The sequence below is a fragment of the Papio anubis genome, chromosome 1 (assembly GCF_008728515.1).
Source record: "Papio anubis isolate 15944 chromosome 1, Panubis1.0, whole genome shotgun sequence".
In the NCBI taxonomy this organism is placed as follows: Eukaryota; Metazoa; Chordata; class Mammalia; order Primates; family Cercopithecidae; genus Papio; species Papio anubis.
In genome coordinates, this window is record NC_044976.1 from 156,990,527 (window position 1) to 157,133,897 (window position 143,371).

A 143,371-nucleotide genomic window follows, 5' to 3' on the forward strand; every position below is an offset into this window, starting at 1 on the left:
ATGCTTGAAGAAGCTCTCCGGGTGATTCTAACACACCGTGAAATTTGGGAAGCACTAGTGTAGCCCAATCATCTGCCTTCATACTGAAGCCTGCATTACTTTGATGGCAAAGTGGCCGGTTCTGGCACAGAGTGTGGCACAGAGTGTGACTAGTGTGGCAGTGGCTAGAAACTCTCTCAGACTCAGCTACTTAGCTGGTGACCTGTGGGGAGAGTAGCAAAGCCGGTGAGTAAAAGCTCATTTGCACTGTATCAGAAATCCCAGAAGTGGCACAGCCTTGAGCGGGTCTGTGTGGGTGTCTGATCGGCAAGGGCATAAAGGCTGCCATGGGAAAGCCCCTCTGGACTGTGTGAGACCAATGCAGAGCCATCATTCAGGAGGCAGCGATAGAAGCAGGGATTGGGGCGGCTCTCTGGTAATCTTTTTACTGGCCCTTCGCACTACATAAGCCCTAGGCTTTTCCATCCACTGCCAAGGGCAAGCGCTGGGGAGGAAGAGGGGGTACTAAGAGATACTAGATTTTCTGCTCAGTTGGAAAGGTGGTTGCTTAAAGGACTGATTTAAGTATTCAAAGATCTGTGACCTTCTTTGTACCCTCAGCTGATGAAATACATCACTCTGTTTATGTTTCTGTAAATTTCATATTTTATTTGTGCCTCTAACAGAGAGAGTTGGTCAGTGGGACTTGCAGCGGAGAATTCTGACTCATGGTGGCCCGAAGATGAAGGCTAAGGAAGGAGGTCATTTGAAGCATATTGCATGGCCCAGGATCTTTAGTCTGCCCTGAAGGACTGTAGATTCCAAACAGCAGAAGGTGGTTCCACTAAAGACTGCTTCAAGGGAGGGTCTGGGAGAGGAGTGAATGGGAAGATGCCCCTTAACACCTGGAGGTGATTCAGCCTCACCCTCCCCCAGCATCTGGCACCTACTTCTCCTTCCCAAGCACCTCACACCTCTGCTCAGGCGGTTCCCTCGGTCTGGAATGCCATTCTCCACTCTGCCCAGATGACAAACACCTGTGCCTCTTTCAGGACTTGGCTTGAGATCTTTTCTCGGAAGATTTTCCAGACCTGTCCTGAGACAGTGTTTCCATTTCTCCCCATGCGCCCACTGGACCCTCTATGTATTTCCATCATAGCACATATACCTTCTGCTCCAGGACTGCAAATTCCCCAAGGCAAAGATGGCCTTGTCTTTCTTTTTAGACTCAGTACCTGGAATGGCAAATGAGATAGATACTACCCAGGTAGAGCTTATAATCAGGCGGAATTTTTATAAAGGTATCTGAATAAGGAATTAAGCCTTCAGTGAGGAGCTTTAAATGCATGATATTTTACCAATTACACTACCAGGACTTTAGCATCTAATCTGCTTTAGAGTCACTCCTGCCTAGGGGAGCTCCCAAGTGAATGGGGGAAACCCTGTTCTTGCCCTTAAAGAGTTCCAGTCTGAGAGGGGTGACACAGCCCTTGCCCTCAGCGGATTCCCAGAGTGATGGGTAAACATAATGTATTAGTCACGACATTGTTTCCTGCCGTGTATTGGTTTCTTTTCATGCAATAAGAAATGTGGCCCATGAAAGTCCAAGCCTAAATTGTCCTGCAGTTCACAGACCAGAGACAGAGCTTATATCCTAACACTGAATCTCAGAGAAGGCACTGTTTGGCTTTACCTGGGCCAGGTACCCATCCCTGTGGGCAGGTGGGACTGAGTGGAAGAAAGGAGACCAGGCTGGCCCTGCTGATCTACACAGAATGGATTTGCCATGGGACAGAGGTCTGGTACTGGGGAGGGGATTTGGAGGGGAGCACAGCAAGTTGTGCTTGACTGACAAAACTACTGCCCTGGATTGCCGAGGAGGCTGGACATATAAACGCAGCGCAGAATGTAGACTGGGGCACGTACCACAGAAGCAAGTGCAGATCAATACTCCAGAGTGCACTTAGAAGCTGGGAGGAGTCCTAGTGTTTGAGGTCAGGTGGAGTTAAACAGGGAAAGCTCACTGTGGGAGATGAATCTTGACGAGGAATTGGAAGAAAGAGTGCAACAAGTTTTGGGGTAGAAGAGGCTTGTCCTTGCAGATGCCTAGGGACAAGGATGGGGTTTGCTGAAGGAATGCCCTGAGGAAGAAGAGTGCAATTTCTTGGATGATGCTGGAAACCCCAGGCCCCACCAGTCTCACACACCTAGCCCGGGGCCCTTACCCCTCTGCTCCCAGTTACAGCATAGGATGCTCGCCCACCCACAATGGTGGGGACCAGCTCTTGGGAACCTGCAGTCTTAGAAGATAAACCTGCATAGATTTACTCCTTCCAGAGAGAGAAACAGGGATGGGGGGTTGGCGTTGGGGGGGTTAAGTCCTGTGGAAATTAGCAATAGTGCAGTGGGGACAGGAAGGAATTGGGAATTGAAGGGGGAGAGGGAGAGACAGAGAGAGAGACACTAGAGCCATACCACCCTGAACACACCTGACCTCCTCTGATCTGGGAAGCTAAGCAGGCCTGGGCCTGGTTAATGCTTGGATGGGGGAGAGAGACAGAGGTTTTAGCCTGTGAAAGGAGCAGAGTATGGGATGGAGGAGAAAACAGGGGCAGCCCTCACTGTTGTCATGGCAACACAGACACATCCAACTGTGCCCATAAACTCCACTGTGTGTGAGTCTTTTCCTAAGCCAAAGCCCCAGGACAGAAAGGAACAAACAGAGCCCCAGGTGTGGGGCTCACCCCCAGAGAGCTTGTACCTCTCCTGGCTGGGCACTGCCAGGGGCAAGAGTGGGTGATTCCTTTCAGAGGCCACCTCTCCCTTGGAGCAGACAGGAACGCTTCCCATGCCAAGTGTCTTTTGCTGCAGAAAGGAATATAATGGTAGGCACGTGGTTTGTGCATGAGGCATGGTTGGGGCCCTGGGGTCAGGGGAGAGGTCTCCCATCAGGTGGGCACAGAGGGTGGCACAGCCATGCTCACACATCCCCATGGAGCCCAGGAGCTCACCACCAGGACCATGCCGCCAGGCAAGGTACAGCCCTGCTTCCTTCTCCCCAGGTTGGGGTGTGCTGGGCTCCAGATGGATTTTAGGAAGGCAGATTCCTCAGTTGGCTGGAGGAGGAGTCTCTGCCAAGCACCCGCAAAGCTGAGCTTCCCCCACCCTCCTCTTCTTATCTCTCTCCCTTTTCATTTTCTTGCCCCCACTTCCTCTGCTTATCTTCTTTCAGCTCTCGTTTTCTTTTCTATTCGCCTCGCCTCTCTCCCCGCCCACCCTGTCCTCTTTCCTCTTCCTCTTCCCCTCTCCACTGTCGTCTGTCTCTAGTTCCCTTGGTCTCTCTCCTCTATCCCCACCTGCCTTCTCTCTATTTAAATCGATACTGAAGCCAGAGGAGTAGGTGGAAAAATACTGCACTGGGGACAGCAGGGAGGAACGTTTTGGCGTTAGGCCTTTCCCTTCCTGCCACAGTAGAACCAGAGCAGAGATCCTGAGAACCATTACCACTCAACCACGCACCCCTCCCTGCACTCACAGCCCACACCCCAGCCAATACGGCCTCTGTCAGGTAGCAGGAGGCAAGAAGTCAGGGAAGGAGACAGCGGTCACACCCCAGTCCCCTCTTATGTGCCCCGCAGCCAATTTTGATTCCAAACCCAAGAGGAAAGTGGAACTTTCTTAAGTTTGCTTCATCTTGGGGTCAAGCCTCATGGAAACCCTAGGTATTCTGCCGTTCGTAATTTGTCCAAAGCCAAAGTTGAGTCATCACGCCCCTGCCCCACAACTGAATTGTGTACTCATCACCATAGTGGGAGGAGGGCTGGGTCCCTGCTCCTGGGGAGTCCCAGAGTGCCTGGAACACCTGCCCCAGGCCTGTGTGCTTGATGGCCTATGTGCTTGGGGCTGGGAGGACAGAGGTGGGCCTGAACATCTGGAGCTGAACAGGTTGGTTTAGAAGAATTTTCAGAACTGAAACCAAAGTTCAGAAATGAGGACAATCTTTTAACTCTCATTCTGCCAATATGGAGCTCCTTCTTATGTTGTAAACCCACCCAGTGAGATGGAGGCTGCTCCTAAAGGTCCATAAACACATTTCCTGGAGCTCAGGACCCTCCCTTGGAGAAGCAGTTACCCACCAAGTAGCCCCTCTACTGCAGACAGCTATACTAGGAATAGGCTAGCCAAAGGGTGCCCCAGGATGTCAGCCTGGTGCCCCAAAGGAAACTCTTGACCCAAGAAACTCCTTCAAATGCATGCAAATTGACATTCAGTCACCTGAACGTCTCCTGGGTCCAGGTGCAGGCTGAGGGCGGTAATAAATGAGGCTGTCACCCCAAGAGCCTTCACTCATGCTCCAGGACCCCACACTGTAGAAAAATATAGGTCCCTGGGTGCCGCAGGCAGCAGGAGGTGGGTGGTGGTCAGCCATCAATCATCTGCTGCTGGGGCTGCGTGCGTGTACTGCACATACGTACTTGCCCTCACTGGCATAAATGTGACTGGGGAAGTCTTTGTTTATCTGTGTGTGCATGTTCGTGGGTGTTTTTTATCAGTGTGAAAAGGTGTAGTTATGCATATATTTTACATATCTGTGTTTGGGGGAATCTATGTAGGTACAGCTGGATCTGGACAACTGTGTGTGTGTGTGTGTGTGTGTGTGCGCACGTGTGTAAAATGAAACACACACACACTACACAGAGAAAAAGCACTAGAGAAGAATGGGCAGGCCAGCACGAGTGGTGAAAGAAAGCATAGCCTATGTAAGGCCTTATGGAGTTCTTAGCTTCCTGCTAGTGTTCACCATGGTCCGTCTCTGCTAATCTTAATGGTTGGTATAGAATCTTAGTCATTCTAGAGCACTTTGACTTTTCAGAGCTGTTTCTTATCTATTACCTCCTTTGATCCTCATAACAATTTCACAGGGATTCCTTTCCTAAATTCCAAGATAAAAGTTCTGAACTCAGAGAGGTTAAGTGACTTGCCTAAAGTCACACAGCTCCTTAGATTTGACAAAGTACTACCTAGACAGTTCCAGTAGGTGAGAAATGTCATCTATATCAAAGAGAAATGGTACATTGCTTTGCAGCTCATTCATCTAATATGCAACAGGTCTAACATTGGTCTAATGCAGCCTGGAACTTACCCCTCTAAGACCTCCTAAGTCTGGACTAGGGTCAGATGTGAGTGCAGCTGCCCTGCAGGATAAGGGAATAAGTAAAAAACTAAAATGCCTGGAAAAAAACAGCCCCCACTAGACTTGTGCCCTAGCCCTCAATGTCAATTTATTTGCATGCATGCATGCACACACACACACAGCCTGGGTGCCCTCTCCCTGTGCGCCCCAGTGTCCTCTCCCTGTCTATTGGCATCCTTGTGACCAGGCCTGCTCCCAGAGCACATCCCAGATCTATAAGAGGGAGCAGTTTCAGTTCCTGCTCTCCAAGCTGTCCTCATGTGGGCAGGATGCACATGCAAAATGACTTAACACCGTCAAAGAAAACACACAAACAAATGCAAAGTAATAACCCAGCTGTAGAAGCTTTATACAGCCATGCCAGGGGGCGGACGGATGAGTGGAGAAACAGAACCGGGGGTGCTGAGTCAAAGCAGCTGTGTTCTGTGTTCAGGAACTGAACTCTAAGGGCAAGCTCTAGCTGGTACCTATGCCTCAAGGTCTCTTGCATAGTCTGGTATGGAGCACTATTGAATGGATGCCTTAGACCCCATGGGCTCTGACCCAGGGTCTGAGGCACCTGTGGGGCCTGGAGCAGAAAGGTGAAGTGGCAGGAGACCAGACAGACTGTCTCTGCCAAGGGGTAGAACAAGTGCCTCCATATAGGCCTCAGGCCAGCCTCCTCCTGTGGCCACCGATGCAATCGATGGCTGCCAGAAGATCTGGCCTGCCCTGGCAGCACCTCGAAGCTGCACCAGGACTCCATCCTGAGTTCTGCAGGGCTCCTTCTCCATTAGATTAACCGTCCTCCTGAACAAGCTGGGAGAGAAGAGGCCACTGTACACAGAGGGAAACTGAGCCCGGGGCAGAAAGGAACTGGGCATTGGTTCATGCTGGACTCTGGAGAGCCAGACCTGCCAGCCTTCTTCTTCTGGTACTTCCTCCTCCCCACTGGCCTCATTTGAGGTCTCCTGGAGGTTGATTTAAACCAAGCTTTTACAAAAAATCCCTACCTTGTATCCCTTGGTTTATTTTCCCTAGGCTCCAGTTCCTTGCTTGTAATTTGGATCGCCCTGAAACGATATAAACATCTCTCTGTTTGAAGAGCCTCTGAGGAGCCTACAGCAGCTCTCTGGTCCTTCTGTGATCAGAGAAAGCACTTGGGAGTGGAGAGACATGGGACCTCCTACCCCTGCCCCTGTCTGTGTCTAAGTCTCAGGACCGAGGCCTGGGGGGTGCTGGAGAGGATGAGGCCCTGACGGGTCTGAAGAGCGTGCAGGGAGCTGGAGGGCGGGGAGCACTTCTGCTCCCTGCACCATGGCTGGTGCTGCAGTTTACAGCCAGGCACCTAATTTATAAGCTGTTTTTACTGCTGTTGTCAAACAGCCACAAACCAAAGAAATAAAGTAGCCAGAGGAACAATGTCTCCCCTCCACCTTGGCCCTCCCAGCCTGTCTGCTGTGTCAGGTCCTCTGTCTCCAAGGCTGGAGAACCGAGGTCCTCTGGTGACATATCTTCTAAAGTGATTCTCTTGGGGCCCTGAGAGGGTGGGAGACATATTTAAGGAAGCTAGTGGGGAAACCAAAGCCAACTGCATGGGACCGCCAGGTGGGAAGCTCCCAGGATCCCTCCAGAGAAAGGGGCACAGGTTCAAACCTTGCTGCCTCCTAGCCAGGCATACCTGGAAACTGCTCTTGAGCCCATGTGGCTACCTCACCAGCTTCTCCCTGGTGCCAAGGGGAGAAGGGCCAATGATGATGTCTGGCAGAAGGAAGGCAGTGATGGTCACTCTGGGGCTCCATCCCATTCAGGGGACAGCCCAACCATCACCCTGCTCAGACACAGCCCCCATGGTCCACACCACAGTCAGCACCTGATGGCCAGATTAGTGCTTGATGGCACGGTGCTGTTCCCTTGTGGGGAATGGTGTATCAGTCATGTCTTCTACACCATGATACCTCAGGGCACTTTGGTGTTCCCTTTCTCATCACTTGTGGGCCGGTCCACAGTAAGCCGGTGATCAATAAATACACAGGGAGCAAACTGAGCAATTCTGGAAAGAAAAGGGGGACAACAGCATTGCCCCTGAAGAAGGTAGCAGGCAGGCATGAGGGTGCTGAGTGTGGAGTATGAGGGAACCACCCAGGGAAGAGCTAGGAATGACCCCAAGGACTCCTGCTGACATGGCCATGGACTCTTGGGGAGAAGCTGGCCATTTCCAACAGTCACTCTTCTATATTTCACTTCCATGGTGGGCCTTGAACACAAGATGTGTTTGATCAGGTGCTGAGAGCTCCAAAAGGTCTCTGCAGTGAGAAATGTCAAGCACAGCCTCCCATTAATCATGCTGGAGGAACACAGAGGAGAGTGGCAGTCTCTCCCAGGGCCTCCAGGAATGCGTCATGGAGGAGGCAACACTTCGAGTAGAGTATAGAAGACTGAGTTTCCTGGCTACAGAATAGGAGACAGCTATTTCAAATCATGAAAAGCAGGGTGGGCCGTGGCCACTCAGTTGCTGAATCCTATTTGCCCACCACAGATAACCAGCTCCAGCCACAGCTCAAGGTCAAGACTACTCTCTCTCCATAGCCACCCAAACCACAAGCTCACCTAGAGCCATTCAGAAATCCCTCTCCTTAGCACTGCCAGCCTATGCAACTCTCCTGTCTGCCTTCTTTATCTCAGACACAGATGGATGATAGAACCCCCTCTTCTCTTTCCTCTTGTCCCAGCCTGGGCATCCCTCTGCCGATGGCAACTGCACTTGGTGTCACCTGTCTCCCTTCATTACAACCCTTCACACTTAACCAGAGAAATGGACCAGAGTGCAGCTCACTTATCTAATATACACTCACTTATCTAACATTGGTCTAATACAGCCCGGAACTCCTAAGCTTGGACCAGGGTGAGGTGTGACTGCAACTGCCCTGCAAGATAAGGGAATAAGTAAAAATCTAAAGTGCCTGGGAAAAACCAGCCCTTGCTAGACTTGTGTCCTACACCTCAACGTCAATTTGTTTGCATGCAATAAGTCCCCCACCCCTCTCCTATCCATCTACCACAACCTCTGTTAGTCTAATATCCATTCAACAACCACATACGGGTTCACTCCGTGTAAGGAGAATGATAGATGCTAGGGAGGTAACCTTGACTGATATTTAGTCTCTGCCCTTGAGGAGTTCACAGTTGAGTAGAAAATCATGACACAATGGTCAAGAGTGGTATCAAAAACCACCTGTCTGAACCATCTCATTACAAGAACATAGGGAAAGATTAAATGACCTGCAACATCAGAGAACAACACTGCAGAGAAGGAGCTGGACCACTGTACTCTTCCCAGAATCATATTGTAACATGTATGGATTTGTTATCAGATGGACCTGGCATTGACTCTTGGCACGGCCATTTCCTAGCTGTGTGACTTTTAAAATGTTACCCAACATGTCTGAATCTTAGTTTCTTCCTATGTAAAACAAGGCGAGCAATGCCTTGCTTACAGGATTAGAATAAGGATCAGGGTGTCCAGGCACAGTGGCTCATGCCTATAATCCCAGCACTTTGGGAGACCGAGGCAGGTAGATTACCTGAGTTCAGGAGTTCAAGACCAGCCTGGCCAACCTGGTGAAACCTACTCTCTACTAAAAATACAAAAATTAGCCAGGTGTGGTGCTGTGCGCCTGTAGTCCCAGCCACTCGGGAGGCTGAGGCAGGAGAATTGTTTGAATCCAGAAGGCGGAGGTTGCAGTGAGCCCAGATTGTGTCACTGCACGCCAGCCTGGGTGACAGAGTGAAACTCTGTCTTGGTAAAAAAAAAAAAAAAAAAAGAAGAAGAAGAAGGATCAGGGTAAGATGCTGGAAAGTGCCTGGCAACATAGTGAATTCAGGAGGTAGCGTACAGGAGTGGTTGTGGCAGAAGGAAGGGTAATGATAACAGCCAACATGACTGCGGGTCAGGGGCTCCACACGTACCTTCTCATATCACCCCTCTGAACCAGGCACTTTTCATTTTTAGGACAGTTGAAGAAAATGAATCAGAGAATGCAAGGAACTTGCCCAAGGTTACCTAGCTAAGAGGTGGGGAGAGGCACCACTGTGGGTCCCACCCTGAGGTCCTGCCTGTGGCTCTGCTGGCCTGCTCTGACTATCAACCTATAAACATGTATGGAGTCCCTTGGGTTTACAAGCACTCTGGGGATATGGAGCAGAACACTGTAAAGTCCTGGCCCTCAAGGTTCACAGGGAGTTGAAGTAGTCAGGGAAGGCTTCAGAGAGGAGGCAGGGACTCCACATGGGCCTTGAAGAATGTGAATATTATAGAAAAATGGGGAGACACAGACAGACATTCCCACAGATAGAAATGCATGAGCCAAGGCCCAGAAGCAGGATTAGTGCCAGTATAAAGAGGTTTGTTTTCTCTTTCTTGTTGCTGTTGTTGTGTAGAAATGGAGTCTCACTATGTTGCCCAGGCTGGTCTCAGCTCCTGGCCTCAATTGATCCTCCTGCCTCAGCCATCCAAAGTGCTGGGATTGCAGACATGAGCAACCCTGCCCAGCCAGGAGAGGGTATTTTGGTTTTCGTTTTTGAGACGGTTTCACTCTGTTGCCCAGGCTGGAGTGCAGTGGTGTGATATTGGCTCAATACAACCTTCACCTCCTGGGCTCAAGCGATCCTCAACCTCAGCCTCCCAAGTAGCTGGGACCACAAGTGTGCACCATCATGCCTGGCTGATTTTTGTATTTTGGTAGAGATGGGGTTTCACCACATTGCCCAGGCTGGTCTCCGCCTGCCTTAACCTCCCGAAGTGCTGGCATTACAGGTGTGAGCCACCATGCCCAGCCAGGAGAGGGATTCTTGAGTCCCACATTTACATATCATCTTTTCATTCACTCATTCATCTCTTTACCCATTCAACACATATCTCTTGAGCACGTACTATTTGTCAGGCATTGTTTGAAACCTTGGCAATAGATAAACAAGGATGCAGCTCTCAACTCAGTCTAGTTAGCAAAACAGTGCAATGTGAAAATGTTAGGGTAGACAATACAGGGTGGTAGGGGATCCAAAAGAAGGGCTCTTGATCTATCCCTGTGGAGCCTGGCAGGGTTTCCTAGAAGAAGTGGTGTCTGAGCTGAAACATGAGGGACGCAAATACAGAATGATTTCAAAACATTCGTACTCACTATCATCATGATCAGCATTGTCAAAATCACTTACATTTATCGAGGCCTCGCTAAGTGCCAGGGACCAGATTAGGTACTTTATATATATTCTCTTCTAATACTCATGACAACCCTATCAGGTAGATGCATGCTATTCATTACGCCTATTTAAACATAAAGAAATGGAAGTAAAGAGTGTTTACAAGACTTTCCCAAAGTCACATGGCCAGGAAGTGGCAGGGTCAGGGCTCAAACAAGGTCAGATGGGCCTTACCCTTTGTGTCCTCAGCCACTCGCCAGGCTAGATGGCAGAGAGAAGCATGCTCAGGCCCATCAGGTGAGTGTGAGTGTGAGTGTGTGTGAGAGAGAGTGTGTGTGTGTGTGCTGGGAGTGTGTTTAACCCATCAAGGGATGTTTCTAGTGTGCCCACAATACTTCTCAGTGTCACACCAACTGTCCACACTCTCAGCAGCTCAGTCTTCCTGCCCCTGGCAGGAGTAATCCTTCAGAGTATAAACCCGGTGCTTCAAAATGCCAGAGTATCGAAAGACAAAGCAGCTCCCAAAAGGCTAAGGACATCTCCTTTTTCTTCAGCTTCTCCTACCCCTCAACCCCTCCTGAAAAATTGGCACCATGGGAAATAGAGAGTGAGGCATTCTAAGTTTTTGCCAGGGAAGCTCAGGAGTCCCACGTCCTGTTGTCACCAAACTCTCCCAGTTAACAAACCAGAACTGTCCACTGGAAATAAACTTCTGGAACTTGTACTCCAAGAGAGACAGCATGAAGTTGCATGCTTGGTTGCAGACCATTTCTGCCCTAAATCACTGTGGGGTCTCACTGTCCTTCCCACAGAATGAGGTGCTCTGTCCAGGTAAGTCTAGTCTGTCTGAAAGGCTGATTGTCTACCTTCCTGGAGCCCCACAAGATGAGGATTCAAAAGATGGGGGTGGGCATAGATGGTGATGCACGGGGCCAAAGTGTGATGAAACAGGAAGAAGCCTATGCCTTTCCCTTCCAGATATTTGGGCAGAAAAGTGAGAGTTCTGAGCTCCTAGGTTGTTCCTGGGTTGTAGGGAGGGAATGAGGGTGATTAAATGAATCAAGCCTTGGAATGGCTCTTTCAGTGCTCAGGGCAGGGAGCATTATATACTCCCTGCCAACTGCAGGGCCAAGTCTGGCATCACCAGAAGCACATCATGGGATTAAGGAATGCAGACTTGGCCCAAAAACAAAGCAGCAGCAGAAGGCAAGTCCTATAGTAATTGAATTCAGGATCCTCCTTAAACTTGAAGGTGAAGGTGATTAGGCTTAGAATAAACAAATAAGCAAAATAAGTTTATAGTTCTACTTCACAGGGTAGATAATCCACTTAGAATACAATATCCCAAGAGGAGGCAGGAGTCAGAAACATACAGGGCTCCCAAATGAGATTATGATGGCTTGGGGAAAATGGATTCATTGTAGGTTAGGAGAAGTGAAGCATTGTAGCTATATTCTTAATATTTGAGAATGCCAGAAAAATCTGGCTCTTCTGAAACCATCCCGGACGTCATGCCAAGACCAAAGGCAGACTGGGGGCTGACAAACAGTGGGAATATAAAAACTGAAGTTTCTTTTTTAAAAAACATTTTATTTTGAAACGATTATAGATTCACAGGAAATTGCAAAATAGTAGAGAGCAGTCCCATGTACCCTTCACACAATTTTCCCCACCAGTAATATCTTACATAACTATAGTACAATATATCGAATTATACTGAGAAATATAATTTACTCATTTTATTGGTTAAAATATCAAAAGCAGCAAAGGGACATCTGAACTGAATCTGTCCTCACAGGGTTAACAAGAATTCTGGACAGAAATAGAGTTATAATCAAACATTAATTAGGCTGCACTTTGATCCACTTCATTGTAACCAAAAGTCGTGCAACACGGGATACTGACAACTTGCATCCCTGTCGTTCCTATAGATGGAATTTCTGTTGTTAGATTCACTCAGCTTTTGTTTAAGAATTGCTCAAGATGTTTTTTCAGATCCCAGATTCCAGTGAAACAGCTGGTGTTAGTCAGTTTGAAGACCCCAACCGAGGAACAGACTCACCCCGAGAATACAATTTCTTTATCTCCCTGTCCCTTGACTTAACTCTGTATTCTTTGACCAATCTCCCCACTTTGGCTCACTCCAAAATCCTTAAAAACCTTAGCCCTGGACTCCTTGGGGAGGTTTTCTCCTATCTCCTCATTTGGTGGCCCCAAGATTAAACCTCTTTCTCAGCTGCAGCCTGGTGTCTCAGCATATTGACTTGCCATGCACATCGGGCCATGGACCTGCTACAGTTACAATACAATCCACAGATCTCATTCAGATTTTGCTGGTTTTAAAGAACTCATTTGTGTGTGTGTGTGTGTGTGTCTGTGCGTGCGCATGCGCACGTGTGTGTGTTTAGTTCCATGTAATTTTACCACGTGTGAAGATTCGTGTAATCACGCCGTAATCAAGACACGGAACTGTTCCATTCACAAAGATCCCTCATGCTCTCCTTTTATAGTCACACCATATCCTTCATCCCCAAGCCCCGGAAACCACTCCTCTGTTCTCCATCTGTGTAATTTTGTCATTTTGAGAATGTCATATGAATGGAGTCATGCAGTACCTTTGAAATTACCTTTTTTTCACTCAACACAATGCCCTTGAGATCTATCCAAGTTGTTGCACGTATCAATAGTTCATTCCTTTTTGTTGTTGAATAGTATCCAGTGGCAATATGTACCACAATTTGTCTAATCATTCAACCATTGAATGACATTTGGGTTGTTTCCAATTTGGGGCTATTACAAAAACACTGCTATGAACCATCAAGTACAGGTTTTTGTGTGTACATGTTTTCATTTCTTTGGGCAAATGTTTAGGAAGGTGATTGCTGGATCATGTGGTTAAGTATATGTTTAGTTTTTAAGAAACTGCAGCTGGGGGTAAATGGACAGTTAGGAACATCTGGAAACCACGGCAGGGGGTCTCCATTGCAGGGTCAGAGGCGTCCATTAAGTCTCGGCTGGGGCCTGGCTGGGAAGGGAACAGATAATGATCGCCCTAGAGAGACTGAGACTGCAGCTGACACAGCTGGGACATGACCAAAGGCAATTGGAAGGAAGAGCTATCTGAACTCCAAAGCTATTCAAAGCAACCTACGGAGAACTCAGAAACAAATTTTAATCAGCAGAGTGATACTGGCCTCCAATAAACCTCTAACCATGCTAGAAAGATACGCTGCCCAGAATGATTCTCAAGCCATAATAGTGTACTGGTAAATCAGAGCCCTGTGAACAAAAAGCATAATCAAAGAGGCTTAATTGTTCACTAAGGAGTTTTGTGGTCCAGCCCCAGCCTCCCTCAGGCTCTGCCTCACGTGATTGGAGAGGCTGCCAAGTGGAGGACACCAGCTCATTCCCTCAACGAACATTTGCTGAGGCCCTACTATGTGCACAGGCCTCAGACCAAAACAAAAGAAGCCTCTGGACAGGTGGTCACATTTAGCGGTGAATCATAAGTTGTGCCAGTCAAGAGGATGTTGAGGGCTTTGGTCTTCTGAAGTCCTAGGATACCTTAGGAAAATTAGCATCCCACCAGCTACAGCTTCTCAACACAGGGCAGGTTATAGGGCATGCAGATGAGGCAGCGTGTCAGGGCCTTAGGAACAATGGCTAATACTGAGCACCTTGTCAGGTGCCGGGTGCCTGCCCTGTGCCAGGGACAGCACAATAATTTAAAAGGGTAACATTTATGCAACATTTGTTTATTGAATTTCCTACTATGTGCCAGAATAACCAAAGAAGACGCTGATTTCACAGAATAGGGAGAGCTACTTGGACAAGAGACAAAAGGGTGCTTTAATAGTCCCAGCCCAACATGGCCAATGCTTTCTTGATTTCCTGTGCTAGAGATTAAGGCAGCCATTCAGTAATTCTCCAGTAGGGAGGGGTGAGGGAGCTGAATCTCCAATTTGGGATTTAAGTAGAGTTTGAAAAAGCATATTCAACGTGATACTATAATTCTATATTTGAAATTAATATTAAAATAAAAAGTATTTTAATTTCATTTTTATAATAAAAACTAGAGTAAGTCAGGCTTGATAAAATGGTCTTCGCTAACACAGAGATACAGAAAAGAACTAACTCTCAACTGAGGACAAATTCTGGAGCAAAATGCAGTAAAATCCCCAAAAGTATGTATAGTATTTTTGTTTATTACAAATAAAGTTTGAGTGAAAAGAAAAAAAATTTAGTATTGTATTATGGGGGTTATCATAATCACCCTGGCCCTACGCACTTTCTCAAATGACAGACCCTCTCCCATCTAAAGTCAGAAAGTGCAACCTTCAGAACACCAGTCGGGGGCCTAGGATGCCTCTCTTCTCATCTCTGTTTGAAATGCTGTCTCCTTCCTCCAAGAAGTCTTTTGTGAGTGTCAGGTTGTTCTGCTATTCTCCGAAGGTCATGCTAGAAAGAAAGCTCCCCTTGCTTTGGAAACTGCCTGGAGCCAGACCTGACTGAAAACTCCCCTGTGTTGGTGGATTTGTCAGGGGGTCGGCCTAGGCAGTAGGGGTAACGCAGCGTGAAGCATTCCCTTCGCCAAATGCGGTAGTAGGAGAGCAGGAAGCAGGCAGCAGGAGACCACAGGGTCTCCATCCTGAAGCACCCACTAAACAGCATCTGGCAGCCCCTAAAATGTTCTAAACCTCAATCAGTGGAAAAGGAGCAAGATCAGCTTCTTCTCTTTGTCCTTAAGAAAAAAAAGATACATTCCAGATAATTTCACGTGATGAAAGAGGAAGAAGCGCTGAAGTAGCAAAGGAAATAAATTAACGCCATCTCAGCTAAAATCACACACAATTAAAACCTGGATCTGAATGTACTTTCCTGTTCAGAGAGAGCAGCTTGAAAATGACATGCATTAGTCATTCACTCCAGCCACCCGACTCAATGTACGGGGATGCCACACGGTCTCTGACGGCAGGGCTGCCGGAAGGAAAGGGGAAGGGTTCCTGACCCCAGTCTTCAGCTTTCTGTTCTCTCGTCTGGAGTCTGAAAATCCCACTCCTCCGTGGCAGAGGCATCCAAATGAGCCAGGTAAGCCAGGTGGGAAGAGACATCTCTCTCCAGTGGCCACTTTACCATCTTCCCTTCATGGTGGGACCTGCCAAGGCAGAGGTTCGGGTCTGGGGCCTGGGAAGGGATTTGGTCCAAGAGCCACTTATGTGGACAGGCTCAGCAATGGCAGAGCTCCTGTCCACTCTGCCCAGGGTCCTGGCCTGCACGGAGGCTCTCCTGCCTTCAGACAGTCTCCCTCAGCTCAGGGAGATGGGATTTTCTTTTTCTCTTCTTTCTCCTACTGTTTTTCTTCCTCTTCTCTTTTAATTTTTCTTCTTTTAGAAAAAAACAAAACAAAACAAAACAAAACAATCTTCAGCAAAGGAGATGGGTTAATGTGCCTGAAAAAAAGAAGACAGAAAAGACTTCACGAACCAAAAGGTCCCCAGGTGCCGACATACGACATACCAAGGCCAGTGACCAGTGACGGGCTGTTCTTCATGTCCCCTGAGGGTAAAATAGGAAGGAATGTGGTTTGTAGCAGAGTAAGAATAAAATATAAGGATGAGCTTTTTGACAGTCAAGATTTTAATCCCTTTAACATGCAGCTCTCGGGGATATGGGATCTCTTTTCCACAAAAGGCAGGAGAGTTGTGGAAAGCAAATGAAGGGAAAAAACAAAAACAAAACCAGTGGACTCAGCGTCAGAGGACATGGGCCTGAGGCTTGTTCTGGCCTCTTGCTGGCTGGGGGAATAGGCAATGTGAGCCTCATCAGCACCGGATGAGGCAACACCGACCGCTCCCAGCACAGACTTAGGGACTCGGGTCAGTTTTACCCATGTTGCTTATCATACAGGCCAGCTCCTATGGACGGGAGAATGGGCCAAGCTGACCACTGCCTGAAGAACCACTTCATCTAGGAACAAGACTGTCTCCAGGTCACACCTCCCTCAACCTTCTCTCTCTGTGTTCATTGTCTGGATCCAGGCTTCAGGATGCTTGCCTTAGGCTCCCCAGTGGGGCTGGGACTAGGGTGAGGCAGGGGAGGTGCCTCGGCCAAAAGTTAAGGAGGCACTCAACCCTCAGGTTCTGCAAGCACAGGGTCAGTACCTCAAAGCAAGTGCCTCCTTAAATTTTGTGCCCCGGGCATCTAGCTTGCCTTACCGAGTTTTAGCCCTACAGCTCAGTCCTCTGCCTTTGCTACTATTAGATGTGTTTCTGGACACAAGAAAGAATATAATAGCCCTTGATGAAGCTACAGTCCCCAGGGGGTCATCTGGACTCAATAGTTTTTACCGATTCACTTCTTCCTAAGGAGGTGAGAGGAGGGGACAAAGTCAGAGCCAAAGCAACCAATCAACAATGCTATTTGATCCAGGGAATAACACTGACTTCCCCTGCCCTGAGCACTCCTGGATGGGGATCCCCACTCAGCAGGTAGGGGCTGGTAGGGGCAGGGGGTAGATGGAGGCTTCCGTCCCAGGCAGAGAGAGTTTATGGGAAGTCTGCCATGAGCAAGGCCCTCCAGTGGGCACTCTAGGGAAATAGCAATGAATGATACAGTTCTTTGGGGGAATTTACCATTTAATAGGGAGGCAGTACACCCAGAGAGAGTAACTTTTCAGGCAAAATGCAAATGATTGCAAATAAACATAAAGTGGCATAGACCAAGACTATTCCTGCAGAAGGGAAGTGGAGTGGTGTGACCAGAATCAGGAGTGAAAGGCGGAAAGCTTTCTGGAAGGAGCTGAATTTTCTCCATGGTTTACAGTGTTCCTCCAGGTGGGCTCAGAATCCCTTGGGGAGATGGTCAAAAATGCAGTTTGTGAGCCCTACTTGAGACCTACTGGGTGAAACCCAGGAATCTGCATTTTAATCAATTCCCCAAGTGGTTCTTCTGCACACACAGTTTCAGAAACACTAGTTTAGACAGAAATAAAATTGATCCATGCAGTAGCTGCTGGGAAAGCCCTTAGGAAAGATCTTTGGACATCCCCATGAGCTCTAAGATCTATGTTGGAATTAATTCAAATATTGGAAATAAGACCATAAAGACTTCCTTCTCTGACAGAAAATAAGAAGGAAAATATAGAGGTCAGAGACAGTACAAAGAGAAAAGAACAGGATTAGGATACATGAAGTCGCAGTTTCTCTGTCCTGTGAACCATTTCTGAAGTGAAATGTTCAGAAATGAATAGAATCTGATTACAAAAGAAGACAATCAACAGAAATAAAAAGGCCGGATTTGGGCAAATATTTTATTCTTAACATGTGGGATATCCTGTGTGTATTTTATTTGCAAGCTTTGGAAATAAAGAACCAAGGCTTGATAGTGACTTCTGGAAAGATATACATTGAACACCATGACTCAGCACACACACATACGTTTACATGAAAAAAAAAACAAAAGTATTCATGAAATATGTCCTGTTTCATTTTCATTTCAACAAAAATTTGTTTTCTTTTTTTTTTTTTTTCGAGGTGAAGTCTCGTTCTGTTGCCCAGGCTGGAGTGCAGTGGTGAGATCTCAACTTATTGCAACCTCCACCTTCTGGGTTCAAGTGATTCTCCTGCCTCAGCCTCCTGAGTAGCTGGGATTACAGGCGGGTGCCAAAACACTGGCTGATTTTTGTATTTTTAGTAGAGATGGGGTTTCACCATGTTGGCCAGGCTGGTCTCCATCTCCTGATTTCGTGATCCACCCACCTCGTCCTCCCAAAGCGCTGGGATTACAGGCGTGAGTCACCACACCCAGCCTTTTCTCATTTTTTAAAAAAGTGCTTGTTGCAACCCACTGATGGGTCTCTACCTGCAGTCTGAAAACCAATAAAGTAGAAGGGAGGTGTGGGTGATGAGCACTTGGGGACGAAGTCTTTTTAACAGCCTATGATGGGTCTCAGTGAGGTGGGTCAAAAGTCAACTCAAGAGACGCTTGAGGGTCCCTGGGACTGACGTCTCAGAAAGCCTATTTTGTCCTGCCGTCAAGCATCTTCTCAAGATTTTCCTCCTCCAGAAAGCCTTTCTAGATAAGCACTCCAAATGGCATTCCAACTTCAGCTCTTACAGCCCTCTCAAGTGTCCCCTGGTCTTGGTGTATGCGTGGCAGCCCTTGACTTAAAAGTCATGCACTTCGGAGTAGGCCAGATATACTCGCAAATGGTGCTGGCTGGCTGGTCTGTTTTCAGATGTGCCATGGCACACAAAACCCTTGTCCCCCAGCTTCAGACCTCTGAGGCCTCCCTTTTTGCCCATACAGGTTCTGAATGGGGGAATAGGGGTTACTCCAGTCCTTCCCATGGTCCCTTCTACCTAAGTTAGCTTTTCCTTCAGGAATCTTCTGAATATGTTAAACAGAATAGGATTTGGTTACCACATTGCCCAGTTTAACTGTTTTAGATACTCAAATTCGATTTAAGAAATACAAAGTACACTTCGGGAGGCTGAGGTGGGCAGATCACGAGGTCAAGACCAGGCTGGTCAACATGGTGAAGCCCCATCTCTACTAAAAATACAAAAATTAGTCGGACATGGTGGCAGGCACCTATAATCCCAGCTACTCGGGAGGCTGAGGCAGGAGAATTGCTTGAACCCGGGAGGCGGAGGTTGCAGTGAGTCAAGATTGTACCACCACACTCCAGCCTGGGTGACAGAGCAAGACTCTGTCTCAGGGAAAAAAAAAAGAAAAGAAAAAGAAGTACAGGGCCGGGTGTGGTGGCTCATACCTGTAATCCCAGCACTTTGGGAGGCTGAGGCGGATGGATCAGGAGTTTGAGGCCAGCCTGCTCAAGACAGTGAAACCCCATCGCTACTAAAAATGCAAAAATTAGCTGGGCGTGGTGGCACGTGCCTGTAGTCCCAGCTATTTGAGAGGCTGAGGCAGGAGAATCGCTTGAAACTGGGAGGCGAAGGTTGCAGTGAGCCAAGATCTCACCACTGTACTCCAGCCTGGGTGGCAGAGTGAAACTCCGTCTCAAAACAAACAAACAAACAAACAAACAAAGTACAGGTGTATCATTTACGGTTGATTAAATATGGTGTCTGTGGTGTTTGTGCTTATGCCTATAAAAAGTTGGGCACTGAAACGTTGGTGAGGAATGTAACTTTTATGATCACATTGTTTCTGGGCAAAAACAGGTTCAACCTACATAGTTTTTACCTGCAGTGCCTTTTCCAGGAATATAACCCAAGATAGATTTAAGGACTCCCTGCAGTTCCACACAGCTCTGCCATCTGCAATGTGTGTCTCTCTGCCTTTGTGGTTCTCTGTGTTGCAAGGGTGTCTGTGGATCCTGGGAGCTCCCTGAGGGCAGGGGTCAGGGAAGATTCCAGTTTTGTGGGGCCATCTTAAGAAAAAACTCGCAAAATTCCAAATACAAAAGTAGGTACAATGGTGATAATTACTTACAGCCAAGAAAAAAGACAACAATTTGCATGAGCCTTGGACATTCAGGGTACCTTTCTCCTGACATTTCTTCATTCCATTTACCAGAAATGCTTACATAAAAATGCTTCCTGTTCATAAACTGGCTTCCCCTCTTCACCTAGAACACTCTACAGTTCCCAGCTGTCATAGCCCACCCTCTCCCCACCATCCTGCAAGTCGAGAAGCCCTAAAGCTTGAGCTTCATTCCCTTCATCTCTGCCTCTGCCTTCACTTGTTCTCTAATAGCCCAGAGAACAAGGCTCTGCACATGGTGTGCTCGGGCAGGGGAGGGCCAGAGAGCAATGGGCACCCCCTGGCCAGTCTGTCTCACAGTGAGGTCCATCCAACCACCTGAATCAGAATCCCCTGGATGGTTTATCTGACATGCAGACTCTGAGAATTACAGAATCTGATGCTGGCGTAGGACCTCAGCACCTGCATTGGCCCACACTCTCCAGGTGATTCCAAAGATCATTGCTCTAGTGCCATACTCTTTGCCTAGTTGGGTCACTGGTGGGACAACAGTCCTCATTGACTCCCCAGGCCCCACCCCACATCTCCCAAGGAGGCTGAGCAGAGGCTGCGCACAACAAACAGCAGTGGAGGGTCCACTGAGGGACCCTCAGTGACCCATGCTACATCCCAGGCCTCCCTTCTCTGATTCAGCTCATCTGCTAGGCGCCAGTAGGAGCCATCCCCTCCTCACAGCCCCCACCACACAAACAGCATGCCCACCAGTTCCGTGTCCTGACCCCTATATGAGAGAGCCACCTGGCATTGAGTTAAGGATCATTTCTAGCAGCATGTAATCCCTGCATCCTTCTCCTAAGACACTCTGATGTCACAGAGTCCCAGGCTTCCTGGCGGGAAATTATGCATGGCCAAGCCCAGAAATTAAATTTGGAGGGTGAAAGGTCAATAACAGGGCCATTAAATCCTCTGGGTAATTACCTAAGAGCTTCCAAAGGACTGTGAATTTGGGCAGATTTTCCCAGGAAAGTATGAGACTCAGAATGGCAGCAATGGGAGCAGGGTTGGGAGAAAAATGTCGACCATGTACCATGCACCAGCTACCATGCTCATGCCAACCATATAGTCCCCGTTACATCTCACAGCAACCTATAAGTATGAATCCATTCCATTATTGCTATCCTCATCCTAAAGAAGTGCTAGGGAGACTTGGCTTGGTGTTTGGACTCTGCCATTTGAGGACCCTGGGTTCCCATCTTAGCTCTATTACATACTGGTTAGGTAAACACTGGACCTTGTTTTTCTCCTATCACTAGAGTCCTGGTATTGGTCAAATTTTTGATGAGATGATGCATAAATGTGCTAGCACCTTGTCTTGCATGTAGTAGGTGCTCAATAAATGTTAACTGCCATTACTTGAATTAATATCATTACCCAGGAAAGAATCAGAGCTAGAGAAGTTCAATACTTTTCCTGAAGCAAGACAGAGTAAATGGACAAGTAGAGTTCCAAATCCAAATCTTTCCAGCTCTAAAAGCTACACTCTTTCTCCAATCTCATTGGGTTCTAAGATGTTTGGAGTCAGCTCAAGAGAAGCCTTCCCCTGTTTTCTTCCCACAGCTGATGAAATTCCCTTATGCCTCACCTAGTACATCTCACAGGTTTTGCCACTTAGGGTCAACCACTTAGCGAATGTTACTTGCATTTATCCCATTTATTATTTCAATAATCAGTTATTGGACATCTACTATAAAGGACTGGTCTTATTTTATTAAGGTGTAAGACAGTCGTAGGCTCCAGAAGCTTACCCTCTGGTTAGGAGATAAGACATATGAGTATGCATAGTTATGGGGAAGCTGGGGTGCTGGCATGAGTGCTCTCTCTGGTCACGCAGTTGGTAAAGGACTGCTAAAATGTCTTCCTTTTCACCATCAGCCTGTCTACATTGACATTGGCCCTTAGACTGGAAAGGTGGCTCCAGTGACTTGACAAGGGACTCAAGTGCTCAGGTTAAAAGCTTGGAGTCAAGTTTTGACCCCTTTCAATCAGTCAGTCTCACAGTTCTGCCAAGTCCTCTTTACAAAGGCCCATGCATTTACTCTATTCTCACTGCTCCCCTCCTCCTAGATTCCTGCAACAGCTACCTCAATAGTCTCCCATCTTCCTGCCTCTTTCATCCCAAATCACTTGAGCACAGGGCCACAGCTAAATTGCTGAGCCTGGCAATTCAGACCCTTCATCAGCTGCTCCCACCCTGTATACTCAATGTGGCATTGTCACACTGTGAAAATGAGGTCTCACATTCTGCCTACAGATTTTGGGCTACTGCCTTAAACTCTCTGGGCCTCCATTCCCCGGTCTGTTGAATGGGGATATTAGTCAGCTCAGAGTCTAAGATGAGAGAGATGAGAAAAGGAAAAGGCTGGCATCTAATAGTAGCTCTATAATTTTCCACCCTTGCCTCCTACCCTCCAGACAACCCATTCTACTCTGCTTGTCTCCACTTTCCTGCTTTTGCTGGTCCCCATATTCTCTTCTAGTTCAAATCCTATCCCTCCAACTAGGCTCAGCTGGAGACTCAGCTCCTCCGTTAAACCTTTTGTGAATAACGCCAGTCCATTAAGGTGGTTTCTTTTTGTATTTCCATGGCACTTCCATTGCCTTGAAATGTTAAAATTGGTTTCATATAGTTCCAACCTGTCACTCTGAGCTCCTTGAGGCCATTATGCTCCGTAGCAGGGATGGAGAGTGGGAACATGAGGGTGGTTTAGTGGGAACTTAATATGTGCTCATTCAATCTATGAAGGTGAGAATCCCCTCTGTGCATACAGAACTCACAGACCTTCAAGCCAACTTCAAGCCACCAGGCGTGGCAGTCACCACTGGCTGTACCCTTGGAAAAGACAGGGCCAGAAGTTCAAGCACTGGATGATGGCAGGCAGCCCAGGGAAGCCACTCCTCACAGGACTCCATACCTTGGGCTCCACCTCATCCACTCTTCTGTTGTTGGTTCTGCAGGCTCTGGTTCAGACCCATCAATAGGGTGTGGCCTGCCATGGAGCTGAGTTTGTGATGTCTGTTCTGAGTGGTCCAGGCTGAAGGCTCCACCAAGGCATGGGCGTTGGGCATTGGGCCTTTGTCCCAGCAGGAGCCCCACTGTCCTAAGCCCCCACTAGTGGCAGTCACCCAGCTTTTCTAAACCACCAGGCAGCAGCCAGCAGCCTAGCACTCACCTTAGGCACCTTCTTGCTTTCCTTCCCCAGTCTTCATGATGTCTAGCTGGCAGAGTGGGGAACCCTGGAGCCAAACCCCTGACTGGGCCTGCCGGTTCCTGACTGAAATTGACCTCCTTCATTGAGAGCTAGGACGGAATCTTCCAGAATGCTAGAGCTGCCCGGCTCAGGATGCAATGCTGGAAAAACATGACAACTAAAGGGGTCTTCCACTTCATTCTTTAGGGTGAGAGGTGCCTGGGCCCAGTGACACAATTCTCACCCACCCCACTACACTCCTTAGTCCACTGTTAACTTCGGGAGGGTAGCACCATGCAAAGCAAAAACGTGATCTTAGGTGAATGCTGTGACTGAGCTGCACCTGTCCTCACAAAGCTGCTGAATTCCCCATTTGTCCTCCTGGCCTTTTTGCAAGAGGGTCCGAGGCAGTATGAGAGAAGCCAACCCTTCTCTTCCCGGACCCAAGGGCTGTGCCCCTTCTCTCAGCCAAGCCTTGTGCCTCTAGCCACAAGGACAGCTCAAGCTTTAGCGTCTGGCCCCACCCAACTCCTTCCTCCCGGGCGTGTGCGCGTTAGGGAGAGGGGGCCTCTGGCCACTCAGGAGTTAAAATGGCAGCGGGACTGGAGGGGGTTGGCGTGGCATGCAGACTGGGAGGAGGCGACCGGAGTGGGCTGGGGAGGTTGGGAGAGCGGCGGAGAAGCGAGTGAGGAGGGCGAGCGCGAAGCCGGGAGGAGGGGCGCGCGTGGAGGGGGTGCCGGGCGCCGCGAGGGCCTGTTCCGGGCACCTGCAAACGCGCGGCGCTCTTAAGGAGAGCCCGGCTCTCGCCCGCCAGCCTCTGGCCACGACGCGCCCAGGGCGCGGAGAGGGGGTGGGGACGGATTGGAATTCTGCCATCGCCCTCACCGGCTGGGCCCCGGAGCCGCTCCCAGGATAACTCCACGTTGGGGAGGGCGCCCGCCGAGCCTCCCGGGCCTGTGCAGACGGCGCGCGCGGCGGGAGGTCGCGGACCAGCGTCCCCATCCCGACCCTGGGCGGAAGGCGAGCGGAGCGCGGCGGCGCGGGCGGCGGACTGCGGACGGCGCCCACCGGGTGAGTGTGCGGCTTCGGGGCTGACCTGGGCAGCGCCGCCGCGGCCGGGGAGTCGTGGACACCGAAGTCGCTGGCATGGCCAAGGGGGACGCGGCGGGAGCAGCCGGAGCAGCCACCTCAGGGCTCCCTGCTCCTGCCCCGGCACCGCAGCGCCGCCTGACCTGGGTGGGGGCCGGGGGAGGGCCGGCCGCTGCCTTCCGCCGAGACGCCTGCAGGGGAGCCGGCGACTTGGGAGAGGGAGGCGGCCGAGGGGGAGAGGGACGGAGGGTTGGAGAATGCCCAGAAGCGGCCAGGAAGGGGGCGCCTTGGCCTTCGCCCGGAGAGACCAGAACCTCCCCCCAAACTGTTGCTGGGTAGAGCGGGGCCCTGGAGATGTCGAGGAGCCGAGAGGTGGCAGCGAGGTTAGGGAGGGCGTGACACGGGTGGACTGGCAGGCTGGAAGCGCTCCAGAGCCTGGGGACTTTCCCCACCTTGGAGCTCGGGAGTCTGTGCGGAGGGACAAGGTGGCCTTGGGTCTGTCTGAAGTATCTGGAACCAGGAGCTAGGCTCCTCCCGGGCCGGCCGGCTGGGGTCCGACCGCAGCCTGGGATGGGACATTTGGGGTGGGGGATGGGCCGGCCTGGGGCTCAGCCTGGGGACTCGGGCAGGGGGAAGCGGAAACGGAAGGGTGGTTCTGAGCCCACCACAACATCAAGGAGACAGGCTGGGCTGGCCAGCCACAGGTGGGCCGTCTGTCCTGCTGGCAAAGGGTGGCGCAGGCTCTGGCTGCCCAACCGGCGAGGAGCCGCGGGGTGAGGGGGAACTGAGCTCCATCTGGGGCCGAACGGAGGAGCTAAAGAGGTGCAGGAGACCCGGACCCTGGGGAGGGGCCTTGGGGGTAGTACTGTGCTCCCTACCCTTCCTCCCCCACCCAAACGAACAGGAAGGAAAATGTCAGCTGGGCTTTGTGCTCTGTTCCTCAGGCTGCCGCAGCTCCCATCTGTTGGAGCCAACGCAGCTTCTAATTGGGCGACTGGCAGGGTTGGAGGGGGTGGGCTGGGCACAGCGCTCAGTTGTCAGAGATGTACTGACAGGCCCTCTGCTTGAGAACCCCAGGACCTAGGGTGGTGGGGAAAACAGCCTCCCTAGGTCAGGGCAGTAGAGGTGGCTTCCTGCCAGCTTGGTCACTATCAAAGGGGAAGATCTAGGTCTCCCTATGCACCCAGGCCGATAGCAGGCTCCATGCCCCCCTTTTCTGCCAGTCTAGGATGGGCTCTGGCCCAGCGTTTAGTCCCTGAATAAGAAGGCCAGGAGCTCCTCCCATTGCCCACTGCTTCTTAAAGCTCCCTCCAAAAAAGAGCACTGGGCATGGAGAGTGGAGATGGGCTCTGTTCTAGGCACTGGAGTTCCCTTGCCTTTGGGCCCTGTTGCTACCAGAAAAAGTCACATGTGGGTGGCCTGACCCACTTTCCTGGCCGGGTGCTGTTGTGGCGAAATGATGGAAACAGAAGGGCAGAGCTAGGGGTCTGAGCCTCCTAGGCCTTCTTCCTTCCCCTGGGCTGACTCAGACTTCTCCTTCTTGGGGAGGGCTCTCTCTGGACCTGGGATGGAACCTCATTATTTGCAAAGGATGGAACTAAAGGCCTCAGTGCCTGGGAGATTGAGGTCTGCCCAGGGTCTGGCACCTAGGAACACCCCCAAATCCACACCCTCTCTCTAATGCAGTCTCCTCCCAGGGAGACACCGAGTGGCAGTAAGAACTCAGAGATCTGCTAATTCCACCCAGGCTAGTACAGCAGGTTCCCTCTCTAATTCAACACAGTTCTTCCCCACTCCGAATCCTCTTTCCTGTGCCTCCCCTCTTCCTCCTCCCCCTCATCCTCCTCTCCTTCGCTCTTCACTTTCCTCCTCTAACACGCTTGACTTCCCTTTTCCCCCTCACACTGCTCTTCCTCTTCTCTTACCCTCCTCATTCTTCCCCAGATATCTCCGTTTCTTCCCAGTCTCTGTCTCCACCTTTGCCCCGCTTCTCCTGTAAACTGCAGCTTAAACCATAAGCCCGGCGTGCACGCACTCCCGCTCATCCTGCTGGTGGGAGCACACGCGCTATTGGCTTTGCTGCATCCCTTTTGCAGAGGAGCCTGGGCTGGTGGGCCTGGCAGCTGCATTTGCCTGGCCCTGGTGTCCTTTGCACCCTGTCATTTACTCACCTGCCCCTCCTACTCCCCACACCCTTATGTTGTTTATTTGAAAGGAAGAGGAAACTCCATTGCTTTTTTAAAAATGTTACTCATTCAACAACTATTTATTGAGCGCCTACTGTGTGCCTCTTATGATTTTAGAAGCTGAAGATACAGCAGTAAACAAACCTCTATGTCTCAGGCTGACCACACTTGTATCTGGACTTGCTGGCTGATTAGCTCTGTTCCTGCCAGGCTCGTTCAAAGACCCACAGCTTGAGGGGGCAGAGGTGAGGAACATGAACAATGCTAGTGAATTATCACACTGAGTGACCTCTACAGTGCCAGGTACCACTTAAGTCATCCTGTCCTTAAGATACTTTTCTGACCCAAAAGGATGCACCAGGTCACATCTCACCATTTATCTGGCAGCCCAAGGCTGAGTAGAAGGCTGGTGCTTCAGACAGAGAAGGGGGAAGGAATCAAATTTATTATTGAATACCTACTATGCACCAGTCTATGTGAGGAACATTGCAAAAGTTATTCTGCTCAGTCCTGCTGAGAACCTTCTGATGTCTGCATTACCATCCCCTGTTTTCTAGCCAAGGAAATTGAGGCCTGGAGAAGAGAAACCACTTGCTCCAGGTCATAATAGATCTCCATTTTGAAATCACTTATATCTGCAGTTCATTTGACCCTATGATATCTGTGACATCTGGTAACTTGTACACTTATACTAACGCTTACATTATAACCTACCTTTTCATGGGGCCTTATCTCCCAGTTAGACTATTAATATGCATAAGGATTTGCTGAACGATTGTGTGAATAAGCTTTCTTAAGTGATCAAGGAAGGCTTCCTAGAGGACCTGGGACCCTGAATGAGGAGACAGGGGGGGCAATGACATTTGCCCTGTGTAGGATACTGTGTGATCCTACACAGGTATGTGACAAGTTGTAGGCAGGCAGTCCCTCAGCCCACACCCCACCTGCATTCAGGTAGAATTGATTCAGGGTCAGGATATAGAAGCTTGGTCTACGGCCCGTCTAATGAATAAGTGTCACTTGTGTTCTTAATCTATATGGCTTGGACTCTTTATAAAAGCTCCAAGACAAAGGATGGGGACTAGAAGCTTTCAAGCCCCCAAAGACTCCAGGGAAGGGCAAGGACAATGGTTGGAGGCTGGAATGGGGCAGGAATGGGGAGAGTGACCAAGGGACAGAAGAGAAGGAAGACAAAGGCGGAAGATAAACTGAGAAACAAAAAACACTTTTGACAAAAATGAAGTAGCTAAAAAAGACAACAAAACAAAACAGAAGACAAGAGATATGCAAAAAAGACAGACAGCAGCATGTGATTAGATTGCTGAGAGAGGACGAGTCAGAAAGCTGCCTTTATCTATTACTTTCCAGTGCGGCGCCTGGGTCTCCCTGGCCTACAGCTCAGAGGCTGAAATTTCACCAAGTTAGCCTCAATCAGGCATTTGCTTATTCAGTCAACCCATCTTTTCTAAGTACCTACTGTGTGCTTGGCTCTGTGCTAGGTGCAGGGGACAAAGAGACAGATCAGATGTCCCTGCCTTCAAGGAGTTCACCGTAAGAGTAGAGATTCTAGAGACACACCACTGGAGTTCAAATCCAGGCTTCACCACTTCTAGCTGGGTGACATTGAGCAAGTCATGTAACCTCTCTTTGTCTCAGTTTCCTCATCTATAAATGGGATAATGAAAGTACCTACTTCATAAAGTCATAAGGACTACATGAGGTGATACATGTAATGAGCTTAGAACAGTATGTGGTATATATAGTAAGTGCCATGTAAGTAGTAGTATTATTGTTATTATTATTAGATGGAGGAGTCAGTCCCATAGACAATAATGAAACAAGTGTTGGACTATAGGATAAGTAGATAAAAAGGTGACTCTTAGCCAGGCGTGGCGGTTCACTCCTATAATCCTAGGGAGGCTGAAGTAGGTAGATCACTTGAGGTCAAGAGTTCAAGACCAGCCTGGGCAAAATGGTGAAACCCCATCTCTGCTAAAAATACAAAGACTAGCTGGGCGTGGTGGTGCATGCCTGTAATCCCAGCTATTCGAGAGGCTGAGGTGGGAGAATCACTTGAACCCAGGTGGCAGAGGTTGCAGTGAGCCGAGATCACACCACTGCACTCCAGCCTGGGCAACAGAGCAAGATTCTGTCTTAAAAAAAAAAAAGTGGCTCTCTGTTTGCTGTTTGCAGATTAGGAAAGGGTTGCCAAAGGATGTGATATTTGGGCCAAGGCTTGAAAAGGAATCAACCAGGCAGAGATGGTGGGTCTGGGGACACTGGTGATGAGGGTATTTGGGGCACAGGCATCGTGTATGAAAAGATACCAGGGTGTGTATGTGTTGATTGCTCTTTGTGGATGTCACCATCACCACTGACACGTCCCCCTCAGCCTCTTTGTCTCCAGTGCTGGGAGCTGGGCTTCCAGTGGGGCTGGCTGGTCGCCCAGAACATCCCCACATGTTTTGGTGCAGGGGACCTGGTGCATCCCTGCGGGGGTTTAGTCTCATGACCTTGGTCTCCTGCACGTTCTAAGCCCTCATCAAGCAGAGTCTGCTCCAAACCCAGGGATGCTAGGCCTTGCACTCTGCCTTCTGACACTTCCTAGGGACCTGGGAGATGCCTTGGTCTGAGGGGGCTGCCTTTTAGGAGGTGAGTTTAACCAGGTTTGGTTTGGAATTCAGTTTTTTTCTGTGTATTTCTTCCACCCACACCTTCCCTGCTGCTCAGCATTTGATGGACCCGAAGTGAGTTCCAAGATAAAGCGCAGGCAGAGGGTTCCTGGGGCAATAACTGTTTCTCAGCTTCTACCTCTCACATGGTAATAACACTAATTATCATACCTAGCATTTACTGAGCATTTACTATGTACCAGGCACTGCGCCAACTGCTTTACCTGCATTATCCCATTAAGTTTTCAAAAATACCCCAATTAGATAGGTAGTTAACTCTCATGATCCCTAACCTTAAAAGCCAAGAAACAGACTCAGACTTGTTCAAGGACGTATAGCTAGGAAAGATCCAAGGGAGGGAGTTAGCCCTTCTCTCTGACTTTAGGACTCCTCCTGCTTCTTCACCACCCCCGAATCTGGTGTTCCTTGGGCCTGGAGGGTGCTCTGGGTCATCCAGCCCATTCTCCTCCTTCCCTCCCTCCAGGAAGAAGTTCCCTAAGCCAGCCCTGTCTCAGCCAGTGGCTGCCTTTCTCCTTTTTGGGATCTTCAGAGAGGGTCTCTGTGACCTTTTTTTTCCTGCTGCTCCTGCAGGGTGTGATATTTAAGATCCAACATTGTTTCCTTCTGTCTCAGCTAAGTGCCTCTGGGCCACATGGAGCCACTAGCCTCAGAGAAGCTGGACCTTAAGAGTCAGTGCCCATGGACACATGGTGGGAACCAATGCAAGGGTGGCTCGCTGGGAGGCGTGAGAATGGGGCCCAGACCCCAGATAAGGTGGAGAGAGATGGGGAAGGCTTGTGATTTGTGCTGTCGGTGGGATATCTCTAACAAGGCAGACTCGTGTGTTTCAGGAAAAACAGGTACAATTGTTTCTATTTACAAACATCTCACAAGGCAGGTTCTTCAGGGAAAAACATACGAAAGAAGGGGGCAGGGTAGTGATTATTAGGCAACAAGCCTGGGTTCCCCAGGAAGAATGGGTCTGTCCTATCTCATCTTTTCAGGGGGAAGGAAAAAGGAGGAAGAGAAAAGAAAGGCAGCAAAGGTTACTTTGCTCTCTAAAATGTTCTCAGAATAAGCATTCAAATGTGGTTGGTGAAAGTGTCTGTCTTTGGCCTGGGAGGGCAAAGGTGGTGATGCCCAGAAGGGGGAATGACCACAGAGGGGCAGCTGGTGGGAAGCAAGACATTTAAAAGCTGTGTAGGAGGAAAGAGGAAAGAGAGAATTTGACACTTCACCCTGCCTGGCTGTCACCACTCCTCTTCCCCTGCCTTCTGCTGGGGCTCAGACAGCTTCAGGCCTCAAGCTTGAGAAAGTGCCTGCGCAGAATTGGGCCCAGGGGTTGAAAGGTGGAATCTACATTGCGAGGGGACCTGCAGAATCATCCTGTCCACTGCCCATCTCTGAGTGCCACCATGCCTCAGCCATCTCAGACATGGGGTGGGGCTGGAGTCTCTTCGTTCGTTCAGCAAGTATTTGTGAAGCATGTAGCCAGGCACTTAGGGCAGACAGCAGTGAACAACCAGACAGACCTCTGCCCTTCAGGAGCTTTTAGTTTATTGTCTGGGGATGCAGTAAAATAAACTTACAAAGGAAATGGCATATTGGAGTCTGGTAAATGCTAAAGAGAAAAAACAGGGAAGGGAAATGGGGGGGTCAGTTGGGAGAGGGGGAGTTTGTTATCTTGTGCAGGGTGGCTGCAGAGACCTCACTGAGAAGGTGACATCTGAGGAGAGATGAGAGGGGGCACTGCAGTTGGGGCAAGCTGGGCAGAGGGGACAGCAGGTGCAAGGGCAGGGAGGCAGGGCCATGCCTGGAGAGTGGGAGGCGGCATGGAGGATGGCGTGGCTGGAATGTGGTGAGCGCAGAGTTGCAGGAGATAAAGTCAGAGGGTCTGAAGGAGGCTAGCTCTGGGAGAGTTCTGGAGCTGGTGAGGAGGGGGATTTTTTCCTCGGAGTAAGATGGGCTCTTGCAGGTTTGGGGCCTGGAGCGGCATGATTTGACTTTTTAACACCCCGATCATCAGCCATCCATTCCAGCGTTTCCCTCAGCAGCTAGTCAGTAAGTGCTGCCTGGTTGCCCTCTGCAGCCATTGGAGCTGTTTCAGCCAATCAGTACATCCCCACCAAGGATTCTCTGAGCACTGTCCTAGGCAGTGTGGGGTGTGAGGTTGGGAAGGAAATAAAAAAGCACAGGACACAGTCTTTACTGGTAAGGAAACCTACTGATCAGCTGGGGAGGCAGAACTTATACTCACATGAAATAACGAGGGAATAATACCAGACAGTATTTAAAACCGAGTGCTAAACTGTGTGATTTAGACTATAAATGTTATCGGAACTGTGAGCTCTGTGTGGGAGTTATATAGGGAACGCTTCCTCAGGGGGGCGCGGCTGATTTAGGCTTGGAAAATGGAGTAGGTTCGACTCTGCAGTGGGAAGGATTCTTGCACAGAGAACTTGGAGCTGGCAGGGTGAGAGGAGAGAAGGGTGGCGCCGCTGGAGGGGAGGGCACTGAGTGGGAGTAAGGCAGCCCACGTGGCAGCTTGCAAGGGCAGGGTCTTCTGTCTCTGAGCAGTCCCTGCTTCCCACCTGGGTTTCCGATGCCCCCTGTACTCTCTCCAGAGACATGGAAAGCCACCCTTTCCAGAAGGAAATCCATTATCTAGTGTCCTTGCCCTCTCCTGCCCAAGACCAGATGATCTCTGATCTTGGAAGTCCTCTGGCTTCAGGGAGTCCCATTTCCAGCTCCGGCCATTGTCCCAGGTCTGCACGCTGGAAATCTCGGCCTCTTAGTTCACTGGTGTCTGGAGCCATGTTCTCTGGAATTCCCTTAGGCTCCATGTATCTACCCAGGCTCCAGCAGCTTCTCTTCTCCCTTCCTCTCACTGCCTGGGTGGGCCCCTGTTGGGTAGGTTACTCCTGTAACATTCCTGGTCGTTCCAGATATCGTGAACTGGAAATAAAATTGCACCAAGATGAGCAAACTTCCTCCCCCATGAGGGGTGAGTGTGTCCTCTCCCTGGATCCTGGGGGTGTGAGCTCACCTCTGAAGTATAGAGAGAGATCACTAGAGTGGAGCAGACTAGGATCCATTGGTAGTGCCCTCACCCACCCAAGACACGGTGGGGGGAGATGCTCTCCTCCCTGCCTCCAGCCCCCAGTCTAAATGCAGGAGCCAAGAGACCCATAGGCAAAGCAGTCCACTACTAGACAGACTTCTCCCCTCCTCTAGGTCCTCGGAGCCTGAGAAAGGGGGGCACATCCACGGTACCCCAGCACAACCCCCTGGAAGACGCAGAGGCTGAGCCTGAGGCTTTTGTCCTTATGGCTCACAATCCAGAGGAAGTGGAATCAGTTGGCGTTGGGTCAGGATTCACGGTCCCTAGCCACCTTCCCTTGGGCATCTTAACCGCTCTGAGCCTCAGTTTCCTCATCTATAAATCTGAGTTAATAACATCCACTTCCTAGGGTTGTTAATAATAATAAGAGCTAACATTATTGAGTGCTTATGAAGTACCTGAAGCTTCACTGCATTTATCTCATTTCATCCACATAACGCTGTGAAGTAGGTATTATTTTCCCCCATTTTGCAGTTGAGGACACTAAAGCCTGGAGGCCATGCACAGCCAGTAAGTGGCAGATCCAGAATTCAGCCCCCAAATCTTTGTGACTCCGGAGCCCTGATTCTCAACTACCACATTAAGTGAGCAAATCTGTGTAAAGTACCTGCTACAAAGTAGAAGCTCAATAAATGTTAGTTCCTTTTCTCGATTTCCCCAGGGCTACTCCTCTAGAGAACAGCATCCCCTACCTCATCACATTTCTTTTCCGGGATCCCCTGGGACATATGGTAGAAGTGGGAATGGGAATGAGCTGCCAGTTTATACTGAGGGAAGAAAATAAGTCCGAGAGAGGTGAGTAATTTGCATACAATCATAAAACTGCGGGGCCGTGATTACTGCCCAAGGCGCCTTGCCCATAAGAGTTATTGATTTCTACTGGTTCCCAAGCAGTTGGCAGAGGGTGTCTTGTGGAGATGAGAACAGAGGTTATGCTGTATGGAAGAATGAGAGGCCACCATCTCCCCCACAGGCAAGAAAGAGCCTGTCTCACCTGCAGAGGCGAGAGTTGAGCATTATGGGCCTGAAAGTTGCTAGCAGAAACAGTACCTAAGCTCAGAAAGGTCTAAGACCCTATGCTTTCTGAGCTTAGCTACTGTTTCTAGAATTTGTTCTAAACAATCTGGGACCATTCATGAATCTTAGAAGAGGACAGTGTTGAAGCTCAAAGTGTGGAAAGACAAGATGTTATCTCACCTTTATGACTGTTAGATTGGCATGCTTTTTGCAACAGGTAAAGTGTGCATGGGTGGGTACACACACACACACACACACACATTGCTCCATGTAACCTCGCATGGAAATAAAAATGAGCAGACAACTGCAGGGTCATCTGAATTTTGGGGTATATAGGGAATGGAGGTGAAGAAGCTGAGACAGGGCCAATCCCCTAAAAGAGTCCTCATTCTTTACTCCCCAGAGACCTCTTTGCTGGTGGGCATAGAGACCCATCTCTCTGCACAGCCCACAAAACAGCCTAAGCCTGCCAACAATTACCTCTGATGGGCAGACCCGGAGCTCCTCTGCGTATCCCCCATGGAGAAAAGGAGAAGAGCCTAGGTCATAGTGCTTCAGAACTGATGGCAACAGGAAGCCCTCTGGTTCTGTGGCTTTCAAACATTTATAGAAGTTAATCCATTTTTCAATGTATGGTAGGCAGAATAATGGGCCCCCTAAGATGTCCATGTACTAATCCCTAGAACCTGTGAATATGTTATGTTCCATGACGAGGGAGAAAGAAGATTGCTGATGTCTGACTTAAGAATAAATTATCCTGGATTATCTGGGTGGGTGCGGTGTAATCACATGGGTCCTTTAAAGGTGGAAGAGGGAGGCAGAAGTCAGCATCCGGGTAATGCCATGTGTGAAAGGCTGGACCTGCCAGTGCTGGTGTTGAAGATGGAAGGGGCCATGGGCCAGGGCCTGTGGGCAGCCTCTAGATCCCTGTCTAAGAAGCTGGGATAGTCCAGGAAACAGAGTCTCCCCTCCAGCCTCCAGAAAGAAACACAACCCTACCGACACCTAGCTTGAAGCCAGGGTGACCCATTTTGGACTTCTGGCCTCCAGAACTATAAGAGAATATGTCTGTGTTGTTTTTAGCCACTAAGTTTGCGGTCCTTTGCTCACAGCAGCATCAGGAAACTAAATACAAGGCAAAAGCCAAGTGGTGGATCAGAACCCAGTTGGCCTCCTTCTGACCTCCCAGCCACCCTGGAGGGATTGCTTCATAACTTGGTGGCTCCAAGGAACCTGGTTTGAAATACACTGTGTCTGAAATGCAACCTGCTTATTCTCCAGACAATGAAATCGAGGCCCAGGAAGGAGTGGTTTTGTGTGCGGTCACGCTGAGTTAGTGGATGAGCTGGGACTGCAACCCACGGTCCACTCCTGTTTTGTCAGAAATCCCAGATGCTTACGTGAATTCTCTCATGAACTCATCCGTTACAATAATTGTATGTGTATATTTTTACATGTTCAACAAACGTGTGCATATAAAGGCCCAAGCACTGTGCTAAGAACTGGGCAGAGGCGACGTGAGCACCAGTGCAGGAAGATGAGCAGCTCTGAGTTCCAGTCCTGACCTCAGCCCCTCCCTGCCCTCAGCTTTCTCCAAACATCCGCAGCCAGCCCAAGTTGCTCAGATCTGTCTGTATTCTTTGTCCTGGAACTGGTCCCCAGGTGGGCTTTCTCACAGCCACCTGCTCTGGGTAGAGACACAGCTCTGGGAAGGGAGAGGACCCAGCCCACTGGCCCTGGCTGCACCTGCCCTCGTGAAGCCTATGCAGCATTTATCACCCATAACAGGCTGCAGGTGGGCAGGACCCAGGGCCGTGGGAGGGAAGGGAGAGGAAAAGCAGGCAGAGGCAGAGCGTTGCCTAAAATCAGCGCCCTAATAGTGCATATACCCTCTGCCAGGCATTTTGACCTTCCCAGCTCTCCCTGAAGCACACCTGAACCACCGGCCGGTCCCCAGGGCTGCCAGCTCCCTGGTGTTGGTCTCCATGGCAACCCCACATTTGCCGTTCTGGTTTCTAATGACTTATTGGCATGTGTGGTAATTTGCAGAGCTTGGCAGGAAGAGCTAGGAGAGTAGTGAGGAGGGGAGGGGAGGGGAGGGGAGGCAGTGAGGGGGACTTGGCAGTTGGCGGGGCGGGGGTCGGGTTTTGGATGGGCACAGAGGCACACTTATCCTGCCCCACCCTTCCTAGTCCCTGCTGAGTAACATCCAAAGTAAGGGAGCTGCTTCAGGTCCAGGGCCTCCCCTCCCTGAGGAGTATTGGCTCTCTGCAGGCCCCTGAGAGGGAGACAGATGGACAGACAGATGTGGTGCACAGCTGCTCACCTGTCAGGCAGATTCTGGCAGGCATGGGGGGTGACAGCCACGTTCAAACATGGCAGGTCAGACCACTCATGTTTTCCACCACTCTCCTATCTGTCTCCTGGGCCCTGAGAACAAAGGGATACCTGGGCCCAGGAGTCGCTTGGTCCTATGGGGAGAGAGGTGGGAGTAGAGTATCCAAGGACAGATCCTTGCTGCTTCTAGGCCTCTCACACACTCAGACAACCAAGCAGGGCAGCCCTAAATGAAATGCCAGATCACGTGGGTAGTGGGGGAAAGCAGGGAGGGGAGAACCAGTCTAGCAATCACAGGGGCCTAGAGGAGCAGGGGCCAGTCCCCTCTCCACTTTTCTTTGGCAAAGCTTAGCCAACCTCAAAACGATTTCCCCAGGGCAAGGCAGTGGGAAGCCTCAGATTTGCTGTGTGGCTGCAGTCTTCCTGCATACTACTTTGCTGCCTCTGTCTCTTTAGGTCACTCTTGATGCTGCGATCTGTTGTGCATTTGTGGGAGGCAGCCTGATGTGCTGAAAAGAGCACCCTCTTGAAAGCTGGATCCATCTGGGTTAGAATCCTATGACTTCTGCTTCCCAGCTCTATGACCTTGGACATGTCTCAGTCTCTCTTTGAGCCTCATTTCACTTATCTATAAAATGGGCTTAACACACCCAGTTCACAGTGTTGTGAAAAGGAAACTGGCTCATGCTTGTAAAATGCTTGGCACACAGCAGGTACCAATAAATATTAAAGAATTTTAAAAGTCATCTTTTAATTATCTACCCAAATAAACAGGAATAATGTGATGGATAATTTAAATAATTCTGATAGACTTGGTAGGGTATTTTTTAAATATTTGAGAATAGTCTTCATTTAGTTCAGTAAATGTTTATTGAACATCTGTGTGCAAAGTACAGGGCCAAGTGGGTGTTTCCTGGTGTTTTATGATTAGGGTGAATTTAAGTTGCTGGTGCATTCTCTAAGCATATATCATTTGACAGAGGGAGAGGGAGGGCCCCTAGGAAGGCTAGTAGCAGAGAGGGGGTGGCCCTCGGTCAACCATGTAGGTGGATCTTACATGGACTTCTGAGAAGTGGCTGGCCCTAAGAGAAAGATCTGCATTGTGAAGGCTCTGTCTGGGTGGTGTGCAGTGAGATACACTGCCCAGTTTCTCAGAAATGGTGAGTTTGTTTTTAGAGCTGGATGAAGTGGATGATTGATGGAACCAGTGGGTGGTCACTCCTTCACTTTCACAAGCTGCCGCTGAGGCTTGAGGGGGCCGGTGACCACCCAACTATCAGCTGGAAGGGGAGCAAGGTGCACCTGCTCTCACCTGGGCATCTGAGCAGATCACAGCTCCCTCAACTAGTGCTGGGAGGGAGGGAAGGAGAGCAAGAGGGAGCTAGGAAACTTGGCTTCTATCTCTGCCAGCAGATGGACTTCTGCCTGCAGCAGGAGTCTGTCTGTTCTTCTATCAGCCTCCCTGCAGCCTCCTCCAAGACGGCGCGACAGAGATATGCAAACAGAACGTCAGAGATAGCTGGGGCCTTGGAGAGCGTCTGTCCGACTGCTTTCTCACCGTCCTCATTCACGTTGTAGCACACAAACACAGTGATAATGGCTCAGGGACCAACTGACCCAAGGGCTAAGGGGTCGTGATCTCAGCACACCTGTACCCATTTGTTGCTCCCTAACACCACTTGGAAAGCTCTACCTTAGCCGGTTCTCCCAGTGTATTTTTATCTATGAGAAACTTAAGCATTGGGGAGGGGGAAGGACTTGAGATCACAGAGCATATTAGTGCCCTTGGGACTAGACAGAAAGCTCCTAACTTCTGGCTTTGTGCTATATCTACTACCTCAAGACTCCTTCTTCCACTGTTTTTCCTGATCTTTCACCCTGGAGGGCCTACTTCATGTGCAAGAGAATGTAATGTCTCTGAGACACCATTATTCTCCACACCTCGCAAAATAAGGCAACATCCTCCCCACCCACCTTTATTCTCACTAGCCACCCTCTTCATTCAGGAAAGCCTCTGGCATGTGCCCATAGACCTTCTCCCTTCCCAAGTCTGTGTCTGTCCATCATCCTGGGTGAGATTAGTGACGACGCAGACAGCTTCTTCTAACCCAGACCCTCAGGGGCTCACCTATCTCAGCCACTCACTTGCAAGTTCATACTCTGTATCTTGCCATCCCCTGAAAATTACCTAGCAGAGTACCCAGCTTTCTGGTCACCATCTTCTACACCTTTTGGTCTCCCAGCTTGCTTGTCCAAGGACTCTCACATCACCACTTTTTTTTTTAGTCAGTAAAATTTAGCAGTGGGAGGGTTGTATGACACCCCCACTCTTTAACCTCCTTGGGACCTTTACTCCATTGGCACCTCTGCTTTTTTTCTTTTTACCATCCATTACCTTCCTCTGCCTTCCCTTCTCTGAGTCCAGGTAGAGTCCATGGTCCATTATTTTTAAGAATCCTCCTGCCAATATCCTGAACTCTCTTGAGCCTCTGTCTTTTTATTGTCCCAGTTTGACCAAGTCCCAGTTCTGGATTAATTGCTCTATCTGCTTCTTTCTACCTGCATTCAGGAATGTGGACCTGCTGGGACACACACATACACACACACACACACACACACATATGAAACAGATTGTTACTTCTACAAACTCACCATCACCAACCCAACTTGCTCTTCAAAAGTGCCTGGTGTTCCTACCACGTTCCTCTGGTTCTCTCTCCCCTCACTCTCCACAATGACTATTTCACACCTTCCTTCCCGAACCTCCGCCTCCACCCTCATGCTTAGCTGAGGACCTCACCTCCCACTTCACAGAGAGAGAGAAGTCACCAGGCAAAACTCCCCAACTTGTCCCCACCAAACCCACAAACTACCTGCCTCTGGGCCAGTCCTCTCCTCCTTCCCTCCTGTATCTGCAGAGGCCGCAGCATGGCTATCACAGGCCAGTTCTTCCACCACCCATGTTCTAGATCCTCTCCTCTGCCTTCTCAGAAACAGCCTTCTCACCATACTCAAGTTTCTCATGCCTTCAACAAGCAAAACAACAACAAAAACCTTCCTGAAGCCCGACTCCACTTGCTGCCACCACACTGTCTCTCTTCTCTGTACAAGCCAAATGTCTGAAAGGGTTGGCTGCAGCAGCATTCTCCATCTCTGCGCCACCCACTCCTTCCCCAGCCCTGCTTCAGTCTGACTTCCTCCCCCATCACTCTGCTGAAGCAGCTCTCCAGATTGCTAAAGCAAGGGAACATTTTTTACTTCTCAGAAGCATTTTCCACTCTATTTTTTTTTTTGACACTTTCTTTTCCCTTGGCTTCTCTGACCCCACATTCTTGGCTTCTCTGGTACTCCTGAGTCGTCTTTGCTGACTCATCCTTCCCGTCTTGATCTTTAAATGTTGGTGTTCCTTATGGTCTGGCTCAAGGTGTTCTCTTCTGATTGGATACTCTGTCCCTGGGCCATCTCAGCCACATGAATGGCTTCCGTTGTCATCCACATGCAGATGACACCCAGCTTCCTAGTCGGTGTCTTTTCTTCTGAGCCCCTTATCCTTATATTCACCTGCCTAGTTGACTAAGTTGGATGTCTCAAGAAACCTCAGACTTAACACACTGAAAGCCAGAATCGTGATTCTCCTGCTACATCTCCCACTGCCTTCTCACCCGCTGCCTGATCCTCCTCCAGTGCTGCCTGTTTTGTGAATGGCATAACCTCAAACCTCAGTTCTGCACGCCATCAACTGGGAGTCACTGTCATCTCTTCCATTTTCTCCACCGCTTACATCCAGCCCATCACCAGGCCCTGTCTACCTCCTAAAAAGCACCTGGGTCCATCCATTCCACTCCTTCCCATCTCCACAGCCTCCACACTAGTTCAGACTGACTTTGCCTCTTCTCCAGGCTGTGGAATCATCTTCTCATTGGTATGGTTGTATCCACTCTTGAATCTCCAATTGTCAGAGAAGCCAAGGGAAAAGAAAGTGTCAAAAAAAAAAAAAAAAAAAATAGAGTGGAAATGCTTCTGAGAACGAAAAAATGTTCCCTGGCTTTAGTAATTGGGTCTCTGAATTGCTGCTGGAATGACCTTTTAAGGACACAAATCTGACCTAGTCACATTCTGTTGTACTCTCAAAACTCTTAAGTGATTCCCGTGCTCTTTAGGATTACCAGTGGGATGGTCTCTTGTGGTATCTGACCTGTGCCTGCACTGCAGCATCCCCACTCCCCTCCCTTACGCTCTGCACTCTGCACCCTGGCCTTTTTCAGCTCTTTGACTGCTGAGCTCCTTTTGGCCTCATGGCCTTCACATGTGCTGTTTCCTGGCCCTTAATCACTCTTCCCATCCCTTACTTCTGCTCCCTAAATACTAGTTATCCTGCAGATCTCAGCTCAAGTAGCCCTTCCTTAAAAAAGCATCCCTATACCTTCAGAATTTTACCAGGCCCCAGTTAAACACAATGTCCTGTATGCTTTCTTCATAACACACATAATTACATCTAATTATACAGTTAGGTGCTTATTAGAGAAATGTCCATCTCTGCCACTAGTCTGTGACCCTATGAGGGTAGAGACCCTATCCATTGTATTATTGTTATCGTTGGTACTTGGCACAGATTTGACTTTTCCAGAAAATCTTGGGAGAGTGAATTCATCCATAAGAAGTCTTTAAATACAAAAAGGATCCATGAAAAAGTCCAAAAGGAAAGCTATTCCTTGTGTGTGGCATTGGTAGACCAGAAGACCATGCTCCTGCTCCCTTCCCTTCCCTGTACTTCCTCAACCAAAGATTCAAAAGTCATTCACTTTGAGTTTCCAATGTAGGCTCCTGCTCACGAATAGATTTTTCAGAAATAGCATTAATCTTTCACATGTGAAAAGCTATTTACAGTCAGGTGCAGTGGCTCATGCCTATAATCCCAGAACTCTGAGGAGGCTGAGGTGGGAGGATCACTTGAGGCCAGGAGTTCAAGACCAGCCTGGGCAACATAGTGAGACCCCCATCTCTACGAAAGATTTAAAAAGTAGCCAGGTGTGGTGGCCAGCGCCTGTAGTTCCAGCTACTTGGGAGACTGAGGCAGGAGGTGCGCTTAAGCCCTGGAGGTCAAGGCTGCAGTGAGCTAGGGTAGCACCACTGCACTCCAGCCTGTGCAACAGAGTGAGACCCTGTCTCAAAAACACGAAGAAAAACTATTTACAACCTACAAAACTCTTTCATATATATTATGGTGTTTGATTTTTTCTTTTTCCTTAGAGCTACACCCATGAGGAAGCTGGGGTATGTATTATGATCACCTGTTTCACAGTGAAGTAAACTGCAGCCCAGAGAGGAGTGGTGGTTGCCCACAGTCACACAGCTGATCAGTGAAGAGCTAGACTTGAGCCTGATACTCAGGCCCCACTTCCTTGCCCTTTTTTGAGACAGAATCTCACTCTGTCACCCAGACTGGAGTGCAATGGCGTGATCTTGGCTCACTGCAACCTCCGCCTCCCGGGTTCAAGCGATTCTCCTAGCTCAGCCTCCCAATTAGCTGGGTTCACAGGCACACACCACCACACCCGGCTAATATTTGTATTTTTAGTAGAGATCGGGTTTCACCATGTTGGCCAGGCTGGTCTCGAACTCCTGACCTCAAATGATCTGCCCGCCTCAGTCTCCCAAAGTGCTGGGATTACAGGCATGAGTCGCTGCACCCAGCCCTTCCATGCTGTCTCTACTGCTGCATATCGGTGCTTTATAGAAAAGAGATTGCTGCAAGTTCAAATTATCCACAGTAGTGGAAGGAGGAGTGGCACCACAAACAACCACCACCACCCACAGGGACTGGGAAAAAGGTGGGTCTAGAATGTCATGTGCAGTTTTGTTTGGAGCAGACCAAGTTGGCTTGGTGGGGCCAGCACTGGCCTCTTGCTTTTTTCAGATCTTCACAGGTCTATGGGGATTCATTCCATGCCAGGAATGGAGTACTCTGGAACAGGAGTGCCCAGAGAGTCCACAGAGTAAGGAACGAGGATGGTCAAAGCTGAGAGAAGACAGTGGCTCCTCACCACACACTCCAGGAGGATAACATGCGAGCTCTTGAGACATGCACACCCTCCCTGGCATGGCTTCTGCCTACTTTGCCAGCCTCTTCTTCCACCCCTCACTGCCTCCCAGATGCCCAAGTTAAACCAGTGGTCCCCAGTTGCTCAGCCATCTCACGCAGCTTCACACCTCTGAGCTTTTCTCGGACTGTTCCTTCTGCCTGGGTGCCCTTCATAGTCTCCTCTCCTGGCTGACTCTTACCAGACTTCACTACTCAGCTCTAGTGGCATCTTTTCCAGGAAACCCTCCCTAAAGCCCTGAGAACTCCTCCCATGAACAGAGCACATTCAGCACATTCTATTAAAAGTCTCTCTTTGCTGGGTCTTTCTCTTCTGCTGGATTAGCAACTCCTCAAAAACAGAGACTGTGAGCTATTTATATGGGCAACTCCCAGTGTCCCGCATATAGTAGTAATAAAATCACAACATATATTGAAGCTTTACTATGTACTAGATGCTATTTAAGTGCTTTATATTAACTCATTGAATCCTCAGAATAACCATATGATGTATGTTTTGCACCCTATTTTTAAATTGTTTTTTAATTTTTTTTAAAAAAAGTATAGATTAACTGGAGATGCAAAGAAATGTGCAGGGAAGTCCACAGTACCCTTCATCCAGCATCCCCCAGCACCAACATCTTGCCTAATTACAGTGTAGTGTCACAACAAGGAAATTGACATTGGTATAACCCATAGAGTTTATCTGAATTTCACCAGTTACACATGCACTCCTTTGTGTGTGCCTGGTTTTGTGTAAATCCACCACAATCAAGCTACGTAACTGCACCATCACAGGACTCCCTTGTGCTGCCCCTGTGGAGCCATGCTACCGCATCTCGCACTCTGTCAGCCACTCAGCTATTCTTCATCTCTATAATTATGTTGTTTCGCAGTTGTTATATAAATGGGAACATTGAGTCTGTAATTTTTTGTTGTTGGCTTTTTTTTTTTTGGAGACAGAGTTTCACTCTGGCATCCAGGCTGGAGTGCAGCGGCACGATCTTGGCTCACTGCAACCTCTGCCTCCCAGGTTCAAGCAATTCTCCTGCCTCAGCCTCCCGAGCAGCTGGGATGACAGGTGTGGGCCACCACGCCTGGCTAATTTTTTGTATTTTTAGTAGAGACTGGGTTTCATCATGTTGGCCAGGCTGGTCTCAAACTCCTGACCTAAAGTGATCCATCTGCCTCAGCCTCCCAAAGTGCTGGGATTACAGGCCTGAGCCACCGTACCCGGTGGCTTTTTTTGTATTCAGCATAATTTCCTTGAAGTTCATCGAGTAGTTGCCTATATCAGTAGTTTGTTCTTTTTTGTAGTATTCCATGATAGGGATATGCCACAATTATGTAACCATCCACCCACTGAAGGACATTGGCATTACCTCGTTTTGCAAATGAGAAAGCTAACTGGCCCAGGATCACATGACTAGCAAGTGGCACTTAATAAATGTTTAGCAATAAGCGCCTAATAGATGTTTATTGTACGAGCTCAACTGAAATGAGGGTACTTTATGCTCTTTGCTTAACACCTAGCATGGTGTTTTACACATAGTAGGTGCTCAATAAATGTTTGCCAGCGAGGATGTGGATGAGATGGCATTTATATTTACATAACTAGCATCATGACCAACTTATTCCTATGCCTAGACATTCACAGGAGAGGAATATGTCCCTCTCAATAGCGTACACTTTCCGTTTTACTTAGAATATCAGGAAAGGAAAATTGGGGCAGTAAATATGATCACATACAGGGCTGGCATTTTATTGCCTAAAATGCCCAGAGCTTTTGGTTTCAAATTAATATATGCCATCTTTTCATAGTATTTTGCATCTAATTTGCAGTTTGCTCATTTTATCAAAATGCAAAGCAACCCTTCCAACTCCTGCTTCTTCCCATACCACCGCCCTCCCAGCAGGTGCTGGGTCAGGCTGTGCCGATGCAGTCTGCAGAAACAATTGGTTGGGTTCCGCAAGTGTCCATGCTAAGCTAAAAAGTCTACTGGGGTGTTTTAGCTTGTGGAAGCAGTGAGTTATTTTCACTCAGCGGGGGTCTCAGGAGGTTTAATTGCAGAGGATTTGTGGAGCTGTTGGAAGTCCTCAACCTCAGGTGTGAAGAGCCAAATGTGATTAAGTGATTGGAAAGGAACCACAAGTTGGACTAGTCTCTGTCCTGGGCACAGCGCCCAGGAGATGGGCTTGCTTGAGCAACTCCCACTGTCCCTTTGAAGAGTAAGGTGACAAGAGAGCCAACCCCAGCCTCCAGGGACACATTGGAGATAAGTGGAGTCTCCAGGGTGGCCTTTCACAGAGAGTGCCCTGTGGCCTTAAGGGGAACCCATGATTTTGGCCAATTAAGGCCACAAGTAGGAGGGACAGATAAAAAGGGTAAAACTGTGGGCCTTGCCCTCAAGGAACTACTAATGATGTCGACTCACCCCCAAAGCAATTAGAGGCCAGCTATGGGGGTGCTCACACCTGTAATCCCAGTGCTTTGGAAGGCGGAGGTGGGAGGATCACTTAGAGCCCAGGAGTTCAAGACCAGCCTGGGTGACAGAAGGAGAACCTGTCTCCGAAAAAATAAAAATGAAAAATGAGACTTCAAAGTAGTTTTGGCCTTTCGGCGGGACATGTGGGATTGTGCCTTCAGACCCCCAGGGAACGTATGATCACTCTGTTGTTAGGGGCAGTTCTTTTTAAAAATTTTGTCTTTCTTTTTCTTTCGTGTCCATCTGTGATCCAAGTTAGGGGCAATTCAAAGGAAGAGTTGAAGCATTATCTTCCTAAAGAGAATGGAACCTCACCTGGGAAGACAAAATGGACTGTTGGGGAGGATGAACTGGTGAGGAAGTGGGGCCAGTATTGGGGTAGAGAGGGTGACGTGTCTGATTTAGGACACTGTTCTAGGGACTCATGGGGAACTTTGGCACTTTAGGGAACTGAATGGGATTTAAGAGCTGACCATCAGGCTACTGCAGAGTGTAATGAAAGACCAGATGAGGCTGTAAAGAGGGACCGTAATGGGGAGTGGAGGATGGGCCTGCCGAATGGCAGAGAACTGACTCCAGAAGGAGAATGGGCACAAGGCAGGCGCAGAAGATGGGGAGGGAGTTCCAAGAAGGAAGTTGGTAGCATGGCAGACGATCCCATCAGGAGCTCCCCGAGGCTGAAAGCTGCAGAAATGCTGTTGGATTGAGAAGAGCTGTGGGATTGAAAATTAACTCACAGGGGCTTATGCAAGAAGGGTCTGTGCTTAGAAGGAATCACAGGTGAAAGAGGCGTTTTTATTGTTATTTTTAAAGGTGGAGAGAGGGTAAGCAAAGGAGTGAGTTTCCTGAGGAGGTGGGAAGGGATGAGGTTGGTTTTAAAAATTCCTCTTCCCTTAAGTCAGAGTGAAGGGAGAGAGAGTGAACGAGCTGCGCAGAGGTGTGGGAGGCACAGTGATGGAGGGCAAAGGGGGTTACATCACGATCTCCATCTCCATCGGCCTCAGGAGGTCAGGCAAGGCAATCTGTTCTGAGGACGGGGTGCAGATGGGAGCACGGTGAGGGGCAGATCCAGAAAAGGACTGTGCAGAGGTGCCGGGGCAGCTGCAGGGGAGGAATAAAGGGATTGCAGCAGAGAGGATTGGTTGAAGCTGGAATCATGAATGCATAATAGGGCTGGCGACTTCAGTGTTATCTTCTGCAATGCTTTGCGGGGAGAGGAACAGAGCTAGGTAGGGAGGATTTCTAATTTTTTATTTGAGGCAGGGGCAGCAATGACCTCAGTAACCTTCACCTCATTTTGTGGGACCTAGGCTGCCCAGTCTTCTGCAGAGAAACACTCTACTTCCCCCACCAGCCTGGCCGCTTCCTGTGGGCAGCCCAGTGGGGAAGCCCACTCCGCTGGCTTTGCTGTCTGGGGGAGCTCTGCATTTTTCAGAGCTTGTGGTCATTTCTCCTTGGCCTGATGTATCAATGGATCCAGTTCTAAAAGAGTCCTATTTGCCCTCCATTGCTCCCTGTGCACTGTTTTCATTTTTCTCCCCTCGTCGATCTTGCAACAGCAGCATAATAGCCTCCGAGAGGGTCAGACCGGGAAGATGAATGCTGGCCTGTGGGGGACTGCAACCTGCCTCTCCATTAGTGAGGTGATGGAAGGCAGGGAGCAGAGAATGGATAATCCAAGGAAACACAAACAGACACAACAAGCAGCTCACAGGATAACCTACACAGCATTTCCTCTTGTGCTTGGAGTGTGCTGTGATGACTTGAGTGCCACCGATTTGCTGGTCTAATTAGGTCTGACTTGGACAATGTGGTTGCATTTCCCACGGTAGAGAGGGCAGTGAGGAGAAACCAGGATGGGCTAAAAATGTTTGCTAGGGAGAAGCCACCAAGTGGAAGATCCCCATGTGCAGGCACAAGCAGACAGGAGAGCCTGTGTGATGGCTGCCACTATTTGAAGACTTGGTGCATTAAATGGACCCAGATACCCACAGTTCACCCCAGAACATAGCTCCCTACTCAGTGTACTCCTCACATGTTGTGTGTTAACTCCTTCCTGGCCAAGTCAACCAAGTAGAATGGCTGGGAAAGTTTCTCATGAGTAGTGCCAGGGTGATGATCTGGTACGGTTTATCCCTGTTCCTACCTGTACCCTTGCTGATATGCTCCAAGTCCGTGAGCTGATGCCTCCAGGTACTTTCTGCCAGAGGAGCCATGAAGACTCCCAGGGGCCACTGCTCTGCCCTTCTGCCCAGTATCAGTTGATGCTTCCTTGGTGCCATTGGCATCAGTTGATGGTCCAAATGGGGGATGGAGGGGAGAGCCCCTGAGGCAGACAGAGGGCAGATGATAGAATAGCCTAAAAGGCCTCTGGAAATGAACTATTTGAGGAAACATGAATTCTGGTCTCCATGTCCTGTGTAATCTCGAGCTGCTCACCAAAGCTTTCTGGGCCTCCATTTCCCTTCTGAGGCCTTTTTTTTTTTTTTTTTTTTTTTTTTCCAGCTCAGTCCCCTGAGCCATCCTGAGAACAGAAAGGGGTTTAGTTAAATCAGTTTCCAGTGATCATGAAACCAGGCTGTAAGTAGGGAGGGACATCTTCAAATTATCCTGGGTTTGTGACAGGGCTGGAGTATGTTTTCAAGTTTTTGGATAAGATGTTGTGGCAAAGTTACTCATCAAATGTGTATTTAGGTTCCAGTTCCCAAATACTTACCAGCTATTTGACCTTAGACAAGTTGTGCTTTACCTGAAGACCAATTGTTCATCCATAGAACAGAACTTATACCTGCCTCACACATATCTGTGAAAATCAAATAAGATAATGTGTAAGAAAGCATTTTGCAAATTCATAAATGTCCCATCACTGTAGGAGGTTGAGAGGGAGAGGTAGCAGGGAACATGAAAAGATCATGAGACTTGAGTCATGTGGAGCCAAGTTCAGATTCCACTGTGAGTTGTGGCCTTGGACAAGTTGGTGAACATCTCTTAGTCTTAGTTTTGTCATCTGTAAAGTTGACATAAGTAAATTACGCCAGATAATTACCGGAGGATTAGATGGGATGGTGTTTGTAAAGGGTCTGGCATATGGTAGATGCCCCCGCCCCTTTCCCCACTCCCTGTATGTAGCTCCCCGTCACTACATCTTAGCCCTCCCAGACCCTCAAGTCAAGGACAGCTCAAGTCATCATTTGTCCACATTTTCAGATGCTCAGACTATCCTGGCATTTGTCTATGAAGTGCCACATTGTCTACACCCTCCGCAAGATCTCACCTTTAGCTGTGGGTCTTCAGTCTTGGGTTCCTTCTTCCTTTTGGACAGAAGATGCCTGCTGAAGATACAGAACTGATCACATCCAGTCTCCAGACCCTACAGAGGGATCAGGCTATTCCGTGAAACTCCACCTCCACTGGGGACCAGCTTTCCGCAGCAGCTACCCTTCCTGAGCCAAAGCCACTCCATGAGGTTTGCCCAGCCATCCTGTGGCAGGGTACCCAGGGTGCAGGGGTACAGGAGAGCATTCTTTGCTCAGAGAGATTCTCATCCCTGATGAGAGGATCCACTCCCTGTCCTGATCCTTCTTAGCCCAGAGAGCAGCCTCTCATTTCCCGCTACCGCTTCTGCTGTCCTGACCATACTTTCTCTGTGCTGCAGTGTGGCCAACCTCTAACCCTCCCTGCCAACGGCATCCGGAAGCTCTCAGCCACCCAGCTGCCCCTCATGGCTCCCAGCAGCATGGCGCTTAGACCATCTAACTGGGCAGATGTTCAAGCCCCTGTGTGGTCTTTTCTGGTCTGTGGAACACCTGTCTCAAGATCACCCTTGGGGGTGTGGGGCACTCAGATGCAGATTCCTAGACAGTACTTCAGACCAACTAAATAGATTCCAGGCTGGCCAGAAATCTGCATTGTAGATAAGCTCCCACAGGATTCTTATGTACAGGAAAGTTTGAAAACCATTGGTGTGACTTCTTCCCCCGTTTTTATTGAGGTAGAACTCATATAGTGAAGTAAACAAATCATGCGGGCAACTTGAGTTTGAATATGGAGTATACAATATCCCCATATTACCACTCCCAAATCAAGATATAAAACAACATGTAGAACATTTCTAGCCACCTAAAAGACTCTCTTACACTCAGCGTTCTAGCAATGTAGACTGGTTTAGCCTGTTTTTGAATTTCATGGGAATGGAGTATTTGTCTTTTTTGCTCCACATCGTATCACTGCTTCCCACTCTTAAACGTGCAAACAACTCCTGTTCCATCCCATGTACCTTACCCTCTTCTGATAGAGAGAAAAAAATCAATCAATCAATCAACTGAATTTTTCAGGACCTCGCCCTAAATCCCTCTTATGGCAGTTTCCTCCATCCTCCTCTCCTCAGGCCTTGGGGAGATCACATTTGGCCCCCATCCTCCAAGCATTAGTGTCTCCAGGAGCTGTCACCAATGCTGCTGTGGAGGACCTGGGCCCACTCCCCTGCCAGTCCCTCTGTAGACAGCTACTAGGACACTCATTTGTAGTATATGGCTTGTCAGAGAGTCCAGGCACATTCCAGATGAAATTGGCCAATTTAAGCTACAAATGAAAAGACAAATGAGATGGAAATTGCACAGAACAAGACTGTTTCTCATCAGGAGGTATCACTCCTGACATGCTGAGCTGTGCAACCTGTTTAGGCCTCTCCCTGCCACTGAGGTCAGCAGGGCTTTCCCAAGGATGGGAAACACCACCTCCTTCACACGCACAGCCAGGCAGAAGAGCAGCCCAAGAGGCTCTAAGACAAACAGAGAGAGAGTAAGTGGGGGAGGAGGCGGAAAGTAAAGGACACAAGGCAGATACCTCAGAAGCAAGGCAATAAAGAAAGAGGATTTATCATTCCAAAAAGGAAAAAAATATGTTGGACATCTGCTATTTACTAGGCCCCATTCTAGGTGTTCAGACTGTCAAGATGAACAAGACCTGCCCTTAAGGAACTCCCAGCCCTGAGGAGGAAAAGAAAGAAAGTGAGATGATGGAGATGACGACAGAAAAGGCAAGGGGAGATGGAGACACATCTATAAACAGGAGGAAGGCCAGCTGGATGGAGAAATGCGGGTGAACGGGAGACCTGGAGAGGAGCAGGAGCCCTGTGAACAAGCCAAGGGCATGGAGCTTGGCCTGCTGTCGCCCCCTGGACCAGGGAGAAGCAGCCTTGAGGGTCCTCTGGAAAGAGACAGCTCACAGATGTCTTTACAGGCATCAACTCTTTGGTTCTTGGTAAAGTGTCAAGGAGTGGGCCTGGCAGGGAGTTCACCAATCCAGTGAATGGGACAAACCAATGAACAAAATATTTGGATGATGGCTTATTCTCTATTATGTAAAGAGGGGTCAATGACCCAGGAGTTCTTAGTCCCTGGGTCTCTGTCTCATCTATTTTTTGTTGAGTTTAGTGAATTGCAGAGTCCAGGAATACAAATTTGTTTTCATGTGGATCCAAGCTAAATACAGTTTTAGTAATAATAATAATAGCAAACACTTGTAAGGCACTTACCATGAGCCAGGCTGTTCTAAACACTTCACACATAGTAACTCATTTGCATAGTAAATACACCGGGGAAAAAATCCTACAATGCATTTCAAAGCCAAACACAAGTGACTTTTGAACTATCCATCACACACACACACACACACACACCCCGGAAAGTGGGTTATGAACTGTTGACCACCTTAAACCTCTCTCTTTTAGGTGGCCATAAGACAGATGTCCTGGGAGGCTGGGTTTGGAAAGCCATTCCAGGAGCACTTGAATGATTCCAGATTGCAGTGGGCCAAACAGGCTTACCTTCCCCCTCTTCCTCCTCTGAGCTGGAGCACTTCAGGCCAGGCTCCATGCAGGGTGCTCAGGCTGGACGGAGACCCTAGAGACTGTCATTAGGGTAAGTGTGGCCCTCTCTCCGGGGACTGCTCCCTGTCCATTACCAGAGCCAGAATCCATGTGCATTGCACTATTGTGGATGTTGCTAAGCGTAATTGCTACCAGGGAACTAGTTTCCATAGTGACAGAGGTACAGTAGGCCCTTGACATTCTCAAGGGAAACATCATAGCCCTTCATGAATCCATGGATTAGAGACTACCACATAATTTCCCCCATAAAATGCAGTAAAGTATGACTGAGAAATATAATGAGAATGGCTATTGAGGGCAAAGTCACCCAACTCTCAGCTTGCCAGGAGGTTCGCCTGCTGGTCTCACAGCACTGGCAAGTCAGCATTACATACTATGTCATGTCAGACTGGGGTTGGTCATAATGGCAGAAGCCACCTTATGATAAACAGAGAATACCAGTGACTGCCTTTTGAATGACAACAGCAAGGAGGGACTTCTGTTTAAACATGATGGACTAACATCCCTGGTGCTCTGCGCTGCCTCCCCAAACCACACTATGAGTAAAGAAGTAAAAAAGATGCAGGCCCACAAGGGCAGGGGAGGAGATCAAAGCAAATAAGAAATGTCAGTACAATTTTGGAACTTGAGAAGGTAACTGACTTGGCTTGATAGAGCAAGAAAAACCTAGAGACTCCCAAAGAGAGGAGTCAGTAAGAAATGGGCAGATTCCTGCTGTAAAACCACAGAGAGGCTGAGAAATGGTTGGCATCTGAAGACAGGGTATGGAGTAGGGCCAGAAACAGGACAGTGATACATCAGATCCCTTCCTCACCCCCATTTCACCCCATGACTGTCCCTGCTTTACCTTAGAGCATCCTGAAGAAAACTTTGCTTTCCAAAGGGACTGAACCCAAAAAGTGCTGACTTGGGGATATGGGTACAAGTATGGGTAGAGATGAGGCACTATGTTGGAAAAGTGAGCATTTGCTCAAAATTTCCAAGCCAAATGGGGAAGCCTTTTGGTCATTTCTTCCAGTTGGGTCTAAAAATATTGGTAGTTGGACAAGTGATGACATTTGGGAGACCCCCTCCCTCTCACTTAAGCCCTGCCCATTCCAATCGGCTTTAAATGTCTCACCTGTAAATACGAACCATTGACCGGGCACAGTGGCTCATGCCTGTAACCCCAACAGTTTGGGAGACAAGGTGGGCAAATCACCTAAGGTCAGGAGTTTGAGATCAGCCTGGCCAATACAGTGAAACCCTGTCTCCACTAAAATATAAAAATTAGCCCTGCATGGTGGCATGTGCCTGTAATTCCAGCTACTCAGGAGGCTGAGGCAGGAGAATGGCTTGAACCTGGGAGGCCGAGGTTACAGTGAGCCGAGGTTGCGCCATTGCACTCTGGCCTGGGTGACAGAGTGAGACTCAGTCTCAAAAAAAAAAAAAAAGAACCATTGGCTAAGGCTTACTAGAATTTTAGGAGAGGCATCTAATATTAAAAAAGCATAAGCCAAAATAAACAATAAATAAAAACTTGAAGAAAGGAAATACTATGCAGGGAGCAAAAGAACAAATAAAAACCACCATCGCCACCTCAATTGATATCCTCAGAGAGTTGAGAGACAAAATTATACCCACAAAACAAGATCATGGGGCCTTTTTAAAAAATTGAGATATAATTCACATACCATAAAATTCACCATTTTAAAGTTTACAATTTGGTAGTTTTTAATATATTCACAAGGTTGTACATCCATTGCTATTATCTAACTCTAAAACATTCTCATTATCGCCCCCAAAAAACCCCATATCCATCAGCAGCCACTCCTCATTCTCCCCTTCCCCCAGACCCTGTCAACCACTAGTCTGCTTTCTGTCTGTATAGATTTGCTTATTCTGGACGTGTCATATAAATGGAATCATACAATTCATAGCCTTTGTGTCTGGCGTCTTCCACTTAGCATGCTTTCAAGGTTCATCTGGGTTGTAGCATGTGCCCTTACTACGTTCCTTTTTGTAGTTGAATATTTCTGCATTATATGGATATACTACACACACACACACACACACACACACACACACACACACACACATATATATATTTTGAGATGGAGTCTTGCTGTGTCACCCAGGCTGGAGTGCAATGGCTTGATCTCGGCTTACTGCAACCTCCGCCTCCCAGGGTCAAGTGATTCTCCTGCCTCAGCCTCCCAAGTAGCTGGGATTACAGGCCTGCACCACCACACCTGGCTAATTTCTCTATTTTTAGTAGAGGCGGGAGTTTCACCATGTTGGCCAGGCTAGTCTCAAACTCCTGACCTCAGATGATCCACCCGCCTCGGCCTCCCAAAGTGCTGGGATTACAGACGTGAGCCATCACGCCCATCAGATATACCATATTTTTTTATCCATCTATCAGTTGGTAGACATTTGGGTGATTTTTATTTTTTAAGGAAGATGCACAGAACAAGGTCTTGGAAACTTAAAATATGTTGTTTCGTTCAATGAAGATGATTACTTTCCAGATGGCAAGGGTCCATTAGGTGCCTAGCACAATTAATGAAGAAGAGACCCTCACAAAGACACAACATTTTGCGATTTCAGAATGTCAGGTGTAAAGTGAAGATTCCACAAGCCAGGAAGAAAAAGACAGGCTTTAGGATAGAGCAGACTTCTCAACAGCAGCCCTAGAAGCAAATAGGTCATGGAATGGTGTCTTTCAACATGTGAGGGAATGTTATTTACGATCTGAAATTATATTTCCAGTCAAACTGTCAGATATGGAGGCTCAATAAAGACATGCAAACATTTGCAAAAATGTTCATGCAAAAATTTTCAAACACTAAGACTTTCAAGAAACTTACCTCTTTTTCAAAAGCAACTCAAAAAAGATGTACTCTATCAAAACAAGGTGGAAAACAAGAAAGATGACATGAACCCCAGGGAAAGACAAATCGTAAGAATATTCTGTCATAAGAAAAAGCCTGAAAAGATATGCATCAAAATGTTAACAGTGGTTAGCACCAGGAGGTAGAAAAGGGGATTATTTAAATTTTCTCCATGTTTTTCTATACCTTCTAATTTTTCGATAAGAATGTCATACTGTATTTACCAGTTACTATATCTTTGTCACACATGGATGCAGAGAGCCAGGGGCAGGCCAGAGATAGAAAAGAGACAAAGAAAGAATAGAGGGGGGCCGGGCGCGGTAGCTCACATCTGTAATCCCAGCACTTTGGGAGGCCGAGGCAGGTGGATCACGAGGTCAGGAGATCGAGACCATCCTGGCTAACACGGTGAAACCCCATCTCTACTAAAAATACAAAAAAATTAGCCAGGCGTGGTGGCGGGCACCTGTAGTCCCAGCTACTCAGGAGGCTGAGGCAGAAGAATGGCGTGAACCTGGGAGGCGGAGCTTGCAGTGAGCAAAGATCGTGCCACTGCACTCCAGCCTGGGCGACAGAGCGAGACTCCGTCTCAAAAAAAAAAAAAAAAAAAAAAAAGAAAGAATAGAGGAAAGGAAAGACGTGGAGCTCTGAGGGCCACTGTGCTGCTCTGAACACAGTTATCCTGCATTTTGGTGCCCTTGTCCTGTCGGCAGCCCCCAGGGCCACAGTCATATTTGTGAGTCTGTCTGCCCTGCTAGGTACAGAGCTTCCTCGGGACAGAGGCTGGATCTTGTTCATCTTGTATCTATTCCCAGTGCCTGGCAGAGAAAATACATGGAATTGGTGTTTGAATGAATGTAGAGAGGAAGAGAAAGGAAGGAGGAGGAAAAAAAACACCTCACCTGGCTGGGCACAGTGGCTCATGCCTGTAATCCCAGCACTTTGGGAGGCCTAGGATGGCAGATCACTTGAGCCCAGGAGTTCAAGATCAACCTGGGAAATAAGTAAGATCCCTTCTCTAAGAAACAAAACATTTTTTAAAAAATTAGCTTGGCATGGTGGCACATGCCTGTAGTCCCAGCTACTTGGGAGGCTGAGGTGGGAGGATCACTTGAGCCTGGGAGATGGGGGCTGCAATGACCCCAGATCATGCCACTGCACTCCAGCCTTGGTGACAGAGCAAGACCCTGTCTCAAGAAAACAAAAACGAAAACCCACCAAACATAGAGCATAAACTTGGTGAGACCTGAAGTAGGGATGCCATCAAGGTTGTAGCACCACTTGCTAGGGTGGTCAGTTCCACCGTCAGAGAACTTGCCTCAGCTGGGTCCAGCCACCTGTGTCCCACTCCCACTCGGCAGTTTCTTCAGCCAAGGCCTGGGGGAGCTGGGAATGTCCACAGGGGCTACGGAATGGAGAATGTCTTTTGCACACATTAAAGTTTCAGAACAACCACACTCACACCACAGTTCCCCAGCTACTGGTAGTCCCAGAGCTCTCATAAACCTCCTGGTGCCCACTTGAGAGGAACACTTTGGGTTCATGGCAGGGATGTTGTGCTGGGGGAGTGGCAAGGAAGGAAGCCCTGATTTGTAGTGTTTGCCAGTTTTCAGTATTTCCATCACAGCCAATTTCAACCTACGATGTAATGTTGTTGAGGGTGGAGTTGGGAAGAGGTGAGCCCCGTCAGCTCTCATGGACTGGTGCAAGCTGGTTCCAGCACGCACTGGTTAATGCCAGTGATGGATGTGACTACCAAGGGCCACTTCTGCATGGGCACAAAGTTGGATGACTTGGATGGTTGGATGGAATCAAAGAGCTCTGGTCCAGGGAAGGATGCAAGTAGCCACATGTGCTCTGAGTACTACCAGGGAGAGTTTGGGAGCGAGTTTTCGATCGGGGGAGGCAAAAAGGATGAAGACAGCTGGATGGGACCTGCTATACAAAGAAAGAACTTTGTACAACTTCCTTATCGACTAAGAAAGCAGGCTTTCATTCTAATTGTTCTAGTTTGCAGGTGAAAAAAAACCCAAGGCCTAACAAGCTAATGGTCACACAGCTAATAAATAGGCCACCATTGGGACAAACCCAAGCCTTCTAATTTTTCATTTAGATTAAACTTGTCTATAGTATTCAAACCCATAAGTCTTTTTTTTTTTTTTTTTTTTTTTTGAGACGGAGTCTTGCTCTGTCGCCCAGGCTGGAGTGCAGTGGCACAATCTTGGCTCACTGCAAGCTCTGCCCCCTGGTTCTTGCCATTCTCCTGCCTCAGCCTCCTGAATAGCTGGGACTACAGGTGCCTGCCACCATGCCCGGCTATTTTTTTATTTTTATTTTTATTTTTTGTATTTTTAGGAGAAATGGGGTTTCACTGTGTTAGCCAGGATGGTCTCGATCTCCTGAGTTTGTGATCCACCCGCCTCGGCCTCCCAAAGTGCTGGGATTACAGGCGTGAGCCACCGCGCCCGGCCTTAAACCCATAAATCTCAAGTGAACAGCTTGAACATTCCAGTATCCAGAAGGCTCCTCATACCCCTTCTTGGGCAATTGGGTCTTCTAATTTTTAATCCAGTCCTCTTTACACCAGTCCTTACTGACTTTGGGTTGGCAGTATATCATGTACTTACAAGTATGGCTTCAAGGACAATGTTCCTCAGTGGTGAAGCACACAGACTTTGGGGCCAGACTGCCGAGATTCAAATCCCAGCTTCAGCTATGTGACCTCAGGCAGGTTACTTAATCTTAGGTTTTTGGGTTTTTTTTTGTCAGGGTCTCACACTGTCACCAAAGAGGGAGTGCACTGGCACAATTATGGCTCACTGCAGCCTCAAACTCCTAGACTGAAGTGATCCTTCCACCTCAGCCTCCTGAGTAGCTGAGACTACAGGTACATGCCACCATGCCCAGCTAAATAGTTTTTCTTTTCTTTTTTTGAGATGGGGTCTCACTCTGTTGCCCAGACTGGGCCTTACAGGGCCTACAGGGTTCAAGTGATCCTCCTGCCTCAGCCTCCCAAGTAGCTGGGACTAAAGTTGCACACCACTACACCTGGCTGAATTTTTAAATATTTTGTAGAGAGAGTCTCACTATGTTGCCCAGGCTGGTCTTGAACTCTTGGTCTCAAGTGATCCTCCTGCCTCTGCCTCCCAGAGCACTAGGATTACAGGCATGAGCCACTGCACCTGGGCCAATCTCTGTATTTTAGATTCCCATTTATAAATGAAGATAAAGGCATCACAGGGTTGTTGTAGGCTTATATGGGTTAATACAAGTAAAGTGCTTAGAAGAGTTCCTAGTTCATACCAAGTGTTCAGTAAGGGTCAGCCTGTCATTATTTGGCAAGGGAGAAGCAGCCGTCCTGGCCCAGAAATCAGAGAGGTGTGAAGAAGTTGATTAGAGATCAAGAAGGTAATCGGCCTCAGGCTTCCTTCAGGGTTTCCCAACCTGGGTTCAACGGAACCAACTCCTAGAGGAACTTAGAACTTCTGATTTGAGAGGGGCTAGCCATCTTGTAGCTGTGTACTTGTATCTTGCAGATGAGAATCAGAAGCCCAGAGTTCAGTGTGTGCCCTTATATTAATATTAGGCTGGTGCAAAAGTAATTGCAGTTTTTTGCTGTCACTTTCAATGGCAAAAACTGCAATTACTTTTGCACCATCTAATACTAGTCACTTCCCTGCTCTGGGACTCTGCTTCTTCCATTGAAAAACAAGGAAGCAAAATGAGGTGGATACCGAGGTCCCTTCTGCAGAAGCTCTGACCTGAGGACCAACTCACCTTGCTTAGATGTGGAAGCTGCCCCTGGGACAGACACTCACGTGAAGGTAGCAGGTTGGTGGGAGAGGCAAGACCTCACTTCCCTGCCAGTGCCCTCCGTCTGTAGGGGAATGGCTTCTGAAATGGACGCAGGCGCAGGACTGCCCTGGGCTAGCTCTTTTCCCAGGAAGCAGACCCAGTTGCCTGCATTGGAATCACCTGCTTGGAAGCTTTTCGATCTGCAGGTGTCTGGGCTCCACCCTAAGGAGTGGGATGGGCATTTGCATGTTAACAAGCTCTCTGAGTGATCCTTGAGCACGCTCTGAGTTTGGGAAATATTGGATTGGAGGGCTGGGATCCAGGATGGGAGGTGCAAGCTCTCATAGCAGAAATAGCTGCCACTTATCCAGTACCTACTCCATGTGGGGCACTTTTGACATCTCTAATCTTTACAACCACCACCCTGCAAAGTAGGCATTATTACTCTAATTGTAGGGAAGAGAAAACTGAGACCCAGAGCAATTAACTTGCCAGGCATCACCCAGATAATGAGACAAGGAGCCAAAACTTTAGCTCAGGTCCTTCTTTGCTCTTCTGCCTCCTTGCTGAGCTCCTAAACAGCCGCCTCTTACCTGACTCGAAACAGCGCTGGGAGGTGACCAGCTGAACTGGGAGAGGGGTGGGTTAATGTAAAGGCGGCTACAGCTGTGGTTCAGGGAGGCAAGGAGGAAGGTGAGGGGGCAGGGGTGGAGAGGAGGGGGAGAAGGGGAGAGAGGAGGGGGAAGGGTCCCATGGCCCATCTCTGTTTTTCCCTCTCCCTTTGCCTTTCAGGCATTCTTCAGGCTCACAGCCACTGTTTTGACAGGGTGTGAAGCCATCCGCAACCTTTGTCTTCTCGGCTTCCCAGCCTCCTATTGTCTCACTAATTAAAGATGTCTTGAAAAATTCCCCCTGCTGTGTGCTGCTTGGCAGAATGCCAGCATCCCACTGGGGAAAGCCACAGCAGGCATCTGGTACCCGGGCACTGGGAGACACCTGGGCCCTGGCAGAGCTGGCTGGGGAAGGGAGTTGGGCCAGGGGAGAAAGGAAGCAGCCTCAGGGCATGGCAGGCAGGGGCTGGTGATTCTTAAGCCCTATAGCAGGAGGATGGGGTTCTGGAAGGAGGGCTGGGAGTTCTCACCTATCCTCGGGTAGAGTTGCTCAGTCCCCATTCGAAAGAGTTTTCTGCACGATTCCCCAGGAGCCCCCATCACCCGCTCCTATGTCCGACAGAACTTCCCTTGGGATGCTTTTTGTGGCAACTCACCTGAAAGCTCCCACTCCCCAAACCTTTGCTCAGGCCGTTCCTTCTGCCAAATGCTGACAAGCAATCCGGTTTGCCAGGGGCTGGGGGATTTTGCGGGGATACAGGACCTAAATGCTGAAATTGGGAAATGGGGACAAGTTGGTCACCCCACTCTGCTTCAGCATCATCCAGGTGTCAGTCCCTTCTTCAAAGAGGCCACCCATGTTAACACAGCACCAAGTCACTCTCCTGTGACCTTGTTTAGTCCTGAAATAGCGTTTTATTGCTGCCATAACAAATCGCCACAAACGTAGCAGCTTAAAGAAACACACATTTGCCATCTCACAGCTCTGTCGGCCAGAAGTCTGTCCGGGTTGGCTCGGCCGATTTCTCTGCTCCAGGTTTCAAAAAGGCCAAAATCAAGGTGCCAGCCAGCTGGACTCTATCTGAAGACTCTAGGAGGATCTGCTCCTGAGCTCATTCAGGTGACTGTAGGACTGAGGTCCCTGCTTCCATGCTGGCTGGCAGCTGAGAGTGGTCCTTGGCTCCTAAGCGGCGCCCTCCAGTCCTTGTGCACAGCTTCCTCAGAACCAGCAACAGGATATCAGATCATCGAACGCTTGGAATCCCTCTTCTGCCTGCCGCTGGAGAAAGCTGCTTTAATGACTCATGTGACTAGATTTGTCCCACCCAGATAATCCAAGACATTCTCTAAAGTTCATAACTGTAATTACATCTGTAGGGTTCTTTCTGCCCTGGAAGGTGACAGATTCCACTGGCTCTGAGATTAGGGTATGGGAGTCTTTGGAGCCCCATCCCTCCTGCTGTCCGTCGTTCCTTCCGAGCCCCTACCACTCTCTGATGTCTACTTACACGTTTATTGTCCATCTATCCCCCCAAGTAAAATCCATGAGCGGAGGGATTGTGTTTGAGTTATTCAGCGCCGTGTCCCCAGCCCTCCTGAAGCAACACTTGGCACACAGTGGGTTGTCGATGTTTGTTGAATGAGTGAGCAAACTTTACAGGGACTTTTGGATGCAGAGTGGAAGTGGGAACTTCCGGTAGGTCCAAGGAGGCTTCTTGGATACACCCCTCCGCAGAGCAGTTGGCGTCAGGTAGGCAAAGCGCCCCTCCTGGATGCCAGGCCCCAGCTGCTGGCATCCCCCAGCCTACCTCTCTGCCAGTGTTCTCCCCTCTTCCCACCTGAAGGATCCCTACCCTCACCTGTGAGCCTCAGTCTCTCCCTGCCTGAGAATCCCAAAGGGCAGAAGCCACTGCTGAGTGTATCCCTGAGGGGTGGTGACGAGATAAAGGCAGGGCCTGCCTGGCCTGCGCTGGGTTCAAGGCAATCCACCTGGGACTTCAAACAATTAATTTCCCCAATCTGCAAAACGATCAGCTTTTGAGGGAAAACAATTAGCCCGCTGCAAATTGTAATTGTCACCTCACTCCTGATTTTAATTTGGACTAATGAGGGCTAAGTGATTCCTGCTCCCTCCCCTCCCACTGCCCCTAGGCCCTGAGCCCTCACCTGCCAGCGGACACTTAACCCTCAGCTGCCCAGCTTGCATCAGAGGCTGAGGAAGTTTTCGGGTTGGCACAGGGCCCAGGGCCAGGCTGGGCAGGTGCTGGCAGGAAGGAGGGAGGAAAGAAGAGAGCACCTCCCACCCGGCCCACAGGGGAGTTGCCTGTTTACAAGGCTCATAGGCAATCAAAGTTTTATTGAATGGAATTGACTACTGACTCACTCCTTGTCACAGCCAGTTACCTCTGGCTGCACAGTCTCTGGGGACCCTGCTTCCAGGAGTGTCTGCCTCCTTCATGCCAGGGTGCCTTTGCCTGGCCTTGCTCTCCCCATACCCCCTACTGCCGTGGTGGGGCTAGGCCATGATTCTCTGCAGCCGGGAGAGGGCTCACGTCTATGTCTGCCAGTCATGGGGGTCAGTGTGGGAAGTGAACCTTGGATCGTTTAATCTAACTTCCGTTCCTCTAAACAAATTAAGTCCTAGAGAGGAGAAGGATCTGGTCAAGGTCACATAGGGGTCAAGGCCCTGGAGGAACTCACAGCCCTTCGTATTTCTTCTTATTGGTTGCTTAATTGTCTATCTTCTTACCTGGACACTGCTTTCCTCTCTTGCCTGCACAATGCCTGGCATGTTCAGAGATGCAGGAAAGAAGAAAAGAATGCATCCCGAGCAACCCTGTCCATGTTCTTCTACCACCTCCCACCCCCATTTAGCCTCGTTTCCAGTTGGGTTGGGTTGATTCATTCATATGCACATCCATTCGTTCACATACTGCAGCTGTGTGCTGAGAACCAGGCCATGAGCTGGGGATACAGAGGTAAATAAGGCACATCCTTGCCCTCCAGAACCTCACAGTCTAGTGGTTTCTGAATGTGGGGCTGTTCAGCCCAGAGCCCCCGACCCTCAGCAGGTTGCTCTGGGGCGAGAATCAACCCTGCGTCCTGAGCAGCAGCAAGTGAGGGAGTCAACTGCAGCTCCTGGCTTCTGCCCCTGGCCCTGTGCTCATCCACCTCTTTGAGTCACCACTGCTTGAGGAGTTAAGTTTGGAATCAGAAATCCTGAGTTCTTGTCCTGGCTTTGACGCTGATTTGCTCTGTGGCCTTCCACAAATCCCTTTACCTCGTGTCCTTTCTGAAGTCAGGGTCTCGGCTCTGGTGCATCCACCTGTCTTTTGGTGACTCTGGCCTGACCTCATCCCAGCTCCACGCAGCTGCGTCTCGCTCCATGTGCCAGTGGAGGCAGCTCAGCGAGTGGAAAGGCCTCTATTCTGGTCAGGAGCCGTCTCTGTCTGGCCCTGCCACCACCACTGGGTAACCTCAGTTAGCTGTAAAGTGCGGAAGGTCACCACCTTGAGGGTTGGGGGCTGTGGTCTGAACAGCTCCACATTTCAAAACCACTAGACTGTGTGGTCCTGGAGGGCAGGGATGGGTCTTATTTATCTCTGTATCCCTAGCTCATGGCCTGGTTCTCAGCACACAGCTGCAGAGTATAAATGGATGAATGAATCAAACCAACCTAACCAAAAAGTAGGCTGGTGGGGGCGAGGCTAGAAGACAAACTGTGGTAACAAGTCCATGCAGGTGAAGGCTCCCTGGAATAAAACTCTCAGTGCCATACAAGAGGACCTCATTGTTGGCATGCAGCGGTCGCATCTTGGATACCATCCCTCAATTCAGTGGACACACAAACTGGAGGTGCTGCGGGGGAGGCAGTGGAAAGCACATGGAAGGAATTTCCTGGCTCTGGGCTTATTTTCCTGGGGTCGCTGGATTGGATCCTCTTTCAGGCTTCTTCCAACTCTTGACATGCTGGGATTCGGCATTGAGATGTACCCAGTAGTGAGGGCAGCCTTAGGAGAGGCCACAGCTTCTTCTGCACGCTGCCCAGGCCCTCTCTCACTGTCTCCTGTGGGAAGGTGCAGTTGGCTGCACCTCTCTGACATTCTCCTCTTCACATTTTCCCCACTGTTTCCACACATGCTGCCCATCCCAGCCCATCCTGTTCCAGCTGTGTGTTCTTTCCCTATGGTTTGACCTGTCTTGTTTTCAGTAGCTGTAGCTGGGCTCACCTGCCAAGTGTCCCTGAGTAAGTGGTGGAGGAGGGATTTGAACCTAAGTCTTTCTAATCCACAGTCTGTTAGAATATAGAAATGTATGTTCAATAGAAATATAATGCAAGCTGCATTAAAAAGGCAAAAGGAAACAGGTGACGTTAATAACATATTAACCCAATATAGCAAAAATATTTCAAAATGCAATCAATAACAAATTCATGAATGAGATATTCACATTCTTTTTTCATATTAAATATTTGAAAGCTGGAGTACATTTACATGTTAAGCACATCTCCATTTGGACTGGCCACATTGCAAATACCCAGTGGCCTCTTGTGGGGCTGCCACCTTGGACAGCTCTGGTCTTTGTTCTTGATATTGCTCCTTCCTGCTGAGTCATAGAGTGACTCAGCATAAAAATCAGAGCTGTCCATCTGGGCTTTGCTTCTCTTTGACTTCCTACTACTCTCAGAGACCAGCCTTTCTCCTTTGGGCTCTTTTGGAGTTGGTGCTCTCTCCCCTTCCCTCTTACCTTCTTACCTGCCCATCCTCCACCTCCTCTCCCCTCACTCCCTCTCTCCCTCTCCTTGTTGTCAGACAAGAAACCTTTAAATAGGTGAGACAAAGGTGACAAATGTTCCTCATTTACATTCAAGTTCTATCTGCTTTTTTGGCCCTGTTGAATGGCACCTCTATCAAAACATCTCATTTGGAAATGTCAGAGTGGCTTTTGATAAGTCATCAGTCACTCTGATGGTGGCTGACAGATGTGGGTAACAGTGTGGTGGTATCTAATATACTGTGGAATGCATCTTTTGCAATTGTGTGGTATTTTATTTATTCAACGTGGCATGAAATCTTTATTGAAGGAAAGAAACTATTAACCCTGCCAGACCAGTCTCTTTAAGGCCTTCTTTTCCTCTTAACTTTCTAGCCTCTTTTTTTTTTTTTTTTTTTTTTAACCTCCTTGGTTCCTTTCCTGGAATCAGAATCTTGCAATCCCGGTCACTGCAGGCCAAGTTCTTGGGCACCCCCTTGCCTACTGCAGCAAAAGTTAAGCCAGCCACACTCGTGGAGGCTCTGCCATCCCTACGGAAAGTGGGTAAAAGCTTCTGGGTTGAGACAGAACCCTAGCTTGGAATCCAGTTGCTCTTTCCCTATAGCTGGGCTCATCTTGTCTTTGGTGGCTATAGCTGGGCTCACCTGCCAAGTATCCCTGAGTAAGTGGTGGATGTGGGATTTGAACCTAAGTCTTTCTAATCCACGGTCTGTGTTAGAACATAGAGATCTATGTCCAATAGAAATATAATGCAAGCCCCATTAAAAAGGTAAAAAGAAACAGGTGAAATTAATAACATATTAACCCAATATATCAAAAACATTATTTCAAAATGCAATCAATAACAAATTCATGAATGAGATATTTCACATTCTTTTTTCATATTGAATCTTTGAAAGGTGGTATACATCAATATGTCCAGCACATCTCAGTTTGGACTGGCCCATGAATCTTGCCTGAGTCCTGACTCCCAGGTTCTCATGAAGGGAGAAAATCCAGCCTTGACAGTGTTTTTCCCTGGATGTAACTGCTCCCTCCTCCCCAACAGCTCCCCCAGCTCTCCCAGAGTCTGCCACAGTAGCTGCTATCTCTGATGCGCTGCACTGCTCCTGGGCTGTACCAACCCTGTTTCCCCAGAATTTCAGCTCAGACAAGAGTAGTTTTTTTTTTAAGGAACATTCACTAAAAACTAAAAGAAAAACCACACACACACACACAGCCTACCCCAAGAAAGCATGGAAACAAATCCCGAGTTTTTTCAGGTCATATATTTCTGATCTAAAATACAGGCAGTCAGGTCCCTAATGAGATGGGCTGGTTCAGTCCAGGCCGCCTGGTCCCCGCCGCTTCCCCTAATTCACCTGTGTCTGGAGTCCCTCCTCCCCATCTTTTCTCACCTTGGAGGTCTTCCTTCCCTGCCACCACTTTTTCCTCCGGTCCTCCTCCCATTCTGTTGGGGTTGAGACTTTGGCCAGGTATTGCAAGTAGCCAAGCATGGTGGGATGACCATGGGTTGTTACTGAGAGAAATCACTGTGCTAACTTAGTGATATGGTTTGGCTCCCTCTCCCCACCCAAATCTCACCTTGAATTGTAATTCCTATAATCCCCACATGTCAAGGGTGGGACCAAGTGGAAGTAATTGAATCATGGGTGTGGCTTCCCCCTTGCCTGTTCTCATGATAATAAGTCTCATGAGATCTGATGGTTTTATAAGCACCTGTCATTTCCCCCTGCTTGCACTCACTCCGTCCTGCTGCCCTGTGAAGAAGGTTCCTGCTTTTCCTTTTCCTTCTGCCATGATTGTAAGTTTCCTGAGGCCTCCCCAGCCATGCAGAACTGTGAGTCAATTAAACCTCTTTCCTGTATAAATTACCCAGTCTTGGGTATTTCTTCATAGCAGTGTGAAAATGGACTAATACACAGACATTCTGAAGTTTCCTCATCAGTACATGGAGATGGTATAACACCTGCCTCAGGGAGTTGCCATGATGATTCCACATGCAATCACACATGTGAGAAAGTGCCTTGTCAACCTAAACCCTACTGTGAAATCATTCTTTTACCCATGTCCAGACACGATGGAGGAAAGGCTGCCCAGTGCCACCTTAGCAACTGACCCAGCCCATTCTCCACCCATTCTTTAAAGAAAGATGGCAACACACACACACGTTTTAGCACGAGCCTTTACCTGTTCCTGTTTCCTTGGGGTGCTGTTTGTGATTTCTGCAGAAGGCAGCATCTTATAAAGAAAAGAACTGTTACTCTAGGGCCAGACCAACCTGGCTCCAATTTTAGCTCAATGCAACTTATTGTATGCCTCTGGGTAAATAAGCCACCTCGGTTTCCCCATCTGTATAATGATTTAAGAATATCAGTCACACAAGAGTTGGACCTATGACACTGTCAATGCTCATGACTATGAATTCCCTTCTTCATCCCCACCCCATCCTCACCCTCTCCCTCTCTGTGCAGGTGTAAGATGGAGAAAGTACCTGGATGGTTGGCAAAAGCCTTCTGCCCTGCCCTGTGGCTTGGAGTAGATAGGTGTGGAATCCAGATGGGATGAGCGTATCAGTCCTCTAACCATCAACCTCCCACACACCTAGTCTACACACAGGCCTGCTCCAGCAGGACCCAAGCTAGCCACCCTTGGGGAGGGACTGCCACCTTTACAGGAAACTTCTATTAAGGAGATTCCACTGCCAGCCCTGGGAACCATATTGTTTGTTCTTTTACCCCAAGCCGCATTTATTGAGCACTGACCATGTGCAGACCCTATGCCAGGTGAGGGGATGCTAGGGATGAAGAAGGCCCAGCTCTTGAGAAGCTCAGTCTGGGGAGGCAGATGGACTCACCATGGCTCATGGTAAACTAGGGTAGGTGTTGCGGGAGCAAGAGGAGAGAAGAAAGGTGTCACAAAGGGGATGACAATTGAGTTGACACTTGGAGGATAATTATGAGCTCCCTAAGCAGAGAATGGAAGGACATTCCAGAACAACAGGTTTAAAGACCTGAAATCACAAAAGAACAGCCAGCTCCTGTCCAAGGCAGGGGAAAAAGAAGAGGAGGAGAGGATCTGAAGAGGTGGGCAGGGATGGGGCTGTGGGGAGAGCTGCCAGGCCAGCCAAGGGCTCTACCCTTTGAGAAAGGAGAGAAAGTGACCTCCTCCATCACCAGGAGAGAGAGGGAGGGAGGCTGCATGGTACAGATGGAAAGTCCAGATGGCAACTGTGGAATCTCAGGGAAGAGCACTGTGAGGACGGCTTCATGGAGGAGAAGGGGCTGGATGTGAGGATTTGGTAGAATGTGGTCAACAGTGTAGGGGGAATGTGGCTTCTGACCACCATTCCCATTTTACTAAACAGCTGTTCCCCCAGGACTCCCTTTTCTCTGATATTGCAGTGGTGCAGCAGATGGGTAGGGGCATGCATGTCCCCGCCCATGCCTGCTGGGAAAGGGAACCCATTTACTGAGTGCCTATTGCATGCTAGATACTATGTCAGATTCTCTGCGAGCATTATCACATTTAATCCTCACAATAACTCTGTGATATAATACTCTCATATTACAATATAGAAGCTGACACCCAGAGAGGTTCAGTAATTTGTTCAAGGTCACACTGGTGGGAAGAGGCCAGGGCAGGATTTGAACTCAGGTCTTTCACATCCTAAAGGCTTTGTTCTTTCCACTTTGTGGTGCAGAGCAATTTGGTTCCCAGCTTCCTGAGCCTGATCTTCCTCTAGCCCCAGGGTTTCTGGAGGAATTTATATGACATTGTTGCTGCCTTCATCATTAGAAGGCTGTCACCAGGGTGACAGGGAACAGTAGATATGGAGCTGTCACAATGGGAAAAATGAGGCAATGAGGAAGGCACTCCATCACCACCTCTGGATTAGAGGCGGCCACGGCTCTGCCTGGCACACACACCCTGTCATGATTCTGCCTCAGCTGCACCCCAACCTCATCCTTGCCCCCTCTTCAAATGGGTGGAATCCAGGCCTCAAAATGCACCCCTGAATTCCAAAATATGGAGTCATCTTTGTGGAAAGGGGCCAACCCACCATCTTCAGAACCAAGCAAGGACTAGAACAGCACTTAACATGTTGGGAGGCCACAGACCCCTCTCAGAAGCTGATATAAGCTATGGACCTTCTCGCCGGAAAAATGCACCTGTGCTCACACATTCACACACAAACATGTTTGCATGCAATTTCAGATAATTCCCAGACTCTCTGCAGTCCAACTGAGGACTTCAGATTGAGAAGGCTTTCTCTCTGGAGATGCTGGGGGGAATACATTTACAAAATACATCGTTTCTGATGATGTCTCCTTTTCTGACCCCTTCTCTGTTCCTAAGCTCCTGGAGAAACAAAGGAAATATAACTCAGATGAAGTAATTGTTTTAGAAGAGTGTGTTGGCAACGCCCTGTGTGGGGAGGTTGAAGCACTGGCCATAATGAGAGCTTTGGGTTATCTGTCTGTTTAAATGACTCAGGGTTCTTCATGTCCATCATGGTGTGGGTGGGCTGTCCGACAGTCAGGATTTGGCTCCATGTCTGAAAATCAGTCTATCAGGCTCTGAGCCCCTCAGGATGCTGGCTTGTGAAACACTTAGGTGCTCCACCTTCCAGGGGATGGGCTGGAAAATGCTTTGTAGAAGAGCCCGTTGCTGCAAGACCCCTGAGGTCCTCCTCCCTCTCACCCTCAACTACCTCTGCAGGTTCCTGTTCCTCTCTGGCAGGAAGCACGTGTGCTCTTAATAGAGCTGCCTAATCACTTGTTTAAACTAGACATTGTGGGGGTAATGACTCCTGGCCGGGACCAGAGAAAGCCATCAGCTATCCCCTGTAGGGACGAGTCCTGCTGGACATGGTCCCTGCTGGCTGCAGAGGCCGGGGCAGCCCTTCCTGAGGCAGAGCCAGCTGTGTGGTGGGGCATAGAGGGTGGATTGGGGACCGTTTGAAAGTTTGGCAAAGAGAGCTGGCAGCTCTTTCCCTCCCTTGCCTACCCTGCTACTCCTGGTCGCAGGATGGACCCAAATGTGAGGGCTGATGGGAGTGCAGAGCCGGGAGACAGGGTGCCTGGGGTCCTTTCACCCCTCTGCTAGTGGCACTCAAAGGATAGCTCCTGGCACAGGTCAGTCCCACGTACACCTGCACCTGTCTTCCAGCTGGAGAAGACAGAAAATCTGGCAATACCTAAGGCTTCCCAGTCCCAGGGGTGTGACTATAAAGCCAGTAGATTCGCTGTTTGCCCAAAGTTTTGAGGTCTGGGGAGAGAGGTGCTAGAGAAATATAAGTTACAGCCATGTTAATTATTATTATTTTTATCATTATTACAGGAGAGAATGTTCCCCCTGTTAATTCCCTGGGAAAATGGCTGTGAAAATGAGCTGGCACCATCCGGGCCTTGTGCCCAGGAGAGCAAGAGCAGTGGCTAATACAGCCTCCAAATCTGCTCCCCTCCAAGCTGCTTTACCTGGTCTGCCACTGCACCCCTCTGCCTGCCACTTCCCCTAATACACATGTGCACTCATGCGCACAGATACACAACACACACACACACACACCTGCAGCCCTGGCTGCAGATGGGAGGGTGCATAGCTCCTGCAGCATTAGAGAGTGGATTTGGCCCTTGTTCCTACCTCACTGGGAGAAAACTGACTGAGCTGTAGTAGAACCATGTGAAGAGGTGGGGGAAGACCCGTGCTTTAGTTGTGCTGGAGTTTTCCGCTTACAAACACTTTCACATGCATCATTCCGTAGGCTCCCTCACAGCCAGGTAGTTGGTGTGGTGGTGAAAAGTGAGAGTTTCAGCATCACACAGCACTGGACTTACATTGTGGCTTCTGTTAATACATGTACTAGCTGTGTGACCTTGGGTCAGTTGCTTAACTTCTCTGAGCCTCCATTTCACCATCAGTAAATGTAATATTACTCTCGTAGGGTTGTTGTGTGGATTAAAATTTTTTTAAAGCTTTGTGAAAGGCCCGACACATAGTTAGCATTTGATAAATGGTGCCTATTAAAATTCAAGGCAGATATTTTTATCCCCATTTTATAGATGAAAAGAAACTGGAGTCAGTGAGATTGTCCTATAGCTGGTGTCAACCTAAATAATGAACAGAGAGGCTCTGCAAAAGAAGAAGATATTTATTTTGGAATAGAGCATTGCACTGGGAATCCGCATGCCATAGTAAACTACATGTGTGTATTCAGGAAGGTAAAATAAGACAAAGATTTTTAAAAGAAAAGATGAGGAGGATTACATAATTGTTTTGAAATAATTATCCTTGGCTACAAAGATCAATAACAAGGGTGACACCAGTCTGAGGTTGGATAGCTAGCTGTGGACAGATGTCCTTGCAGAAATATTTTTTGTGTAAGGTTTCAATGGTCTTTGTGCAATATTATGGCTTTTGCAATCTTTTTGATAGTTTTTGTTATCAGGCATCCAAGCATGAGAACTCTCTTCATGGCCTTCCCTGGGTCTATTTGTCATGGTGGTTTTTTTTTTTTTTTTTTTTCTTTTTCTTTTTTAACCCTGGTAAGTGCTAGAGCTGTTATTAGAACTCCTGGATTTAGATTCAGATTAACTGTCTTAATGCCAAACCCTCAATGCCGCTGTTTTCCTGGGAGACTTGGACGGTAATGGTGTGGAACTGTGTGGTCTTGAGTTAGCCTTTTGGCTTCCCCTGCAGCCAGCTCTGTCGTCCCTAGCCTGCTCCACACATCCATCCATCTGGAGGCTTCTGAAGGTGTCACCTCATGGCTGCTCAGTCTCTGCAAGGTGGGGCAAGGGAGTGGAGATGGGTAGAGGAGACCCCAGAACTCCGTGGAAACTTCAGGGCCTCATGGGGTCAGAAAAGATGGTGATGGATGGAAAGCAAGCATAGGGAATGGGTAGAGAAGAGAGAGAAGAGTCAAGAAAAGAGGTGGAGAAGGGAGAGAGGAGCCAGGCCTCACAGTCTCCTCGGAAGGAACTGCATAGCCTGTTCCATAGACTCCACTTGCTACAGCCCCTGAACGCTCTTCCAGGAGGAGAAGTCCCACTTTCAGAAACCTGTTTCTTCTATCTGATAATAATGCATCCTTATGTTTGGTGGCCACTATGGTCTGAATGTTTGTGTCTCCCCAAAGTTTCTATGTTGAATCTTAACCCCTCAGTGTGATGGTGTTACAAGGCAGGGCCTTCAGGAGGTAAGCTCATGAGGGTGGAGCCCACCTGAGCGGGATTAGTGTCCTTATAAAAGAGACCCCAGAGAGCTCCCTCTCCCTTCTTGCCATGTGAGGACACAATGAGAAGATGGCCCTCCATCCATCAACCAGGAAGCAGGCCTTCACCAGACACCAAATATGCCAGCTCCTTGATCTTGGACTTCCCAGCCTCCAGAACCGTGAACAATAAATTTTTGTTGTTTATAAACTACCTGGTTTATAATATTTTGTTATAGCCGCCCAAATGGACTAAGACCATGGCACATCCAGCTATTTAATTTACTTTTCAAATATGATGTGATTGTGACTTTATGGTATATGAATTATATTTCAAAGCTGTTGTTTATATATAATTATATAATATAAACACATATGTATGTACGTGTGTAAAATCGTAATATGATTTGTTAAGAGCATGGATTCTTGCTTCTTACTAACTGTATGATCTTGGGCAGGAGGAGGCTTAACTTCTTTTAACCTCAGTTTTCTCATCGGCACAATGGGGATAATAATATAATAGAGTTTTATGAGGATTAAAAGAGATAGTGAATGGTAAGGGCCTGGCAGAGAGTAAGCCCTTAATGAAATTAGCTAATTTTATGGCATCTATTTTAGCTATACAAGGCATATGTCGTTACCGAAATTGTATTTATTTATTTATTTACTTGCTTACTTTAGAGACAGTGCCGTCTGTCACCCAAGCCTGGAGTGCAATGGTGCATTCTTAGCTCACTGCAGCCTCACCTCCTGGGCTCAAGCAATCTTCCTGCCTTAGCCTCTCAAGTAGCCAGGACTACAGGTGTGCACCACCACAACAGGCTAATTTAAAAAAAAAAAAAAGTTGTTATAGAGATGGGGTCTCACTATGTTGCCCAGGCTGGTCTTGAACTCCTGGCCTCAAGAGATCCTACCAACTCGGCCTCCCAAAGTGCTGGGATTACAGGAATGAGCCACCATGCCCGGCCACTACTCCCATTTTAGAATTGAGGAAACTGAGCCCAGGAGGATGTTCCTCTGTACATGTCTGGAGGGCAGCACCTTGTCTTATTCATCTCTGTGATCCTGTGCACAGGATTGGGCTCAATGAATCTTTGTAGAGTAAAAGACGTGTCACCCCTTGCTCAATGGAGACCTGGCACTGGAATGCACAGCTCTGGGCTCCTAAGCCTGGGTTCTCTCCATCAAGCCACGCTGACCAGCTAAGGAGGTTGAGCGGGCCCTTATGGCCAGGAGCCTCCTGGAGGCCTGTGGCCCTCTCCAGAGCTACCCAGGGGGCCGTGCCACCACTTGCAAACAGGGGAAGGACTTCCAAAGGTGGGAGCTGAGGCTGCCCTGCCAGGGGATGGCCATCTCAGGGCAGGGTCATTCAGCAGGCTTACGGAGCCCAACAACCCTTCCCCAGCCTGAGAGCAGGAGCCTGGGGGTGGCGTCCCACTAGCCAGGCAGATAGACAGCTTCTTCGGTCTGGGATTTCACTGAGAGCCCTAAAGCCCTGAAGCCCTGCTTCACTTAGCACAGATTAGGCATCATGGGGCCCTAAAGATCTCCACATGACCTCTTGGCAAGTCTAGGATTGCTTCCTCGCTATGTACTACTTAGAAGACCTTGGGCAAGTTACTTCACCTTTGTAGGCCTCAGTTTCCTTGCCTGTAAAATAGGGGTGCCAGTAGTTCTGCCTCCAACGGTGTGGGGGAATTCAATGAAATGGTGCACAAAAGTGCAGAGCTGAGTCCTGTTGTGAACACTAAAGCAGGTCGGAGGCCTGGCCCCAGATCACCACGACAGCGCTCGGGCTCTGCGAACAGTAATGCGTGAGATGAGCGCTGGTGATTATATTCCCCAGGCCTCTGCCTGCAGGCGTCATGCCAAGGCCTGATGCTCGGGGTAGGGGAGGCGGGGAGGAAAGCAGGCAATCACTGTTGGGGTCCCCCTACACTCAGTGAATGCTTTCACAAAGCAGGAGGGAGACCAGAAGAAAAGCAAGGAAAGGAAAAGAAAACCCTAGCACATTCTCCTCTGTCCTCCCCCAGCTCCGCAGCTCCTGGGGGAACTGAGCTGCATAATACAATGGGATTTAATAAAATGCCTTTAACTCACAAAGTTTGTCTGCTGCCAGCTCCTTAATTAAATTGCCTAATGCTGCTTTGCGATGGCAGCACAAACTCCTGTGTTTAAAGAGCACGGTGTTGCCATGGCACTCCCCCACAGGGTGAGCGGGGTGTGGAGGAGCATACAGATGAGGCCCGGGGGTCGGGGCCTTCCCACAGAGTCCTCTCTACCACCCTCTCAGTGACTGCCCCCAGACACACACACACACACACACACACACACACACACACACGTGTCACATGCTGCAGTAGGCAGACTCTGGTCTGGGAAAGGATTTAATCCTTGCTAAGAATGCTGAGCTGTGTTTTAGAACTGGGAGACTCAGGAGCATCTGCACAGAGCAGAGCTGGTCAGCTGGTCTGGCTGTGGACAGTGGGCGTCAGGCACAGCCCTTGGCACTCAGGGCAGCCCTGTGGGGCCTGGGGCAGCCAAGCGTCTCCCCAAGCCGCTCCCTCTGGCTGCCAGCAGCCACTACCCTCTCCCCAGTACACTGTACAATTACTCTCGTCTATATGTGCCCTGGCTTGAGAAGGGCGGGGAAGCATTGGGCTAGATCTGACTGCTTTGATGAGAAAGTAGGAATGTTCTTTCACATGTGGACGGTAGAGGAAAGAGAAGCTCATTTGCTTTATGGATTTTTCCTTCAGAAGTAATAGTTCTCAGTCCTGGCTTCACATTCAAACCATTTGGGGATTTTCCCCCCAATACTTTATTATGAAAAATTCCAACATACAGCAAAGTCAAGGGAATTTTACAGTGAGCAATCATCTACCCGCCACCTAGACTCTACCATTAACCTTTTTATTAGACTTGCCTTATCACATCTCTCTCCATCTATCCATTCCTCTATCAATCCATCTTAATTTTGGTGCATTTCAAAGTAAATTACAGACATCAGTACACTTTTCCCTAAATATTTCAGTATCAACAACTATGGGGTTCAATTTTTGCTTACAATGTTTTTTTTTAAAATATAAAATTTACAAAGAAATCCTGGGAAGTTTTTTTTTAACAACATGTGTGGATCCTATACCTCAGAGATTGATTTAATTGGTCTAGAGTGGGAAGTAGGCATCAACATATTTTATTTTATTTATTCTAAAAGACAGAGTCACTCTCTGTCTCCCAGGCTGGAGTGCAGTCGTGCGATCATGGCTTACTGCAGCCTTGACCTCCTGGGCTCAAGGAATCCTCCTATCTCAGCCTCCTGAATAGCTAGGACTACAGGCATGCACCTTGTAGCCCACTGCCCACAGAAAGACCAGTTGGCCAGCTCTGCTCTGTGCGGATGCCCCTAAGTCTTTCAGATCACTATGTTGCCCAGGCTGGTCTCAAACTCCTGGGCTCAAGCAATCCTCCTGCCTTGGCCTTCCAATGTGTTAGGATTACAGGTATGAGCCTGGCCAGCATTCGTATATTTTAAAAGATCCCCGTGTAATTCTATGGTGCAGCCAGAGTTGAAGAACAGAGATAACAGGATGCAAATGATTGTCATTTGTATGTCCATGGTCATCCTTCTTTGAGTGTGCCCCTCTGTGTGCATGTGAATCCACTTATTTTCATGTTAGCATCATTGGGGGTCTCATTATCCAATGTGTATTTCCCAATTACAGAAGCTGCGTCTGTTTCAGGTTCTGTACACATCACAGCAATGAGGCCATATGCGTGTTCTGATGGTGATCAGGGTAGCTGTGATGACCAGGACTGTGACAGTGGCTGGAGGAGAATGATGATGCTCGTGGAAGGTGTTAAGTGAGTGTGGTCATGGCAGCGAGCAGGGGATTCATACGGCAAAGATGGGGCTGGTGACATTAACAGAGATGGCCGGCTGCAGGTGGGCGGACCGTAGTGATGGTGGAGGTAAATCTCACGATGGCGTTGTGATAATGAGATGGTCATCCTGGTGATGCTGCTGCCGTTGCCTGTCCCTGTGAGGGCGATGTGCCAACAGATGCTCATTCTGTGCAGTGATACTTGTCTGGGAAGAATGTTGGTTGTCACATGGCAGGAAGGTTGGTCCTTCCATTTGGAATTCTCACTGCTGCAAGGTACAGCTCCTTCCAAAATTCTGAGACCACCTGAGAACATTCTACCCTTGCAGCTAAGGAAGAGGCTCAGCACAGCAGCAGCAGCTCCTTGCTCAGCTGCCCTTTTCCACTGCACTTTAAGACAGAGCTCTGGTGTTAAGTACGAGTGGGTCATTAGGAACATTTATTTAAGATGAACAGTTCTGGGAGCCCGCCGGACTTGGGATGCCAGCCATCTCGTGATCGATAGAGATTATATTTGCTGCCTGCATGGTTTCCTGTTCCCTTCATGCCTGGTACACTCAAGAGAGGACTGGACAACTGCTGTGGTTCTCTCTCCCTTAACCCCTGCAGCAAGGAACAGAGGTGAGCAAGGCTCCAGAGTAGTCCTGACCTCTCTCCACGAGCTGGGATGACACCCTCTCTGAATTGCAGTGGGCTGCGGAGAGAGGTTTAAGGATGAGAACAAGGTTGGGGCTGCCAAGACACATTACATTTAAAATATTTATATATTAATATTTACTTATATGTAAATATATATAAGCCCAGAGAATAATGCTGGAAAATACCTTTAAAATAATATTGTTCAACGCTTTTATTTTACAGATGAGAGAACTAGGGTTCGGTAGTCAGCAAATAAGATCATTGTTGAGAACAACAAAAACACCTTTTATGCATATATCGCTAACAAAACAGAGTGAACTCACACCTGTGATCTGATCGGATCTTTAGAATGGTCCTGTGAGTAGGCAGGAAGCTTCCTGCCCACCTGACCAATGGCTCCTGAATCCCTTCCCAGATTTTTCCCACTATGCAGTGAGCCTAGGTCACATCTGTATAGTACTTCTCAGTTCACCATGCGTATTTCACACTCATAGTTTCATTTTAGCTGTACATCTCTGTAAAAAAGAGATGGTACTAGTCTTATTCCCATTTTTCAGTAGAGAAAACTGAGGCTCATAGAGATAAAGCATCTTGCCCAAACTTGCACAATTAGAAAGCAGCAGAGTGGGAACTAGAACTCAGGGTGCCTATGTTACTGGGATGGCTTAAAACAACATAAATGTATTGTCTTGCAGATTTGGAGGCTGGAAGTTCAAAGTCAAGGTGTCAGCAGGACCATCCTCGCTCTGAAACCTGTAGAGGAGGATTCTTTCTTGCCTCTTCCTGCTTTCTGGTGGTGGCCATCAATTGGTGGTGTTCCTTGGCTCACAGCTGCAGCACTTCCATCTGTCTCCATGGCACATGGCACCTTCCTGTGTGCCTCTGTCTTCACACAGCTTTTTTTTTTTTTTCTTATAAGGATACCAGTCATATTGAATTAGGGCCTTCCATAATAGCCTCATCATCAGGTGATTACATCTTCAGACACTATTTCCAAATAAGGTCATCTTTACAGGTACTGGGGGTTAGGACTTCAATATATCTTTCTGAGGAACACACTTCAACCCATAACAGTCCCTGACTTCCAAGCCAAGGGCCTTTTACAACATGCTGTTTGCACAGTGGGCTCCATCCCATTCGTTCTCTCCTCCACGTCTTCTATTCCCAAGGACCAGGTGCTTCCCTCCTCTGCAATTCAGGATGTAGGGCTGGCTGAGAGCACTTTTCATTTTCTGCTCTTCCCGAATTATTACAAGCTACTAAAGTAAAATCATGAAAGATTGGTGGGCTTTTTGTCTTTTTTATTCCCAGACAGTAAAAATCATTAAGGCTTGCTCTTAATTAGTTTAATTTCAAAGCTTCTAAATATTGATTTAACCTACACTCTTTTGTACTTGCCGCAGTCATTGAATTATGCCTGTTATTGATCACAGATGGAAGCATTTCCTTCCACAGGCTTGGAGGCCCTGGGAGCGGCTGCTCCCACAGCGGGTGCACTGGGCTCAGAAGGCATGGATGGGTGTGGAGGAGAGGAAGCCTCTGCCAGATTGGAAAGGGCCTTCTCTTGAAGAAGGGCTGCTGAGCTTAGGCCAGGGGCCAGTTTCTTTCTCTTGGCTTGGCCCAGGCCCAGCGGAGCTTGAATAAGTCAACTGGAAATCTCCTCATTCTATTCCAGGCTTGAGGAAGTGGAAGGAGAGCTGGGCAGTGGGGGCTGGAGGAGGGTGATGTGGGGTTGGGGTTTAGAGCACAGGTGTTAGGGCCAGCCAGAAGCAAGTTTGAGTCCTGGCTTTACCAACTGAATGTTCCGGGCTGGGTACCTTCCCTCTCACATCTGAGAAGTGGGGCTGGTAATTTCCACATCACAGTGTTACTGTGAGTGTTCAACACAATCCCTCTGGTGAGGCACCTAGCCCAAGGCCTGGCTACTAACCAGTGCTCAGTCAATGACTACCATTAGCATCATTGCCCTTTCACTGGAAAAATAAAGACTGGACTTGGAAGCATACTGTATCTTCTAGCCTCAGCCTCGTTACTTGTTTAGGTGTGAACTTGGACAAGTCACTTATCTTCTTTCCACTAAAATGAGGATAATGGCCCCTTTGACTTCAGAGGGCTACCGTGAGAATCACATACATTGTAGTCCATTTGTGCTGCTCTAACAGAATACCACAGAATGGGTAATTCATAAAGAACAGAAATTTATTTCTTACAGTTCTGGAGGCTGGGAAGTCCAAGACAAAGTGCCAGCATCTGGTGAGGGCTACTCTCTGCTTTCAAGATGGTGCCTCAAATGCTGCGTCCTCATATGGCAGAAGGTACAGACAAAAAAAAAAAAAATTCTCTCTGTCAAGCCTTTTTACAATAGTAATTTATTTCTTCATGACCTAAACACATCCCAAAAGGCCCCACCTCCCAACACTGTTGCACTGGGGAATAAGTTTCCAGTACATGGATTTTGTGGGATATATTCAGACCATAGCAACATAGGATTGTGAATACAGAAGAATTTTTTTTTTGAGACAGAGTCTCACTCTGTCACCCACGTTGGAATGCAGTGGCACGATCTCAGCTCACTGCAACCTCCACCCCCCGGGTTCAAGTGATTCTCTTGCCTTAGGCTCCTGAGAAGCTGGGATTACAGGTGCATGCCACCAGGCCCACTAATTTTTGTATTTTTAGTAGAGTCGGGGTTTCACCTTGTTGCCAGGTTGGTCTCAAACTCCTAACCTCAAGTGATCTGCCCGCCACCACACCCGGCCAATATGGAATAATTTTCATTGCAAGGTGCATTTGATCTGAACGACCTATTATTATTGATGGCTGTTGTAGCTATTGCCTTTTGTTTGTTTGGGTTTGAGTTTGCTTTTATTGTTAGAGACAGGGTCCTGCTCTGTTGCCCAGGCTGTAGTACAGTCGTGTAGTCATAGCTGACTGCAACCTTGAACTCCTGGGCTCAAGCGATCTTCTCACCCCAGCCTCCCCGGTAGCTAGAACTACAGGTATGAGCCACCACATCCACATAGGTGTTTTTTTGTGTGTGTGTGTGTGTGTGTGTGTGTGTGTGTTGTTTTTTTGGAAGAGGCAGGGTTTCACTGTGTTGGCCAGGCTGGTCTCAAACTTCTGGACTCAAATGAGCCTCCCTTGGCCTCCCAAAGCACTGAGATCACAGGCGTGAGCCCCTGCGCCCAGCTGGTTACTGCCTTATATGCCTCCTTTGGTTGGCCTCTGCCTGGCTATTGTGTCCAGACCATTCTGCCTCTGGCGTGCTGCTCCGCCGTCTTCATCACGTCACCCACACTCTCAGGCCCCAAGGGGAGCCACTCACTGCTTGGAACTCACCTCATATGTTTGAATCTCGGGACCTTTGCTCCTAGTGCCTCCTATCTGTGCATTACTGGCCTGTGGATTCCAGCAACACTACCCCTGTGGATTTTCCAATGGCTTTATTGAAGTATAATTTGCATACCATCAAATTCAGCCATTTTTAGTGTACAGTGATTTTTAGTAAATTCCTCTGAATGTTTGTCTAACTTCCTATACAAGGTAGAATCATGCCGTCTCCCCTAGCTTGTGCCCTGCTGCCCTTGCTGTGTGACAACTTTTATCATCCTCTAGTGGACTGGTTTGGTTTTCTTTCTAACCTGTGAATCCCCACCTGCCCTCCCCCATAACTTTGTATTTGCAGCCCTCACATCCTTACAGTGCCTGGGATAAGGTCAGGGCTCTAGTTCATGCTCAATGGATAAGAGTTCCCTTGTGGCCAGGACAGAGGAGGTGAGGGAAGTCTTGAATACCCACCCTAATCTGTCAGGGTATAAGCAGCTCATCATATACACATGTATATATATATATTAGATTGAACACTCTAGGCGTCACTCTTCTTGGTTTGTAGAATTCTAATCTGAGCTGGAGAGGAGGTTTGAGATTAGCTAGCCAGCAATCCTCAAACTTCAGCGTACATCAGAACCACCTGCACGGATTGTTCAAACACAGGTGACTAGGGCCCACCCTCAGGGTTTCTGATTCTGGAGGTCTTGGGTGGGCCAAGGAACCGGCATTTCTAGCAAGTTTCCAGGTGATGTGAATTCTACTGGTCCATGGACTACAGTATGAGAACCGCTGCTCTAGCCCAACCCCCTCATTTTGCAGATGAGAAACCCAAGGCCTAGAGAAGGAAGAAGACACCATCCAAAGTCTGTCCCCAAGCCGGGAGTAGAGCCAGCCCTGTCCCATGCTGCATCTACCAGCTCTGCTTCCCCCATCTGGCTTTGGAGATGAGTGAGGGGTGGAAGGCAGGAAGCAGTCTCTGAGAAACACTGTCCACTGGCCTGCCCTGGCAAGGCGGGGTGCAGAGGACTGCCCAGGGAGAGGTCTGTGGGACTGAGGAGGGGCACAGGAGAAGGCCTGGGAGAGGGAGTGGCCAGGGCATTGGAGGAGGTGGCCAGGATGGCAAGCCATTGTCTTGCGGTTAGTGGGAAGGAAAGACAAACCCGCCTCGGGGCCTCAGCTGCAGCCATTTATCTCCAGGCTTCCTGGACAGCTGGCAGAGGGAGCAGGCAGCGCCCCCGAGACCAGGACTCCTTCCACGGGTTGATTTATCTAGAGCTTCGTCTGGCAAACCTGCTGATGAAATGAGTCTCCTTTTCTCTCCGCCTCATCAATTTTCATTCTGATTTCATTTTCCTTTTCCGTTAGAAGGGGCTTGGCCTTTCTCCATGTTTAACTGGGCTGCTCCCCATTCTCTGCCTCCCTTTCTCCTCAGCCACCAGAGCCCAGCCCCTCTGACCAGGTCTCACTCACCCCCACCTGACCCTGCCCTGAGGGTCCTTTCCTCAGTACCTCTGACACTTGGAGGCAGGAAACCCAAACCTCCTTAACTAAGGCCTCATTCACCTCGAAAGCAGTGGTGCTTCCCTATATTCATCCAGGGCCATAAAGCCACTGTCCCTGTCCTCAAGCAGCTCGCAGTCTGAGAGAGAGAAGATGAGCGTCATATTTGATGTGAATTTTTTTTTTATTTCAACTTTTATTTTATGTACAGGGGGATCCATGTGCAGATTTGTTACTCAGGAATATTGCGTGACGCTGGGGTTTGGAGTATGGCTCCTGTTACCCTGGTAGTGAGCATATACCTGATACGTAGGTTTTTAACCCCCCCACACACACACACGCTGTAGTAGTCCACAGTGTCTGCTGGTCCTATATTTATGTCCATATGTGCTCAATACTTAACTCCCACTTATAGATAAGAAGATGTGGTATTTGGTTTTCTGTTCCTGCGTGAATTTGCTTAGGACAATGGCCTCCAGCTCCACCTACACTGCTGCAAAGGCCATGTTCTTTTGATGCCTGTGTAGTATTCCATGGTGCATATATTAGTTTGTTTTCACACTGCTGATAAAGACATACCTGAGACTGGGAAGAAAAAGAGGTTTAACTGGACTTACAGTTCCACATGACTGGGGAGGCCTCAGAATCATGGCAGGAGGTGAAAGGCACTTCTTACATGGTGGCGGCAAGAGAAAATGAGGAAGATGCAAAAGCAGAAACCCCTGATAAAACCATCAGATCTTGTGACACTTATTCCCACGAGAACAGTATGGGGGAAACTGCCCCCATGATTCAAATTATCTCCCACGGGTCCCTCCCACAACATGTGGGAATTATGGGGGTACAGTTCAAGAGGAGATTTGGGTGGGCACACAGCCAAATCATGTCAGTGTATACATAGCACATTTTCTTTGCGGATGTGGATTCTTGAGGGTGGAGGAAGGAGCAAGGGACTGATTATTTTGAGTTGGTGGTGGAGCCTGGTCGTCAGGGAAGACCACATAGGGGTACAGCATAAACTGTGACTTCAGAGATGGAAAGGAATTCCCCAGATACGCAGGTGAGGAAGGGGACTTGTGGGCAAGGTCCCTGCATGTGCGAAGGCATGGGACAGGAGAGACTATCGCTTGTATTGCTCTTGAGTCTTCCTTCCCCTTCCCCCGTGCCCTTGCCTCTGTTCCAGGGATCCACTGGGGCTAAAGGGATGTCTTGGGGCCCAGACTGCTGGAGGAGCCATGCTGCAGGGTCTGTTCAGCACCCCGACCTGACTCCTGATGCAGAGAGGTGGAGAAGCTCATGGGTCAGCACTGGGCTTGGCTGCCCATCTGAGGCTTGCAACTGTGGCCAGCGTGGAACGTCTATGGGAAGCCATCAGCTGGGACATTTAGAATTCTTCTGGTAGGGGAGGGGCACTCTCGACCCTTCTGGAGAGCATGTGGGGAAGCACAGAAGCTGCTCCCCTAAGCCAGGAGGAGCTGGTGCTGAGTTGTTTATTGGGTGAGCGTTGTGTCCAACACCAGTGATCTTTAAATGAACTGAGTCCTAGAGCCGTCCTGACGACTAGAACTAGGATCCCGGTTGGAGACTGCAGGGAGTGCTTATAGTTGACATCAGACAGGGCAGCTCTGTTAGGAAGGAGTGTCACCTGCACTGGGAAGGTTCCAAGGAAGACGCTGCCCACCTAAGAGACTGAGTACACCTAGTACAAAGGTGGTCTCGAAGCCCTGCCAGGGAAATGTGCCTCTAAGAAATCAAAGTGGATAAAAAGGGCAGGAAACTCTAATGAGCACCAGGCACTCTCTAGACATCTTTTTCAGATTCCCCCTCGCTATGAGGCAGGTCTGTCTCCATCTTGCAGATAAGAATCTCAGTGAGGAGGTTCAGGATCACACAGCCAGCATAGGACTCTGGTGCCACACTGTCTCTAAAGCCCGCCGTTCAACCACTCGCCTACGCTCTCAGAGAGGTCGGTGGAACCTGCGGGATTTCTGGAAAGGGAGCCGGAAAGAGCTTCAGAAGGGTGAAGACTGTCATAGGAGCATGGCAAATCCAGAGGCAAGAACTTGAGTCAGAGAAGAATGCCCTCTTCACCTGGGGGCCAGTGACCAAGGAAGGGCTGAAGAGGCCATGCCTGTAGTGACCCGGGTATTGCCCAGGGAACACAGGCTCTGGGATGATGCTTGTCTCCTTCCTGTCAGAAAGGAAGGAGGCAGAGGGTCTGAGCCCAGACACTGCGCACCCCATAGGCAATGGAGCCACCTGAGCTCTGAGACAGCCAGCCCCCTCCCCACTTGCCTTGCCTGCCTTGCCTTTATCTTCTTCCCTCCCTCCCTCTTTCTTTCCTTCTCCTGATATTCTCTGAGCTACCACTGTGTCTAGACTGTTGGAAGAACTGGCAACTTGGAGTACAGTTCCTGCCTCAGAGGAGCTCACAGTCTGGTCGGGGAGACAGCCAGCCAGCCAGTTTAGGATGGAGGCACACTAGGGCATCATGGGAGCCCAGGAGATGGTGCAGGGGGTCAGAAAAGTTTCCTCTGAGGATCAGCAAAAGCCTGGCAGCAAGTGGCAGTGAGATGCAGCCTGGAGCTGCCTCCGTGCCCCCAGCAGGCTGGCTCGGCTCCCCTGCAGGCTTTTTTGGTGCAGTGCACGCAGACTCTGTGCTACCTACTGGCACCTTCCACTCCTAATTAAGAAATAATGAGACAGGCTGCCTTCCAGGCAGCAGAGCTCTAACACTCTCTGCTTGGGCCAGCCAGGAGACCTGGGAAGACAGAGATTCCTGCCTGGGGACAGTCCCCCCCCTCCCAGGCCCAACAAGGGGGGTTTCCTGGAACCCTGACCCCTCTCATCCCAGAAAGGAGGGGAGGGCAAGTATGAAAAAAGAAGCCTCACCTTTGCCCAGCAGATGCCCTCCAGTCCCTTCCCACCATGACAGCCCTGGAGGTCAGGTGAGCGCTGGCACCGAAATCATGGAACTGGCAAGGGCTGGTGATGGGGTTCGGATCCTGGCTCCTCTACACGCTCGCTGTGGGACCTCAGTCCGGCCCCTTAGCTTTGTGGAGCTTAGGTTTCTCATCTGGAAAGTATGTCCCTCGCAGAAGGATGGGATGAGGAATATAAAGTGGCTAGCAAATAGAAGTCCTGGTACATGGAAGACACTCAGGAATGCCACATCTTTCCTCTGAGACTTTGCTTTCTGTTGGCATCCCAGCGGTGTCAACTAGAGTTGAAGGGACTCATTTTCCCAAAAGAGAGATTCTCAGGGTAATGGTTTTCAAGCTTTTATAGCTACAGCCCAAGGCAAAAAAAAAAAAAAAAGAAAGAAAGAAAAGAAAAAGCCTTGTATCATGTCCCAGTGCACAAATGTGTGTGTATAAAATAGCAGGGGGAGCATCTCAAAACAATGCTTAGTCTGGCTGCATACAATGCAGTCTGATATTCTCTATCATTTTTTTAATGTAGATCGTGACCCATGTTAAATTGTTTTCATGACCTACTAATGGGTTGTGATTCACAGTTCCCGGCAGAGTACCCCTCAGTCCTGCAAGGGAAAGTGCATGACACTAGGCTCTAGGAACACAAAAATCCATAACAAACCATCCATTCCTCGAGCAGCTCTCAGCCTGGTTAGGAAGACAGACTCACGGCCTAACAGTGAGGAAGCTGCCACTGTGGTTTGTTCAGAGAGTCTCGGGGGCAGCTGTGGGAGGAACCACTCTTCTCTAAGGGAAAGCGTCACAGGGGAGGTGGCATTTGGGATGGGTTTTCACAGCGGAAGTGAAGTTGAAGAGTTGAAGTTGGGGAAGGGCGTGGCAGGCAGAGTGAGAGGCCCGAGGTGTGGAAGGAAAAATAGCCAGAGTGCGGCGTGTCTGGGAATGAGAGGCAGTGAGGGAAGTGTGGCTCACTCGGGTGAGCAGGAGAGCCTGAAAGAAAGAGGCCACCATACGGGACAAGGCCAGAAGTGGAAAGAGAAGGTTAAGTGTGAGCATTTTGGTGAGGGGTGTGAGGTGGGAGAGGGCAGATGAAGAGGATGGGCATTTCCAGCCTTTGGTGGACGATGGTGCTGATGGCAATGGGAACAATGCAGCACGGCTAGATGGTGGGAGGAGATGTTGTGTTTAGGACAAGCAGAATGGGAGGAGCCTCTGAGACTGCCGAGTAGAGTGGCCCAGGGGACGGGTGGTTAGTGCAGGTCTGGGCCCCTCCTTCCTGGCCACCCCCAATCCATCCTCTTGCCTAGTGTCCTGGAACTCTGTGATGAGAAGGCCTAGGGGGCACAGGGGCCAGGAGGTCACCCACATCATCCTCCCTCAAGGTAGCATGGCACTCCCAGGCCCAGGCCATGAGGATGCTGCCCAGAGCTGAGCTGCAAAGCTGAGAGCAATTTTTAGATATGGGAACTCTAGAAAGAGAGAGAAGAATCAGCCTCTCTTCCTGGAGATCACAGGTTAAACATAAGATGGAGAAGCTATAGCCCACTTTGAAGTAGGAGGAGGAATGAAGTGGATTTAAAGTTCCTTAATGCCAGAGTAACCTAATTCCAAAGACCCTGGTCCCAACTTGTCGTGGAAAACGAAGGGGAATTCTGGGTTTTCGAGATGAAACTGCTTGGTGGCGATAGAAGTTGGGATGGTGATTAGCTCCAGGTTGGGGCTGGATATTGACTGGGAAGGGGCACGTACCTAGGAAGCTTCTGGAGTGCTGGGAATGTGTATGTCTTGATTTGGGTGGTGGTTGCACTTGTACCTATGCATGTTGGGATCAGGGACATTTATGTACTCTCCTGTCCATATGTTATGCCTCAACAATATTTTTTAAAGTTTATTACAAAAATTGAGAAGTGAGAAGTATTAGGTATTAGTATTAAAAGTAATGGCCAAAACCACAATTACTTTTGCGCCAACCCAATGCATGATAAGATGAAAGGAGAAGCCACAATGCTGGGAAGCAATGGAGGGAACTAACAGGCACTTCGTGCACCTTACATCCCATACTCCTCACAGCAGTTCCAGAAGGGATGCAGGCATTATCCCCGTTTCCCAGCTCGGGGATTTGGGGCTCGAAAGATTAAGTACTTTGCCCAAGGTCACACAGTGAGCAGCAGAGCCAGGCTCACGCCCCACCACTCCTCCTTCACATAAGTTATTTATGGAATTAGACTCTGGAAGAGCAGATAAACGCTGAGGCTGAGGTCTCCTCCAGCTCTGAGGTTTCCTCCAGCTCTGAGGTTCTGGTTATGTGTGATTAAATGGGAAGTGGGAGTGAGGGGCCAGGCTCACCTCCCAGGAGGAGCTGGAGGCCAGGTATGCAGATGGAGGACTGGCCTTCCTCACCCTCAGCATCCCTCCCACCCAGCGCTTATCTGCTGGTGAGGAGGCTGGAGTTTATCAACGCTACACTCAATTATGCCGCCCATCTGTCTCCGCAGCTTTGGGGGGAGAGGGATGTCCTGGCACTGAAGCAGCCAAGGCCAGGCAATCGATCACTGCCTGCCACCCTCCCTCCGGACCCTCAGCTCCCAGGGGGCTGGGCAGGGAACCGCCAGGGAGAGGAGGGAGGAGGAGAGGAGAGAAGACTCTGTGTCCACCAATACCAGTCAGGAGCACTGGAGCTGTGCTGGGGCCCGGGCCTGAGAAGCAGGGAAGGGAGAAAGCACCAACAGCTTCTCCAAAACTCTTCCTTCAGACCTTTGCCAAAGGTCTTAGTTTAATCAGGAGTGTAGCAGATTAATTCCCCAGTTTCTGCTAAATCCACAGAAACAGCCTGGAGGACATAGGCCTGACAGGGTTTGCAGCACCAGCCCTTCCAAGAGAGCAACTTGCCCTTGGAGTGGGCAACCAACCCTGCTTCTTGGAATGCAGCTCTAGGGCTTTTGTCTCCTGTCACTGAAGCCCACAGCTGGCCAGCAGTCACTGCGCAAAAAGCAGCCCACAACCCCCATTCAGAAGGCAGGCTGAGGTTTGTGTGCAGCAGCTGGCTCTGTTTGTTCCTGTGGTTCCGGGCCCAGCCACACACACACAGGAACAGTGTCCTTCCCCACACTGTCCCCCAAGGGGGTCGTTCTAGGCAGGAGTCAAGGAACAGGAGCTGAGGGGCCCAGCCGGGGACAGGTGGGGCGGAGGACCTGAGGACCCAGGTTTTCTCTGAAGGGATTTGCAACTGAGGCAGCCTTGCCCTCTGCTCCTGTAAAACAGGCGCTGATCCGCGTTGGCTGGGCTGGTGAGGCAGGCTGTAGAGTCAAAGACCCTGGGTTTGAATCCTGACCCCGCTGCATAGAAGCTGTGCAACCTCTGATGAATCACCTCATGTTTCTCTCAGTTGCCTCCCTGGCAAAATGGGGCTAAATAATCCCTTCTGGCCCACACGCAGGGTTGTTGGGGGGATTAAATGCAATGCGTGTTCTCTACGCATTTCACTATAGCCACTCTCAAGCACCCGCTACATGCTCAATCCTACACTTGGTGCTCTGAGGACACAAAAAGCATGTAAGATATGGCCCCTGCCTCAGGCCGCTTGGAATCCAGTTGGGGAAAGTATACACGTGACAGTCTGAACTCCTGATCACCCCTGGAGATTACAGATGAAAGACAGTTAGCTTTCTCTGCAGCTCCCCGATAGAAACTGCTGATCAGCCTGCATGAGCGGGCCATGTGCAAGGCAGCCTTAGATGGTGATGGCAGGTGAGTGGGCAGCTCTGAGCTGCATCCCGGAAAGGGCTGCATGCTCAGCAGTGAGGGGGTGGACTTGCCTGGGCCTTTGCCAAGCCTTGGGGTCAGAGGTGCCGTGTGAGCATGAGTCTTCAAGTCACTGCCTCTGGATCCTAAGGCCCAGCCCCAGGCTCCTAGCCCAGGAGCCACAACCTCTGCCTCCTCCACCCAGCCTAACCAGGGGAGGGAAGGAAGGGGCAGCAGTCTCGGGTGGAGGGGAAAGGCAAGTGCCTGGAGGGTTTCAATTAAGTTTTAAATGGTTCCTTGATCCCCTCAGTGCAGTTGAGCACTGACTCAGCTCTTAGAACCAAGTGTTGATGAAGAAGGGAAACTGGACTCAGGTAGGGTCTAAAAGTCAGGGAGATGCTGGGGCCCAGCTGAAGACCCCTCTCCACCTCTTCCAGCCCTCACCCTTCTCTCCACTTGGGAAAGGTCTTGGGCTCTCCTAGTTGTTTTGTGTTTTTGAACCTGCCTCCCCAATTAGCATGGCACTTGCTAACTTATTGAGCCCTAGGAGCCAACTTCTACTGTCCCCTAAGAAGTCCTATAGCTGGAGAACCTCCTAACCCTGAGGGATGACTGGAGCTAGAAGGGAGCTAACATTTGTCCAGTTCTTTCTGTGCGCAACACGCTCATTTAATTCCAGTGACAATCTCATGTAACACAGAAGGAAATGGTTGCTCAGAGCAGTCAAGTAGCTTTGCCTCAGGTGCTTGGGTAGTGAGTGGTAGGGCCGAGATTTGGGTCCTGATCTATTTGCTGATGGGTCTGCTCTCTCACAGCAGGTCTAGGTGGCAGTCAGTGGTCTCTGGTATGTAAGTGTGGCATGACTACTGGCCATAGATGCAGTTCCACAACAGGGACCTCTCGGAGACTCAGCTTGTTCCCTCCTTCCTTTTCACCCACATAGAACACCACAAAATTCCCTCCCCACTTCCTGACCCCCATACACTGGCTTGGGTAGCTGGGTTCCCCTTGGACATGTATGCAGGCATGCATGCATGTGTGCATGTGTGTTTGTTTACCTTGAGTTTTACGTTTCAGTGCACACACACCCCTACGCAAAACCTCTATGCCTTTTAAGTCACGGTGGTTTTTCCCACCTTCAGAAATAGCTGCAGGGGAAAGTGGGAAGTAGTCAAATGTAAATAGGCTTGCTGTGTTCCTGCTCAGGGAAGGGGACCCTGCCTCCAACTACTCCCCTCCCAAGCCCTAGCATCCTGGAAGCAGGATGAGATAGGCGAAGAACCCCTCTGGCCCACTGAGAGGCACCTGCCTGGATAGTGGCAGGAGACATAGCTCCAAGCTTTTTGCAGCTGCCTGGTAAGGAGTCATCACCCCAGGGGACAAGAACAGGTACATGGCCTGCAACTTTGGCAGTCAGTACATCCCAGACCCTCCAGAAGCCCAGGGCAGAGTCAGACCAGACAGACCTGGGAGCACAGATGTGAAGTGTAAACGGCACACAGCCCCCTGGACTTGAGTTGATTCTTGTATCTTGCTGCTCGCCAGCTATGTGACTTGAGCCAAGTTCTTTAACCTCTTCAGGACCTCAATCTCTTAATCTGCAAACTGGAGGTATGAGTGCTTATCTCATATACCTGTTATGAAGGTCACGTGAAAAAAGACATTCAGAGTCTTTGAAGAGTCCTGAGCAATGGTGGGTGCTCAGTAAGTGTTTGTGCATTTCCTTGACACTTGTAGCTAAAAACTTACCTGGAATCAGATTCCCACTCAGGAGTCAGAACAGGCTTAAGAAGGCAACATAGTCTGGCCCCTTTTTGTTTCCATCTTTGGTTCTAGGCCAAGGCTATACTTGCCTCCATGGCCCTGGGATCTAAGAGAGAAACTGGATAGGTTCCTCACACTCAGGATGGAGGAAACAGCAGTGGCTCGGATTCTCGATTGGAGGGGTGATGTCCAATCTCCTGGGGAAAGGAGCTCTGGAGTCACAGAGATTGATTCATACAATCAACACACACTGGGCACCCATCCTGTACTACAGGCACAAGAGGCAAGACAGGTCTCTAGTTAGAGGTGTTTTCCCATGGTGTGGTGAGAACTGTGACAGGAGGAAGTGTGAGTACTTTAAGAGCATAAAGCCAGCCCCTTAGCCAGGTGGGGAGGTTTTGGAGAAGCTTTCTGCAGGTGGTGACTGAAGTTAAAGTTGAGCGTTGAAGAACAAGTAGGAATTGTCTGGAAGACAATGAGGAGGAGACATCAGAAGGGTGGCATGTCACGGTAACCTCAGGTTTGTGTGCAGCGGGTAAGTGGGGTGGTGACAAGAGAAGCCAGGTGAAGGGGCCGGGTCACAGAAGGCCTTACCTGCACAGCTGAGGAGCTCAGACCCAGGCTTCTTAACTCCACTGCCTCCTCCTGGGCAACTCTGCCAGGCTGTTGGGAAAGGAGAAAACCTCCTGCCTCCAGGGTGAGGAAGTTGGCAAACACCACAGCAGTATCCCCACCCGGAGGATCCTAGGCAGCAGAACACCCCAGCCTGCCTGGGTGTGGATCAGGTCTGCTGCCTTTCACCTCTAGAGTTCTGGGGAGCCCATCCCAGGTTTTAGAAGCTGTTGTACTTATTTCCACCAATCCTCACCCACCTCCCACTTACACTGCCAGAGGAATTTCTGGAAACTTACCATTTTATCTTCCATTTACCCAGTGAGCCAAGGAGGCTGGGAGGAAAGAGGTAAGAAAGGTTAGAGAACCTACCTTACATCTCTCTGGGCTCAGAAGGACTCTGAAGATAACAATAATTTCAGCCCATCCACTCTCCTTGCCTCTCAAACACACACGTGCATGTGCGCGCGCACACACACACACACACACGCACACACACACCTTCCTCTCCTTCACTGAAGACTCACAGTCACTTGCTCTGTGAGCAGGTCATAGAAAAGGACACTAAAGCCTTGAGGACAGTCCTGGCCATGACCTCTGCAGCTCTTTTGGCTTGTTGAGTCAAAAAATATGGGAGGGGCCAGGCGCAGTGACTCACACCTGTAATCCCAGCACTTTGGGAGACTGAGGTGGGCAGATCACTTGAGGTCAGGAGTTCAAGACCAGCCTGGCCCACATGGAGAAACTCCATCTCTACTAAAAATACAAAAGTTAGCCAGGGATGGTGGCACATGCCTGTAATCCCAGCTATTTGGGAGGCTGAGCCAAGAGAATCGCTTGAATCCAGGAGGCGGAGGATGCAGTGAGCTGAGTGTGCCACTGCACTCCAGCCTGGGTGACAGAATGAGACTCTGTTTTAAACAAACAAACAAACATGGGAGGAGGGGTAGATACTGCTTCTCTGCAACCTCCTTAACTCTGCATCCTCTTCTTCCAGGGCTGCCCCTGATGGGGCCTGGCAATGAGTGAGCAGGCCCAGCCCCAGTGGACAAGGAAGACAAGCCATATCCAGGAGGGCAAGAAGTGACACCTGGTGTAGAATGACTGCTCTGGGAGGGTGGTTCCTTGGGCCCTGGCAGGGTTGCTGACCCTTACCCTGCAAAACACGAAGAGCAGGACTCCAGACTCTTCTCGTGAATGGTCCCCTGCCCTGCAGCTCCATCATGAGGCTCCTCGTGGCCCCCCTCTTGCTAGCTTGGGTGGCTGGTGCCACTGCCGCTGTGCCCGTGGTACCCTGGCGTGTGCCCTGCCCCCCTCAGTGTGCCTGCCAGATCCGGCCCTGGTATACGCCCCGCTCATCCTACCGTGAGGCTACCACTGTGGACTGCAATGACCTATTCCTGACGGCGGTCCCCCCAGCGCTCCCCGCAGGCACACAGACCCTGCTCCTGCAGAGCAACAGCATTGTCCGTGTGGACCAGAGTGAGCTGGGCTACCTGGCCAATCTCACAGAGCTGGACCTCTCCCAGAACAGCTTTTCGGATGCCCGAGACTGTGATTTCCATGCCCTGCCCCAGCTGCTGAGCCTGCACCTAGAGGAGAACCAGCTGACCCGGCTGGAGGACCACAGCTTTGCAGGGCTGGCCAGCCTACAGGAACTCTATCTCAACCACAACCAGCTCTACCGCATTGCCCCCAGGGCCTTTTCCGGCCTCAGCAACTTGCTGAGGCTGCACCTCAACTCCAACCTGCTGAGGGCCATTGACAGCCGCTGGTTCGAAATGCTGCCCAACTTGGAGATACTCATGATTGGCGGCAACAAGGTAGATGCCATCCTGGACATGAACTTCCGGCCCCTGGCCAACCTGCGTAGCCTGGTGCTAGCAGGCATGAACCTGCGGGAGATCTCCGACTATGCCCTGGAGGGGCTGCAAAGCCTGGAGAGCCTCTCCTTCTACGACAACCAGCTGGCCCGGGTGCCCAGGCGGGCACTGGAACAGGTGCCCGGGCTCAAGTTCCTAGACCTCAACAAGAACCCGCTCCAGCGAGTAGGGCCGGGGGACTTTGCCAACATGCTGCACCTCAAGGAGCTGGGGCTGAACAACATGGAGGAGCTGGTCTCCATCGACAAGTTCGCCCTGGTGAACCTCCCCGAGCTGACCAAGCTGGACATCACCAATAACCCACGGCTGTCCTTCATCCACCCCCGCGCCTTCCATCACCTGCCCCAGATGGAGACCCTCATGCTCAACAACAACGCTCTCAGTGCCTTGCACCAGCAGACGGTGGAGTCCCTGCCCAACCTGCAGGAGGTAGGTCTCCACGGCAACCCCATCCGCTGTGACTGTGTCATCCGCTGGGCCAATGCCACAGGCACCCGTGTCCGCTTCATCGAGCCGCAGTCCACCCTATGCGCGGAGCCTCCGGACCTCCAGCGCCGCCCAGTCCGTGAGGTGCCCTTCCGGGAGATGACGGACCACTGTTTGCCCCTCATCTCCCCCCGAAGCTTCCCCCCAAGCCTCCAGGTAGCCAGCGGAGAGAGCATGGTGCTGCATTGCCGGGCACTGGCCGAACCCGAACCCGAGATCTACTGGGTCACTCCAGCCGGGTTTCGACTGACACCTGCCCATGCAGGCAGGAGGTACCGGGTGTACCCCGAGGGGACCCTGGAGCTGCGGAGGGTGACAGCGGAAGAGGCAGGGCTGTACACCTGTGTGGCCCAGAACCTGGTGGGGGCTGACACTAAGACGGTTAGTGTGGTTGTGGGCCGTGCTCTCCTCCAGCCAGGCAGGGACGAAGGACGGGGGCTGGAGCTCCGGGTGCAGGAGACCCACCCCTATCACATCCTGCTATCTTGGGTCACCCCACCCAACACAGTGTCCACCAACCTCACCTGGTCCAGCGCCTCCTCCCTCCGGGGCCAGGGGGCCACAGCTCTGGCCCGCCTGCCTCGGGGAACCCACAGCTACAACATTACCCGCCTCCTTCAGGCCACGGAGTACTGGGCCTGCCTGCAAGTGGCCTTTGCTGATGCCCACACCCAGTTGGCTTGTGTATGGGCCAGGACCAAAGAGGCCACTTCTTGCCACAGAGCCTTAGGGGACCGTCCTGGGCTCATTGCCATCCTGGCTCTCGCTGTCCTCCTCCTGGCAGCTGGGCTAGCGGCCCACCTTGGCACAGGCCAACCCAGGAAGGGGGTGGGTGGGAGGCGGCCTCTCCCTCCAGCCTGGGCTTTCTGGGGCTGGAGTGCCCCTTCTGTCCGGGTTGTGTCTGCTCCCCTCATCCTGCCCTGGAATCCAGGGAGGAAGCTGCCTAGCTCCTCAGAAGGGGAGACACTGTCACCACCATTGTCTCAAAATTCTTGAAGCTCAGCCTGTTCTCAGCAGTAGAGGAACCACTAGGACTACTTTTTACCAAAAGAGAAGCAGTCTGGGCCAGATGCCCTGCCAGGAAAGGGACATGGACCCACGTGCTTGAGGCCTGGCAGCTGGGCCAAGACAGATGGGGCTTTGTGGCCCTGGGGGTGCTTCTGCGGCCTCCACAAAGTTGTCCTTACCTCCTAGGGGCACCTCTGCTGCCATTCTGAGGAATATCTCCAAGGAACAGGAGGGACTCTGGCTAGAGCCTCCTGCCTCCCCATCTTCTCCCTGCCCAGAGGCTCCTGGGCCTGGCTTGGCTGACCCCCGCCTGTGTCCCCGGGCTGCACCCCTTCCTCTTCTCTTTCTCTGTACAGTCTCAGTCGCTTGCTCTTGTGCCTCCTGGGCAAGGGCTAAAGGAGGCCTCTCCATCTCACCTCGGGGAGGCTGCCCTCAATGTGGGAGTGACCCCAGCCAGATCCGAAGGACATTTGGGAGAGGGATGCCCAGGAACGCCTCATCTCAGCAGCCCGGGCTCGGCATTCCGAAGCTGACTTTCTATAGGCAATTTTGTACCTTTGTGGAGAAATGTGTCACCTCCCCCAACCCGATTCACTCTTTTCTCCTGTTTTGTAAAAAATAAAAGTAAATAATAACAATAATACGGGGGAAAGGAATGAAAGGAAAATAATCCTCTGAGTACTGAGTGCAGTTAAGGAGCTCTGCTCTGGAATCTCCTCGGAGCCAGCTGGGCATGGCGACCAGCTGGGATATGAGAAGATGGACAAGAAAAGGGACAGGGTGAAAGAGGGGACAGTTTTTCCTTTTCAGTTTGAATTCTGGCCCCTGGGCCTGCTTCTGGCCCCCAAGAGTCTCTGTGGCTGTGACAATGACCAGAGTGAGGAAGGGAGGGAGGCAGAGCGCAGGAGGCAAGGAGAGGGGTGGGAGAGAACCATGGAGACAAACCGTGAGATGGGGAGAGCGGAAATTTCCATCACCAAATGCTGTCACCCCTTCTCCTTCTCTGATAAGCAATTAACATGCCAGAGCATAGGAAGCACTTCCCAGCCTATTTCTAATTAAACAAACCCAAGAGGCAGAGTCATGCAGAGAATTGCAAATCATCAAGACAGCAAGAACTTTGGCTCGCTAGGGCAGGAGCAGGGCGTGGGGTGATAGAGGATTTAGGGAGAGGAGGGCTATGGGATAAGGAAATTACTGCATTTTATCTGTCTGTTTCGTTTCAGTATAATTTGCAATGAGCATGGTTTGCTTTTTTAGTTTTTTTCGTTTTTAAACTGATTGAGTTATTAGGACTACATGTGAAGAGGAACATCTGTTGGGAAGCCATCAGAGCCAAGGGCAGAGGGGCCACTGTGGGCCCATCAAGGGGCCGTGCCAGAGCCAGAGGCCACTGAGCCACCGCTCTCCGTTTCTTAGATAGGCTGGGAAGGGAATGGGTTTCCTGAGACTGACAGAAAGCAATGCACATTTGGAGGGTCCCCCTGTGTTACCGACTACATTTGGCAGACTTGTTGGAAGCAGATCCTAAGCCACCATCAAGACTGCAAATGTATACATGGGCGGAAGCCAGACCAGTGACACAGCATGAGGCCCCATGGATCTGGAGTGCTTACCTAAGCGAGGGTAGCATCGCTCTCTCAGGAAGCTCAAAGAGAGCAGGCTCCGCGAAGACCGTCAGCAAACAGCCACAGTAGGAGCCTTCTTCCTTTTGGCTGAGGTCCTCACTCAAGCCTACATCAGTCACCTATGGGGCTTGTTAAACACAGATAGCTGGTCCTGCCCCCAGAGTTCCCCATCTACTAGAGCTGGGTAACAACTGAGAACCTGGATGTCTAACAAGTTTTCAGGTGACACTGATGCTGCTAGACTGGGGACAACACTTTGAGAACCACTGGGCCTAGGCCTGCAGTAGCTGGGATTTTTCACCACTTCTGCTTCAGGCCTCAGCTTTTTCATAGACAGTGTTGTCGCTTATGGCTCCAGAAGAGAGTTGGGAAGGGGCTGGAGGATGATCCCTCATCCCCACTCTTCTGACGCGTTGCTCAGCCCCCATTTCAATGATACACTTCCCTGAGGTCAGCAGCTCCTCTCATGAGTGTCATGAGTGCTTTTCTGCATGGCCATGTTATATGTTCTTTAGGGGAGGGGAAGGCAGAGATTCTTTCTACATCTACACACCTGCTCCCCTTTCCCTGCAGCACCCTGGCAGACACCCCTAGCACCCCAGAGGGTTCTCTGCTGGTGAGCTTTGGGATCATCACAGCCATGTTCTAGGCAGCCGTGCCAATGGACTGGAGCTGGCCTGTGCAATTTAGCCTATTCTCTATCCTCCAGGATCCAGAAGCTCTGTAGGGAGGAGGTGGGACAGAGCCTGTGCTGATCATGGAAAACTGGAGTCAGAAATCAACACCTCTTCTTTCCTCCCAGAAGATCCACAGTGCTGCCTTTCTTCTCTGGCCCATGAGACATGGAGAATCAAGGTGTTCCCTTAAATAAGCTCCCGAGCCCTGTAAGAGCCTGTGGAGCCTGTAACACCCTCCCATCACCTCCTCCACTGCCACCCCAGAACTTACCCAAGAACCCCTGGTCAGTCAATAGCCACCAAAACAGGGACCACCTGCAGATCCAGAGGTCCCAAGGCTTTAGATCTCTCAGGCTCAAAAGACCTGTACATGTGCCTGCAGCTGGAAGGTAGAAAGAGGGAGTGTTCCCAGCCCCAGAGGACCATGTGCCTGCTCTGATCTCTTTGCTAACCCTGTTTCCACCAGACTCCTCAGTTATAGAATGATTGTAAGCTGTGAGACCCTGGAGAAAGGCTGAAATCATCCAAGCCAGAGGATGCAGCTCTGGCTCCCACATGCCATGTGCCTGTACTTGATGCACTGTGGCATCTCAGCTGCTGTGGGGCTCACAGCTGCTCAAGCCCTTGAATGTGAATGCTTTCTTCTCAGAAGAAAATGTCAGTTATGGGGACTTAATCTGTGTCTCACCTGAATCCCCAGGTCCTGAACTGTTAGGCTACACCAGATCAGTTAGGTGAGGTGGGGAAAGGAAAGTAGCTCAGGGCATCTCTTCTGTAAACAGAGATGACACCGCAGGGATACTCCCCAGTTGGAGAGAGGGAGGACAAGGCACTCTGTGGGTTGCTGTGTCCTGGAATAGCCAGAAATGGAGCAGCTGACCCTGAGCAGCCTCTGCCCTGGTACAGAGCTGGACATGTGACTCTGGTGTGTTTCGAGCAGGAGGAAGGACTGTGGGACCATCCCTGCCCTCCTCTGGCTCTACGTGTCCATTAACACAGCCTAACAAGTGACATTTGAAGTCTTAGCTTCAACACTAGACCAGGCTTGTGGGCAAATAAATGTACTGGGTTTAAAACAAAACAGCTATTAAGCCTGGTGTCTTCTGTACATTCCAGATTGCTTTTTTTTTTTCTTTTAATCCTAAATAGGAAATAATACTTACAGCCAGGAGCAGTGGCTCATGCCTGTAATCCCAGCACTTTGGGAGGCCAAGGAGGGCAGATCACCTGAGGTCAGGAGTTTGAGATGAGCCTGGCGACATGGTGAAACCCCATCTCTACTAAAAATACAAAAAAGTTAACCATGCACGGTGGCAGGCACCTGTAATCCCAGCTACTCGGGAGGTTGAGCCAGGAGAATCACTGGAACCCGGGAGGCAGAGGTTGCAGTGAGCCAAGATTGCGCCACTGCACTCCAGCCTGGGCAACACAGCAAGACTGCATATCAAAAAAGAAAGAAAGAAAATGATACTTCTGTTTAAATTTTAAGCTTATGGCCTATCGTTTATTTCTATTGAAATGATTTCAAAACCTAACCCAATTTGTTGAGTGTATTAGTTTTCCCTCCCTAGTGCACTGGCAAATTCAGTCCTGCCTTCTGTGTCCTCATTCACTGCTCAGATAGGTCACAGAGCAGAAATGGGCCTGGAGACAGTTCCGCAGCTCACCACTGCAGCCTTCCCGCCAGCCTGACATGGGTCCATTAATCAACATGTCTGATGTGGCCGCTCAGCTAGCTACAAACCACCCAAATACACTATCTTGCAGCCTGTATTTCTGCATCTCATCTGTAGGGTTGTCAGGATAGACTTTGTGAGAGGTTGAGCTGAAATGAGGATGTAATGAGTGTGTGGCCTTCCTGGGAACCATCAGTCTAATCACCGTATCACTGAAGTAGAGAAGAACGACTGGTCTAGTGGAGGGGACCAGTTGGGACTTTCCTGATCTTAGCACTGAAAGTCCCATGTTTCGGGAACTCTCTCAGTCCTGGGGAAACTGGGATGGTTGGTCACCTTGTCTGGTGAACTCTAAGTCTACCCAAGCCATCTTCCTCCCTCCCTTCCAATCAACAAATATTTAACGAAGATGACCATGCGATAGGTGCTGTTCTATGAACTAAGAATACAAACAAAAGTCTCAGAGACTGGAGAGCTTGCATTTTAGTAAGGCGAGAACATTGATGAGCAGGAGAATTAAGTAAAAATATATAATATGTTGAATAGGGATAAGTACTAGGGAGGAAAAAAATGTCAGGAAAGGTAAGTGGGGCCTCGATTGGGTGGTCATAAAAGGCCTCATTGAGAAGGTTAACATTTCAGCAAAGACATGGGGGAGTGAACTAAGCAGTTGTCTGGAGGAAGAGTGATCCAGGCAGAGAGAATGGCAAGAGTGAAGGCCAAGAGCAAGGAGGCTAGCATGGCCGGAGCAAGACGGGGTGGAGGAAAAGTACCCGAGAGACCTGCTGTCAGAGAAGCAGCAGGTGGCGGTATTGGGCCCTGTAGACCACTGGAAGGACTGGCTTTTCCTTTCAGTAAGAGGGGGAGCCCATGGAGAGGTCGGAGCAGACAAGGTGTGATTTGACTTAAAGGGATCCCTCTGGTTGCTAGACTGAGAACAGAACGTGGGAGTCTGGGGTGCACAAGGGCAGAAGTGAAGAGGCCAGATAAGAGGCTACCAGGACTGTCACCTCAGTTAAATAATTTCCTCTAGAACTTTGCCAGGATGGACGCTAAATGCACCTTTGTACTTTCTAAGTCTATCCTTTCCCCTGTTTTTGAAAATTGAAGCCACATTTGCCCTTTTGCAGGCTTCTGACTCCTCTCCGTTTCCCCATGATTTTTCAAAGTACTTATCCTAAGTAGTTCATGTAGATCAAGCCTCCGCCACCACATTTGTAAGCTCTATCAGTGTCCTGCAGTGAGAATGACACTCACTTAAGGTGGTGAGGAATGATCTTGATTGGCCTCCAACTCCATCTTAATTGTGTTTGTTGTTAAAGCACATCATTCCAAGGGAGACAGCAGTGACACACGCAAGTCATTATCCTGCTCTTCCATCAGCATCAACAACACTTTGACAGGTCCAGGCATGACGTCGCCTTCCTGCTTGATGATTTTACCCAAAGAATTCTTGTGTGTTCTTCACAGCTTTCACAAGTGTCAGAGCAACCTGTCCTTTAACCCATCCAGTATATTCTTACCCATTTGCACTATTCTTTTGCAGTTACCCTTTGTTTAAGAACATCTCCAATATTTTGTAGAATGGCAATAATGCTAATATTGATGAAGCACTTACTACATGCAAGCCACTGTAGTAGGAATTTCACAGGTGCCATTTCATTTCATTCACAGCTACCTTATCAAGTGGGTACAATTATCCCCATTTTACAGATTTAGATATTAGAGCTCAGAAAAGTTAAATGATTCATCCATCCAAGGTTGCACAGCTAGTAGGTAGCAGACCCAGAATTCAAATGCTGTCTGATTCCAAAGGCCCTGTTTTCACCACTCTACCCTACTGTATTCAAATTTACATGCTTTCGGCCAGGCACAATGGCTCACGTCTGTAATCCCAGCACTTTTGGACGCTGAGGCAGGCAGATCACCTGAGGTCAGGAGTTCGAGACCAACCTGGCCAACAAGACAAAATCTCGTCTCTACTAAAATACAAAAATTAGCTGGGCTTGGTGGCAGGCGCCTGTAGTCCCAGCTACATGGGAGACTGAGGTAGGAGAATCGCTTGAACCCAGGAAGCAGAGGTTGCAGTGAGCTGAGATTGAACCACTGCACTCCAGCCTGGTGACAGAGCAAGACTCTGTCTCAAAACTTAAAAAAAAAAAAAAAAAGTATGTACTTTCAAAGTATGTGAAAAGTTTTTGGAGAGCAAAAGGACTTCTAAGATCTGTGTGCACTGGAGAGCTCCCTGTGCAGCCACTTTTATTTTTAGAGGCTGCCCTCTTTTTTTTTTTTTTTTTTTAAACTCAGGATAATTTGCGACTTTATTGTCAGAACTTCAGTTTTAAAACCTCTTGAACCATATTCTCTTGAGAACCATAGCTGATGATTCCATTCTCTGAAGTTTTGAAGCATGCTTTGTAGAAGTCTGACTCTGTATTCTCACCTTTTCATTCCCTGGATCCTATCAACTCTAAAATTCTGTAGTGGCTTCCTCTGGAGGCTCTGATCACTCTCCTCAACAATGAGTTCTCTTTTGTTGGTCAGAATTAAGTCCAGAACAGCTTTTGCCCATGGGCTTCCTTTGCTTTTGAGCTTAGATGTCAGCAGGGCAAGTCAGGAACTCATCAGAGGCTTAACGCCGAGCTCAGCCCTGCACCAAACAAGCGCCTAGATGGCAGGAGTCGCCCCTCACTGCTTCCTAATCTACATGCCTGTTTTATAGCATTGATGAGAAAACGTGGTCTCCATGGTCTCCTTCTAGCCAAGTGGCCCGTGTCATTCTCATACACAATGCCCTCCCAAGCCATTCTCCTTTATCCTCATCCAAAGGCTGTTTCTGCCTCTTCTTGACCTTCCATGGCCCTGTTATAGACATGAATCAGTACCCCCACCCTCCACCTCCACCACATACTCCAAACCTTTGTGTTTCTCTCGGTTCCTTTATCCACAGCCCCCAGCCAAAGAACCCTCCACCTGATTGTAGAAATTTCCAGTCACCATAGTTCCCTTCTCCCACCTTCAGTGCCACTGCACACTTAAAGAGACCTGGTTTGTGTTGCTTCTGGATGTCTCAGAGCTCTGAAAGAGCCATTGTTTGAAAATGGCAATTTCCTTCATGACAGAACACTAGTAGGTTGGGAAAACGCTAAGGAGCTATTCCTTAACTTTTAGTTGCCTCCCTTATGAATCAAAAGGGCCAGGCTGCCAGCCTGCAAGGGAGGAAGAAAGACCCAGACTCAACCTGTGTGAAAAGGATCATGTGTGGTCTATTCTGGAGGACGGCTAAGCTCATTGATATTGACCTTCTCACTTGCTCTTAGTAATAGCTCAATAAGTTAGGCCCAACAGATACTATCATCCCCATTTTATAGATAAAGAGACTGAGACTTGAAATATTTAAATAACATACCAAGGTCACACGACTAACAAGGTTAGAGCTGGAGTTTGAACCCAGGTCCTCTCACTCCAAATTCTCATGCCCTGTTCAGTTACTGCGCTACCTTCTACATAAAGAACAAGGATGTGGATGGCATATACTCCTCTCAGGGGTGTGTAACACTCAACAGAAACAATCAGGGGCTAACTACAGAGGATAAAGAAGAGATGGTATCGCTTACACCAATGGGGATTATAGGAGCTGTGTGTGTGGCAGGCAGAAGCAAGAGCCCACAGGGTGGTCCCAGGATGCATGGGGGTGGCTCTGAGCTAGGCAGAGAAGCCACAGCTGAGTGTGTGCCTCACCATTCCAGAGCTCTAAGACCATTGATCGGTAAAATCCAAGCTCTCTCAGCTGAAGCCAGCCTCAAGGAGACATCTGGTTTAGGCCCCTACCTTCTAATGGCTCAAATACCATTATCTCCATTCATTTTACAGTGAGTGATGGAGGAAGAACTAGAACCCAGGTCTCCCGACTCAGGGAAGGGCTGAATTAAGGATCACTGGAAGACAGGTGGCCATTTTTCTCAGGGCCCTCCACTAGAGTCAGTGGGTCAAAGATGGACTTCCATGAATTGCTGACCAATTTTTCTATGTACATGTAGATGTAAAATTTCGGAGAGAGGGCACTTTAGATTTAATAAGATTGGGAAACAGGTCCAAAACCCAGAAAGGTCAAGAACTACTGCATTAAAGGGTGTAAGAATCATACAGCTGCAGGATTCGAGACTATAGCTGGGAGTTGCCAAGGGAAACAGAACCACCCACAACAATTTGAGGGTCTGCCAGGGAGGTTTAGATTGATGAACATTCACCATCTCTACACCTAAATGGGATCCAGATTTACGTATATAGACATTTCCTTTAAAATAAGGAAAATGAAGTGAATTCCCAGTGTTTTCATTTGCAAAACAAAGGCTCCTATGTCGGCTCTTAACCTTCAAGCTTTCAGCCCATCAACACCCCCAAGCTTTCTGGAATTTCACTGCAATCCCCCACATCATCCGTGAGTCTCTGACTCCTGAGAACCACGTTAGAGCTCACTCAGCCAGTCAACACCTGTCCCACCACCATGTGCCCAGTGAGGGCAGTGGATTCAGCCTAGTGCCCTGAGAAACCCAGTCTAAAGCTCTTCTCTTCTTTAATCTTGGGTGGATTAGAATCACCCATCCTGTTCCGTTTCTCCTTTATGCCCCTGCCCCAATTCCTCAACCTCTCTGACCCCACCATGCACACATGCAAATACATGGGCTGTGTTCACACGTGCACATACATGTGCTCGCACAAACACACACAACTTTATAGATGTCATGTGCAGCTCTGCTCCAGTCCCCCATTCTACACACACCATCTGCCAGAAGCTGTTTTCAGCACCTAATAAAACTGTTTTAGAGTGAATCCTGGGGTGGTCTACCCTTTGCTTCCCCAGGGCAAGAGCAACTGAGCTCCAGATGGAGCTAAATTTTGCTACCAAGTGAAGAGGAGGAGAAGGAGTCAACCAAGGGCTATCAAGAGACCCTAGTGACCTCCCCACAAGCAGTATGGTGTGTCTCAGCTTTGTACTTACTGTCCCTTACTGTAACACCCTTGGGCTAGTAACCAAACCTCCCCACCTCACCCACAGATGGCTACTACCTTACTCAATGGTTCTCAAACCTGAGCACACATCAGAAGCACCTGGAGGGTGGCGAAAACACAGATTGCTGGGCCTCATCTCAGAGTTTCCAATTCCCTAAGTCTGGAGTGGGGCTTGGAAATTTGCATTTCTAACACAAGTTCCCAAGCGATTGCTGGTTCAGCGACTACACCAAGAGCTGGTGACCTAACTCATGAACTTGTTGTGAAGATTAAATGAGAAAACATGTAAAGCACCTGGCACATAGTAAGGTAGTGGGTCTCAACCTTGGCTGTGCATTAGAATCACCTGGGGAGCTTTAAAAAATCCAGATGCTCAGCACTGCAGACCAATTAAATCCAGGTCTCTAGGGGTGAGATACGTACATTACCACTTTTTGAAAAGCTCCCAGGTGACTTACATATGCAGCCAAGGTTGAGAGTCACTGAATTAAGTACTCAATAAATTTATAATGCCCTTTATAAACTACCCAGCCACCCCCATCCTGAGAGCCTCCCTCTCCTCCTCCTTCCCCAGGGTCCCATCTCTCACTCTGGCTCCCATAGGAAGACCTGAGTGAAGCCTAACCTTGGCTTTGGCTTCTAGAGTGGATGCTGAGGACCACATGGAAGATGAGCTCTGGTTCATTCACTTAGTGACTCATCCACTCAGGCGCTCCTTCACTCAGTCATCATCAACCCAGCTGCCATTACGGCACCCACAAGGTGCTCGGGGGATGCAGGGATGAGTCAAATCCAGTGCTGTCCTCAGGAGTTGGTAACAAAGAACAAAAGATGCAGAGTAATAGACTCTCAGATTCCGAAGGGTCCTCCAGCCCCACCTCCCACCCACCACAGCAGTTGTCTTTACAACCTCCCCATCATCTCTTGCCAGCATCCATACTTTAAGTGACAGAAAGCACATCACTTCACAAGGCAGCCCATCCAGCTTAACAATGCTACTTGTTGGAAAGTTCTTCCTTAGACAACTGAAACCCACTGCCCTGTTACCCCCACTCATTAGCTCTAAACTCTGGAAGCTCCTCATCCCAGGCTTGGCCTCCCACATGACTAGACTGCAGCTATCCAGATTCCTTCCGTGGTAAGGAGAAAATACAGCCTAAAAATCAAGGGTGCATTAATCCCATCAAAGTACAGAAGTCCCCTCTATGAAAATTAACTGCCACGCGTGGTAGCTCATGCCTGAAATCCCAGCACTTTGGGACAGCAAGGTGGATGGATCACCTGAGGTCAGAAGTTCAAGACTAGCCTGGTCAACATGGTGAAACCCTGTGTCTACTAAAAATACAAAAAGTAGCCAGGCATAGTGGTGGGCCCCTGTAATTCCAGCTACTCCGGCAGCTGAGGCCGGAGAATCGCGTGAACCCAGGAGGTGGAGGTTGCAGTAAGCCAAGATTGTGCCATTGCACTCCAGCCTGGGCAACAAGAGTGAAACCCTGTAAGAAAGAAAGAAGGAAAGAAGGAAAGAAGGAGAGAAAGAAAGAAAGAGAGAAAGAAAGAAAAAGAAAGAAAGAAAGAGAAAGAGAAAGAAAGAAAGAAAGAAAGAAAGAAAGAAAGAAAGAAAGAAAGAAAGAAAGAAAGAAAGAAAGAAAGAAAGAAAGAAAGAAAGAGAAAGAAAGAGAGGGAGAGGGAGGGAGGGAGGGAGGAAGGGAGGGGAGGGAAGGGAGGGAAGGGAGGGAAGGGAGAGAAGGGAGAGAAGGGAGAGAAGGGAGGAAGGAAGGAGAAAATTTACTTTCTGGCTCTCACAGCTTGTGCTGGGAAGCTAAAGTTAACATAACACAAAAATATTCACTAATGAACCAACCACAATTTACCCTTTACCCCTCACTAATAGATTCTTTTGGTTTAACTCCAGCCTCAGCCTGACCCAATCTATTGTGTCAAAGGTCTTTGTTGGTCTCTGCTAGTCGTGGGTGGCTACCACCACAAGCAAATACACGAACCAATTGCAAAGTGAAATTGCATATCCTGCCTCCCAAAATGCAGATTTTAATGAGGTTGATGAAATCAATGTTAGAGAAATTTTTACAACATCCACAAAGCCATTGAAAAGATAAGGAGCTAGGGGAGACCAACTAAACTGAAGAAGAGAAAACCAACAAGGATCATGACAACACAGTTACCTCCAAGTCAATGATCTGGGTATCAAAAATTGAGAGGCCTTTGGAAAATGAAGCATCGCAATGTTTTTGTAAAACAAGGACCCTCTTTAAGATCTTGCTGCATTGGCTGGGTGCAGTGGCTCACACCTGTAATCCCAGCACTTTGGGAGGCCGAGGCAGGCAGATCACAAGGTCAGGAGTTCGAGACCAGCCTGGCCAATATGGTGAAACTCCGTCTCTACTAAAAACACAAAACTTAGCCAGGCGTGGTGGTGGGCACCTGTAGTCTCAGCTACTCGGGAGGCTGAGGCAGGAGAATCACTTGAACCCAGGAGGCAGAGGTTGCAGTGAGCTGAGATTACACCACTGCACTCCAGCCTGGGCGAGAGAGTGAAACTCTGTCTTAAAAAAAAAAAAAAAAAAAAAGAAGATCCTGCTGCAAAAAATCGAGGAAGCAATGAAGAGTGTTTCCCTCCAGGAGTCTAACACTTGGTTAAGGAGTCCAGTATTACCAGGGAAAGAATTTCTATACTATGTCAAGTACAAGTCAGCGATGATCAAGAGTTAGATTAAGGGGAACGCAGATTAACAATTCAGAAGGGGAGGTCCAAGAAGACTAGAATGATTGGCGAAGGCTTTGCCAAGGAGGAGGGAATGGGCTTGTTTTTGAAGGAGGATGTAGATCCACCATCACCACCGCCACCTTCCTGTCGGCCTCCTATATGGATACCCACCATACTCCAGTCAAGAGAGGCCCAAAAATCTACATCTAACATGCCAGGCATATTGAGGAATTAAACTGTGATGTATATGGTCAAGATCTCAGGAACGTAGACAGGCAATGGACCAGGTCACATGGCAGAGGAGGCCAAGGGCTAGAGGCACCACTAGAGGTAGAGGAGGAGGGCACATCTGAGAAACCACTCGAGCCCCCGGGTGCCCTATGTCCAGCCCATCTGGGTGTGTGGCCAGCAGGCCTGTGCTGAGGGTTCCCCATAGGTCCAGCTGCTTCAGCCAGCAGGTGGATGGAGAAGTGCAAAGTCACATTTCACTCAGTGAAAAGGAAATCGGCAGCAATTAGCAACCTTTCCCTCCACGCTGACGTTCCCCTGTATGGGCAGGGAGGCTTCCCAGCTTTCATCCCGTACATCCTCTGCCTCCAGTGGGACCCCAGGGAGGCAAAACAGGTCGCAGGAATAGGAAGGCAGACCTTCATGGGTGTGGGACCCAAAGGAACATTGCGTTTCCCACCTCTCAGCCTCCCCACTATTTTTATACAGAAGAAATAGGCTAAGGTGAATGCCAAGGGGAAAGTAAGTTATAAATACATGCAGAGAGGAGAGAAGAAGTGGGGTATGTGTGTGGAGGAGGTGCAGGTAGGGAAAACGGCAGCTGTGATTCTTGGCCATTTTGGTTCCAGTTAAGCACCCAGGGTCTTCTTCTCCAGCTGCCTCTCTGGGTCCCCATCCATTCCCAGGCAGGAGAAAGAGTGCCTGGGAATCCAATGCTACTCAAATGAGGGGAGTCTGAGTCAGGGTTGACCTCTCACTTCCTATAGCCCCCAGGAAAGGAGAGCTGTCCATACCCCATCCCCACCCTTACCTTCACTTTGCTTTTTTTTGGTTAATTATTATTTTTTTTTTAAAGAAAGGGCAGTTTCTATGTTTCATTTTTGTGTATGTGTGTGGCTTGTGTGTGTGTGTTTTAGTTTTTTTTGTTGTTGTTGTTATTTGTTGTTGTTTGAAACAGAGTCTCACTCTCTTGCCCAGGCTAACTTCAACCTCTGCCTCCTGGGTTCAAGCGATTCTCCTGCCTCAGCCTCCCGAGTAGCAGGGACAACAGGCACACAACCACCATGCCTGGCTAATTTTTGTATTTTTAGTAGAGATGTGGTTTCGCTATGTTGGCCAGGCTAGCCTCGAAATCCTGACCTCAAGTAATCTGCCCACCTCAGCCTCCCAAAGTGCTGGGATTATGGGTGTGAGCCACCATGCCCAGCCTTGTTTGTGTTTTTTGAGACAGGGTCTCACACTGTCACCTAGGCTGGGGTGCAGTGGCACGACCATAGCTTACTATAGCCTCAACCTTCTGAGCTCCAGCAATCCTCCCACCCCAGCCTCCTGAGTAGCTGGGACCACAGGCAAGCACCACCGTGCTTGGCTAATTTTTGTATTTTTTGTACAGATGGGTTTTCACCCAGGCTGCTCTCAAACTCCTAGGCTCAAGCGATCCCTTGGCCTCCCAAAGTGCTGGGACGGCAGACGTGAGCCATTGCGCCCAGCCCTGCTTTGCTTTTTTTTAAAAATGTAAGTCATCTAATTTCTTTCTTTTTATTTTTAATGGTGGTAAAAAGCACAAAACAAAATTTATCATCTTAACCATTTATAAGTGTTCGATAGTACTAAGTATGTTCATATTATTGTAAACCAATAGCCTGAATTCTTCATTTTGCAAAACTGCACTCTGTATCCATTAAACCACCACTCCCCATCTCCCCAAGCCCCAGCCTCCGCCAACCGCTGTTCTACTTTCTGTCTCTATGAATCTGACTGCTTTAGATACTTCATGTAAGTGGAATCATACAGTATTTGTCTTTTATTTCACTTAGCATAATGTCCTCAAGGTTCACCTATGTTGTAGAACATGTCAGACTTTCCTTCCTTTTTAAGGCTGAGTAATATTCCCTGGCGTGTATGTACCACGTTTTGTTTATCCATTCATCTGCTGATGGGTATCTGAGTTGCTTCCACCTCTTGTCTACTGTGAATAAGGTTCCTATCAACATGGATATGCAAATATCTCTCTTCAAGACTCTGTTTTCCATTTGTTTGGATAGATACCCAGAAGCAGGATTACTGGATCATATGGTAATTCTATGTTTCATTGTTTGCCACCGTGGCTGCATCATCTTACATTCCCACCAGCAGTGAACAAGGGCTCCATTTCTCCACGCTGCTTTGCGTTTGAGTCTTTGAGAACTAGGGGCTGCCTCAGCACCTCTGGCCTTGAAAAGAGAGCCCAAGACCTCAGGCGGGTTTGGCCCACAATCTCAGCCCTTTTCTGCCTTCTCTCCAGAACCCCCCATTTTCATTTCTGGAGAAATCTCATGGCCATTATCCAGTCCCTGAGGAGTCATGACCTCCAGCAACCCTGAGAGGAACAAAGAAAACCAGGGCTTCCAAGGCAACGAGTAAAATAAATATCTAAGAGCAGCGGTCTCAGACAGCAGCTCCCACAGCAGCGAGACAGATTTGGGATGAGGAAGCAGTGGGTCACCACCTCCTCCTGAGTTGGCTGCATGGTCCACAGCAAGGGCAAAGAGATGAAAGGAGAGGCTGGAGTTGGGGGAACAGGTGTGGAAGTGCAGGAACAGGTGTGGAGGTGCAATGCCGCTGCCACCTCTCCCCCATCCACCGTGACATCCTCCAACCCAGCCTCTCTGCTTTGTGGTGGAGAGTTAGCAGCCAATAGTCTCATTCTAAAATCCAAATCTGGTGCTACCATGTCCTGGCTTTAAGCATTTCTGAGGCTCCTTACTGTCCTCAGACTAAAGTCCAAATGCCTTGCACAATTACAGCCCTGCATGACCTGGCCTCAGTATTTCATGCTGGCTCTCTCTGTCACTCTGAGATCCAGCCACATTAAATGTGTTTCAGTTGCTAGAACAAACCACACTCGCTATCTCCTTTGGGCCTTCATACACAGTGTTCTCTTAGCTTAGAGTATTCTCCACACCACCCTCTTTCCTCTCCTTTTCATCTGGTTAGTTCTACTCATCCTTTAGGTTTCAGCCTAGATGGCACTTCCTCCAGGAAGCCTTCCATGATGTCCTCCAATTCTGAGTCAGGACCCCCTCTCAGTACAGCCACAGGACTTATTATATTGGGGATGTAGTCTGCTGACTTGGCTGTGTTCTTAGAATACTCGGTTCCATGAGGAGAGCAGAGTCTTGTCCACTTTTTCCCCTAGCACCCAGAACACGGCCTGGTTCAATGTAGGTGTCTATTAAAAGCTTTTTGAAGAGTGTGTGAATGAATGAATACATGAAGGACTGAACCATGAGGATGATAAGAGCTGGGTGTGGTGGATGGGCATCAGACTCTCACCTCCCCTCCCACTCACACAACCACAGAGGGCTCTAACCTGCCACCATGAAGTTAAAACTTAGCCAGACCTTTTGATTTCTTTCTTGGCTTTTGGTGCCTCCTGAAAATTATGGATAATGAGGGTAGGCCAAAAAAGGGGCGGAGACCACACAAATGAAACACAAACTCTTGAGTTTCTTTGGAAAGCTACTCCAAAGCTCCGGGTCATTGGGCATATTTAAATTTATCTGGCCTTCCCCTGCCGCACAGCACTTAGTAATGAAGAATTCATGGTTTCTTCAAGCCCCTCCCTGACTTTCCAGCTTCTGACCAAAGATCATATTCTGCCCCTCCAGCCCTCACCACCTCCCACCACCCCACCCACACCTCCTCTTCCTCTTGCTAAGAGATGGCTGTGATCTATGGATGCCTCCCTGGGAGCCGGCCTGGCCCCGAGGCCCAAGGAGCCAGGTGTGACAGTGATGTATGGATCTGGGCTGGACTCTAATTGGCCATTCCCTGTGGAGCATGGAGACTTAGCAAGACAAAAATCTCCCCTATAGCATCCTGCATCTTTTCCTATGGCTGATAAACAGCAAGTCCCTGAACTGGGAACATACAGAAGGGAAGAGCAATGATTCAGGGGAGAGGAGGGGAGGAAAGGCTCCATCCAGAAGTGCTCGTGCTCACCCCAGGGCACCAGAGCTTCACGTTCTAGGGACACAAAGGATTAGAAAATTTTATGTAAGTACTATTGTCATGTCATTTTAACTAAAGACAGCGTGCAGACACCCAAAGAACTTCCACATCTATTAGCCCTTTCACTCCCATGCTGTCCCGGGGAGGATGGGAGGGGTGGGCAGGGGTCTCCGTACAACTAGAGCTACTATTATGGGTTATTATTATCATTGCCCCTGTTAGTGCATCGTTTATTACACGTTATCTTCAATCCTCCCAACAATCCCAGGAGCTAGGGAGCTGTTTGTGTCATCTAAAGCAGTACACAAAGTTAAGTTTTTAACCAGAAGAGTAAGTATAATTCCGAATTCATTATTCACGAATAATTCATGGTCTTGTTTTATTTTGCTTTGTGTTTGTTTGTTTGTTTGTTTGTTTGTTTTTTAATGGACTTTATTTTTTAGAGCAGTTTTAGGCTCAGGGCGAAATGGAACAGATGGTACAGAGAGTTCCCACACAGCCCTGCCCTCGTGCTCACAGCCTCCCCCGTGCCCCACCAGAGTGATCCATTTGTTACAGTCGATGACCTACATGGGCACATCGTTGTCACTCGGAGTCTATAGTTCACATTAGGGCTGCTCTTGATGTTATACATTCTGTGGGTTTGGATAAATGTATAATGACATGTATCCACCATTAATTACAGTATCCTACAGAGTACTTTCACTGCCCAAAACATCTTCTGTGCTGCGGTCAAGGGGTTTAACCTCACATTTAGACAAAGAAACAGAGGTCTGGAAAGTTTATGTAACTTACCCAATGCCAGGTCCAGGATTCAAACCAGAGTCTCGTATTCCCGAGCCCAGGCCCTTTCTCCCCTCTAGCACCAACCTCTCCCGTGGCAAGTGGGTGAAATGTGGACCCTCGTTACCCAGCTAGCCAGGGACAATGCTGGAATGGAAGCCCAAGATGCTTTCCACAGTCCCAGATATCTGCTGGATCCCTCCTTGCCCTGGTGGCCAACCTCAGGCATTACCCATGACCCGGGGATAGACTGGGATCGTTGGATCAGAGATCCCAGAACATAAAACAGACCTTTCAGTTCAGAGAGAAAACCTTGCCACCCAGTGTCCTTTCAGGCTAGAGCCAGGCTGGGAAATTCAAGTCCATCCTTCTCTTGACTCCCAGGCCCTGCAGTCCCACCATGGCAGAGCATAGCAAGTCCTTTCTGTGCCATCGAGAAGAAGGGCGCCAGATGGTTACAAATTTCATAGGAATCATGTATGTCAAGGTTCTCTGATGCCAAAGGGCCTAGACTAGAGGTGGCCAGGTGGCCTGGCCAGGGCCGGAGTCTGGCCAGATTTGTTTAGCGTCAAAGGTACTCCCAGCCCACTCCCCACCCTAAAAAAAAAATGCAGGTATGCACATATGCATGCTCTTAATTACTCCTGACCTGGCACCAGCCTCATCGTGGTGTCCTTTTCTAAGGGACCCTGTCTCCCACAATAGTCGTTAAAACTGACAACTCTGGATGCAAGCTGTGGCGACAAAAGGTAAACTCCCAGCCCGCCATCCGCTGGCAAACTGGCATGTCAGTGCTAAGACTCTCATCACCACCGCTGTAGTCATCCTCGTCCCTACAGCCCCCACATTTGGAAGGCCATTCACAGAGCCTTTCTCCATCCACACCACAATCCCATGAGGTGAGCAGAGCAGTATTTGTCTCTGCAGTTGGCAGGTGGGAAACACGAGGCTCAGAGAGGTTAGGTGATCCACCCACAGTCACACAGCTAAGACTGGAATCTCAGCCTCTTTCTACTATCACACATAAAATTGCTTTGCTGTTGACAAAGCAGCAAGCATTTCTCCAGTTACAGGCAAAACACCAGGCTGCAGAGCTATGATGCTTCGGGAGCGCAAATGCCTGTGATAAGAAAGAACACAGAACTTCCCTTCCCTCCTCCAGGCGGGGAGGCCCAGCGGGAGTCTCTGAAGGTCTCTGAGGACTGCAGCTCTTCAGACTCCCTCTCGCAATGGCCACTCTGGGTCCCTCAGAAGAGAGGGACTTGACAGAGCAAGGTGGCGGATGAGGAAGAGCAAAGCCCCACCCATACTTCCTCCACGCCCCTGTCCCCTCATCCCCCCGAATACACTTTGGCTCCCCTTCCCTTCCCTATTTTGGGACTTAGGAAAGTCAGATACAGTATCCAAGACCTCTCGCCCTCCTTCTTCCTATCTGTCAGGAGCCATGTTAAATCATAATTAGAGGAAATCCGAGGCCATTTCCATGGGAGGAGAGCAGTAACCCCCAGCGCACACGCACAGGCTTGGGGGGACAAGCCCAGGCAGCGCGGAGGCCTGGGGCTCAGGCAAGTCCTCACAGGCGTGCTGCAAGCTGCCAGAGCCGGCCTTTTGGACCTGCTGGGCGTCCAGGTAGGTGCAGCCTCCTTATTTATCTCTTTGCACTGGGGCTCAGAAGACTGGGGGAAGATCCGGGAGCCATCTCATGAGCAGAGTTCAATTCAGTCTGCAAAATGGTTTTCCCAGTGAAATGAAATCAGTCATACCCAAAGTGAGAACAGAAAGGCCCAGATAGGTGAGGCTAAGACAGGTGCTCCACAGCTGTTCTAGGAACTGACCCTGCTCTATCACACACACACACGCATGCACAGACATGCCAGTACATGCACACACACACGTGTACATGCCCTCCAGACTGCAGCTCCCCTCTAGAAGAAAACCATTGTCAAGCATCACCCCGCGAGCCAGGAGCAGCCCCCGACTCGTGCACTAACCCCCTCACCTCCCTCACTGCCCCAGCACTTAGACTCGGAGACCACAGTCACACATGACTCCGGCGAGACCCAGGGGAGCCTGCGGTTCTTGCCCTCTCATATTATTTCCTGCTCTGAGCTAAGCTCCAGTCATTCAGCCAAGCAGTGGAATAACTCCTCTTGCCAAAAAAGCTAATGCGAGGTGAAATGGTATTAATAACAGCGCAGTGTCTAGACAGGAGGTAATGGTCCTAAAATGCTCTGTACTGGTCCGCCTGCACCTTGCACAGCCTGAGAGCCATATACTAAGGACATTGGTAAACTCGAGCTCCTTCAGCAAGGGTCCCCAGCATACAGGTCTAGACGAGATTCTTCCATCCTTGATGGCCCGTGAGAGCCATCCTTAGACAGTGTAGGATGATCACATGGAATGGGGAGGGGCATCGTTCTCAGAAGTTTGAAAGGAGACATTTAGAACAGTGCGTATGAGTTACAGGGAGCTCTGTTTCGACTCAAGGGAAGAAATTTTTCTAACAGCCAAAGCTGGCTAACGATAACACAGGGTGTCTTGTGAGGTGGTGAGAGCTCTGTCGCAGTATTTATTAAAGCAGTACAGCACAGTGCTTAAGAGCTTAAGCTATAGAGTCAGATACACCTGGCTTCAATTCCTGGTTCTGTCATTTACTAATTGTGTGACTTTGAAGAAGTTACTGGAAACTCAGTTTCTTCGTTGGCACATAAGCGTAATAATACCTCCTCGGGTTTGGAGGTTTATATGAGATTAAAGCATATAAGCTGGAGTGCCTCATACTAACCATTACTACAAATAAAAAGCAGAAGCTAGATAGCTACCAGTCAGGGATACCAACAAAGAGACTCCCACAGTGGTTGGGGAGGAACTAGATAATCTCTGCAATCCCAACTGACTCAAAGGATATATACATTCATTCTTTCCTTTTTTTTCTTTTCCTCATCCAACAAATGAAACTACCCTGTGACAGAAAGTATACTAGACCCTGAATAGACAAAGGGTCAGAGACTGCCTCACTACCTCACTCATTCCTTGCCTTAAAGCCATCCCCAGGCAAGGGTGCAGTGGCCTATGCTATAATTCCAGCACTTTGGGAGGCCAAGGCAGGTGGATCACCTGAGGTCAGGAGTTCAAGACCAGCCTGGCCAACGTGGTGAAACCCTGTCTCTACTAAAAATACAAAAAAGTAGCTGGGGCGTGGTGGTAGGTGCCTGTAATCCCAGCTACTTGGGAGGCTGAGGCAGGAGAATCGCTTGAACCTGGGAGGCAGAGGTTGCAGTGAGCAGAGGTCGTGCCATTACATACCAGCCTGAGCAACAAGAGCAAAACTCCGTCTCCAAAAAAAAAAAGAACCGTCCCCAGCTGATCAGAAAGTTGAGATGTTGGCATGCACACATGCACGCACACACACTGCCACGCTGCCATGCCCTCATCAGCATGACAAACACTGAGCCCCGCGCAAAGCATGAATGTATCAAGACTTGGCTATTCCTTTCTTCCTGTAGCTGGCTCTGGATCACGTACCACTTCACAGGCTGTCTCTGGACCCTTTTGATGATGTGCCCATTGCAGCAAGGTCTATCTGCCACAGCCTGGTGTACCAGATATCTATTCCTTGGGCAGGAAAAAAAAGGCAACAAAAAATGGTCTGCAGACTGGCCCCATCATTACAAAAGTGACTGGTTGGCAGAGATCATCATTCCACAGGGAGTGTATGTTTCAGAAGGACAAAGCATAACTCTTCCATGGGTGGGATCTGAAGCAACCAACCTGGCCTGAAGCAGCAGGCTGGTCCCCCCACGTTATGGCACCAAGTCAGGAGCTCAGGGCTGGTTTCTGCTGTAGAATGTTGGGCATTCAACAATGGCTGTAACCAGGTTAGTCTTGGTGAGTCCATGTGGCTAAGCCTATACCAAGCCCTCCACTGAGCCATCAGGGCCACTCTGTCCATAAGCCCACTGAGCAAACCCTGGGTCACTGCAGGAAGAGACTAATCAGCATCCTCAAAGTCGACCCCCTTGTCTACCTGTCTACCGTACTACCAATAGGAGGTTCATAGATGTCCATGTGAAACAAAAATATTCTCATATTCTTTGGCCATTCTGGGAGGCCCATCCACATCTCTTTTTTTCTAAACTTCCTTGTCACCAATCCTTGAATCTTACCCCTTCCACATTTTTTATCATCTGGCCAAACCATTAGCAAAGCACGTACCTTAGTAAGAGCCTTACCTCAGGTGATCTCTCCTTCCAAGTAAAGTAGTCGACAAACAGTACTGCTCAAAGCGTGGCCCACTAGAAGGATTTCTGGTCTCTACTTAGAGGCTCTTCTGAATGGAGCTAGAAGGCTAGAGCAGTTTACTTTGAGTGAGGACCAACGTATCATGAAGAGTTTTGCAAAGTAGTCGTGGGTGTTTTCCTCCTCAGTCAACTCTGTGTGCCGCCATAGGTGCAGATTGAGGGAGAGGCAGCAGAGCAGCAGAAGTAGGCACACTGGAGCTTAAGGGAGTGGCTCACCCCATTTACACCAGCCATTGGTACCTGCTTGGCCGAGTCCCACTCATATCACTGCGCGCCCGATTCACCGGGTGTGATTGGACATGCACCTGGCAATTTAAGCATGGTTCATCGCGATGTCGGTAACCCGGGTTGTATGCTCAGCGGGCGTAATGGAATTAGGGTTTTCGTTGTCAGGGCCGTAAAAAGGCTAAACTATTTGGTACGAGAGAGCCGACACGAGAAGAGTATAGTCGGACGTCGATCAGGATCGGATCGATTCAGGATGCCAGTTGCAGATGACCGCTGGACGCCCGAAGAAAAAAGAAAAGAAAAAAGAAAAAGAAAAAGAAAAAGAAAAGGAAGGGGTGAATCTGGATGATGGGGCATGCCTCATGAGTCCTAATGGCACTTTGGGAGGCCAGTAGGGTGAATCCACAAGATCAGGAGTTCGAGACCAGCCAGCCAATATGGTGGGCTCTGTCTCTAAAATATTTTTTTAAGAGTAGCTGGGCATGGTGGCATGCCACACCTGTAGTCAGCTACTCAGGAGGCTGAGGCAGGAGGAATTGCTTGAACCCAGGGTCAGAGGTTGCAGCTGTGCCACTGCACTCCAGCCTGGGTGACAGAGCAAGACTCCATCTCAAAATAAAAAGAAAAAGAAACAAACAAAGCCTCAGGATCTCCACTGGGATTCTCCTATTGGGTTTGCCCCAGGTTCCATACAGCATCTGAAAATTGGTCTACCAAATCCAAAGAGACTGGCCTTCCACCAAAATGGAGTAAGAGAGACGGGATTTACCCTCCCACCTAAAACAACCAAAAACCGACAAAATCTATGAAACAACCATTTATAAGACACAGTGCACCAGATAATGAAAGGCAATAATCCCTGAGAGATGGGAAAGAAACAAGGTCACTCCTGTGATTGCCCCAGCTTACTGTCTTAAAGGAGTTTCCAGGCCCCCTTCCAGGTAGGCAGGAGGGGCCCAAGTGGGGCCTGATGGATTCCCTGAGTGGAGGAGACAATGCTGAGATTCTAGCTACAAGGCAGCTAGAATTCACAGGAAAGAAAACTGGAGGGAAAGCACTGCACAGTGAGAGAATGCTGGAGATCTAAAGAGACCCCCCCACCTTACGTATTCAGCTGAGTACCAATCAGCACATGTAGGTCAGGAATCTATGTGAAGCTGGGGAAAGAATCATCTGGAAGGATGAAAGTTTGCCAGGCGTGGTGGCTTACACCTGTAATTCCAGCACTTTGGGAGAGCGAGGAGGGCAGATCAACTGAGGCCAGGAGTTTGAGACCAGCCTAGCCAACATGGTGAAACCCTATCTCTAATAAAATTACAAAAATAAGCTGAACTACACCTGTAGTCCCAACTACTTGGGAGGCTGAGGTAGGAGAATCCCTTGAGCTCAGGAGGCAGAGGTTGCAGTGAGCCGAGATCTCACCAGTGCACTCCAGCCTAGGTGACAGAGTAAGACTCCATCTCAAAAAAAAGAAAGAAGAAAAAAAAGGATGAAAGTTTAGCTGGGCACAGTGGCACATGCTTGTAGTCCTAGCCACTTGGGAGGCTGAGGTGGGAGGAGGCTGAAGCCCAGGAGGTCAAAGCTACAGTGATGATTGCACCACTGCACTCGCACCTGGGCAACAGAGCCAGACCCCGTCTCAAAAAAAAAAAAAAAGAATGAAAGGGAACAGTGCTCAACACTCACACAAGCTGGGAATGGCGCCTGTTCCTACAGGCCAGACTGGAAAGCCCCATGATTCATGGGGCATTAGATAAAGTACATACAAGAGTCTTGCTTCCGTAGTGGGTAATAATTAGCCCTAGACCCTGGTTTCTCAACTTTCTCAATTAATACTTAGGTTGAATAGTTCCTTATTGTATACCTATTCTAAGCATTTATGTACCTTTTAACAGAGCTCCAAAATACATGAAGCAAAAACTGATAGAACTGCAAGGAGAAATGGACAAATCCAACTCATAATTATAGTCAGAGATTTTAATATCCTCTTTCAATAGTTGATAGAACAAGTAGTCAGAAAATTAGCAAGGATATAGAAGATTTGAACACTATCAACCGACTTACCTAATGAACATTTCAAGGACACTCCATCCAACAACAAAGGACACATTCTTTTCAAGTCTACATGAAACTTGTATCGAGAGATCATCTTCTGGGCCATAAAATAAAACTCAATAAATTTAAAAGGATTTATGTCACACTAAATATATTCCCTGACCACAGTGGAAATAAATTAGAAATCAATAACAGAAAGGTAACTAGAAAATCCCTAAATATCTGGGAACTAAATAACAAATTCTAAGCAATCCACAGGCCAAGGATAAGGGAAATTAGGAAAAAATTTGAACTGAGTGAAAATAAAAACACAACATACCCAAATCTGTGGGATTGACCTGGGCACAGTGGCTCACACCTGTAATCCCAGCGCTTTGGGAGGCCAAGACAGGAGGATCACTTGGGGCCAGGAGTTTGAAACTAGCACCTGAACAACAGAGCAAGACCCCATCTCTACAAAAAATAAAAATAAAAAACATTAGCCAGGCACTTGGCACGTACCTGTAGTCCTAGCTACGTGGGAGGCTGAGGCAGTAGGATGGCTTGAGCCAAGGAGTTGGAGGCTGCAGCGAGCCATGATTGTACCACCGCACTCCAGCCTGAGTGGTAGAGATTCGAGACCCTGTCCCTAAAAAACCAAAAACAATAACAACAGCAAAACCCTGGGATGCCACAAAAGTAGTACTCATGGAGAAATTTGTGGCATTAAACACTTGTTTTGCAAAAGAAGGTTTCAAATCAACTCTCCAGCTTCTATCACTGCCCTGCTACAATCTATTGCTACCTCTCCCACAAGATAAGAGCTCTGAGAACTGTAGACCTATCTCATCCATTCTTGGTCTACAGAACCTAACACCTGGTCCACTGCAGGCCCCCAGAAACACAACTTAACTAGAATTCCACCCTCACTGGCTTCCCTGTCACAGCAGCTGGGAGAAGCCCTCTAGAGCTGGGCCTTCTATCCTATCCCATTTGGAATAAACAAAATTCTGGTCCCCAGACATGGCCCAGGGAGACCCTGAAAACTGGAGATGGGCTGATTTTTCAAGCTCAATCTGCGGGGGAAAGCAGAACCCAGCACCTTGGCCGTTGAAAACCCACTGAGCTCTTCTCACCACGGGGCTTCTGCATCTGCTGCTCTCTCTTCCCCCAGCTCTTCATGGGCCCAGCTCCTCTCATTGTCCTGGTTATAGCTTAGAATGGCCTGTCGTACAGTGCACACTGACGTTTCAGCATGCCCAGGTCCATCACCTGGAGCCCCTTCCTGTGGCATCGCCAGATCTTGCTTTGGATAACTCCTCCTCCCCCAGTGAATACGGTCCTGACGAAACTGTCAATCACAATTCCCTGGTCTACATCCTGCTCTTCCTTGGTCAAAGAGTGAGAGCCCTTTGTCCCTGGATTGCAAATTCTAAACAAAGTGTCACAAACCCAGAATACTGTTGGGAGATATTTGTCCCAGTGGCCACCCCCGAAGAGACTGTCTTTGAGTCCCTGCCATAAAGATGCCCAAAGTAACCCCGGTTCCTCTGTCTTCTTTTATACTTTTTCTCTTTTCTTCTTTCTTTTGATCCTGTGAACTCCCCTAATCCTTCCAGAAATTTCTTTTTGCTTAAGTTTTCCAGAACTAATTTCTATTGCTTGCAATAAAGAACTCTGATACTAGGGTCCCATCCTCAGTCAACATCTGCACTTTTCAAAATCTAAACTGATTTTAAAACATGTCTTTGTTTCCTTGTGTATTATTTGTCTCTGCCACTGGAATGGAAGCGTCATGTCAGCAGGGACCTTTTCTGTCTGCTCCCTGCTGTCCCTCAGCACCTAGCCCCTGCCTGGCACATAGCAGGGACTCCAGCTGAAGGAAGAACCACACCCTGGTCTATATCTTACCATGAAGTCCACTTTGAACACGGGGCTGTGTGAAAGAGAGGGAAAGGAGAGGGCTTATGGGAACCAGTGAATGAGCTTCCGCCTCTCCCAGGAGAGTGAACTCTAGCTTTGGATTCCAAGCAACAGATTCCAAGACCAGAGCTCTCCTCCCCTCCCGCTTTGCTCTCTACCAATCCTTCCTAAGTCTGGAGCAGTGTCTTGTAAATCTTTAATTACAAGAAAATTGCAACCCAACCAACGAACACACGAACAGTGTTGATAAATATTTAAAGTTGCTACAGCAGCAGATCTGAAGGGATTAAGAAAAGATATATTGGAGTGACAGTTATTAAACACTAAATCCCAGTAAACGTTACCGAGCAGATAAATAATGCAGACTCCTGACAGCCGCTCTGTTGCTGACAAGACAGGAGAAACATCTGCTCAGGAACATGGCGTCGGGGGAGGCAGCGGGTCCTCACGGCCTGTGACAAGGGTTTGGGAAGAGAGAGGACAGCCATGCACTTAGCTCCCTGCCCCCTGGAGTCATGCCCTGCCTCACAGTCCCTTGGCGTCACTAGCTCCATGGAAGGGTGGCAGATAGTGTCTGGAAGGAAAGAAGAAGTCTCCAGAATGAGTACATTTGGAGGTCCCCAGTATCTGGGCTGTCACTCGTGGCTATCTGTCAGGTGGACCAGCTCTGACTCTTCCCAGGGCTCTGGAATGGGCCCATTTTGATTGCCACCAGCACATAGCCTTTTGGAAGAAAGGTAACCAGCTTTGCTTCATTCATTCCTTCACCTTCACTCCTTTAATTCTCTATTCATTTCTTGATTCACTGTTCATCTATTTCCCCCACTTATGTACTAATTGTCTCATTCTATTATTCATACATTCATTAGTGTATGCATTCTTTCATGCACTTATTCAATTACTCATGCATATGCTAATTTACTTAAAAGTTACTTACTCGGTGGTCAAATATTTATTGAGCACTTTTGATAGCTGGGGAGAAGCAAAGCGTAGAAATACCCAGGCTGTACCCTCAAGATCTGAAAGCCTAGGAGGGAGTAGGGACCAGAAAGATAAAAATATTCCAATATAGTAGGCTTTTGGCATTTGCAGATTCCATATTTGCAGTTTGACTATTCAGTAAATACCCACAAAAGTCTGTGACTGTCAAAGATCTGCACTGTTGTTGACACATAGCTTTGAATGACACATGCATCAAGGCTGGTGTGTGGAAACGAAGGTACCTGACAAGGTCTGGAGAAGTCAGGGAAGGCTTCCTGCAGGAGGAGCTGCTTGGGCACCAGCTATGTGACAGGCACTTTACTGTATTAGCTCATTTCATCATCACCACACTCTCCCAGCCCATTTTAAAGATTAGAAAATTGGAGATCAGCTTGTCCAAGGCCACAAACGGCAAAATAGAATCAGAATCAGAGCCTGTGTTTTCTACTGCATTCAACTGCTTCCTGGGGGCCCAGCCATCTACCTCTCTACAATGAAGAAGAGTGGGAAAATCTCTTCTTCCCAAGGACAGAGAGAAAAGGTTATTTTGTTTATTTGCTTGAGATATAATTATAATTTATGTTCAGCAAAATGCACAGATTTTAAGTGTACCATTCAACACATTTAGACAAATGTATACACCCATGTAACCAACATCTAAATCAAGGTAGGAAATACTTACATCACCCTAGAAAATTTCCACTAGAGACCACCACTGTTTTAATTTCTATCGCCAGATTTGTGTTGCCAGTTCTTGAATTTCATACAAATGGATTTAATGTATGAATGGCTTCTTTCTCTTAACATAATAAGACAAGTAATATAGTTTGGATATTTGTCCCCACCCAAATCTCATGATGAATTATAATCCTCAATGCTGAGGTAGGGCCTGGTGGGAAGTGTTTGAGTCATGGGGGTGGATCTTTCATCATCCTCATGGCTTGGGGAGTCCTTGAGATAGTGAGTGAGTTATCACGAGATCTAGTCATTTAAAAGTGTGTGTAGGCCAGGTGCAGTGGCTCAGGCCTGTAATCCCAGCATTTGGGGAGGCTGAGGTAGGTGAATCACCTGAGGTCAGGAGTTCGAGACCAGCCTGGCCAACATGGTGAAACCCCGTCTCTACTAAAATTACAAAAGTTAGCTGGCTATGGTGGTGTGCACCTGTAATCCCAACTACTTGGTAGGCTGAGGCAGGATAATTGCTTGAACCCGGGAGGTGGAGGTTGCAGTGAGCTGAGATCATGCCACTGCACTCCAGAGCAAGACGCTGTCTCAAAAAAATAAAATAAAATAAATTAATGAAATAAAAGTGTGGCACCTTCCCCGCCCCCCACCACCGACTTACTTGATCCTGCTCTTGCCATGCATTGTGCCTGCTCCTCCTTTGCCTTCTGCCTTTATTGGAAGCTTTCTGAGGCCTCCCAGAAGCAGATGCTGCCATGCTTCCTGTATAGCCTGCAGAAACATGAGCCAATTAAACCTTTCTTTATAACTTACCCAGTCTCAGGCATTTCTTTATAGCAAGAATGCCCTAATACAACAAGATTTTAAAAAGAGACTTTTCAAGCTGGTCACAGTGTCTCAGGCCTATAATCCCAGCACCTTGGGAGGCCAAGGTGGGTGGATCACTTGAGGTCAGGAGTTCGAGACCAGCCTGACCAATATGGTGAAACCCCATCTCTACTAAAAATACAAAAGAAAATTATCCAGGATTGGTAGTGCATGCCTGTAATCCCAGCTGCTCGGGAGGCTGAGGTGGGAGGATTGCTTGAACCCAGTAGGCAAAGGTTGCGGTGAGTCGAGATTGCGCCACTGCACTCCAGCCTGGGCGACAGAGTGAGACTCTAGCTCAGAAAAAAAGGGTGTGAGGGGTACTTTTCTAAGAAGTTAAGGACAATTCCTCAGAAATATCCAAAAGCAATGAGCTGACCTATCACCAAGTTCCAGTTCAGTCCTGTCCCCACTGAAGAAATGGTTAGATTGGTTGGCACTGCCAGACCACCCAAAACCCTAGTTCCTTTTGTTTGCCCCACCCCTCTAAGGGGTAGGTGTTAACCACAGAAGCTCAGGGGTCAGGCTGCCAACATTCTGGGTCCGAAGGCATCTGACCTTCCTGGAGCCTGTTCCCTTAACTCTTCTCAAGGTGCGAGCACTCGTGTACTTGTGTGTGCCAGCCATCTGTTGGCCTCCTGCAACGGGACTCAGGAATCTCACTGCAGATTCCTGGGTAAGGAAAGCTGGTTCTTATCCGAGCTCAAGATTCCTCCCCTGCATGTCTGCCTGTCCTATATTTGCCTGGCCACACCTTCCTTATAACTCCAGGAACCAGGAATCTAGACTGGTTCAGGGAGGCCCGACTTCTTCCTCAGGATCCTAGGCCACCATCTTGGTCAAGGCTTTCTAGGAGCTTGGCAGGCTCTGAGGTGAACACCATCTTTTCTGGGGTCTTCTGGCTTCACATCAGCTTCTCTGTGAGTCAGCACCTTCTCCACGTCTCTTGTACCTTCCAAAGCCTGTGTTCTCATTCTGGAGGCCCACCAAGTCCCTGCTTCCGGCATGAACATTGCCTCTCTTCTCTTTTAAAGAGCAGGGACAACTGAGGCTGGGTGTGGTGGCACGTGCCTGTAGTCCCAGCTACCTGGGGGGCTGAGGTGGGAGGATTACTTGATACTAGGAGATGGAGGCTGCAGTGAGAACCACTGTACTCCAGCCGGGCTACAGAGTGAGACTCCAAAAAAAAAAAAAGCAGGGACAACTGAAATGCCCTGACTTGCTGAATGAACAAGCTCGGAAAACCAGCCTTGCAGCCCTGTAGATGGAGGTTATGCTCTCCAGGTGTCCCTGGGGAGGAGAAAAACATTCCCCGAAGCCCCTCAATTATATTCTCACTGTCGGAGAAAATTCCTTTTAGACATTACAATTGGATAGCAACATTTCCTGACACCCGGTGACTGGGGAAGGCTGAGGAAATGCCCCCAAAAGTCTGTAACAAGGCCCCAGATGTGGCCAGGGCCTGGATCAGATGCAGGAATGGTGGCAAGGACCTTGGGGGCCCCCTGGACAATCCAGTATCTTTCTCTAAAAAGGGCTGGAACTGAGTCAGAACTGCTAGAGACAATGGACTGAAGCTTTTTAATTGGTGTCCTGCACATCTCAGTGGTAATTACCTGCAGCCCAGGCTGTCTCTACCTCAGGCAGCTCGGTACTGTGGCACCCTGTGGCATCCTTCCAACATGTCCCTTGAGAAGGACCCAGGCTGTTCATCCCTAAAAGGAAAGAGAGGCTGGGGCAGGTTACATGTCCCTGTTCCAGACTACATCAGTCAGTCGACCAACCACCATCAGGGGCCCTTCAGAGGCAAATGGCAATTTCATTCACTCTGGTCTTTAACCAACTGTATTCTCCTACCATATCCTAATCGTCTCTGTCTCTTTCTCTCTCACGCTGTCATTTAGTCAACGAAGAAATAGTGCATTTGAAAAGCAACCTAGTATAAAGAACATTAACACTGGAGTCAGATTGTCTGGGTTTGAACCCAGCTTTTCCACTTACAAGCTGTGTGATCTCAAGCAAACTGGGCCTCAGATATCTTGTCTATAAACTGGCAATAACCAAATACTCATAGAGGTATTGAGAAGAGCAGAGGAGTGAAATATATGACCTGTTTAGAAGGGTTTCTGGCACGTGGTGAAATAGATATTTTTGCTATTAAAATAATAATTATTTATATATGCAAAGCACAGTGCTAGATTCTGAAGATAAGACAGTGACCAATAGAGAAATCCCACCTGCTCTCATGGAACTTAACCCTTGAAGCTGCAGGGAAACTGCATCTTATGACTGTGAAACATGGTAGGAAATGGAAGTACAGTGGCTGAGGGAGATATAATCGGGGCCTGAGCTGGACTGAGACATCAGGGAAGGCTCTCCCGAGGTAGCGATACTGAGTTGAGTTTCAAAGGATGGTGGGAGTTGACTGGGGAAGAAGGGCACAGCAGGTGCAGTCTGGGGTGGGGAGGGGCCCGGCCGTCTGGAACTGAAAGGCCAATGTGAGCGGAGTCTGCAGAGATCCTCAAAGTGCAGAGCAGGGAGGGCAGGAGATGAAGCAATGCAGAGGAGTCGGGAGTTGGGAGTCAGGAGGCCGCGGCTGGTACAGTCCACATAAAAGTAGACACAAAACCAAAGGTACAATCCGTGACAGAGATGACTGATAAGATGCACTTCATTCAAATGAAAAACTGCTTTGCAAAAGACGCTGCCAAGAGAAGGAGGGGACAAGCCACAGACTAGGAGAAATATTTGCCAAAGACATATCTGATCCAAAATATATAAAGAATTCTTAAAACTCAACCATAAGAAAACAAACACCTGATTAAAAACTCAGCTGAGGCCAGGTATGGTGGCTCACCCCTGTAATCCCAGCACTTTGGGAGGCTGAGGTGGGAGGATCACCTGAAGTCAGGGGTTCAAAACCAGCCTGGCTAACATGGCGAATCCCCGTCTCTAATAAAGATACAAAAGTTGGCCAGGCATGGTGGCATGTGCCTGTAATCCCAGCTACTCAGAAGGCTGAGGCAGGAGAATTGCTTGAACCCAGGAGGCAGAGGTTGCAGTGAGCCAAGATTGCTCGACTGCACTCCAGCCTTGGTGAGAGCAAGACTCTGTCTCAAAAAAAAAAAAAAAAAAAAAAAAACAGAAAAAGAAAAAACTGAGCCAAACACCTTAACAGACATCTCACCAAAGAAGATGTACAAATGATAGATAAGTATAAGAAAAGATGTTCCACGTCACATGTCATTGGGGAAATGCAAATTAAAACAAAGTGATACCACTATATACATTAGAATGCCCCAAATCTGGAACACTGACAATACCAAATGCTAGTAAGGATGTGGAGCAACAGGAACTCTCATTCATTTCTGGTGGGGATGCAAAATGGTACAGCCACTTTGGAAGACAGTTTCATGGATTCTTACAAAACTAAACATACTTTCACCATATAATCTAGCAGTTGCACTCCTTGGTATTTACCCAAATGAGAGGAAAACTTATGTCCACAAAAAAACCCACACACAGATGTTTATAGCAGCTTTGTTCCTAGCTGCCAAAACTTGGAAGCAACCAAGGTGTCCTTCAGTAGGTGGAAGGATAAATAAACTGTGGTACATCCAGACAATGGAATATTATTCAGCGCTAAAAGGAAATGAGCAGCCAGGTGCTGTGGCATTCACCTGTAATCCCAGTTACTCGGTTAGTTGAGGCAGGAGGATGGCTTGAGTCCAGAAGTTCAAGACCAGCCTGGGCAACATAGTGAGCAAGACCCTATCTTAAAAAAAAAAAAAAGAGAGAGAGAGAGAGCCAATAAAAGAGATAGAAAAAAAGGAAAGAGTGGCCGGGTGCAGTGGCTCATGCCCGTAATCCCATCACTTTGGGAAGCCGAGGCGGGTGGATCAGCTGAGGTCAGGAGTTCGAGACCAGCCTGGCCAACCTGGTAAAACCCCATGTCTACTAAAAATACAAAAATTAGCTGGGCGTGTTGGCGGGTGCCTATAATCCCAGCTACTTGGGAGGCTGAGGCAGAGGTTGCAGCGAGCCGAGATCACACCACTGCACTCCAGCCTGGGCAACAGAGCGAGACTCCGTCTCAAAAAATAATAATAAAATAAAATAAAAATAAAGAAAGACTAGTTAAACCATGAGCACAGAGAGACTGCCCAGCACACCAGGAAGAGATAGAAAAACAGCCAGTCAGGTCTCTGCAAGTGTTCCACGTATGGCCTGAATGTATAATTTGGAAAAACTGCCACCCCTAGCTCATGCATCCCAGCCACGCCCTCCGCCTTCCCTCTGAACTCCCAAGTTTGCACCTTCTTACCTGTCCCCATGAAATCGCAGCCAGCCTGGGCTCCCTCTGTTGGGAAAGGAAACCTTGGTCAGAGACTCCACGGCCCACATGTTTAGGTGGGGGTGGGTTTGGCAGATTGGGAGTGGGGATGCAGAGAGGGGAGATGTTTGAGGGGGTAAGGGAAATAGGGAACCAGCTGGGAGGGAGGAGGAGGAGAAGAATAGAAAGAGAAAGAGGTAGAGGAGGGAAACGAAAGAAGAAGGGCCTGGAGGAGGGGGAAGGAAAGACAAAGGCCTGCTGGGAACCAACCCAGCAGGAATGACACCCATTTTTTTCAAATTTCTGGAAGCTAGCATTTACCCAGGTGGGAAAGGAAGCTTCTTCGCCAGTATCCGAACACATGTATGAGTGTACGTTGCAGGTATGAATGTGAGTGGCAATAGGACATAGCGCTGGCTGTGGCTATGGCTGTGGCTGTGGCTGTGGCTGTGGCTGCGGGTGCAGATGGAGAGGATGTGGGTGCCATACATATCCTGATAAGGAAAAGAGAAATGGGGAGAGGCCTCAAAAGAAACAAACCACTCTTCGACAGCCCTAACCAATCTGTTTTGGTTTCCTGTGTCTCTTCCCTATCCTCATCCATGTGCACGTGTGACCTTTACCTCTTTAACACACCAGCGTTGAGGGAGGCAAAGCCATGCCACATCCAGCAGAGTCCCAGACCACAGTCCGTAGATGCCTTCTGAAGTCACCTCCTCCTAGCAAACCCCTCCCCAACTAATGCCCCACACCTGCCCCACCCCTCCCCACTGCCACCAGGCTCCGGGCTTGGTCTTGCATCTGCTTTGCATTTCCCACGAGGGCTCCACTGCCCCTCTCAGACTGTGGACACCACCCCTCCCTAGGACTGCAGTGTCTCTGCCTTTTCTGAATCAAGGCCCCCACCCCGCTTTCCTGGGCCCCAGGTGGCTGGCAGGTTTGCACAGAGCTAGCGGTTCTGAGGTAACGCACAGGGTCAGTGCCTCCTCGGTGCACAACATAAGTACCTTTCTATGTCATATGCAATCTTTGTGGCATAAGGTTACTGACTGTGTTGTGGGCCACCCACAAGATGTCCTCTCTCCCTAACCATTACCCTAGGGTTGAAAACATTGAACAACTACTTTAAAAAAAAAAGAGTTTTTCACTTTGAAAAATGTTCCCTGTGAGCCTGAGAGGTGAGGAGGAAGGCATTTCTTCAGCTCCTTGAAGCAGGCAGGTCCAAAACCTGCCTGCTCTGCAGACAGCCTGGGAGAATGGGTGTGACCTGGTGTCCTGCCTTACCTGACATCACTCCAGTAGCCCCTGGGGAGCATCTGAGAGGAACCTAATCCCAGGAGCACTATCACTTGGTAGGATTACTACCATTTAATTTGCCACATTGCTTTTAAATATGCTTTTTGTGCCACCTCCTCTGGTAAATCATAAGTGTCCTAAGGGCTGGTTACGTTCTATTCATCTGTCAGTGCCTGGCATCTGGCCCAGGGCCTGCCACATTGTGATCTAAACAAGCAGAGCAGCCACTGAGTGAGCACCTACCCTGTGCCAGGCACAAGCGCTTGACAGGCATAAATGACCTATAAATAGATGTCACTATTATGCCCACTTCACAGATGCTGAGATAGAAGCCCAGAGAGGTTAATTAACATGGCCACGATCACGCAGGGAATAAAAACCCAACTCATGTTTAGGTTTCTCAGTTTCTAGGACAAACCTCCCTGAAATACTCTCAGGCAGCAGAAATCTGGAGCCAGCTCCAGGTCTGAGAGGGATGGCTCAGAAGCAGCATTGCCCCAGGCTCTGCCTCTGTTGTGTAGTAAGTGGCCCCAAGGATTTAGAATTTCCCCAGAAGTGAAATAATGATCATAAGCGTCTTTATTACAAGAAGATGTGCACTGCTTTTGCAATCTGCTTTTTTTGGTTGTTGTTGTTATTTGTTTGTTTTGAGACAGGGTCTGTCTCTGTCACCCAGCCTGGAGTGCAGTGGTGTAATCTCAGCTCACTGCAACCTCTGCCTCCTGGGTTGAAGTGATCCTCCCACTCCAGACTCCCAAGTAGCTGGGACTGCCAGCATGTGCCACCATCCTTGGCTGATTTTTGTACTTTTTGTAGACACAAGGTTTTGCCATATTGCCCAGACTGGTCTCAAACTCCTGGACTCAAGTAATCCACCCACCTTGGCCTCCCAAAGTGTTGGGATTAGAGGCATGAGCCACTGCACTCGGCCCACAATCTGTTTTCGAAAGCACTTTTCTATCAAATGTCTTTTTAGATGCTATGAAGAAGCCAAGGCAGGTATCATTTCATTTCTGTGAAGAAACTGAAGCTCTGAGAGAAATGACCGTCCAAGACCGCACAGAGTGGTGAGGGCAGGAATAGCGTCTGTGTGCTGGAAAGACTTTCAGAAGAAGATACTAGGCTGGGCATGGTGGCTCACACCTGTAACCCCAGCACTTCGGGAGGCCAAGGCGGGTGGATCACGAGGTTAAGAAATGGAGACCATCCTGGCCAACATGGTGAAACCCCATCTCTACTAAAAATACAAAAATTAGCCAGGCGTGATGGCGCATGCCTGTAGTCCCAGCTACTAGGGAGGCTGAAGCAGGAGAATCACTTGAACCCAGGAGGCGGAGGTTTCAGTGAGCCGAGACCGTGCCACTGCACTCCAGCTTGACGACAGAGCAAGACTGTCTCAAAAAAAAAAAAAAAAAAAAAAAGAGAAAGAGAGAGAAAGAGAACGCTCTTCCTCTAATACGAGTTTGGGTAACAGTCCTGCTTTTCTGCCCATTTACCAACAGCTCAAGGTGCCCACAGGGGACAGTCTCTGTCCTCAGGGCTAGGTCTCAGGGTCATGCTGACTGCACACTGACCTGCTCCCTTCTTGAAGGCAGAGGCTGGATTTTGAGCACTCTGATTAGTGCAGGGACAGCACAGGACTCCTGTACCTCAGTGGCTGCACACTCCAAGGCCGAGTTTATGAAGGAGGACCAGCAGTCATCTATGTGCCCTGTCAAACACTGTTGCAGACTTGCAAATGCCAGTCTTTAAAGTTGACTCTCTAGGCTGGACCTGTTCAAGTAAGCTGCGTCAGCCAGTCACAGCGGAACTGGCCCCTCCACCCCCAAAAGACCCCTAAACCAAAGCCTGGGTGGCAGAGCAGTTGTCACCGTCAAGCCAAGCCTGGACGTCTAGGCTGAACTATGAAGCAGACACCATTGAGATAGACAGTCCCTGCCCTTGTAGGCAAAGTGTCCAATGTGCTGTTGTGTGGGCATCTAGGGGACTCCTGAGGGATCAGCTGCCCAGCAGCCTTTTTCTAGAAATACAGGCACATCCACATGGATACAACAAGATCTCCAGGAGCCACATGTCCCTCCTGTCCCCCGACAGCCACACTGATCGGACCGGCTGTGCATAGCCCACCTAAGCTGCACCTCTTGGAGTCCTTCCCTGAGCATTTGGAACCAAGAGACTCCAGTGTAGCCTGGCTTTTTCATACACAAGGGATATAAACTTCAGAAATGTTAGTGGTGGCCATTTTCCTCCTTGTAGTCAAGAATAGAGAGAAAGCCAGTCTACAGCAAGAGAAAAGAATGAGGCAGCCCTGAAAAGAGGAGGGAGGCCCACTTGCATCCATGCCTTTGGGTTCCATGATACCCTAAGACTTTTCTCACAAAGTCCCTATTTTTGCTTACAGTTGGTTTCTGTTACTTGTAACCAATAGAGTTAATACAGTGTAACTCCATCGTTCTCAAGCAGGGGTGTTCCCCAGAGGACATTTGGTGATGTCTGGATATATTTTTGGTTATCATAACTGGGGGAAATGGGGTGCTACTAACATCTAGTAGGTGGTCAGGGATGCTGCTAAACGTCCTACAACGCACAGGGCAGCCCCTCACATCAAGAACCATCTAGTCCAAAATGTCAAGTTGAGGACCCCTCAATGCACCATGCTCGTCAAAGACAGAAGCGATCATCATGAAAAAATAGACTTTGTGTCTCACTTCTCCATTTGGCAAAGAGTCTTTCATTTTAAACAATATTCTGGAGGTGAGAATTCTCATACCTTGATAGCAGGAGGACAGACAATGAGTGCAACCTCTATGAAGAGTCATTTAACAAGACATTTACCTGGGGTCTTAACATGTTCACTGTTAAATCAGTAATTTACTTGTAGAATTTATTCTTGGTAGTAAATCTTAATTCACAGATATACACAGAGATTTGTGCAAAAGGATGTTCAGTGCAGCTTTATTTATAATGGTGAAAAATGGAAACGACTTAAATATCAACCATTTATATTGGTTACATAAATTATGATACATTCATAGCACAGAATAATATATGTAGCACTTAAAATTATGTTTATGAAGATTATTTAGTAACACAGGGAAATGCTCCTTATGTTAACTGAAAAGCCAGAATATAAACCTTTTGAAATATGCATAAGCACAGAAAAAAAGGCTGCAGGGAAATATATCCAAATATTAACTGTGGCTATCTCCGGGGACTAGGATCACAGCTATTTTTTTGTTTTCCTATTTTTAAAAAATATTTTCCAATTTTTCTGCAATTAACATGTATTATAATTTGGAATTTAATACTAGAAAGGAATTGTGATATCAGAATTGAGGATAGTCTAGATTATTCACTCATCAAAAATAAATATATATATTAAGAGCCTACCATGTGCTAGACGGACATTGTGAATAGGCAGACAAGGCCCCTGCCCTCAAGAGGTTTCCAGTCCAGGAGAGGAGGCACTTCAGAGGTTCCAACTGTTTGCAAATTCACTGTTATAGAAACAATCTGAAAAGGATTTGTTATTAACACTTAAATAGCTACAATTTGTTGAGCGCCTATTATGTCAGTACTAGATGCGTTACAATTTTGATCTCATTATCTCTGCATAACACCCGGAAAAAATATGGCTAAGTCTTGGTCACATGGCTAGTGGGCAGTGGCCAGGATTCAAACCAGATCCATTTACCATCAGCACAAATTCCCTGTCTCCTCTGCTCCCTGCCTCAGTGACAGGGGTCATTTCAGGACCATGAGACATGGCACACTGGAGCCACCAAGAAAGATTTTTAAAGTTGAGAGAGCCAGATAGAAAAGGGTATGCAGGCCAGGTATGGTGGCTCACAACTGTAATCCCAGCACTTTGGGAGGCCAAGGTGAGAGGATTGCCTGAGTCCAGGAGTTCGAGGCCAGCCTGGGCAACATAGTGAGACTCTGTCAGCTCTACAAAAAATTTTTTAAAAAGACAAAATTAGCCAGGCATCGTGGTGCACATCTGTGGTCCCAGTTACTCTGGAGGCTGAGGTGGGTGGATGGCTTCAACCTGGGAGGTCGAGGCTTCAGTGAGCCTTGATCATGCCACTTGGGCTTCAGCCTGGGCAAGACCCTGTCTCAAAAAAAAAAAAAAGAGAGAGAGAGAGAGAAAAGAAAGGGGCATGAATGGGAGGAATGTAGGCCACTGACCACATATCCAGCAGGAGGCCAAGGGTGAAGCTCTTTGCAGTGTTAGGGAAGGTGTTGGGGCCAGGACTGGGGCAGAAGGGTGGAATTGTCACAGATGTACTCTGAGCTGCCCATGAGATGGAAGAAAGAGAGAAAAAGCAAAACCATTTAAGAAATGGAGATGGAAGAGAGCTTTGATGTAGATTGGAATGGCTGCAGCTGCGGCCAGAAAGGAGCACATCCTCTCCCCAGAGGTGAGTCTATTAGAGAAGCGAGAGGGGAATGAGCTTGTGCTGCGAACCAAAGCTCAGGGGACTCCAAGAACACATGGAAATCAGGAGACCTCATGGGTTGACCTCAAGGAGGGTTATTGAGATGGCCTCCTCCTAGAAGAAATCAACAGAAAGGCTCCTGCTGCTTTGCTGACCCAGAAGCCCGCCATAGGCTGGATGTGGAGGGAAAGGGAAGCCGCAGAAGTCAAACTGGAGATTTAGGAGCTTGGATCACTGCATTAACTTTGCAAAGTGAATTAAGTAATGAAACTGGATGCAGATGGTGGAGCAACTGGGGTAGTTTGTGACTGGGAGGGACTGGTTTCTGCACTTCCAACAGCTGGCTGAACAGGTTAAATGCTCCACTCAAAGCCCAGGTCATTACCATGGGTGGTGACATCCTGGCTTCTTCAGTGACAGACACAGGGGATCACCTTGGAGAAACACCAGGGAAGCTGAAGCTGATTTCTACCCACGATCTGGTTGTGTGCTTTGTTTCAGACATTTTTTTTGGTTCAGAAACTCCCAAGGGAAAACACCAGGCTAGGAGTCCAGAGGCCTGAGTGTGAGTCCTGGGAATTCTGTAAGTCACAGGAGCGGACGCATGCCACTTACCGCTGTGTCCTCCGCTGGAAAGTGAGAATGACGGTGCCACCCTCTCCTTCTCTGGCCTCCCCTGCCCAGTTTTCTCGGTGCCTCAGTTCCCTCCTCCAGACAGAGGAGGTGAGGAAAGCGTGTGCTTCGCAGGGCAGTGGTGAGGGTCCAAGGAGGCAGCGCACGGTAAACTCCCTCTGAGGAAGCCAGGCTCTCAGTCAGTGCTCGGCATCGTCGTTGCTGCTGCTGCTGCTGCTGTTTTTAGGTTAATTGGAGATAACTGATGTGAAAGTGTTTTGAGAAATTACACAGCACTCTATGTTCCAATAAAAGGTGTGGTTTCCATTCGTCCCTCTTCCTGTTTCATTTCTCAGAACTCCCCTCTGCACACCAGGCAGCTGCTGGCCTGAGCTATTGAATATGTCCTGTCTTCCACAGGCTCCCCTGCCTCCAGCGCCCCCATTCCCTCCCCTTCACCTGGCTGATCCCTCCTTCCTGGCACACAAAGCCCAACCCTGCTTCCTCTCCCCTGGGAGCCTCCTCTGACCCTCCAGACTGGGCTGGAGCCTCCTCCTCTGGGTTTCACCAGCACCTGTTGACCACTGGCTGCACATACTGCAAGTTTCTGTGCTTTCAGTTTTGGTTTGTTTTGCCTTTTTCAGTCTTTTTCCTGCACTCTCCCCACCCTGACATAAGTTTCCTGGGCATAGACAGGGTGTCTAATTTGTCACTGCATGCCCAGAATCTAGCAGAGTCCAGGCATATTATTGTAAGCTCAGCAAATGTACGTGGATTTGAATGAATGAGGAAATAAGATCATGTATATGAAGTCACCTTTTACGGTCTTAGGAATAATCATTATTAATAGCTCACTCAACAATATTCATTGATCACCTACTAATCTTTGAAAGACCTCTACCAGGTACCTAGGGCAACACATAATAGGGTCTCTGCTCTCAAGGACTTTTCGAGGGAATGAGGGAGAATCCCTAGCGGAATTTTACGACCTACAGATGACAATAACATAAATGTAGTAACATACATACGTGCCCTAAAAGAGGCCAGGCTGCCTGTTGCAGAAGTGCAGCCAGGCACAGCTCCCCAGGGGTGTCAGGAGGCTCCTAAAGGAGGAGCTGACTTGAGCTCTGCCTTGACCAGCCTCCCCACAACCCTGCGCCCTTCACTTCATTTCTTCCTTCAGCTTTGGGATGACTCAAGAGAGCTCGTGTCCTGCCCCCAGCTGCTCCTGAGGGGCCAGCAGCCCCCTGGGCCTCTCTGAGGCCACCATCTGGCAAACCTGGGGAGTCGTTGCTCTGAGGCCCCTGCAGGGTCACGCCTGCTACAACTCCATCTGGCCAAGGCCTCAAGGCAGCAGAGGCTGAGGGATTTGGAGTCCACCAAACCCTGGTTTGAGTCTTGGCTCTGCCACTTGCCGGTCGTGTGAAGACATATTACACTTTATCCAAGCCTCAAATTCCTTGTGTATAAAATGAGGCCAGGCCAGGTATGGTGGCTTATGCCTGTAATCCCAGCACCTTGGGAGGCTGAAGCGGGAGGATCGCTTGAGGCCCAGAGTTCAAGACCAGCCTGGGCAACATAGTAAGATACATAAAATCAAACATTTAGCCAGGTGCGGTGGCACACACCTGTGGTCCCAGCTACTTGGGAGACTGAGGTGGGAGAATTGAGGAGCCCAGGAAGTCGAGGTTGCAATGAGCTGTAACGGTGCCACTGCATTCTCGCCTGGGTGACAAGAGTGAGATCCTGCCACCAAAAAACAAAAACATAACATAAATGAAATGAGTACAACAATAGCCATTGGTCAGATGGTCATACTTCAATGAAACAACAGATATGAAGAACCTGGAACATTCTTTTAAAAGCCTTCAATAAATGTAAACCATTTTTCCCTCTAGGACTCATAAAGCTGCAGTGCTTTGCAGTCAGGGGTGGGTGCACTCTAGGCCTCATGGGTGTGTTAGTCAGACATCTCACAGGGCCCTACCGCACCCTCTAGTCTGGGAACCCTCCTGGGTTCCCAGAAAAACGTGCAGGTTAGTAAAACTCAGACCTTCTAAATTTTATAGACACATTTAAGAATCTCTCTTATTGAGCAGAGTGAAGAACTAGTTTTAATTAAATTATAAATGCCTGGAAAAGAGAGAATGACCCCATTTTAGCCTCTGACCCCATGAGGCATAAGCAGACAGGTATAGTTACCCCAGATGAGGAAACCAGGCCTGGAAAAGGAAAGTGTTTGGGCCAAGGGCACACAGTGCACGAGGGGCAGAACCCAGACTAAGTTGACCCTTTCCTCTCTGCGTAGTTACCATCTAATAGGCTGGGCGTCCAGGGGGGCCCCTTCTTGCCTAGGGACCAGTCTGCCTTTATAGGATTAACAAATTAGCTACAAGATTAGAAATTACAGTTTAGGGGTCATGTCACCTCTGGCTCCAAGAGTCTGAACCTCCCCAAATTGTTCCTGGGAATAACATCACTACTGTAAAACCTAAGATGAGTGCTTGAGATATTTTGCAGACCTTGCACTCGATGGATCAGCTGACATCACCCAGACCAGTAATCCGGCTCCACCAGTTTGGCCATCCCACCCAGGATCAGAAAACAGCAAGAAAACCTCACTCCGAACCCCTATGATTCCATCTCCAACCTGACCAGTCGGCACTCCCCACTTCCCAAGCCCCTACCCACTGAATTATCTTTAAAAACTCTGATCCCCGAATGCTCGAGTGCGTGGGGAGACTAATAATAATAATACTAGTAATAATAAAACTCCGTCTCCTGCACAGCCGGCTCTGCATGAATTACTCTTTCTCCATTGTAATTCCCCTGTCTAGGCAGCAGGCAAGGTGAACCCATTGGGCGGTTACACTGTCCTTACAGTCTCTAAGGCTGCTCCTGCCCCAGCGCTCAGGGACTCCGGGGCATTCAGTGGAGGGGTGTAAGACCAAGCCAGGCCTGACATCCTGCTGACTTGCCTGTCATAGAACAAAGGTCCCAGGGTTATCTGGCCCATCCTCCTGCTTCCTGCTCTGCCCATCTCCTCCCTGCCTCCTGCTCCCAAACCAACTGTCCACCCCAGTTATCAGCACTACAGCTGGCTGGAGGGGAGGGAAGGAGAAGCTACATTGTATATATGAGCAAGTTTGTGGGCCCACAGCCTTCACCCCACCACCCTCTGCTCTGCCACTGCATCATCTCCACTCTCTTCTCTCCTCCCTGCACCCATCGCCCAACCACGGAAGCCTAACAGATTCCAAGGGAACAGCTGGAACCTCCTTGCAGCCGGACCTTTTGCTGGTGGGAAGGGGTAAGGCATGCCCTGACCTGGGCATCTCAGGGACATGCTGCTCAGGCCTCTGCCTTCTGGATCTCCTCTTGGTTCCATTTGTTCTGTAGCCTCTCCCTGTACAGGAGGTCAGGAAGAGCAGTCACAAGTTGCCCTGCCTGATGCATTAGGACACAGAAACCCAGGAAGGTTGAATGACTCACTCAAGTTCACACACAGCAGCCCGAGGAGGAAACCACTCAGTCCAACAGGAGCTCGGCCAAGTTGCCAGCTGGCCTTGCCCTCCTCCCTGAGACGGCCAGCATCCTATATGGATTAAGGGAGAATTCAAATGTCAAAACGGGTAGAGGTGGAAGTGGGGAGTGGCAAAGGGGGAAAAAGATGAATCAAGGCACGCAATCCTACTAAAGAAAGAAGGCTTCAACGTACTCGGTGGCCCCCTGCCGGCTCCCAATGCCAGCCACAGCACCATCCTCCTACTGAATCTTTAATTAAAAGAACAGGACTAATGGGACGGTGTCAAACTACACACTTAATCTGCACCAGAGACAGCCCCTCTGGGAGCCACTGAAACAGATCAAAGCTACTTCTGCGGAGCCCTCATTCTTCAGGGGAGTTGGCAGCAGGAAAAATATTTGGAAAAACCACCAAAAAAAAAAATAATAATAATAATAAATGAGGAAAGAGAGAAGAGTTGGGAGTAGGAGGGTGTGAGAGCACAGGCCAAGGAAGGCAGCAGGTTCCAGGCCATGCTTGGTCCCCTGGTGTCTCTCCTTACACCCAGCCCCAGTGACAACTGGCGTCCTCAACTCGGGCCATGGCGGTGAGCCCCTCCCTCTGTGTGCCTGATCCAATTGAAGGTCCTCCTGTGACTTCCCTCTGTCTCTCTTTCCAGTAACTTAGAACCCTCCCTGACCGCTTTCCTTCTTTTGGGTCTCCAAGCCTTGCAAATGCTGCTTCTTTGCCTGGAGCGTCCTTAGCTTGGGTTTCTGTCACTTGCATTCAAAAGAGTCTAACATAAGAGAATTGGTCAGATAGGAGGGCAGAATGGATCGTTGTTAATTATGAGGGCTTTGGAGGCAAACTGCCCAGATTCAAATCCCTGTTCCACCCCTTGCTAGCTGTGAGACCCCAAGCAAGTCATTTAACTTCTCTGTACTTCATCTGTCAAATTCACTCATCATAGTACTTAACTCACAGTGCTGCCGTTAATTAGTTAATGTCCACACATATCTGATTAGAAGAGAACACTGTGTAACACAGCCCATTACGACTGCTCTAACTCCAGCCCGCAGGACCAGCTGGCCGGGGCCCCTTTCCACAGCAGTGGTGAGTCCAGGTGGGCCCCACCTGCTGCTGCCCCATGGGTGCATCCCCTTGTGCTGTCCCCCCAAGGCCACATCTGCAAGTGGAGAGGATTTGGCCATCACTCACTGGGGGAGGGATGAGTGTGGAAGCAGGAGGGTGAAGTGGGGAAGAGGGAGTCTGCATGTGGGACACCTTCAGAAGCCCTTGTCTTCTGTGTAGTCCCCAGGGAAAGGAACGCCTGCCTGCTCTGTAGAGGGCAGGCTGAGCTCTGAGTGCGGGCTTCCTATCCTCACAACAGCTAGTTTCATCCTTCAAAATCTGAAGCCAGATACATTCTGCCACCAGATTCATTTTTTTCTGAAGCTCCCGTTTGGTCTGTTGGAGGAATTCACGTTCCTCTGACTATCATAGCTTTGCTCTATCTTTCAAGAGCTCACACCCTGGCCTTGTTTTGCAAATAGAGCATTCTTTCTCTCCTGCCTGTCCTTTACCTTACAAAGCTTCCCCATATTGAACAAAAACATTTTCTTTCTTTTCCTTTTTTTTTTTAATTGAGACGAATTCTTGCTCTGTTGCCCAGGCTGGAGTGCAGTGGCGCGATCTCGGCTCATTGCAAGCTCCACCTCCTGGGTTCACGCCATTCTCCTGCCTCAGCCTCCCATGTAACTGGGACTACAGGCGCCCGCCACCATGCCCGGCTAATTTTTTATATTTTTAGTAGAGATGGGGTTTCACCGTGTTAGCCAGGATGGTCTCGATCTCCCTACCTTGTGATCCGCCCGCCTCAGCCTCCCAAAGTGCTGGGATTACAGGCATGAGCCACCACGCCCGGCTGAACAAAAACATTTTCAACTGCTCTGTAGTGGAAGATAGGGAGGCCAGGGTGGAGGTAAAGGGTAATTAAATAATTTCTGCTGCAGCACGAAAAACTGAACAGCATTAAGTATTATTAATATCATGTGCTCTTCCCAATGAATTAACACAGGCAATCCCTCTCTCCTGTCTGGTGTTCAGTAAATATTTGTTGAATGAATGAATGTTAACAGCTTATGATTCTGTCTTTCCTGCTCTGATAAATTATGAAGTCCATGTAGCCAAATCAGCATCAAACCCATTTTATATGCAGTCTGTGTTTTGAGCCCCAGGTCAAAGTGAATAAAATATGTGTGAAAACGAAGTGATAATGTCCATTGGAGAACATTGGCTTCTTGTATTTGTAGGGGACAGGGTCTACCTGGCTTGGTGTTGGTGACTTGAGAGTAGCCTTCCAGCTGCTTTTCTCTGGTTCCCAAGTAAACCAGGGTCAGGCTGTCCCTTTCAGGTGGAACTCTGTTGAGACCCCACAGGCAGCTCTGGTGAATAACCAGCATGTGCAAACTCATTATTCTCCAGCTGAGCCCAAAACCGTGCAGAAAGTAGGGCAATTCCTGTAGGATTGAGTCTGCCCCTGGCTGAGCCTTGCTTTGCTCATTGCAGATATTTAAGTCTCTCCGTAGTGCTGTGACTCACCTGTCTGTCCTTGGATGGAATTCCACAGGGAAATCACCTGCAGAACCTGGTCACTATCTGTACACAAAGCACATGGAGAGATTCTAGGGACAATCATCTCTAAGTAAATTACCTAAGGGCAGAAGAGTCTGCCCGGGACCTGGGGGAGAATGGAGCAGGGACAGGAGGTAGGAATAAGTGACTCGTGCATTAATCACAAAGCAATCAGCAGATGACAAGGGGCCTTGGAACCACTGCATCTGTCTAGCTGGATGAGGTGAAAGGAAAGGTCACTCCTGTCTGGGAACTCCCATCCATCTTCAAGACACCCACTTACCTGGCTTGCATGTGCCTGGGATTCCTGTTTTCCCTGCCCAGCAGAGACGCTGCCCTGGCCTGGTTCATTGTCCATTATCTGCCCTCTGGGCCACCCCAGTATCCACCTGGCCTGCCCCACCTGGCCCAGGCCACAGAGGCGGGCGTGGCTTTGGCTAGTTGACCTTTAGGAAGTCATTTACTGGGTGTAGCCTACCTCAGTTCCTGAGACCTGTAAACTCCTCTTTCTCTGCCCTGAATCTTCCTCAGTGATCAGGGCCCAAGCAGGAGAGCGGGCATGAACTCTCCGTGCTCTTCTGCTAACTTCTTCCCTTGATCCTCCCCAGCTTCTTCCCTCTCCTGGCAACCCACCCCCTGCCCGCTGTCCCCTGGGCACAGAGGCTCCTGCTGGATGGAGCTGTCTTCTTACCTCTGCTGGCCCTCCCTGGGCTGTACCCCAGTCCTTGTATCAAAACCTGTTCCCAGGTTCAGATCAATTTCTTTCTGACATATTTTCACAAAAGCGGGTTTTGTCTCCCAGGTCATTTCAGTTTCAACTGGAGCAATGTCCTTGCCCAGGTGTAACCCTTGGCAGTGGATTTCGGCAGTGGTGATGAGTTTGGAGTAGAAAAAAAGAGTCTTGATTAGAATGGCTGCTCCATGGCTCAAATCACAGATAGAGCATGAGATTTGGATTCAGGTATTGGATTTATTTTATTTTATTATTTATTTATTTATTTATTTATTTATTTATTTATTTGGACGGAGTTTCGCGCTTTCGCCCAGACTGGAGTGAAGTGGCCCAATCTTGGCTTACCTCCACCACCCCTTCCCCTGCCCTCACCAGGTTCAAGCGATTCTCCTGCCTCAGCCTCCAGTAGCTGGGATTAGAGGCACCCCCCACCACGCCTGGCTAATTTTTGTATTTTTTTCATTGAGACGGGGTTTGGCCATGTTGGCCAGGCTGGTCTCAAACTCCTGACCTCAGGTGATCCACCCGCCTCGGCCTCCCAATGTGCTAGGATTACAGGCGTGAGCCAGTGGGCCCAGCCCCTGGCATTGGATTTAAATCCTGACACAACAACTTCCTAGCTGTATAACCTTGGGTGAGTCATTTAACCTGTCCTAGTTTCTCAACAACAGGGATAAACATGCTCACCTAGCTGAGGAGAGGATTTAATAAAGTGTATATTTTTAAATCCTGGTACAAAGTTGTAACCATTCTCCTTAGCATGGTAAGGTCAGCACTTCCAACATCGGGGAAGGGGTGAAGGTCAGGGAACTGAACTGCCCTCTGCAGCTGAACAGCACCTAGGCAGGTTATTTTAAAGGCCCGTGGCCTCCAATATCTGTGGCACCTGTGTACTACACCCCTCTGGATTTCCACCATTGCAGGAATTCCTCTGGGTAAGCATTATAGTCTCCCTAGGGTCTCCTTCTGAAAGGTGAAAATTCTCATGAAAGTTACTAATGCTGCAATGTGAAAAGTGTAATTAAAAAGATTTTATTTATTTTTGTGAGAATGCAAGGTGCCCTAGAGCCCAGAAACCAGGAGAAAGCAAGGATTGTCCCAACTATGAGAGGCAAATTCAGGCCCTGAGCCAGGCACTCTCTTATCCACGATCTCATTCTACCTCACAACAACCTTCAGAGGGAGTTATTGTTAACGAACTGTTTAAAGGTAAAATCAAGGCTCTTGTATAAATGCAACCTCTTACAAACATGAAATTCAGATTCAACTCATCGATTAGTAAGGGAACCAGTAAGATGTTACGACTGCTCAATAAAGAATCCAAAGAGCAGATGCATACAGAAGCCATCAGGAATGCTGACATTTGCTTAATAGATACAAAACTGGTCAATATTCACAGAGCAATAATCTGTTGCATTTCCAGTTGATATAATTTGCATTTCTATGGACAAAATCATTCGCATTATTATCAGTTTCTACAATTTTCAGAGTCATAAAATAGCTCAAAGACAATGAAAGAAAGGCAGAGGTAACCCACAGGCAAACAGACAGGAAGCCCAATAACAATCTTCTCTTGCCATTTCAGAGTCTCACACAACCTTTTCTAACATTGCGACTATCCTCATTTCATCACAAAGCAGAAAGCATGGAGATAGGCACAGAAAGTAGAAATGAAAAGTGGAAAGCGAGTCCAGAGGCACCCAAGTGCCAGTCCCATCTGAGGGCTGAGGCATGTGTAACAAGAGTGTCACATGGGGGATGAAATTAGAAAAACAAGAATGAGGTCAGTTTTTCGACAAAGCTAAATGATTTCCTTCAAAAGACTGTCCATTATTGGAGATTATATTCTTCCTACATTTGTAGCATTAAAATGTCTTTTCCAGCCGGGTGTGGTGGCTCACGTCTGTAATCCCAGCACTTAGAGGGGACGAGGCAGGTGGATCACTTGAGGTCAGGAGTTCGAGACCAGCCTGGCCAACACGGCGAAACCCTGTCTCTACTAAAAATACAAAAATTACCCGGGCATGGTGACATGTGCCTATAATCCAAGCTACTTGAGAGGCTGAGGCAGAGAATCGCTTGAACCCAGGAGGTGGAGGTTGCAGTGAGCCAAGATCGCGCCACTGCACTCCAGCCTGGGGGACAGAGCAAGACACCTTCTCAAAAATAAATAAATAAATAAAAGTCCTTTCCTTTTTAAAAGGATGGTGATAATATATGACAGTAGTAATAATTGTTGTTCTTTTTTAAATGTACTTGTTTGATGAAGTAAAGGCTGGCAATCCTATGTAAGCCCCCATTAAATATATACATCTATATGGTTTTTATAGTTGTATTTGGTTATTTTATTCATCTGTGATAGTCCAAAGTCTGGAAACACTCCTGCATTCACAATTCTGCAGTGTTGTATTACAGATAAGTTGGTTAAAGAACAATATCTGATAACTCCAGCACTTTGGGAGGCCGAGGCAGGTGGATCACCTGAGGTCAGGAGTTTGAGACCAGCCTGGCCAACATGGCAAAACCCTGTCTCTACTAAAAACACAAAAATTAGCTGGGTGTGGTGGCACACACCTGTAATCCCAGCTACTCGGGAGGTTGAGGCACAAGAATCACTTGAACCCGAGAGGCAGAGGTTGCAGTGAGCCGAGATCACGCCACTGCACTCCAGTCTGGACAACAAAGTGAGACTCCATCTCAAAAAAAAAAAAAAGAAAAGAAAAGAAAAAAGGGACAACACCTGAGCAACACTACCTGGGTCGCCTAGCCCAGCAGGGTTCTCTTTGTCTCAGCCAAACTTGGGAAGCTGACTTGGTTAGGCTGGGCATCCAGACACTGAGGCCGAATAGAAAAGACATAAGAAAATTATGACTTACAGACTGACCCTGGGGATGCCAGAGGGTGGTCCAGATGGAGTGAACCCTGAAAATGACCTTCTCTGGTGCTAGCCTCCACATGCATTCTGTCTATGGTGCTGCATGGCTTGTGCTATGGTCTGAATATTGGTGTCTCCCCAAAATTCATACGTTGAAACTTAATTCCCAAGGTGATAGTATTAACAGGTGGGGACTCTGGGAGATGATGAAATCATGAAGGCAGAGCCCGCATGAATGGGACTAGTGCCTTTATAAAAGAGGCTGGAGGAAGGCTGTTTGCCCTTCTGCCATGTGAGGACACATAGAGAACACCACCCATAAAGAAGGGGCTCTCACCAGACACCGAATCTGCCAGCACCTTGATCTTGGACTTCTCAGCCTCTAGAATTGTGAGCAATAAACATCTTATAAAGATATTTATGAGGCCGGGCGCAGTGACTCACGCCTGTAATCCCAGCACTTTGGGAGGCCGAGGAGGGTGGATCGCCTGAGGTCAGGAGTTCAAGACCAGCCTGGCCAACCCGGTGAAACCCCATCTCTACAAAAAATACAAAAATTAGCCAGGTGTGGTGGTGTACGCCTATAATCCCAGCTACTCGAGAGGCTGAGGCAGGAGAATCACTTGAACCTAGGAGGCAGAGATTGCAGTGAGCCAAGATCATGCCATTGCCCTCTAGCCTAGGTGACATAGTGAGACTCTGTCTCAAAAAAAAAAAAAAAGATGTTTATGGCCAGGCACAGTAGCTCATGCCTCTAATCCCAGCACTTTGGGAGGCCAAGGCGGGTGGATCACTTGAGGTCAGGAGTTTGAGACCAGCCTGGTCAATATGGTGAAACCCTGTCTCTACTAAAAATACAAAAATTAGCTGGGTGTGATGGTGTGCGCCTGTAATCCCAGTTACTTGGAAGGCTGAGGCACGAGAATTGCTTGAGCCCGGGAAGCGGAGGTTGCAGTGAGTGGAGATTGTGCTACTGTACTCCAGCATGGGCGACAGAGTGAAACCCTGTCACAAAAAGAAAAAAAAAAAAAAAAAAAAAAGATGTTTGTGAGTTATCCAGTCTAAGATATTTTTTTATGGCAGTGCAAGGGGTCTAAGGCACTTGTCAGTAGGCTTTACCTACACCGTCCTCCCTGCCTATAATGAAGAAGATCCAATCCTGAAGCTCAATAAACCTGGCCTAAGCTGGCATGCCAACCAAGAAAGACAGGAACAGGGCTTGGCACCATCTCCCTTCCAAAGAGCCTGCTCCAGCACCCAGGGTGCAGGGTTGTAAGCAAAGCCAGAAATGAGAGGGATTACAGATTTCACAAGCCAATGACTAACTAGTATCTGGTGAATTGAAGCAGAGATTTCCTAGCATATGACAATATTAACCTTTGCAGCCTGGGTTTTCAACTCGTCCACATCAGGGGTTTGGTTGGCAAAGCCCTGTCACCTCCCCCACATTTGACTATCTGCTGCTAAAAGTCAGAAATGATCGAAGGCCCTGCTTTTAAAGGCACAGTGCTGCTCCACCAGACAGCGAGAAGCCCAGGCAGGCACCACCTGGAAAGAACAGGGAGCACACACACACTGGAGTTTGGGGTTTCATTCTAAACAAGTGGGGCATCCGTCATCACTCCAGAGAGGAAGGAGGGTTGTGTCCAGTGGAGGATCTGTGAGCACCAGCATGTTAAGCACTGCTACCCTGTATGTAGTACCTGCTTTCTGCTGGGTTAACAGGAGAGGAAACAAGCACGGGGATGATACAGCTCCTGGTGGGTTTTTAAGAAGAATGCATTTAAACTCAGAGTGTGCCTGAACAGCTGGGCTGGAAAATCGCTTGTTTAGCTCTGCAGTTTGTGTCAGGGACTCACTGGCTGAGAGAGAATAAAAGCAGCTTGATTTTGTAAACTGTCAGTATTATGAACCAAGGCAAAGACCTCTAGGGAGAGGGACTCAAGAGACTTCTTTTCTCCATGCCTACACAGCAGAGGGAATGACAGGACCAAGCTCAGGAACAATTGCCTGTTAGCACTACAGGCATTGATTGGGGTCTAGGGTTTTCCTGTTCCCGTCTCTGCCTTCAAGGAATCACAGCCCCAGAATTCCAGAATCTCAGACCCAGAAGGGACCAGAGATGGCACAGAAATCCCTGCTTTAGCTCCTGTGACAGCTCCTGGCCTCTGCAGAGCCCGATGCCCCAGGGAATGCTCACTACTTCTCTGCCCAGCCTGCCCGGTGTTTGCCAGCATAGACTGGCGGTAAATCCCCTTTCGTGTGAGCTGAAACCTGTCTCTTTTTCATCAACCAGCAGAGTGGTTATGTACCACGGCACCTTAGATGAGAATGGTCCCTCAGAGATCCCATGAGTCAGACTACCCAAATTCACCCGCAAGCATTTTTCTCTGGGTCTACCTAGTGTTTTAAAACTTTTCTTTTGATCCAATATTTACAACAGAGAGATTTCCTAGAAAAATCTAGCTTTGTGGATTTTCTTGGTATGTTGGAAAGGCTGGCAACAATGACTCACACTACCATCTGAAAAGACCTGGCTGGAGTTGGGTGTTGGTTGTCCCGTTGTTATGGGCATGGATTTCCAGTTTACCATCATCCCCTGCACTCCCTACTGTCCCCATCCCAGCAGCTCTCCTCTGAGATCCCACTGGTCTCTATAGCTTATGAGTTTGTGAGACCAGACCTTGTTCATGCTCCAAGTTTTACCAGTGACCATGTACCAGGATCCTCCTTGGCCTATGGTTCATTCCCTTCCTTTATAACTTAACCTCTTCCCTTCCAGAGCCATGCTTACCCCAACGGATTTCCTTCCTTTGTCCTGCTCCTATTTCCATCTCGTGGCCTTTATTGATATAAAAATAACCAAACTAGCAAAGCAACTTTGTTAACTACTCCTCTGCTTGTGCCCATGCATTTAGGTCAGTAGTGCTTAGCTGGGCATGGTGGCTCACGCCTGTAATCCCAGCACTCTGGGAGGCTGAGATAGGTGGATGGCTTGAGCCCAGGAGTTCGAGACCAACCTGGGCAACATAGGGAAACCATGTCTCTACAAAAAATACAAAAATCATCTGGGCATGGTGGTGCATAGCTATCATCCCAGCTACTCGGGAGGCTGAGGTGGGAGGATTGCTTGAATCTGGGAGGTTGAGGCTGCAGTGAGCCGAGATCATGCCACTGCACTCCAGCCTGGTGACAGAGTGAGACCCTGTCTTTAAAAAAAAAAAAAAAAAATCGGTGTTGCTCAACCAGCAACAGAATAGTCTACCTTTAGGGACTTTTGGAAATTTTCTGTATTATCATAATGGCTGGGGCAATTAGTGCTTGGGGTCCAAAAATGCTAAATATCATGCTATGCTAGGAGTAGTCCCATTAAAAAAACAAACTAAAACCTTATTCCATTCAAAATGCTGCTAATCCTCATGGGAAAATACTGATTTAAATTGAATGCTAGCTAATTTTGTCCTACATCATTTTTCTGTATGCCTATGTAAAATGAGAATAACATATTTCATTCTTATACCAATTCATTTCTTTCATAGAGTTGTGAGGATTGTGTAAGATTTAAAGAATAGATACTTGACACATACTAAGGATACAATAAATGCTAGCAATGATGGCTGATTCAGAAATGGAATGATGAGACAGGAACTGCTGTGTCTGCCCACAGACCTGAATTCTAGTTCGAGTTGGAAGAGCTACTCTGCCATTCACAAACCACATGACCCTGGTCATGTTTCTCCTCTCTGAACAATGAAGGGTTGTATTAGATTTCCGGAGTCCTGGTCATCCCCAGTATTCCATGGTTCTGTGTTCCTAATGAGACAAACAGCATACCCTTTTTTTTTTTTTTTGAGGCAGGGTCTCACTCTGTCACCCAAGCTGGAGTGCAGTGCCGTGATCTCAGCTCACTACAACCTCTGTCTCCTGGTTTCAAGCGATTCTCCTGCCTCAGCCTCTCGAGTAGCTGGGACTACAGGCACACACCACCACGCCTGGCTAATTTTTTGTATTTTTAGTACAAATCCATGTTGGCCAGTCTGATCTCAAACTCCTGACCTCAGGTGATCCGCCTGCCTCAGCCTCCCAAAGTGCTGGAATTACAGGCGTGAGCCACTGCGCCTGGCCAATACCCTTTTTCTAGTCAATATTCTTGCTGGCTTTTGTTGTCTGGGTCAGCATTCCCAGGTACAATGGTGAAAGCTGACCTGAGGCTGTATTTCCTTCCCCAGCAAATT

General features: G+C 48.8%; 1 protein-coding gene and 3 long non-coding RNA genes across 5 annotated transcripts in view; 2 read left to right on the forward strand and 2 right to left on the reverse strand.

The window, feature by feature from the left end:
* The window catches only part of LOC103878481, a 19,450-nt gene extending 18,083 nt beyond the window's left edge, over window positions 1–1,367 (forward strand). The window contains exon 4 of the long non-coding RNA XR_638700.4: window positions 666–1,367. This is a non-coding gene — a long non-coding RNA (uncharacterized LOC103878481). The remainder of the gene's footprint in view (window positions 1–665) is intronic.
* A 22,339-nt stretch (window positions 1,368–23,706) lies between these two features.
* On the forward strand, window positions 23,707–94,359 carry LRRN2 (leucine rich repeat neuronal 2). Its single transcript, XM_003893239.5, has 2 exons — window positions 23,707–24,117; window positions 88,592–94,359. The coding sequence occupies exon 2, from the start codon at window positions 88,818–88,820 to the stop codon at window positions 90,957–90,959; it is 2,142 nt and encodes a 713-aa protein (XP_003893288.2). The 5' UTR covers window positions 23,707–24,117; window positions 88,592–88,817; the 3' UTR covers window positions 90,960–94,359.
* LOC110741528 lies at window positions 31,583–49,949 on the reverse strand. 2 transcript variants are annotated; one of them, XR_004179044.1, is made up of 4 exons: window positions 49,861–49,949; window positions 47,308–47,365; window positions 46,750–46,836; window positions 31,583–31,948 (listed from the first exon to the last, which is right to left on the reverse strand). It is a non-coding gene; the product is annotated as an uncharacterized LOC110741528 (long non-coding RNA). The 2 variants fall into 2 exon arrangements; XR_004179043.1 differs by lacking the exon at window positions 31,583–31,948 and adding an exon at window positions 46,529–46,557.
* LOC116270799 lies at window positions 44,808–46,328 on the reverse strand. The gene is made up of 2 exons (XR_004179045.1): window positions 46,180–46,328; window positions 44,808–45,134 (listed from the first exon to the last, which is right to left on the reverse strand). It is a non-coding gene; the product is annotated as an uncharacterized LOC116270799 (long non-coding RNA).
* Window positions 94,360–143,371: the final 49,012 nt, after the last annotated feature.

Coding starts and splice junctions, on each gene's coding strand:
- LRRN2 (XM_003893239.5), top strand. CDS start 88,818: ATGAGGCTCCTCGTGGCCCCCCTCTTGCTAGCTTGGGTGGCTGGTGCC.